Below are 144,179 nucleotides of genomic sequence, written 5' to 3'. Positions count from 1 at the left end.
CAGGTTCTTGTCCAGGGTGATGCCTAGAGACTTAACTGAGGCGGATAGAACGAGGGGGCAGTTTAGGGCAACCAGATTCTTGAGCCACTCTTGGATAGGACGATGGTTACTTTTTGGAGAGAATAGGATCAGTTCCGTTTTATCTGGGTTGAGCTTTAAGTGATTGACGTTGAACCAAGTTTGGATCTCCGTTAGAGTGGTATTGAGGTGTTGGATGTCATCGGGGGACTTTATTTTGAAATAGATTTGGGTGTCGTCCGCATAAAGGTGGTAACTCACTCCAGCTTTTTTCAAGATGATTGTGAGGGGCTCCATGAAGAGATTGAAGAGGGACGGCGAGAGGATTGAACCTTGTGGCACCTCAAGTGTGACTTTTGTCGGCTTCGATAGACAGGATTTGATTTTAATTTGTTGCGAGCGATGCTTGAGGAAAGAGGTGAACCATTTGAGTACAGTACCATTTATGCCGGAGCGCTTCGACAAGGTCTCTAGAAGAGCTGGATGATTAACTGTGTTGAATGCCGCAGATAGGTCAATAAGGATGAGTAGGCAGGCATCACCATCATCTAAGGCTTTGTGAATGTCGTCCGAGACGTTGAGTATGGCTGTTTCAGTGCTACAGCCTTTCCTGAATCCTGATTGAAAGGTGTCAAGGAGGTTGAACTCATCAATATGTTTATTGAGTTGGTGGAGAACACATGACTCCAATGTTTTTGCAAGGAATGGGAGGTTTGAGATAGGTCTGAGGATGTTCAGATCATTAGGGTCGGCCCCTGGTTTCTTGAGAATGGGTATGATTTGTCCTAGCTGAAGGGAGTCTGAACCCTCTCGCAGCCATCGCACGCCAGCACAACCTCAACATCATCTCTTACGCCGATGACACCCAGCTGATCCTCTCCCTCACCAGAGACCCCGACACCGCCAGAACCTGCCTTCACGAAGGGATGAAAGACGTCGCCGAGTGGATGAAGGACAGCCGCCTGAAACTGAACTCGGACAAGACGGAAGTCCTCATCCTGGGATATTCGCCCTCCGCCTGGGACGACTCCTGGTGGCCCCCAGCCCTGGGCACCGCACCCAAGCCAACCGACCACGCACGCAACCTGGACTTCATCCTGGACCCCTCCCTCTCGATGACCAGACAAGTCAACGCCGTCTCCTCATCGTGCTGCAACACCCTGCGTATGCTTCGCAAGATCTTCCGCTGGATCCCGACCGAGACCAGGAAGACTGTCACCCAGGCACTCGTCACCAGCCGACTGGACTACGGAAACGCCCTCTACGCCGGAACCACAGCCAAGCTACAGAAAAGACTCCAGAGCATCCAGAACGCCTCCGCCCGACTCATCCTGGATGTCCCCCGACGCAGCCACATCTCCAGCCACCTGAGGAACCTGCACTGGCTCCCCGTCGACAAGAGGATCACGTTCCGGCTCCTCACCCACGCACACAAGTCTCTCCACGACCTGGGCCCCAAGTACCTCAAAGACCGCCTGACCTTCTACACGCCCACCCGCCAGCTAGGGTCCACCAGCCTCGCCCTCACAGCCGTACCACGCATCCGAAGAGCCACCGCCGGAGGAAGATCCTTCTCTTACCTGGCTGCCAAGACTTGGAACTCCCTCCCCATCCACCTTCGGCTGACCCAGGACCATCTCGCCTTCAGGAAACAACTCAAGAACTGGCTGTTCGAGCAGTAGCATACCCCTCCCCCCAAGCGCCTTGAGACCCTCCCGGGTGAGTAGTGCGGTATATAAATGGCATGATTGATTGATTGATTGACACAGCCTGAGGTGAGAGAGGCATTGATGATTTTTGTGCAGGAAAGGGGAAATGGTGTGGTTGAGTTCTTTTATGATTGTGGATGGGAGGGGGTCCATGGTGTGGGAGGAAGGTTTTAGATTAGAAATTAACTTGAAGACCTCGTTTTCCACCATTTGCTCAAAGTCGGACCAGTGTGCATTGTTTTTTAGCTGGAGGCCAGTCTGATTGTCCTTGTACAGAACTCTTTCTGTGTTGTCGGGGGAAGTAGAAGGGCAGCAGGTAATGAGGGAAGGAGTGTTTGTGGTTTGAATGAAGGATTGATCAATTTTCGAGACTTTATTGGTGAAGAAGGTGGCAATTTCTTCACATCGCTCATTTGGGGCTTCGATATCTTGAGAGGGGTGCCGTTAGTTTGGCTATTGACAATGCTGAAGAGTTCTCTCGGTCTGTTTTTCGCCCGATCTAGTTGGCTGCGGAAAAAGGACGCCTTTTCCCTGAAAATGTTTTTTTTGTATGCCTGCCGAGCAGATCTAAGTTCTGTTAGGTGTAAAGCCGAGGGGTTAAGCCTCCAGACCCTTTCCGTTTGTCTGAGTTGGCGCCGTTCATCGTTTAACTCCACGTTGAACCAGGGTTTCGATTTGTTTTGTCTCTGTTGTTTGAGTTTGAGTGGAGCGACTTGGTCTAAAACCTCTGTCATTTTTTAGTTGAAGTGTGTAGTGAGGTCATCAGCTGTCCATGATGAGGGGTGGAGTTGGAGATGAGGATGAATCATGGATTCAAGCACAGATAAAGGGATTTTTTTGAGGTTTCTGGTCAAGAGTTTAGGTTTGACGTCACAAATAGGTTGGTGGCTGACAGGTGTGTCAATCCTGAACAGATAGAGGTGGTGGTCGGACCAGACAATGGGAGAAATCTCTCTCAGAGAGACCAGTTCATTTTTGGTAATGATTGCATCGAGTGTTGCACCTTTGATGTGAGTTGGCTTATTGCAGAGTTGTTTGAGGTTATGTATTTCCAGAAGGTTTGATAGGTTCAGGACAGTGGAGTCTTTTGGGTTGTTCTAGTGGATATTGAGGTCACTCAGGAACACGTCTTTGGTATATGTCAAGAAGAACCGTGTTATTAGGTCTGTTAGTTCTTCGGGAGAAAGAGTACGTTCTCCAGGCGGATGGTAGATGGTGTGGAATTTGATGGATGAGGTGCCCTTAATGGTGAGCTCGACACCCAGGTATTCAAACGATAGGTATTCTGCAGGTTTGAGATTGGTAATCTGTATTCCAGCTTTGTGGATGATGGCTAGTCCCCCCCCGTTTTGATCGGCCTGTCTTGTCTGAATATGTTGTACCCTGGGGGGGTGAGGATGTCAAGGATGGGGGTAGAGTGGACATTGAGCCAGGAGTCCTTGAGGAAAGCGATGTCAATATCTTCAGCGAGCAGAGCTTCAGCAATGTCAGTGGCGTGTTGTAATGCTGTTCTGCAGTTAAGGAGCATACAAGAGAGAGGGCGGGGAGCCTCGATGATGGGGGGAGTTAGGTGGAGAGAGGTGTATTGAGCAGGGGGTCTGGGCGAGTGGACAGTATTAGGGATTCTGTTTGTGCCAATAATAACAGGGATGTGGAAAGGGGAAGACTTCTGTTTGGAAGCGAGGTAAGAGTCATTGATCTCATCTGGTTTCGGTACCGAGAAGGGCTGGCTATCCCAGTTGGGACTAAGTGTCTGACTCGCTGCTGGATTGGAGGGTCGAGGGGTGCTTTGGGGGAGCATGAGATGTGTATTGAGTGGGGCCAAGGGAGGTGTATTGGGTGGGGTAGGGGCCATGAGAGGTGTATTGAGAGGGGCCGTGGGAGGTGTATTGAGAGGGGTAGGGGCAGGAATACCCAGGGGGATGGAGCACGGTGGCTTGTCTCTGTTGAGGAGGTTTTGCTGTAAGTGAAGGAAATCAGCAGTAAGGGAGTTAATTTTCCTCTCCATTCTGTTCAGTTGCTGTGTTATTGCACTGAAAAAGTTTGAGGTTTTAGGCAGGGGTCGAGACAGACTTGGGTCTATGGAGGTAGATTTAACAGGGGTCAGGGATAGGATGGAGTCCCTGGAATTAGGAGAGGGGAGAGATTTTATACAGGGAGCCGGATTAGTCATGTTCCCATTCGAGGAGTTCTGGGGAGGAGAAGTGGGACTAGTGTCCAGGAGAGGAGGGCGAGAAATTCTAGGCAGGGCGTCCGAGTTCTGGGCCATGTCAGAGAGATTAGCGGTGGTGGTAGGTTGTGTATGTGGGAGTGCAGCAGCAGAAGGGGAGTGTGCAGAGGAGGGAGGGGGGAGAGAGTCCGTAGTATTGGGAGTGGCGTTCGACCCGGGGGAATCCGGGTCGAGGGATCAGGGACTGTGTAGGGGGTCGGGGAAGAAAGTGAGGAAGGGTTCAGATTATCAGGGTTGGGGAGGGGAGTGTCTGAGGGGATTTCAGTCGCAGGAGGGCTAAGGTCAGAGACCAAACTGTCTGGATCCGCCATGTGGGAATTGTTAGTTGTGAGTTTGTCGCTCCTGGTGTGCTCAGTTGATGTGATCGTGGTGGGTATTTGGCGATGGAGAGTAATGATAGGGGTGATGTGATTGTAGTGAGTGATGGAGGATGTCCATGAGTTGAAGAGAGGGTCTTTGGGGCAGGGAGATTGGATCAGTTCCACGTTATTAGTGAGGGTGGTGAGGGGTGGGGGAGATAGGGTTTGATGGCTCAGTTGAGTTAACGAGGAGAGAAGAGTGCGAGAGTGGGGAAGTGGCGGTCAAAAGTGGTGCGGTGCTGGTCTGTGGCTTGTATGAGAATGGTTCCAGTTCTGTAGATGGAAATGGTGAGTTCCCCTTTGAAGGTCGGGGAAATGGAAGTGGAGATTTTTTCACCATAGGGAATGACTACTGACTTGGCGACTTGGAGGTGAAGAGAGAAGGTGTTTTTCCATTTAGCCGGGCGATTGGTGTAGAAAATGAAGTTAGTTTTCGTGCAGCCATTGGACGCTGAGTGGTAGTTATCTACAAAGAGTGTTTCCGGGTGTTGTTTTAGAGTACTGTGTTCGAAGTTCTTTTTAGCGTTACTGGTCATTTTGTTAGGGTAGTTAATGGACCAGGAGTTGGGTCCGTAACGCACGAGCGTAGAGTTTCGGGTGGGGTTAGGCGGGCGCATGATTGGAAGGTAGAAAAGTCGAGACGTAGTAGGTGAAACCTAATAAGCATAGAAGCACATCTAAAAGCATGAATCAAGGTGCATAAAACATACTACAAACATTACATTTCCTAGCACCTATAAAATGCAAAGGTAATAGTCCCCTGGGACAACTGGCCATCTCCAAGGGGCTCCAATGCCCTCTGTCCAAAGTCAGGGCGACAAACCTAAACGTGGCAGCTGCCCACTACTTGCTGGGCCACTGGGCATCTTCAATGATGGGCCTAAACATTTCAGCTGGCATTACGTGCTGCGCAGTTGTGCAGGCCAAGGTAGACGAATCCCCTGAATCCTACCAATCCTTAGTGTGGGAACCGACTAGCCAGCCTGCTACCACCACCAGACAGTGTTCTGACCTCATGGGATGAGTGCCTGAATGTTCAGAAGTCGAGAACAATGCCTTTCCTGGGTGGAGATGTTCACCCCTCCCCCTGGTCAAGAAGAGTCATATGTGGTGGGGAGCTTCAAAGGCCTTTCTGCCTTTGTAATGCAACCCTAGTCTCTCCTGTTAGAGGGAGCAGGCCGCCTTCCTGTACTTATCCCCTTTTTGGTGGGAGGGCAGATGGGAAAACTTAGAAGCAGTAGGAGGTGTGCCCCCTCTGCCATCTCTACCCCACAGGTGCTGGAGGTGAGGTGAAGTACGCTTTTCAGTGCCCATCATCTAGAATATGGTGGGACTTATCCAATCAGGGCTAGATCTATGTCCCACTCCCACAGGAGGCAGGCATAATAGAGGGTATGAACACCGAGGTAAGGGGCCATTTGATGGCTAACTCTCACTCCCTTGTAACACCTTTAAATCTAGTATTTAGGTGGCATCCCCAGACCCTGAACTTCAGTTCCTGATGACCTAAGAATAGCCGGATACCACAGACTCGCTCCAGCACAGAAGTCTGCAGAGAACTACTGACTTGGCCCTAGCTCTACCGGCCTGTCCGTAGCCCTCAATGATCCTGCACCAAAAGATGACCTATTCTACAGCCCAGCAACCTCCAAAACCTTGGGAGGACAGCCTGCCTTCAACACAGACTATGATCTCCTGAGAACAGTGGAATGGTTCAAAAAGCAACAATCTTCAAAGTAAAAACTGTGTGACCTGCCCCCAGTGCCACCTCTGCATCCGATGCCCCAGGCTCAAATTCACGTGATGCACTGGTCCCAGCAAGGTTCTCCAGAGCCGGAACCCAACATGAGCTGGCTTCTCCAGGTCTCCTCGACATCACCTGAACCCTCTAAATGGAGACCCCTCAACTGCAAACTGCTCAGGTAAGCCGTTTCCTACACCAAAAGAAACCATTGCACCCATCCGCCCCAGGCCTTGGTGAAGAGGAGCAAAGGTTTCCCTACATCGTTGAGCATCGTAACTTATTTCTCCAGATGTAGGTTTCCTCCGACCAGCATCCGGACCTGAACCTGCAGCCCTTGTACGATTGGGCATTTCTCTATTGCATGGCATTGAGCACCCAATGCTGTGTTGGCACCGTGTACCCGGCTGCCCCTGTGCCGCTGGTGTTGTAGTATTGGTGCTGCTTTGGCTCTGTCCAGTGCTTGCCTCAACCCCCAAGACTGTTCCCTCAATCTGCTGCTACTTACCTGTAAGCAGCCCCTGTTCAATTGCCCCAATACCCATTGGTTTGTATTGGGCGCCCATTCTCGAACCTTCACACTGCACCCGGCCACCCCTGTGCGGCTAGTGGTGTACTGTTGATGCTGAACTGAACCTTTCCCAATACTGACCTTAACTCCCAAAGACTGGTCTTGTAAGTCGATGTTGCCACCATATATGCTTAATGTTTTCTCCCTCCTATAGTTTAGCATTGCAAAGTCTGAAAATTGCACTGTGTCCACTCTTTACATTAAAAAGTATATCTATTGCAAAAACGTATTTACCTAAGACGAAGTTCTGTGATGCTGCAAAATAAATATAACCAAGTATTATTTTTACAAATTGGTCTTGGATGTATTCAATGAGTGTGTGTCTCATTTACTGCCACGGTGCGTACAACAAATGCTTAACACTATCCACTGATAACGCTAACTGCTCACCAACACTACCACAAAAGAGAATATTGGTATTATCCACTTTAGCCTCTGTGAAGCCTCTAGGGATCCACTGGACTCTCTGCACACTATATGCCTCAGTTTGGTATAGTATATAGAGAGCCAGCTTCCTACAAATATACATAATAAAAAGGGAACTTTCTGCGTAATAGGCTGCAGGGCAAGAGGACGGAGGTGGAGCATACAGAAGGGGACGCTGCTAGACAGATGTGTTGCTTTAAATAGGGTCCAACGTTTTTATTGTGAGAAGGGACTGGGCCATTGTTGATGCTTTCTGAGGATGAGGTGCTGCAGATAGGGCACCTCATTTAATAAGTAGATGATAGCACCCTTGATATCTAAAGGCTGCTCTGCATCCACCTCTGCTACGTTATCTCGTCCGCACACAGTGCTTGTGCTCAGTGTCATGCTAAGGACGCAGCTTCTGCCTCTAACAATCAAAAGCATCCTCCATTCAGCCGTTGTAGGTCACTTCTCTGTCCTGGTACCAGGGCTGTCAGCTGCTGGGTTTGTCTCCAGGACTGAGGGGCATATTATCAAGGACGGGCGATACATTATCGCCGCTTTATCGGCAGAAAACTGCCGATAAAGTGGCGATAATGGGCTTGATATTATGCTCTATGAATTCCTATCGAAGCCCATGTTAGATGTCTTCACATCTAACATGGGCTTCGATAGGAATAAAAGCGGCGATAATGTATCTCCCGTCCTTGATAATATGCCCCTAAGTGCTGTGCCTGGCTTTCTGCCCGCAGCCTTTGTCTGGAGACTTTTTGTGAGGCACAGTCATTCCAGGTCCTGAGCAAGCTAGAATAGTTCCTTTGTGGCTCAGTCACAAAAGTATTCATGAGTATGAAAAATAGTATTACAGGAGTATTCTTTTAAATACTCTTACATGTCTCCATGAATCAGCCCTGAAATGTCCAACTCCCTATTAGTATAAGTGTAAATAGGACACAGTCCTCCTATTTATATTAAATATTTATCAATGTAATCTGACTATTCCCATTTGAAATGTTTGGAGGCCAATTCTGAAGAGCATGCAATAGGACATAAAGGAGTACTCCCAGGCGCATACTCATTTGCACGCTTGTGTGCTGTTATGAATCAGTCCTATATATTACTAGCACTTGGATAAACCTCAACTTACAGCGCAATACTAAGGAGGTTCACCTTTTGTGCACCGAAACTAGATCTGTGATAGATTTTCAGGAATATCACAAACCATATTCATGATTTCGGTTCAGGTTAATTCTAGTAATTCATCCTAAGTTGCTGTCCTGGCCATCTGGCAGGGACCGGGCCTCATGGACCAACATTGGACACCCTAGTGCTACCTAGTTAGAAACATTACTTGACGCTCTATTCTGCTGGACACACAGGGGCATATTTACAAGTGACTAATGCCACCGGAGCGTCACTTTTTCACTTAATGTCACCTTGTAAACATGCCCCTTGCTACCGCAGTCCTCTGCCACAAAGGGGCAGGCAATAGGTGTTGCTGTAGGCATCCCACTGAAACACCAATTGCTTTTTGATGCTGCCCCAGATTTACAAGGCCGGGGCACCGCCCAAAACCAAGACCGGGTAAAACCTGGTCTTAGGATGGCAATTCGAGAAAAAAGTATTAATTTCTCCTCGTATTTTGCTCTTTCTTTGCTCTTTCTGTGTGTGATGCATTCTGCAGCACACATAGAAAGAGAAAATCACCATGAATTATTGTTTATGTGCAGGAAGGTGTCCCTAAAATTATTGTTTATGTGCAGGAAGGGACACCTTCCTGCACATAAACAATCGCCCCTGCAGCACAGGCACCCCTTGCAGCATAGCACAAGGGTGCCTGCACTGGGGCTAGGCAGCTTTTTAGCACCAGCACTAGAGGAAATGCAGTGGTGTGCCATATTTTTGTAAACCTGGCAGATTCATGTTGGTTTTTTTAAGTCGAAGCACGGCGTTGCCAAATTTGGCGTAAGATCACGCTTCAGCATTTTTTTGTAAACATGCCCCCCAGACTTCCCTATTCATGAAAAATGGCGTGGAGGTGCATTATTAATCTTTGTTCAATGTTGATGACTGGTTACCTCACAAGTAGCGTAGGGAAAGCCCAGCCACCAGTGAGATATGACAGCCATCAATAATGGATGGCCTTAAATAATCCATCATCAGCCGCACCATTTAGGCATGGAACTGAATGTACTGGTTTGTTTCAGCTTGGAAAAAGGTTAATCTGACTATTGTCTGGGTGTCTGCTCTAAATCATGAGATGAGGTTTATTTCCATTAATTGCCCTTCACAAGCTAGTTTCACCTTACTACTACCATGGATACAATAACATCTGTTCACATACAGGCTAAGTTTATCCATTTGTTTGTCTTATTTTTAACCTGGTTTCTTTCTCAGTAACTTCATTTTTGCTACTTCTCTTGCCTCAGGTTTGTAAAGACAAGTTCTGCACTTCATTCTCTGGCCACAACACCTGGGGTTGTGCAGAGAGATCCATAAATTAGGCCCACATTAGGAGTTTGCTGGATGTAGGTGCAGAGCCAGCTTCATTACATCTCCACTCTGCAGAGCCAGCTTCATTACATCTCCACTCTGCACTCTGCAGTCAGCTTCATTACATCTCCACTCTGCACTCTGCAGAGCCAGCTTCATTACATATCCACTCTGCACTCTGCAGAGCCAGCTTCATTACATCTCCACTCTGCAGAGCCAGCCTCATTACACCTCCTCTCTGCACTCTGCAGAGACAGCTTCATTACATCTCCACTCTGCACTCTGCAGAGCCAGCTTCATTACATCTCCACTCTGCACTCTGCAGAGTCAGCTTCATTACATCTCCACTCTACACTCTGCAGAGCCAGCTTCATTACATCTCCACTCTGCACTCTGCAGAGCCAGCTTCATTACATCTCCACTCTGCAGAGCCAGCCTCATTACACCTCCTCTCTGCACTCTGCAGAGCCAGCTTCATTACAATCCCACTCTGCACTCTACAGAGGCAGCTTCATTACATCTCCTCTCTGCAGAGCCAGCCTCATTACAGCTCGACTCTGCTTCTGTTCTCGAAAGCTTAGTGCTTCAAACAATTTGGACACAGACTTTGCTGCACAAATAAACATTTTCTCATTATTTTACTTCACTGCAAAGAAGGGAGGAGGAATATAGATTTTGAAACAAGATAATTTATAGTATCTCTGAATTCCTGGAGATGCAGTGGCTGAAACACCGTTTGCAAAATCAATAGCCAGATGGAGGCTTTTTCAACAAATCTGTTGACTCTTGAGAGAGAATATTATTTTTTTTATTACAGTGCGAACTCTGAGAAGCAAGGACGTTGGAAATTAGTCACGTAGTACAGATTTTGGGGTCCCCTGACCTACACCTATAGAGTTATCAGGATCAGCTCCGTCAGTCTGCACACAGCCATATGGTCAGGGACTACCGACCATCCCCCTCCCCGTCTTGTGCACCCCCACAATTATATAGAAATTGGACTGAGAGGAGTTTCTTTGGAAGGCGGGGGGGTCTCACGACCCCCCGGCCGTATTTATTAAAACATGAAAACAAATTAAAATTTGAAATAAACATATTTACACAAGCATTTATGCAGAAAAATCTACTGACATTAGATTACAATCAATGTAGACAGGTATCAAAGGGCTAACCGTAACAAATGTCTAATACAGCATGTTTCCTAACCGAATCTAGCATGTTTGATCATAATCACACTTATGAATTTTTCTGCATATCCTAATTTTTGGGCCTACGGCAAGGTCGCTAACCGATGTCAAATCCTTATCAGCCAGCTACGCCCTCACGTATGAGTGCGCATGCGCAGAGGGCCCATTTACCGAGAGGGTACTTCCCCCCTCCCGGTTACCCCCGTACACTCCATGAACTCCATTAACCAAAGGGGGGCCCTTGCACTCTGCGCCGTTTAATGACGTCATAGTGCACGTGCGGGGTGGCTAACCAGCCCAAAGAAAGCGTGACTCCCCCCTCCCCCGCACCCATCAAACCAAGCGGATGTACCAACCCTGGAGTTCTAGGAGGGACCACTTGTCCCTCCCCATCGGCGACCCCATTCAAGAATGGCGCCGCCCCCTAAGGACCTTAAATTGACTGCTCACCGATCATGACCTTACCGCCACAGGCCAGCATAGTTGTCTTGTGAGAAGAACTGTTCCCCCCTGACACACCCATGTGGTATGTTCTGCAGTTGAGGTGACCGAAATAATTTCTCTATCTTGTTGTTGGTCCTCTTTACCGAGTGATTCAACGCTTTGACAGAGACCCCCCCCCTCCATCTGAGTCTAGGAATCCTCTGAGACCAAACTATGGTGCAGCCTTGGCATGTTTTAGCTAACCAGTTGACTTCTGAGATTATCTCCTCCATCAGGACCCTCCTGCCCAATTTCACCAGGTCGTTGCCACCCAAATGTAAGATAGCATCCGTGGGTGGCGGGGTGTGTCTATCGAGAAACTCCGTAAAGAACCCCCTAAACTGACTGAGGCAGAGACCCCCCCTACCATGAAAGGACACCTTGAAACCTCCCTGTTCCGCCCTCTGTCTATAGTTACCTGCAAAGAAAACAGATTTAACATGTTTCACAAATGAGTGACCAACAACCCATACAACTTGTGCCTCCTTCCTATGTGCCTGGGTCCGCAGTGATAAAGATACTTGCTGTTGGTGATCCGACTACAGTTTCCGCCTTGCGTGACAGGCTCGAGAAACTGAAATACAAGCAAACAAACAAGACAGGCGTCAGCGTAAATTATCCTGCCACCTCACAACATGTGCAGCCGCACATAACGCTTGTAACAGTTGGAAGACCATCTCCCAATCCTTTACACACTGCTCACATGTAAACCTCTAGCAGTTGCTTCAGTAGCAGCCCCTATCCTGAATGAATGCGTCCCAAAATCTTTCGGATCTAAACCAGCCCTGTCCATTGTCATTGTCAATACTCTTTGGAATTGAAACCTGGTCAGTGGGGTACCGTCTGCAAGCATTAACAATGCTCCCCTCGTTGCGCCTGCTCTCTGTTTGATGAAGGCCTCTACGTGGAATACTGGGCAGCAAGGATTAGTCCGCGCCCGATGGAGTACCAGCCCATACCCCCAGGCTTCCTGAGCAGTTTTTGATTTACAGATGGTAATCAACAGCGTATCACCCAGTATCTTTGTGTGTTCCAGCCGGAGTCCACCTAGCTTGTCCTGCTTATTGCTAGCCACCAGTTCACCTACCCGGAATGCCCCATAAAAGGCCAATGTAAAGGCGTCTCTGAACAGGAGTACCTCCCCTGGTGAACTGCAGATGTCAGACAAGGCATTCAATAATGATGCGTGCCGTTCTAAACCTATCGGTTGTCTGGCGTCCATGGTGGGTGCTTGAAGGCGCCGCCACCCCTTTAATGCCTTCCGCACGATGAAACTATTTGTGGGATCTTTGGCCCCCCTGATCTATGCAAAGAAAGAAACAGCCGCCATGTGCCTGCTAGAAGTCGCTGCGGAGAGCCCTCCTTTATGTAATGCATCTAGGTACTAAGTGAAATTCTCTGTCTGATCCCAGTTCTCCGCCCATTCCTGTCCCAAAAAGGAGCAAAAAGACAAAAACGCCCCTTCGTAAGCGGTTCTGGTCCTGGGCGCTAGGCTAGCTGCCACGAGGTTCTGTAGCTGGGGGCACCAATTTGCCAGAGTGTTGCTGGGAAGTGTGTAGGCGTCGCCTCTGTGAATGGTAGACATTCCCTGAATACCTGCATCTTAAAGCGAGAGAGTGCGTCAGCTGCATTATTCAAAACCCCTGGGACATGTTTGACCCTAAACTGTACATTGAGTTTCATGCAAACCAGCACAATTTCCTTCAGTAGGCGAAGTATAAGTTTCCACTGTGCCGCTTGCTGGTTGATACATTCCACTACCGTCATGTTATCTGACCAGAAGATTACAGATTGATTACACAACTGATCAGGCCAGACTGTTAATGCAACCCAGATTGGAAATAGCTCCAAGAAACCGATGTTAGTTGTCAGGCCGCTCTCCTCCCACCAAACGGGCCACCGTTGGACCACCCACTTGTTTCCAAGTATGGCGCCAAACCCCACACTGCCACAGCATCAGTCCATAGACCAAACTCTGCAGACGTAGTGGGGGGACCGCACCAAATTACTCTGCTGTTGAAGCCCTCCAGAAATGCGATCCAAATACGCATGTCCTGGGGGACCTCAGCCGGCAACCTAGTGCGATGGTGTTTTTCCCGCAGGCCTGTCATGGTCTGCGAGATTGAGTGGGAGAATGGGCGTGCCATGGGTATCACTCTTAGTGTGAAATTCAACGGGCCCACAGTCTGCTGTAGCTGCTGTAGCGTCACTTTGTCTTTGGCCAGACATTGCTGGATAGCTGCTCTAAATTTCATGATTTTTTCTTTGGGTAACCTGAAACAACCCTCCACTGAGTCCAGTTCTATGCCTAAAAATTCCAATGTGGTTGCTGGACCAACAGTCTTCCCAGGCGCCAGTGGGACCCCAAAAGCCCGCATGAGCATGTAAAATTCCTGCAATGCCCATGCACACTCCTGTGAGCCCGCCGACCCGAGAAAGAGAAAGTCATCCAGGTAATGCATGGCATGGTGGTGTCCTGTCGTTTGCCTAAAACCCATTCCAGAAAAGAACTATATTTCTCAAAGTAGGCGCATGAAACAGAACAACCCATGGGCATACACTTATCCATATAGAATTTTCCTTGAAAAGAGAAGCCTAGCAGATGCTGATCTAGGGGATGAACCGGCAGTAGCCGAAAAGCAGATTCAATGTCTGACTTTGCCAGCAAAACTCCAGGTCCCAGAGTCATCAACATATCCACTGCCTGGTCAAAGGACACATACCTAATGCTACAAATGTCTTCATTGATGGCGTCATTTAAAGATGCGCCCCTAGGTGCTGACAGGTTATGAATGAGCCTGAACTCGGCCTCCTTCTTCTTTGGCACCACGCCGAGAGGCGAGCAAACAAAATTAGGCACAGGGATGTTATTAAAAGAACCCGCTATCCTGCCTAGGCGCAGCTCTTTAGCAATTTTTGTCGCTGACACTTCTGGGTTGTCCCTAACAGTTAGTTGGTTCCTACATTCTGTTGTTCCGGTATATCCCACTGCTGGGATCCTAAAGCCCTGCAAAAAACCTTCTTGCAACATCCTCGCAAAGGCATGGTCTGGGTACCTGTTCAGCCAAGGAGTCATAGCCAGAACGTCAATGGGTGAATGAGACACCAGCCACCCTCCCTCCCTAATCCTGTTTCTTTCTTCCCCTGTTTCCAGACATGTTACCTTTATTGTGGCAAGTTGTTTCTGGGTTGGAAGGTTGGTTACAAATGGAACATGCGTGCCTGAACTTGCAAGTGCCTTGTGCCCTGGTACATGAACGCTTGTTAAAATCCCAGCACACCCCTTTTTGCCCCCACTGCTCCCTGTCTTAGGGGCCGTGCCACCCCCCTGTGCTGGCCGAAAGGGCTGCTGGGGTTTGGAGGGGTAGCTTCTGTTCCAACTTGGCCCCGCACTCCCTGGTTGCCCTGCTGTACACTGGCCATACCATGAAATGGAATCCACCCGATCCCAGGACAGTGAGGAGTTAAACTCTTTAGCCTTCCTGAAACTCATGTCATACTCCTTCCACCCTTCCCCTCCACAGTTATCACTGAAAGTTGTGATCCTACTCTGGTAACATGCCATCTCTGCCTGCAAATTCGGGGAACGCACAGCTGTAATCGCCATAAACACAGAAAAGGCTCTAATCCAGTTGATCAATGTCTCCTCCACCCTGAATCTTGCCATTTCTCCCCACCATTTGCTAGGCGACATCCAGTCTTTCTGCTTCCTAGCATACTCCATTTCCGTGTTATCCACTAGCAAAGAAAACATGTTGACATATTTGCCCGCCCAGATCAAATCCTTCACTTCCGGTGTTACATGTTGAGCCAGATTTTCCCTCCTGGAGGATATTGTGCCTACTCCTAGTACTGGTAATGACACCTCCTTACCACTTTCCGCGGCCCGCGTTGGTTCAACAATCTTGCCTTTTCCAGAGTCGCTGCCTGGACATGTTGCTTGTGGAGTAATAGGCGCACTGGCCCCCCCACCCCCCACCACCAGGGGCAGTCATGATCCTTGCTACCATTTTTTGCACCTCCACTAAGGGATCCTCTCCCACCTTCTTTGCACCCACTGACGAAGGTAACATCCCCCTATCCCTAGCCAAGGGAGTACTGCCGCTATCTGCGCTGCCAGCTCTGGAGGTACCTGACCAACCACTGGAGGTGCTGAAACTGGGATGGGGGATGCTGTGCTGGGTACCAGGATAGGTGCCAGGTTACACACGGGTACCACCGGGACTACCGCTGGTACCACCAGAGGCACTATGCTTGGTGCTGGCGCCGGTGTGGCAGGAGCCGGTGTAACCGGTACACCTGCCGGGATTAAGGGAGTAGGCATAGGAACCACCGGTGGTGCCAGCCCCCCATTCGGGACCCCCCCAGGAGGACCCCCCTCCCCTGCTGCTTGGGGACCCGACCGCTACCTCTCTTGGCCCTGACCCGTTTGGGCAACGCATCCAAGTCCCCCCTGGGTTGTGGGAGCACTATTTTTCGCTTGAGTCTCCCAGAGGGGCCATCCTGATCATCAAACCTCTGTCTAAGCTCGGCCACGCTTTTACCTAGCCGGTCCACTATCCCCCATCTCCTGTCCGTTGCTGCCATACTACGCATCATGCCTTGCAGCATATGTTCCACGCGTGAACGCTTAGCGCCATGCCTACTAGCCATCCTCTTTTCTTTGCCTTGCAACAGGTAAAACCACCTACACTTATGCCATCCCTATGAGCACGATGTATTCCTGCACCCACCAGGACCTGCCTGGCTTTTATCTGTACCAAGTTGGAGGTACACAGACTGGCCGTAAGCATCACGCAACTGTGACCGCGACACACCAGCTAGCCTGGGTGTTGGGCGAACGCACTCTAGCCCAGTGGCCCAAGAGAAGCAGTGAAGTGCAGGCCTGCCTGTGTCCCCGGATAGCGTTGTCCACCACGCCACTCCCCGTTGGCTCAGCCCGCAGTGCCCCCCTCAATGAGGTCTGATGATGAAAAGAAAATTAGCATATAGCACTGCCACATCTACAAAGAAAATTGCCAATCTTATAGCTGTATCCAAGCCCCTTTACATGAGCATCAGTGAAACAACGCCAGCGTAAAAACAAAAAATTATCCAAAAGACAGTGCTTATTACAAGATTCCCATGAACAGTTCCGTCAAGCACCCTCGATTTTAATCAAAACTGTGCTCATTAAAACAGTTCCCCCAAAGCCAGCGTTAACAAACACCAACTTATACTAAAACTGTGTTTGTTAAAACATTCCCATGAACAGTTGTATAAAACTAACCCTCGCTGGCCTGTGTAGCTGTATGGTTTTTAAATGCTTACAACACCTTATCTTTCCATGTGGTCACCGTCTCCCATCCACATACTAACCAGGCCCGACCCTGCTTCGCCTTCAAGTTCAGGCGCTAATGCTGCCAGCTGCTCCCGTGACTAATTCTGGGAGAAATTGCCCCACGGTGCCCCGCTCGGCCCGGGCCCCCGTGCATTGCGCGCCCGCTGCCTTACCGATTCTGAGACGCGATCCCTTCGTCCGGTCCGCGCGGTGCCCAAACCTCACACCAGCGCGCCTGGAGACTCAGGCTGTGCAGTGCGAAGCAGTGCTGCCCGCCGGTTCTCGCTCTCCTGCTGCACCCGATGTGTGCTCGATGCCTGCCGCCACTAACACCACTCACACCTCGATGAAACGCGCTAGACGCTCCTGCCCGCTCCTCTGGCGTATAAAGAGGCTCCCGGGTCCCTCGACGAAATACGCTGCCTGAAACACAAAAAAGAAAATTATCGGGCGCCTCGCGGCTGAGGCAAGGGGCAAGCCTGGGGAGCGCGGGAACAAGAGGGTGCCTCCAGCGCTCCCCCGGTCTTTTAACCCCTCTGGGGCAGACCAGTTGCAACTGGTCCGCCCCCCTTGGCTCCCCCCCTTTGACCCATAAGCAATTAGATTGCCTCCGGGTCAACCAGGGATCCAGCACCAACCAGTGGCGGGGCGCGCCCACCGCGTCATCAAGACGCGGCGGGGGCACGTCCCACCACCGAAATAGGTCAGAGGAAGGAGGGGCCCGGCGCCCCGCCATGTGTGCGGGGGGCCGAGCGCCCCCCCCCTTTCCTATCAACAGCTGAGCAAGAGGTATATAAATACAGAGTCTCATCCACAATGGATGCTCCTCCAACATGGCGGAGGAGCATCGCGCCCCCCTTGGCAGCCTCAAAACAGGAAAAACAAAAGGATAATGAAACAGATTTATTATCGTTTTATTTTTCAGGTTCTGAGGGCTGGGCGACTCTTGGGGGCGGGGTCATCGCGAGGGCAGTGACAGAGGGCGTGACTGCACTGTGATCAGTTCACATGTTGGTTTGGCCGTTTGTCTAAGGCCGGCCAAACCAACATGCGCACTGAGCTGTCTCCAACCCAGCTGCGTTGCTGCATTGGAGACAGTAGAGCACAGGCTCCCAGTCTCTCAGGAAGCATAATTTCACAGCACTCAGGCCAATCCTGACGCTGCTTTCAAACATGAGAGCAGCGTCAGGATTGGCTGCAGAGGAGCCTGTGCAGCAGTGAGGACATGGAGAAGAGCGATGGGCGCCGGCAGGTAAGTTCTTTTTCCCTATTTTTTTAAAAATGTTTCCTTGTCGGTTTCCCCTCCGTCACTCCAACCTCCCCGTCGTCCATTGTCCCCCCCCCACCCCTCCACCCAGCCACTCCGCCCGCACAGCAGCCTCTACTGCTTATCCATAAAAGCTCCTCTCTTCGGATAGTCCTTCGGTGAAGGCACTCCCCCATCCCTACCTGCTGCTACATAAATACTTTACCGAAACCACTGTATGCAGTCTAGCAAGAATGGCAAAGTATATGCACTTAATAAGATTTGCACCTGAGGAGTCACCGCAGATTTATTTCAGTCCTCCCACAGGCTAAGACACAGCATATTAGGATTTGCACCGGGCACTTTAACCTGTAGGCTAACAATGAGCGGCCAGGAACTTACTCAATTCTATTGATAGGCTAACATGAGTAGGGTTAATTCGCTTGATGCACTTTAACCTCTATAAGGTGGAAGTAGAGCACTTTCCATTATGTCAGGTTAAGACGCAGCACAATATGACTTGCAAGGCGCACTTTCTCGTTAGGTTAAAAAAGCACTGTCAAGAACTAACCAAAGTCTATTGATAGGCTAACGCTTGCAAGTTTAACCTGCATGATGCACTTTAATCTCCCTAAGGTAGGAGTAGAGCATTCTTCCATTTTGTGTAGAAGAGAGCTCCAAGGGCCACCCACCAGCAGTATAAGTAGTTTCAGATTTCGAACCCTTAACCCAACAGGCTCATACTAGTTGAACAGCAATGGTTCCAACACTCAATCAGATGGGATAGCATACTGCACTTTCAAACTGCAATCTATACTCCACCGAACCTAGTGGTAGTGAAGCATGTTTTCAATGTGGAGAGGTGTGGTGCAGGTGGAGAGGTGTGGTGCAGTGGCCAGGGCAGCTGATTTTGGAGCACCGGGTTCACTGTTCAATCCCCGGCTCCGGCGGCAGTTTAGCTCAGCACCCTGTGACTCTGGGCAATAGCTCACCTAGGGCCAGATGTAGGTAATCCGAGATTACCGATTCTTAAATACCGAATCATACCGAGATGTAGGTATTTTTACCGAATCAATTACCGAATCGGTATGATTCGGTAATTACCGAATCGGTATTTACCGATTCGGTAATTACCGAATCGGTATTTACCGATTCGGTAATTGCCATTGATTCCTATGGGCCTTGAGGCCCATAGGAACCTATGGCAATTACCGAATCGGTAAATACCGATTCGGTAAAATTACAGAATTGACAAGGGGGACAGGGTGTCACTTTGACACCCTGTTGCACCCCTGATTCAGGCTTGTGTGCCATGTGGCACACATACATGCCCTGAGGCCCTGAGGGCATGTATGTGTGCCACATGGCACAGGTGTACATGCACAGATGTGCATGTACACAGGAATTCGTTATTTACCATGCAATAGTATTACATGGTAAATAACGAATTCTTAGGGGCCTGTGGCACTGTTTCCAGTGCCACCTACATATAGATTTACCGATTCGGTAAAGTTACCGAATCGGTATTTTACAGAATCGGTAAATTTACCGAATCGGTAAATTTACCGATTCTGTAAATTATAGGCCCCCTACATCTCAATCACCAAATACCGGTCGGTAACGGCCGAAATCGGCCGTTACCAACCGGTATTTGGTGACCTACATCTGGCCCCTAATTTCAACTACTGCCCCCAGAGCCTTGAGACCCGTAAGGGTGAGTAGTTCGCGCTTTACAAATATGCATTTATGTTTACATTAAGAGCAGGAGGAATGCATAGCCAGCGGTAATCAGCAACCAGCCCAATCAATTCTGGATTTTTACATTTTAATCAAATAATGGATTTTATAATGGGATATCCTTTATGTGGGGGCACACATTACAGCTCAATTCACCTGCAAGTGAAATTCATAATGAATTATTATAATGAGAGCATAGATGAGTAAGTGCATCCCTGTAGTTTAGGGACAGGAGAGGACTGTAGGAAGGGGGGAGTAAACATCAATGCACTTTCATAAACTTTACTTACTTACTTACAATCATTAGCAGGCTGTCTTTCTCATAGTAAATATTGACTGCAGACTGCCAGGCAATGAATTCTACTAGTCTGATATGTGTAAAAAGGGAGGAGCAAAACCCAAACGTAACATGGACCTAGAAAGCAGGGCTTTAGGGGCATATTTATGAAAGCTTTGCGTCATGCTTGTACCACACAACGTGGTAAAGGTGTGACACAAATCTTTAAGTCAGATTTATGAAGCCACGCAAAGCCACTTTGCGAGGCTTTGAATGGCTTCCAAAATTTGGAGTACGGCAACGTAGCACAAATCACTTACTCTGTGCAAGGGAGGTGTTCCATGGGCTTTGCAGAGGGTGTTCCCTTGTAACTCCCATGATTTTTTTTACGCAATCCCACATTTACAAGGCTTTGTAAACCTGGGAATGTGTCAAAAAGATACGCCTCCCCAGGGCAGACATAACGGGGCGAAGTATCTTTATTTCTCAATGTTTTTTACTCTATGTGGGCTGCATTCTGGAGCACATATCAAAAGAGGAAAAAGCCTCTCAGGATTGTTTTTTTGCAGAAAGTTGCCCCTTCATGCAACAACAATCCTGTCTACAGTGTGCCCTTCAGGAACATAAAAAAAGTGATACTCCGGGTGGTGATAATAATAATAATATTAATAATCCTCATTTGTAAAGCGCACCACCACCCGTAAGGGTCTCTAGGCACTGGGGGCCTTCGGGAAGATTACGCAAGCTATTGCCCAGAGTCACATGGTGCTGGGCTAATCTGCTGCCGGTGATCGAACCGTGATCCCCAGATTCCGGAGTCAGTCGCCCTAGCCGTGGCGCCACACCTCTTTCTCGACTAGATCATGATTTCACCTGGTGCAACTCAAGATACTGCACAGGGCCTATTGGTCAAGATGGGAAGTAGACTTGCTTCTGCTTGCCTGAGGGTGTGTGGGGGAGAGGACACATTCTACCACATACTCTGGGACTGTCCTGTAATACAAACTTATTGAACCTCAGTAGCGCCCTGTATAAACAGTGTAGGTGAAGGCGTGGTGTCTTCTGAATGTGAGAAAGGCCCATGGATCTGGGCAGCATCGAGGAACTATGGGTCACCCTGGGCCTCATGCTGGCCAAGAGGAACATAGTTAGATTTGGGGGAGCAGAGAATCAGCGCTACAGCTCAAAGATTGGAACTGTGATATGGACTGGTGTGTGGTGCCCGAAAGGGTAATCTATGAGGGTCGCAGTTGTCCCCATAAGTGAGAAAGAATTTGGGGTCACTGGAATGAATCCAAGGGTGGTTTATGCTCCGAGTCAGGGATGAGGTCCTCTGAAATTGCTCTGGGCGGGAATGTAGCTGCAACTGTATGTAGTGATTTAGACATGATACAGTTGAGTTTCAACATGTGTGAAGTGGGGGATCCTGTTTCTATTATGTATATCTATAAATAACCTGATCCTGCTAATTAGACAATTATTTCTCTGTCGTCATATACTCAATAAAAAGGTATGATGAAAAAAAAAAGTAGCACTACAGAGGTGCACTGGGCTTGTAAATTGGGCCTGGGTGGAGCTCGAGGAGTTTCTTTCTGTGTAATTCCGCGGATTGTATCAATTACTCTGCTAAATTCCACGGGCCTCATTTATGAAAAGTGACACATCACTGCGTGAAAACAGCGATGCATCACTTTTCACTGCGCCCTCCCTGCGACACCAATGATACGTCATATTTACTGTATGACGCATCATGCCGCAAGCATTTACAGATATGTCAGTATTACTGACGTATCTGTAGGCGCAGGAGTAAGATATTGACGCATTAGCATCCAAGAAATGGCGCAGTGAAACCCTATAGATTTCACTGCGTCACTTCTACGACATTTTCTTGCGTCAATACGCCCCCCTTGCATACATTTTACCTGGTGCAGGTATAATGTGGCGCAGGGGTTTACAAAGTGACGCATCTACCTAGATGCTTCACTTTGTAAATATGGCGCAACAAGGCACATTTTTAAGCCACTGCGCATCACAAAAAGTGGTGCACCGGTGGCGCAAAAGTGACGCAAGGGCTCATAAATAAGCCCCCAGTAATTTCCACCAGCGGTGGGAGTATTGCTCAGCCACACTAGAGGTCTTGCACAGAAGAAGCCAGCCGATGGCTCTTGTGTGATGGGGCCAGGCTAGCCTCAGACATTGTCCCCATCATCTACACACTACACAGTTGTGAAAATGGAGTAAAATGATGATGCATCACCTCGCCAAAATACTGAAACATAGAAATCAGGAGCCCGGGTCACTTGCTCAGTGTCCCGCGCAAGCGCAGGATTACAGTATAAAGATCACAAGCAGAAGATATCTGTTTTGCCATACGCCACCTGCGAAGATACTCCTGCATATAAATACACTCAATAATTTTTAATTCTCACCTCAGGCTTGCAACAGTTCAGCCATGATGGTGTCTGCTCTCTCTCCAAACTTTACGGATTTTCCGATATGAAGGGGCAAGAGTGCTGTTCTAAGAAGTCCGGCAGAGGTGGTCTGGGCCGGGTACTGTAGTAGCTGCTCCATGCGAGAGAGAAGGCCCTGCAGGAATCACATGATGAGAGGGCATGCCCGAGGCTCCTTGAAACCCTATGCCTGAGGATCCTTGAAATCATGTACAGTCAGATTGTGCAGCACCTTCAGCGATAACAGGGGACAGTCAATGACACTGCCTGCCTCCTCATCCCCCAGCTCGGCCTGCCCCAGGAAGGGATCACTGAAATAATATCGAGGGACAGAATATCGACCAACAAAAATATCGTTGACAAAATATCGAGAGACAAAATATCGAGTTTCTATCTACAAACAGGTAAGTACAAAAATATCGAGTTAAAAATATCGTTTACAAAAATATAGTTGTAAAAAATATCGACTTTAATAAAAACAATGTTTAATTACATTAATATAAAAAATTAATTACTAAAATATACTTAACAATACTTAAAATAACTTGTAATAATTAAATAATTAATGAAAGTAAAAAAATAATATTTTTTTAATCATATTTCTTAAAACATATATATATATAGTAACAAAATTTAATTAAATAATAGCCAATATTATTAACGTACAAATACAAAAGAGTAAAAATTACTATTCCCACTCCAGTGGGTGCAACAGTAGGGAAAGCGTTGGATAGCGTAGGGGTTAAAATTACTATTCCCACTCCAAGGAGTGCAACAGTGGATATATGACGTTACAACGCAACTTTTACAACGCACTACCATTACAACATAAGTATTGGTAAGTATATAATAATTTTTATAATTTAAATTATTTAAAATTAATTTAATATAATTTAATTTAATTTCATTTCATTAAATTAAATTAATGTATATGTAATTTTACTTTATTTTTACACTGTACCCCTGTACCCCAAAAACCCAAAACTGACCCTGAACCCTAAAAAACCCTTTACCCAAAACCCCAAAACTGACCCTGAACCCTAAAAATACCCCTTTACCCAAAAACTAAAAACTGACCCTGAACCCTAAAAATACCCCTTTACCCAAAAACCCCAAACTGACCCTGAACCCTAAAAATACCCCTTAACCCAAAAACTAAAAACTGACCATGAACCCTAAAAATACCCCTTTACCCAAAAACTAAAAACTGACCCTGAACCCTAAAAATACCCCTTTACCCAAAAACTAAAAACTGACCCTGAACCCTAAAAATACCCCTTTACCCAAAAACTAAAAACTGACCCTGAACCCTAAAAATACCCCTTTACCCAAAAACTAAAAACTGACCCTGAACCCAAAAAATACCCCTTTACCCAAAAACTAAAAACTGACCCTGAACCCTAAAAATACCCCTTTACCCAAAAACCAAAAACCAAAAACTGACCCTGAACCCTAAAAATACCCCTTTAATTTAACATAATTAGCAATTAATCAATTAAATTAAATTAATTACCAATTACATTTTAATTAATTAACAAATATTTTTTAATTAACAATTAATTAAATATTACTACCAATTATTAAATTTACATATTTAATTAATTATAATTAAATTACTTCCCACCCTATTCCCCTATAAACCCACAACCCGCTACAGGAAATACATTATTTTAATTTACATAATTAGCAATTAATCAATTAAATTAAATTCATTACCAATTAAATTTTAAATAATTAACAAATATTATTTAATTACCAATTAATTAATTATTACTACCAATTAATAAATTTACATATTTAATTAATTATAATTAAATTACTTCCCACCCTATTCCCCTATAAACCCACAACCCGCTACAGAATAAAATTACACAATAATTTAAAAAAAATCATTAATTAAAAATAATTATAACATAAAATGACACTTTTCACACATATTATAACATAAAAACACTATAAATAATTAAATATTATTTAAAAAACGATATTTTTTACTATCTAGATTATATACTTGGATATTTTCACTTTCTATATTATTTACAGTCGATATTACTTCACTTACCTTAAAAACGATATTTTGACTGTCGATATTCTGTCCTGTCGATATTTTGTCCAAACGATATTTAAAACTCGATATTCTGTCCAAACGATATTTTGGAGTCGATATTATGTCTGTGCACCCCCAGGAAGGCCTCTGCATGATAAGTCCACAAGTAGGCACACTCTTACACACCGCCTGCCCGGTCACGGAATACCTTCTTGTCACCGGTGAGACACTTGGAAGCGAGGGTCTTGGTTACCTGGTAGAAGGTGACCTGGGCCCATTTCTGGCACAACACCACCTCAGCTCTCATTGCCTGTAGAAGAGCAGACTCAAGCTCGGGCCAGTGTCGCGGGCAATCTAGACGCGGTACCTTAGCAATAAGATCAGTCCTCTGCGTGGTGATCTGTGGTGCTGGCTCATCCAGGATGCGGGCCAAAAAGCTGGCTTAAAGCACCACTTTCTTCTCCTCAGGCAGTGCGTTGGGGGCAGATCCACACCATGCTTGAGGTACAGTGCCACCAGTAGCATCCACTGAGAGGCAAGCCATGCTCGGCACACAGTGCCAACAGCATTGGGTATAAACTGGACTAGGTCTCCCAGCTCTTAAGCTTTTCCCCTGCTTCCTTCAGCACCGCCAAGTCTTGGCTGGCAGATCACATGAGGGCTTCCAGGATGGCAGAGGCACCCTGAAGATCCATTGACTGCCCGAAGAAAGGAGTCAACCCAGAGGCTGTTAGTGGTGCGACCACCATTTGTAAACTGGCCGTGAGGCACTTCAGGCTATAGGGCTTTGGCTTGTTGCAGCACATGTCGCACAGGATGTGACGATCGAATCTTAAATGAGTTTGTTCTTTGAACATCACTGTTGATACCAGAAACAGTAGACCATTGTGTACTACATCTTTAGTTTTGGAGGCTATGGGGTGAATGCACCAGTAAACTCCGTTCCGCCGGGGGTTGGTGGAGATTTTGCCGAGCTTGGCGCTCCAAGCGAGCATGGATTTTCAAAAACTCTGCATATTCTGCTGCTGGGGCGGAGTTTACCACCCGCCCCCATTGTAAATAAGCCCCTGCGTTTAGGAATAGTAGGTATATGCACATCTCTGAAGATTAAGTTACCCATATTATTGTGTGATTTAAATGGCAATTTGCAAAATATGATCTCCCTTGGACTTTGGCTTACATTTGGAAACCAAGACAAATTCAATTGAAAGAATAAAAGTAGTACTATTCTTTATTCCCACTGTTAGACTTGGCATTTTTGGCGCGGTTTCCCCTGACTTTTTTCCTCTACCTCCTGTATCTTTGATGCTGTGCCGGATTTCGTTTTTGCTGGTTTAGATGCTTTGGGCACTTTGCCACTGCTGATCAGTGTCAAAGTGCAAGTGCTCCATGAGTAAATTGTTATTGTAATTGGTTATCCATGATTGGCATATTTGTATTACCAAGAAGTCCCTAGTAAAGTGCACTGAGTGCGCCAGGGCTGGTGATTCAAATGATACTAGTGGGCCTGCAGCACTGATTGTGCCACCCACATGAATACCCCTAAAATTGTGTCTCAGGCCTGCCACCGCGTTACCTGGGTGGAGTTGCTAACTGTCATAATGCCCTGGCCAGTGTCCACATTGGCCAGGCCTAACCCTTCCCTTTCTGTACACATTGGACACCCCCATAGAACGTCCTAAGTACCCCCCTGGGCAGGGTGCAGTGTATATGAAAGGTAGAGCATGTACTGGTGTGTGTGACATGCTCTGGTAGTGAATTACAGCCATTTTCGTTTTTCACTATTGAGAGGCCTATCTTGCCCAAAGACTATAATGGGGAATGCTGAGTATAATGTTTACCTGCATATCTTCCCATAGGAGCAAGATAGAAAATTAAAGTCGGGTATCCCTGAACTCAGAATTTAATAACACATTTTAGGAAGGATGGTTTTTAAATCCTGTGTTTGAGAACAGCACTTTTAGAAAGTGGCTGTTCTCTTGTCTAACCTTTCTGTGTGCCTTGGCTTGTTTGTGAATTGACTGTCTGGTTTGTGAGTGACAGGGGCTGGGGAGCCCCCAGGAGGCTGGATGAGTCAGCCCTAGGCTGAATGACTGCATCTGCATTTTGAGTGGTGGGAGGGGATAGCACCTGAGCCCGAATAGGGCTGTACCTGCCTTCCACAAATGCTGGCTCCACCTCTTGCTGGACGGCTGACAACCCTGTCCCTCTCTCTGAAAGGAAAGGAAAAGACAGAAAAACAAAGTGCTCAGGAACTGACCTGAACTGGTTCTGGCCAAGCCAAGGCCTCTCTGCCTCCAGAGAACATAGGAAAGAATGGTATAAAAAGGGCTACCCAGACTACAGAAAATTAGATCATCCTGGAATCAAGAAGGAACCTCTGCCAAGGAGAAAGCTGGAAGACTGAAGAGGAAGGACTGTCCTGCTGTGTGCTTGTGTCCCTTTGCTTGAAGAGATCTCCAAGGGCCTGAGGAGAGCTGGCCTCCTGTTAAGACGTCCCAGGAACAAAAGGACTTCACCCCCAGCTTCCCCCTGAACTCTGCTGAGAGAGTTCTGCCCTTCCTGAGTGCTTGATCCAAGTGTGGGGCCTCTGGAAGTTGTGCCTGCTGTTTGGGGAGCTGGACAAGGAGAAACAAAGACAATCTGCAATTTTCATGCATCGCTCGCTGGAGTGCTTCCCCGACAGTGCAAGGAAATTCCTGCTGCCGCGAAGATCGAGATCGTCGCAGTGCCAGTTGCCGCTGCCAGAGCCGACACATCCTTCGCTTGCGGAATGCATCGCCCGGTGCGGGAATATTCCTGTCGCTTGTAAGCATCGTCGCAGTGCCTGTCGTCGCTGGATGAGATCGCCGCACCGCTTGCTTGCGGACCACATCACATCGCTGCGAACATAATCGCATAGCCATCGCATCGAGGGGCCGCGAGAGGAGAAGATCAATGCTGTGCTGCGCATCACCACCACACTTGAGATCGTCGCAGTCCCGAAGATCGTCGCATCGTGCCTGTGCGAGACGCTTCCTCCCGAACCTGCGCACCGGAATCCATACAAGGTATCACATCACCACCCCAGGGTCTCAGGAGTGACGCATCGCTTGTTTTTCAAAGCTGCAGCTACCAATTGGAACTTTGTCGCAGCTACAGGTACTTTGGGCTAAACGTGACACAACTGTGGATTATTTTGATGCAAACCCTAGAAGTCTTTAAAAATCACATTCTTGAACTGTGTATGTTGGATTTTTGTAATTTTGGTCTTGTGTAGTTTAGATAAAGATACTTTATTTTTCTAAACTGGTGTGGTGTGGAGTCCATTTGTGGTGTTTTCACTGTGTTACTCTGAGTGTTGGTACAAATACTTTACATATTGCCTTTGATAAGCCTGTCTGCTCGTGCCAAGCTACCAAGGGGGTGTGCAGGGGTTATCTAAAGAGTGTATCTACGTTACCCTGACTAGAAGCAAGGGTCCCTATGTGGGCATTGGTACCTACCTCTGCCAACTAGAGACCCCCAGATCTAACACCCACACTTGAGTGGTTCGGTCCAGTGTCCGTGAGACAAAAGCCCCCAATTTGCAACATGAGCAGGAAAAGTTTTGGTGATATAGGTAGCTGTGGTATTTGGACCCAGGCTCCATCAATACCAAGGGAAACCCATCAAACCCAGACATTTTTTAAAACTAGACAACGAAGGGCATCCATGGTGATGAGTCTTGCATGGATCCCACAAAGTTTCTTTACCCACAATGCCCTGAACACCTCACACTTCTCAAAATCAGGCATTTTCCTCACACTTCTGTGACAGAAACATCCAGCACCTGCAGTAATCCACATAATTCCTGTGATAATAGATTGTGGTAGTGGTGTTCCCTAGAAGGGAGTAACCGCACCTTCACATATAGAGTATACAGAAAATTGTCATGGAACTGAAGTCAAAAGAATATATAGGTATAATATAATTGGAGTGCTACTAAGACCACTGTCACTCACTACCTAAAGTGACTAATTCCAAGCCAAAGGATTGGCAACCATAAACATAGAAAGAGAGGGGTTGAATTGAGCACAATCCTACATATACCCCCACATGCATCAAGCATTTTTGTAGTCGCAAACGGTGCGATTCCTTAAAATCGGCCGTTTGCGAATGCAAAAGTGCTTTTTGGGATGCATGAAGCAATGTTAGAATTCGTAACATGTGTGCGAATTCTAAAATTGCGGGTGCTTTTAAGAAGTCGCAGATGTGCGATTTCTTAAAAGCAATGCATCATTTTTTTAAAAATTGAAAAATCGCTAATAGGGTGCCAAATTTACCGAGTGGTTGAACCACTCGGTAAATTTGGAAAAAGTGTGTTAAATGTGTAAAATGGTTTTTTTTCAACATTCATGTTACGGACACACATGTCCTTAGGACATGTGTGTGTGCAACATGATGCGAAAAATACATTTCAGGGGTGCAGGGGGGGGTCCTTTGGACCCCCCCCTGCACCCATGAAATTTTCTAAGTGCCACTCGCAATTTCCATTGACTCCTATGGGCCTTTTGGCCCATAGGAATCAATGGGAATTGCGAAAAGTAAGTTAAGAAATCGGTATTTCTTTGGGATTCGGTAAAAATTGCGATTTTTACCGAATCCCAACAGAATACCGAAAATATTGATGCATATCTTTTTGCATTTCTTAATTTACGATTCCTTATTTTTCGCAAATTAAGAAATGCAAAAAGACACAATGATGCATGTGGGGGATAGTCTATGGCAAGTGACTTTGCTAATCACAATAGTTGCATGTCATCAAGATAACCGAAAATACAAGTCATAACATTGATGAATCTTCTTTCTTCAACACAATATAGAAGAAAAAGTTGGTATAGGTTTTTGAGTCCTTTTATTCAGGAAACATCAAAGGAAATAGCCAAAACATCACAACAGGAACAGCCAACATGTGTTCCGTCAGTACAATGTCAGTACCATGACTTTCTCAAGGCCTAATGGATGAGTGAGTCACAGTAACAAAAGAGACTTATTGTAACAATTGAGAACGAATGTAAGATGTCTCAAATCTGGACTGAATAAAATGCAAGATGAGCTCAGCAAAATTGTAGGAAGAAAATGTGGTCAGAACCGTGGTAAAGTCTCTTAGGGGTTGCCAGTTGTTACTCATCCAAGGAAAAGAGTTAAATTGTCACTGTGATGTGGTGAATAACCACTATATATCATAAATATGATGCCAGTCAAAAAGTGAGGAAATAACAGTCACGGATACGTCCTGGGGCCAATCTCTGAGTAAAGAGGCCATGGAGTGCCTATAAACTGAAACGGCACGTGAAGGTCCGCATGATAACGCAACCAAAATTCCTACCATACATCATTCCCACACTTCTTCGAATAAAAACCTGTCCCAGCATGTGAGGATCGGTCTAGCACCCATGATGGAAGTGACCCTAAATGCAACATGAGGACATCTGTAATTCCTTTAAAAAAACGACTTGTTTTGGAGATGGGGACAACTACAGTATTTGGGCCCATGCTCAGGTCATACCCAGAGAATACTACAAAAACCAAAGGGTTCTGAAAACTAGACACAGATGTGAGTCCAATGTGGTGTGCCCAGTGTACATCCAACAAAGATTTCTAACCCACTGTTAGACCTGTCAGCCCTAGGGTGGTCTTTCCCTATTTTTTTCGCCCTTACCTTATTTTTCCCACCTTTTATTTTGTTGGCCTTAGGTCTCTGGGCACCTTCCCATTGCCAATCAATGCTAAGGTGCAGGTGCTCTCTACTTCAAACATGGCTGCCACTGGCCCCTGCTACAGCAGCTTGGTCTTTTTGTGTAGCACCCTAGTTGCCAGGAGCTGGCTGGGACCCCAAACACTGTTGCAATGCCAGCCTTCCATCGCCTGCCCATAGTTAGAGTGGGGAAGCTCCTGGAACCTTCCAGAATAGAGGCGGAGCCTATTTGTGCCGCCTTAGAGAGTGGTCACCTGACCTGGGCATATATAAGGAAGGGAGGGAAACTTTTTAGTCAGTTGGGGCATCACTGACCTGGGGTACCCACGCAGGAGATTTAGGCGGTAGGGCCTTGTCAGCGGCCTATGCCACTCTGAGTGACAGGGCTTAGGTGCTGCCTTCCAAGTAGAGTGAGGAACCCTGAACTAGCCCACCGATCTGGCCTGGCGGGAGGGGAACCCAGGGACCACCTGAAGTGACCTGCTGACAAGCCTTCAACTCAACCCCCCCCCCCTTTTTAAGAAACCAGGAACCTGGGCGCCAGAACCAACAAGCGCCGAGAAGAGACTCCCCTGCGCTAATCAGGACTACTGGGGGATCAACCAGGTACTGGACTGTGCTGCACCTGCACCCCCCTGCCTTCACCTGGGCCTTCGCTGTCCTGCCTAACTCCCCCTGACTGAACTGTCTGAATTGCTGTCCTGCCATATCTCCACTGCCTTCCCTACCTACCCAGTGCTCTCCTACTGTGCCCCGATGAGAAGCGCTGTGATTCCAGGGACTGGGGCTGCTCTAGAACGCTGTGGTTGAGACCTGCCTAATTGCTCCTCAAGAGCTCTCCTGAGTGCCACGAGAGAAGCGCTGGCCTTCCCCGAGCTACTGCGCCCGGACAAGCTCTACATCCCGCCCCAGGCGCTGGACTGCCACCTGCTTTCTGTGCCCTGAACTGCTCTCCCCCCCCTGCGCCTGAAGCGCTGTGGCGCCCGAGACTGTTGGTGCCCGTGTGAAGCACTGTTCCTACAAGCGCCGTACTCTCCCCTCAAGCGCTCACCTGCTGTGTCCGGCGAAGCACTGTGTGTGCCCCAGGCGGCCCCCGGAGCCTTGGGGAGGCCGCCGCGATCAACTGCCCTGCTGTGCCCTGACTGGAAGCCTCCTGTCTCCGCCTTGGCAAATTCCTGTCAGGCCGCCGCGTACCTCAGCGAGGCCGCGCTAGGCCCTGAGGCTGCAATCTCGCCTCACGTGACGGGGGGATGCCCGGCTGCGTCCTCGGCCACGCCCCCGCCATTAGTGCCCCGTGATTGGAGGAGAGGCTGCCTCGCCCTGCAGGCCACGCTGCCATTGGCGGCCGCGGGCGTGCCTCCCCTCCGCCTGCTGCGATTGGTCCTCGGGCCCGGGGAAGGCTGAGAGAGGCCCGGGCCCGTCCTGCTGCCGCCGCGATCGCTGCTGATCCCCGACTGGTTCCGAGGCCAGGGGAGGCCCGGGACCGGTCCTGCAAGCAGCGAGGAGACCGCGGGAGGGCCGAAACCTCCCCACCAGCCTAGGGCACCGCCGCAAGGGCCGCGGAGGGCCGAAGACTAAAGGTAACCCCCGGGAGAGTAGAGAGGCCTTGAGATAGCCCCAGTTGCTGGGCCCTGTTGACCCCCCCCCTGTAAGCGCTGGAACTGAACTGGGCCAAGGCCCCCTAAAGACACCGTGGGGGCCCTAATCAATAGAGGATGACCCCTGGCTAGGGGCCTGTTACTGTGTTGATCGTAAAGGGTGCCTGAGTTCTAACAAGTCTTACTCCTCATACAGGGAAGGAGTTACTCAGGCCCTGATGCCTTGGTTATTCGTTGCTGCATGAAGTACTTTTGCCTAATCAATAAACCAGGAGAAAGAGGGTCTAAGGGATGGTTTAACGACCCAGCAATACTACTATCCCTAAGTACAGTTACTTCAACAAAAAGTAGCAAGGGGTCAAAGGCAAAACAAACTAAGTTAAATCCCTACACAGTGGCTGAAAAGAGAAAGGAAATGAACTACTGGTGTGTGTAGTGCGGATCACACATAGGGTCTCATATCTCTTAAGAGAAGATTCCCATCAGTCACCACTCGGATCCGCCCTTCATCATCTGGGATACTTCACCCTCAGAGATACAATATGGGACCCACAGTGGACTGGAAGATGTGGAAAGCCTAATCCTACCTGTGGTGTCCAGTGTGAGGGGGACACTAGATGTATTATGGTGACCAAAAGCAGTGCTAAACAAGTGAAGTGCAAAGTGAAGTTGTGAAAAGGATTATAAAATTAGGTAGGGAAGTGAAAAAATTATTTATTAAGGTTCACTTCAATCCTAAAATTAAAAATGAGTGCGTAGTGGTCTAAACAAATAACCACTGTTGGAAATAAGAGGTCGACATGTTTCTGCAGACTGATAAGATCCACGTGGTATCTAGCTGCTTCCTCAGGACCATAACGCTACTGCTTTACAAAAAATAGTGGGAAAAGGAAAGAAATAAACAGATATCACCTGAGCTCTAGTGATATCGTCCTTCTCCTGACTGTGTAGTTCAATGCCAGGAATGAATCCATTCACGATGAGACACACATGAAGGGAAGTTACAAAGTACACACCAAATTAGATATAGAGCCCTGTGTTGAAACACATTCTTTCTAACACAAAATGATCTCTTGTATATAACAGCAGTGTCGTACCCTACATGTACATATCATACACCACTGTGCATAGCAACAAGCTCATGACTGCTCACTTACCAAATTGGCAGGAGAGAGAAGTCCCACCTCACCTGGCCACAGCGCAGGTAAAACAGGGCACCGCTCTAAAGTAGCGAAAGAAATAAATGAAAAGGAAAATTAGGGCACTCAGGGCGTCACGATACTCTAGCAAGAGTCGCAGGCCACAAATCCATTTGAGGAGAATACACTGACAGTCATTACACAAGTGCTGCCGTGACGCAAGTACTGCTGTGTCATAGTATGAGTATAACATATTGTTTAAGCGTCTTAACTCTAATGATGGTAAACAAACAGTTGCAGCATTGGTGTACTGAAAAGGCCTAAACAGCCTGAATTCCTCTATTACTGTTTCCATAAGAACGCTTATTAAAGAAACGCTTATTAAAGGAACTCAAAGTCTCCAAAAGCAGTCCGACCCACAGATGATCAAAGTCGGAATCGATAGGTCACATGTGGACGTTTTTACAAATTACCGTCTGCAATAGCCCTCAGTTCGATAAACTGGGCTTGCAGGGCGTGTCCTATTCAAAAATAGGTGGCAAAAGGGCAGCTCTGCGTGCATCGTGAGAGGAGAAAGTAACTCTCAAGGCTACTAACAATGGCGCACTCGAACGCCCTCAAATGATGATGAATGCTAAAGAAATCGTGTGTGCGCCTACCTGTCCGTCGGTACCCCGGGCGTCCCTCTGGGTTGTCGTGGGAGGTACCGACGCGGCGCGTAATCCGCCATTATATTTCCACCTCATCACCGGCAACAGCTGCGACCGGATGACGTCCGTGTATGCGCGACGTGCATGGCATCATGGGAATTGGAGTTTGTATCTAACTGTGCGCTCATATCTCACTATTTGCACTTATTAGACACGTTGTAGATTGTTGTAGAATGCCTTAAAGTGCACCATAAGAGTCAGTCATGTCTCTAAAGCGTATTAGGGTAACAACAGGCCCCCAAGGTGATAGCGTGCCCTGTGTGAAAGACAGTATTGATGCATTATTGTTGTCATCAGTGTCAGAAGGCAACTAACTCTTCTCTGCGCGAAAAAGGATGGAAACTGCATGTTTTATGCGACAGCACGCTCTTGTTTATAGTGCTACCACTGAGTTGTGCTATATCTAGAAAAATGTCTACCAGTGCACTATCTTACTGGTTCGTCATAGAAGTACTGCCCTTCAGAAATCTAAAGATAGATGAAATAAGACACAAATGACGCATCCAAATGAATGCACATGCAGTCATCTTGAGAATAATCATTCTGTACGCTAACAGGTGTCCTCATTTGAGTGCCATCCAAGGAATTTCCTCGTTAAGGCCCTCTTTGTCGGATCTGAGTTTGTACACCCATCTTTGTTCTTTTCTGAATAAAAAGCCACTAATGTCAGTAATGTGAGGTGGAATCAAGGGCTGTTCAATGACTGTCCATTTGAGCTCTGTTGGTAAATGGCCAACTTCTATATAGTGAGCAGTCAGTCTTGTTGCCTGTTTACAGCATCTGATAGAGCTCTTGTGCTCAGAGATTTCCTTTCTCTTTTCAGCCACTGTGTAGGGATTTAACTTAGTTTGTTTTGCCTTTGACCCCTTGGTACTTTTGCCTAATGCAAAGTCGAGGAAATGTTTTTATGCAATAGCCATGTTTTATATGTTTAAAGAAATGCATATTTTCACCAAATGCCTGGTTCTCTTTGCCTAATGAACTGTGTAGTCCTGATTCAGGAAATACTTATACTTACTGGAAGTGATTCCCCAAATGTTTATTCTGACCGGGGGGAATGTTAGTTCACCGGAAGAGGTGGTAGTCCTTGCCTAATAAATTGAACCAGTTTTACCGGATGAAATGTTGATGCATACCCACTGAAATGTTGGTTTACAGGATTGACATGTTCCCTTTGCTCCCCTAAGGAAATGCTCAAATAAGTTCTGGATACCGTGTATATTGATTGCCTTGATTTCAAGCCTATATAAAAACGTATTGATTTGAATCAAATGGAATTGGTGTGGTCTAAGTCCTTGCGTGCATTTATTGTCTCAGTGGATGCGTGTTGTATAGTCACTTAACACCTGAGCTTTCGGGTGCCTACCTGCTCGTGCCAGGCTACCCCCGGGGAACTGATGGTCCCAGTTCCTACACCCACAGTGCCTCCAAACCTTAAACCTTGCCTAAAATCACCCATTTTCCTCATATTTATGTGACAGAAACGTCCAGAATCCGTTGGGATCCACAAATATCCTACAACCCAATATCTCCATACCTCTCCTGATCAAAACATTACCCCACTTTTGTGGTTTGGCCTAATGACGGTTGACACAAAAAAGCCCCATATGTAATGTGGTAACATCAGCATTTCTAATAAAACAAAAACATGAGCCATTTTGGCGATGGGAGTAGCTGCAGTATTTGAACCTGTGCTTGGTCACCACCCAGAGAAACCTACCAAACCTACAATTTTGAAAAACAGAGACACAGGTAAATGCAGGGTGGCATTCCTTGCTTGAATCCCATGATGTTTTGTTACCCACAATGCCCTGCAAATCTGAAATCTTGCTTAAAATCAGGCATTTTTCTTATGTTTCTGTGACTGTAGCTTCCAGAATCTGTGAGGCTCAACAAAACTCTTACCATCCAACATTTCTACACTAATCCTGCTAAAATAATACCCCATTCATGTTGCTCGGCTTAGTGCCTGCAACACTATAGGCCCCAAACGCAACGTGGTCCCAGCATTTTTGGTAAAAAGAAATGCCGTGTTTTGATGATGGGAGTAGCTGCAGTATTTGAACTTGGATTTGGCTGTAATCCAAAGAAACCTACCAAACCCACACATTTTTGAAAAACAGACACAGGTGAGTCCAGGGTAGTGTGCCTTGTGTGTATCCAATCATATTTGTTTTTAACAACAATGCTCTGCAAACCCCAAATCATACATGTTCTTCTCATTTATGTGATAGAAACATTAGCAAACTCTGCTGTCCAAGGAAGAGGAAGGCAGTAAGACTGTATTATCACTTGTGGGGTAGGACCATGGCAAGTTCGCATGGGGGGCCAACACCACCCATATTTTTCCCCCAAAGTAAAATCCCTGATGTATATTGTGTTTTTTAATGGTCCGGTTACTGCCTAATTCCTCCACCCTTTCCTTTTTTCAAACTCATGTTTTCTGGTATCTACACGGCTTTCTGTCCTCAGGTGGCAGATTGAGTGTAAACTCTCCCAATTCATCCCTTAAGAGGCAGAAATAATGTTGGGCCTATTTTAGGTTGGGGGCACAACCCAACAATACCTAGTAGGGAAGTCCACATTCCTTCATTTCTTTTACCTTTTTTTCCCTGGTGCATATTTAACATTTTGTCCCCAGCTGATGTAGATTTGGGATGCACTCTACAGATCCACCCATCCACCCTCATGGGGGAACAGAAAGACTGTTCCATCTGATCCGAGATGGGTGCACAGACAGCATGGTCCGCCAGACCCCTTGCTGTTTTTTAACTCTTCTTCCTGGTGTCTAATCGACTTTCTGCCAACCCAGATGGGAGATTGGGAGATACTGGGGGGCATAGCTACAAGGAAGGGTCGCAGCGTGGAAATGCAAGCCCTTTGGCTACGCAATGCTGTGGCACTTCCGAAGCACAGGATTGCGACATATTTACAATAATATGTCACATTCCTGTGCACTCCTCTGCTCTGGCGCACAAACTGCGGCCATGCGCCGGTGCAGGCACCCTTGCACCAATGTGTAAGGATGCCTGCGTCTTGGGGAGATTGTTTTTGTGCATTAAGGGGCACCTTCTTGCACAAAAACAATCACTACACGCATTTTCCACTTTCAATGCGTGCTGTAGAATGCAGCACACATGGAAAGAGGAAAAAACGAGGAGAAATTAAAACATTTCTCCTTGTTGCGCCTAGCTACGCCTCCCCTCGGGAGGCGTAGCATTGACACACATTTCCAGATTTACGATTCCTCGTAAATCTGGAAATGTGTCTCGTTCCATGGGTGTTACGTGGGAACACCCACAGCAACACCCATGGAACGCCCCTTTCACGCAAAGTGCTGCATGTGAAGGGGCCATATTTTCAAGGAGAGGAAAAGTCACGCAGGGTGGCTTTTCCTTTCTTTGTAAATATGGAGCAGTGAAATGCGCTTTTGTGACGTACTGGTGGCGCCGGGGGCTTGTAAATCTGCCCCTGGGTACATAGCTGGAAAAGGCCTAGTGTCTTGTTTTTGTTTTAGTACACTTCTTATTGTGCAGTTTGATGGTGTCTTAGCTATGGGTGTGCAATGAACCACCAGAGATAATGGGCTAGTATGTAAAATAAGCGGTGATGCGATATGTGACTACTTTGTAAATAATGTAGCAAACAATTATTTGGATGAGGAATTATCAAGCCTAATCGTCCTTGGCTCAATAATTTATATCAACCATTGTGTTGTACTTATACTTTTAAATGTATTTACTGTGTGAGCATTTCTTTTTATGCAAAAAAATGTTTTTTTATCCTAAACAGGTGCTCCAACATGAAGGTGAATAGTGACAACAGTAAAACAAATGTGTGCGATGCTATATACAAAGCATATACAAAATACTAGGGACTGATATAAACACAAGCTTTCACAGCACACTTCAAATTAAGAGTACAGTGTCTCCATAAATGTAATTAATTACAGCTCACTAGAATGGTTGTCGACATTTCGACCTAGGGAAATAGGTCATAAAAGGGTCATCATCAGGACAAAAAAATTATAGCAACCAGTTTTAGATGATAAGATCATGTAGCTAAATCATTTAAAGTTCTTCCTGCAACAACTCCAGACACTATTTAATTGTATCAAACAAATGGAGGTGGTATCACCAGGGGTTGTCAAAACATACCCTCAAAAGATTTGTATCCCGTAAACCATACTGGTGGTAGACGCAATGCTTGACATAAATTATTTAGCCAAGAAAGTTCAGGCCTAATTCTTCCTCTGAGGGAACCATTGCTTGTTTTGTCAATGACTTGCCTTGGTTCCCAGTAATACGGGGTTGTCCCTTATCTGTATATAAATTCTTATATATATATATATATATATATATATATATATATATATGCAAAAAAGAAGGAGAGAACTCTGGGTAGGTCTCAGTTTAGGTGGAAAGCAGCTCCTGTTAGAGCACTCTCAACACCAGCAACACTCTAGATCTGCTCACCTCAAATGTCTGTTTTTCTATCAAGGTTTTTAAGCATAGGATTAGACTGTGCTATCCATGCCGAGATAGAAAATGACAAAGTCTTTCGCCATTTAAACAGCAAAGTCTTTAGGCATAGGACTAGTACAGTGCTGTCCTTGCCGAGCTGTCAAATAACAAAAGCCATTTATCACTCCAGGCACAATATTACAGCTTTGAATTGGTAAAATACCAACTCAAGCCAACCTGAAATGAATAAAAGCAACCCCTGACACAGTGTTTCGCTCTAATTAGAGATCTTCAGAGAGGTATAGCTTTGTCCAGACACAAGGGAGCACCCAGTATTAAGTCAAAACAAAACCCTTTCAGGCATAGAGTGACGCATAAATTATGCAAAAAAGAAGGAGAGAACTCTGGGTAGGTCTCAGTTTAGGTGGAAATCAGCTCCTGTTAGAGCACTCTCAACACCAGCGACACTCTAGATCTGCTCACCTCAAATGTCTGTTTTTCTATCAAAGTTTTTAAGCATAGTATTAGACAGTGCAGGTGAGCAGATCTAGAGTGTCGCTGGTGTTGAGAGTGCTCTAACAGGAGCTGCTTTCCACCTAAACTGAGACCTACCCAGAGTTCTCTCCTTCTTTTTTGCATAATTTATGCATCACTCTATGCCTGAAAGGGTTTTGTTTTGATATATATATATATATATATATATATATATATATATATATATATATATATATATATATATATATATATATATATATATATATATATATATATATATATATATATATATATATTCTTTGTAGACAATGCAGCTAATTTTGAAGATGGTGCTGGCTGGCAAAGGTAGTCAAAGGAGTTCCACCAGGGTGAGAGTGATGTGATCATATTTCTCCAGCCTATGGATGAGATGTGCTGTAGTGTGTAGAATGCCCCTCAGGTGAGTGGAGTGTGGAGTACAGTTTTGAGTCTGAAAGGCCACAGAGTAGGGCACTACCATCATCCAGATGCAACGTACGAGGGCTCAGACAACAGTTCTAAACCACAAATGAGTTGACTTTCTTTAGAATATAGAGTTAGTACCAGGCTATCAGTGATTGTTTTTTTGCAATCTGGTCCTTGAGGGAGAGGTTGGTGTCCAGGATGAATCTAAGTGATTTGCCATTCGATGAGAGTTGGGGTTAGAAACTGTTCTTGTCATTGATTCAGTTTTGTAATGTAGCTTGATGTCTGTTCTTAGGAAATAATAGAAATTCTGTCTCAGTTGGGCTGAGCTTCAGGTAAGTGTTGGACATCCAGGTCTGGATGATGTTCGGGCAGTGTTTCAGTCATTGATTGTAGGGCGCGAAGGAGACTTTCCAGTAGACCTGGGTATCATCCCTATATTGGTGAATCTTAATACTGCTATCTGTGAACAGAGTACCAAGTGCCTCCATGTGAAGGCTGAAGATGACACGACATAGTATGGACTGCACAGTGATAAGGATTTTTTGTGACCTGGAAGAGTCCATGTAAACAAAGTAGTGTCATTTGGAAAGGTAGGAGGAGAACCAGCAACAAATATTTTTGGTAATTCATGCAAAGGCGATATGTCTGTGGCAAACATGTGCAAACTCTCCTGTGTCTCGATGCACAGACAGATATACTATAATGGCCTGCTTAGGTTTTGCATCAAAACCTAACACCAAGTGAACCAGGCGTAAACGAAGGGGCACGCTGTTGTTTTATATGATACCAATGTTACACTTCACATCAAATCTGCTTACCCTTCTGCGGCTGTTATTGAATAAGATATGGCACCAGTTTATGTCCCACATGTACAAATCCCATGCACAAAACTGCTGACTCACCTTTGGTCCATGGCACAGCCTCTTTGGTGCAAACTCCAATGATGACATCACCAACAGGCACATTTTTGTACAAGTAGTGCTGCGGAGTTTCCGTTTTATGAGCAACGGAGCACTATTATTTTCACGATGCCGTCTGTTGCACAATCGTTAGTCATTTTGGGCCCATTTCGGACTGACTGAACTGCCTACAAAGCTTTGCATGAATTCTGGGCCATGTGCTTTCAGATTTTTTCCTTCATGTTTTCTGCGCATTAGAACCTACCAGAGAGCCTGTGGAATTAAGTTAATTCTGCAGTCTATAAGTACTATGCATAGTTTTTTTTTTATTTCAAATAATCTTTATTAGAAATTTTATACATACATTTTAGACGTCGCTCTTTACGGGGTAGCATCCCCAGCTGGGCGATCCTGCTTGTGGTACAATATACCATATACATGATTGGGAGCTCCCCTCAGTAATGTCCTACTATAAGAGTGAAGGTGAGTGGAAAGTGGAGTAAGAGAAGTGGGTGTGTGCGGGGTGGTATGTTCGTATTCATTCCTTTGTGTGTGGGTATGGCCTGCTTTTGGTGAGTTGTGCTATAGTTCCAGTGTTAACGGAGGTTCGTAGTGTCCCAGGAACTCATCTAGAGTATCCCACATGCCCCTGGTTGCTGCCTTCCAGGGTGAGTTGCGAAGTGCGATGCTGTCCGCTCCTCTTAGGTGAGTTACCCAATTGAGCCACACTTTGAATGATGCCCTCCCTGTATCCTTCCACTGAGAGTGTACGTCGACTTGTTTTATTTAGTGTATGGCCTACTTTACAGAAAATATGTGCAAAATACTTGGGCTAAGAAAAAATGTCAAATACTACCCAAAAGTAATAATACATCATTAATGTCTCATTTCTAAGGGGCAATTCAAATTACTGGGTTATTTATATTTCTATGTACTTGCCCTTTCAAAAACTAGATGCTACAGAATCAAATTTGAACCGGGTCTCTCAGGTGCCAAAGCAGTGACTAAGAATACGATCAATAGGAAGGGAGAGGGGCATATGTAGGGTTAAGTTGCGCCAAATTTGGCAGCACCGCACGCCGTCATTCCCTAAATACAGGAATGTGCCATATTTACAACAATATCGTGCACCCCTGTGTTTTCCCTAGCGCTGGTGCTAAACTTAGCTGCCTAGCGTTAATGCAGGCCCCCTCGCAAGGGTGCCTGTGTTGCAGTGAATTATGTTTTATGTGCAGGAAGGGGCCCCTTCCTACACATAAACAATCATTAATGGCATTTTGCCTTTTCTATGTGTGCTACAAAATGCAGCAAACAAAAAGAAAGCAAAAACGAGGAGAAATAAACCTATTTATCCTCATTGTGCTATTCTAATTCCTGCTATTGCATGGAGTTCATTTTTGGTGCTGCCTCAGAATTACAGATCCTTGTAAATCTTGGGCAACGTCAAAAAGCAATGGGTGTTGCGGTGGAATTCCCACAGTGTCCCTTTCACACAAAGTGATGTGTGTGAGGGGCCGTATTTACAAGGCGGGTTAAGCCACAAAAAGTGGCTTAACACCACTTTGTAAATATGGAGAAGGGCATAACGCCACCAGAACATTGCTAAAAGTGACGTTCTAATGGCACTATCCCCTTGTAAATATACCCCAGAGAATGTTAATTTGTCAGCATCGGGTGTGCACACAACGTACCAAAGCCCCACGTGGGTCTGCACAGCAAGACATATCTGGTACGCTCCTCCCCGAGGGCACATGCGTCGAGTTCTGCATGAGGCAAAGCTCTCCTATCCTTCCACCTTGTGTTTGAAACTTCCAGCATCTGTTCTTTGAATCTCCCGAAGCAGTAGCTTGGCCTTTCTGAAATCAGAATCAATGACTCTCACTGAGATCCCAGAGCCCTGAGGGGCAAATCTCTAGTCAAGGAGGGTCAAAAGCTAATCAAAGTCATTGCAAGGGAGAAAATGTGAAGGGTTGGCAAAGAAGCCAAACTCAACACCTGCAACTGTCAGCTGAAAGAAAATCTGTCCTCACATTACCTGTCGCATCTTTGCATATCTTAACTATACACGTTGAATGCCCCTAAAGCATACAGGTCGGAAGGATTTTAAACAGAATCCAGGTTGAGTGGTGAGGTGGGATACAACCTTTCCCAATTACAAGTTTTACAGGCTGTGAGAAAGCAATCTTTAACATCTATTTATTGGGCCCTAATCAGAAAAACATTTTCGATACATAAAGCAGTGTCACTTTGTGTACTCCGAAATGCAATTTATAAGGCTTGGGCTAGAGATCTCTGCTTTTCTCATCGTTTCTGTCTGAAGATTTGCACCACGATAGGCGAGATCATCACACATTGAGGCATGGATTTCAGCAACAAGCAAAGCCAACGAAGAAATCACAGGTGTGGCAAGTTTTGAGCTTCCCACTGGTGAAAATAGATAGGTGTGCAGTAGGTTAAGTGCACTATAGGCAATATTTACTAGAAAATGGCGTAGCAATAACACATCCCCGTGCTTGCCTCTGTGCTGGTGCACAATTGGCTACCGAGCGCCAGTGCAGGCACACTTGCACCATGGATGCCTGCACAGCATGGATGATTATTTTTGTGCAAGAAGGAACAACAGAAAAAATACACACAATAAGCCCATGTCTTCACACAACTGCATGTTTTGTGTAAACAGGGACTGGTTTAAATAAAAGGCAATGTGCTTGAGGGGGTTGGCCACCCATGAAAGGGGTGGGGTTGGATGCTGGGCATGGCTTGACAGCAAGCCACACCAGTGGCTGCTGCCATCGGCAGCCTGTGACTGCACGGGGAGGTTAGCTTGATTCCAGCTTACCTCACGGTCCGGTTTGTTTTAATTTTGGGGCTGGGCGTAGGGGACTTGAGGGAGCCCTGAACACTATCAATTACGTGATCACCAGCCGCTACATGGCCCCTCCTTTGCTTGGGAAACAACAGCACTCACATGAGCAACATCAATTCCTGCTGCCGCACTTACCTCATCTGATGCATGCTGGGAACTGTAGTCTCTCCGGAGTGAAACCACGCTGTTTACTGGACCGTGACTCGTGCTTCAGCTAGCTGTCAAATAATACGGACAGTTTGTTGCCATACAAAGATATCCCTCATTATTGGTTGAGTTGGTGATTTGAATTATTACCAAGTCTTTCTGGAGATACCGAAAGACGCTGTGGTTACGTGACTTGCTTTTAAACGTTCTTTACAACACAGCAGCACTGCCTCTATTGAGTTACTTAAGGGGCTTCCTCTGCAATTTCCATTTGTCCTGATGATGGTCTTATAAACGTCTGCCTCAAAGACCGAAACGTCAACCTCCACATCATCTCCCAAGGAATTTATGTCCTTAAGAGTGACATCTTTCAACCTTTGAGACTGAGTCGCTCTCACATTTATCTTGGAGCTGATGTTTTGTTGTGATTTGATTTGCTGAATTAATTTATACATCTTTTCATAACAGCTTTTGCTTATGTTTTGATTCCTTGTATCCCCTTGAATGAATTTTTGATAAACCAAATACAGTATATATTTTCATATAAATAGGATTCTCCGTGTGCTTTTTCCTTCTACTACTTTGACTCTTTATCTACATTCATTGGTGTAGTCCTGTGGACACTTTGCTGTTTGATCATATGACAAACACCTTGAATCAGACCAAAAATAACTACAAAACTGACAAACAGACATTCTGCCAATAAGCCTGCAAACCCCATCATGCAAAATGCTGCTGTCCAATATCTTTGTTGCAGGATATTGACCTCTAAAAGCATGCCTCAACGCGGCCGCCAGACTACTCACAGGCACCAGGAAATTCAACCACATCTCCCCACACATGAAAGCGCTGAACTGGCTCCCTCTAGAGGCCAGAATTCAGTTGAAACTGGCATGCATTACACACAAGGCTCTATGCACAAACTCTCCTGCTTATCTGGCACAGAAACTAGTGGTATCTGGAGGAAGCAGGAACTCCCGTTCTGCTAGAAACCTCTTGCTCCAACCTGCCTTCTTTCAGGAAAAAAAACCTACAATAGGGCGTTCACCGGAGCAGCACCAAGAATTTGGAACTCTTTCCCACCCACCATCAGAAGAATCCCTTCTCTAGCATGTTTCAAAAAGGAGGCCAAAATCTTCCTCATGGGTAAATTCCTCATCTAAAGCCTGCCCTCAACCACCACATTGTGCCAGATGAATCTAAGACTATCGCTTCTTCCCCAGATCACCAATTCTCCCCGCCGAGAATATGTGGGATCTTTGTTTTTACTGACTCTAAATGTGATTTTAACCATACACCTGTATCCCCGTTTTCCCTATGTTCTCAGCACCCCGGCCTCTCGCCATCCGTTTTGTTGATTTTGTATATTTCTGCACTTTGAACTTTTTCTTTGTTCACCACTGTGTACTGTGTAAAGCGCTCTGATACCCTCACGGGTCAAGTTCGCGCTCTATAAAACACTAAATAAACAAATAAAATCCCTTGTAGACAACCTTCACTCTACATTATTGTCCTCATTGCAGCAGGATCAGCTGATCTCCCACCAATGGGAGCACCACAGGAAGTTCAAAGGAGGGAGGAGGTGACAACGGGGTAACAGCAGCATCTGATGAAGGCGGACATGCCGAAATGCATTATGCTAAGCTGTAACCGGTGAATAAAGAGTCTCCCGCAATAGTCCCCGCTGTGGCCTTGTCAATTGCTTTTAAGGAGGTAGTCGTTTGGATATATATATATATTCACTGAAAAAACTATAGGTTTCAGACATGTTATAGTTAGGAATTAGCATTTAAAAACCATAGAAATTCACAGAAAAAAACATATTAATATAGCACATTGCTATATATACAATACTTATTTAAATATCAAACCAAACCACATTCACTGGATGATGTCATCAGTGATGTCATTTGAGATGTTATCAGTGATGTCACTGACCATGTCATGAATGATGTAATATGTGACATCATCAGCAGTGGATTGCGGGCGCGCAATTTATAGTTAGTACAACTAATTATAACAGAGGAATTTCATTGGTTTTGTACAAGTGAAATGTCCAACTAACTATAACACCCCTAAAATCTATGGTTTATTTAGTGAATTCCTAAGCTTTTTAAAAATTCTAATTCCTAACTATAACATGTCTGAAACCTATGGTTTTTCAGTGAATTTTAAAGGTTTTTTAAATGCTAATTCCTAACTATAACATGTCTGAAACCTATGGTTTAGTCAGTGAATTTCAAAGGTTTTGAAAATGACAATGTTTAAATGTATTAATTTTTATATGTATTTTTTTATACTGATTTACTACATGTTTTTAAACTATTTATTTTTAGATATTTTATTTTTTAAATTACATTATAGTTATATTATACATTACATTACAAAATATACTTTCTCAGAATGAATTACTTTAGTTTAAATACTTTCAAATAGGCAATAGAGTTTTAAGTACAGTAGTTACAGTTGTTGCAATGGGCAACACAATTTCAAACACAATGCAACATTGAGCTGAATGGGAATTTCCAGTTAAATGCAATTAGTTACTTTATGGATTACTTTTCTAACCACAGGACTGGATCCTAGATTCAGACCTGGGACATCTCCTGTAAACAGTTGAGTAAAAGCGTTTTAGTTACAGTAGTGATTTTTAAGGAATATTATTGTATTTAAAAAGTTTAAAAGATGCACCAGTGCTGGATCCAGCACTGGTGCATCTCCTGTACACAGTTGAAAGAATGTGTTTAAGTCATACAGGCGATTTTTTAGGAATATTTGTAGTTTGTGAAAATAGACACTTAGAAACTTTTCTGGTGAAAATCAGACAATGGATTCCTATGGAAGGAAATACAAGTTACTGGTAAGTATGGTTAGAATTACTTTTCAGGGTCAGTGCTGGGCTAAAAGATGCAGCACTGGGTTCTCTCCTGATAACAGGTGAGTAAATCGGAATTTGTTGTTCAGATGATTTTAGGTGAATATTTAAAAGTTCCAAAACTCGACACTTAAAAGAATTTCCATTGAAACCAGTCAATGTTAGCCTAAGGAAGGGAATTCAAGTTACTGGTAAGTATGGTTAGAATTACTTTTCAGGATCAGTACTGGGCTCAAATATGCAGCACTGAGGTCTCTCCTGATAACAGGTGAGTAAATCAGAATTCGTAGTACATCCAGTAAGAGCCATAGAGCTGCATAGCAGAAAGATGTAAAAAGGGGCACGGCCTGCACCACCTCCCTGCAACGCAGCGCAGTGGCACTTCCTGGAAGCACCTGGTGGGCTACTTGGCCCCCATGGTCCCTCAGGTCTGAATTGGAATTTTTTCCCCAACTTAAAACGCGCCACAAGGCCTGTTTGCACACATATCACCTCAGGCCATTACCCCTACCTTCACCACTGTGCAAACACGCTCGTGGCATGTTTTAAGTTGGGGGAATAAGTCCCTTTGAATCCTGAGGTCCCCTGGTGGCCAACTAGCCCACTAGATACCTCCAGTAAGCGCCACAGAGCTGCATTGGAGAGAGGTGTAAAAAGGGGCATGGCCTTAGAACACCTCTCTGCAACGCAGCCTCCTGGCGCATACTGGAGGTTCCTGGTGGGCTAGTTGGCCCCCAGAGACCCTCAGTATTCAAGGGGAATTCGTTCCCCCTCTGCAAATGCGCCCAGAATTCGTTCCCCCTCTGCAAACGCGCCAGGGGGCGTGTTTTCTGAGTGGTGCATGGAGGGGGCATGGCCTCCGGCCTGATCGGGTTTTTCTTTATTTTATTTTTTTTAAAGAAAGGGGGCTGTGTAGCCCCCCTTCTTTTTCTAATTTATTGGCCCTGGGGACCCCATCCCACAGGGCCTGCCCCCAAATTTTAATTTAAAAAAAAGAAATCGGGAAGGGGGCCGCGTGACCCCCCTCCTGAGGCCATGATTTGCCCCGGGGACCCCATTCCCCAGGGCATGGGCCTTTTTTTAATTGTTATTTTGGAGGGGGCTGCCTTGCCCCCTCCTGTGGCCAGTTCTGGCCCCGGGGACCCCATCAACCGGGGCTGTTTCTTTTTTTTTAATGGGTTTTTTTTTGGGAGGGGGGCCACTACTAGCCCCGGGGACCCCATTCCCCAGGGCTGGCCCTCTTTTTTGGGTGCCGTGGGGGGGTCCCCAATCCCCCCACGGTCCCACCCAGCTCCCCGCGTCCTGCTGGAGCCGGCATTGCTTTTCCACATGGGGAGCAGCTAACATGATGTTCCCCCTGTGGAAAAGCAATCTGCTTTCCTATTTGGAAGAGAGAGCAGGTTTCCTGCTCTCTGTTCCAAATAGGAAGCAGGTTTCCTGCTCTCTCTTCCAAACAGGAAAGCAGTTTGCAATGACAGGATGGGAGCTTAAAAAAAAAAGAATTTGGGGGCCTTTGGGGGTCCTTGTGGGACCCCCTGAGCAGGCCTAGGGGGTCAGGGTGTTTCTACCCTGCCCCCATTTCGCGTTTTGCAACTTTTTTTTGTTTTCTTGTGCCTTGGTTCTACCGAGGCACAAGATGGCTGCCAACACTTCCTGATTTGGAGTGTTGACAGCCAATTTAAATACAGCTCGTGCACGGCAGGGTGCGCTTTCGCTGCGCTTAGGGTACGTGGACCCTCCGAGGCCATAGATATATATATACTTTTAAATTTCATTTTCTCAGGAACTACTGAACGGATTTACACCATTTAAGCAAAAGGCATGAGTCTGAACTAAGGACTACCTCATTGTCAAATTTGGTGTAATTCCGTTCAGCAGTTCGGGCTATAGCTGCGGCTAAAGGTCCTATGGGAAATTGCATGGGGAAAACACGTTTTTGGACCCCTCTTTTTTCTCGAGTCCCGCTTGACGAATCACCGTGAAACTTTCAGGATAGGAGCAGACCGGAGCTGGCCAAAAGTTTTAAAACTTATGCGAAGATTTGTCAACCGGCGCCAAAGTTATTCTAAATAGAATGTTGCGTATTTCCTATAAACTATAACTACCTATTGGCGACCGCCAGTAGGTAATATACATATACACACTGGAAAAAAAATTGAAAATTCAGTGAAAAAAACAAATGTTACAGGGGTGCTATAGTTAGGCTGATATTTCACTGGTACAAAACCAAAGAAATTCAGCAGTTATAGTTAGCTGAGCTAACTATAACTCATGCCCCCGCAATGCACTGCTTATGCCCTCACATATTACATCAATCATGAAATGTTCAGTGACATCACTGATACATCTCAAATGATTTCACTCATGCCATCATCCAGTGACTGTGAGTATTTTTAAAATGTTTGTCAGTGATAAATATATATAACAAGGTGTATTGATGAATCAGTAGCTAAATGAGTGCCTGTATGGATGATTCAGTGGGTGCCTGACTGACTGTATAAGCGAGTGATTAGGTATCTCAGTGAATGTATGGGTGAGTGACTAGATTTTGAGAATGTCTGTATCAGTCTGTTGAATGGTGTCTAAGTGGCTGTATGGGTTGATGATTGTGTAAGTGAGGGGCTATATCAGTGACTGAGTATGTGTATGGGTGTGTCGGTGAGTGAATGAATGTGTCGGTGGCATATGGGTGAATAACTGATATGGGAAAGGCAGTATAGGTGAGTGTTGGGGTATATGACTGACTGTATGTGTGAGTGAGGGATTGTGATAGTGCTGTATGTGTGTGTGTACTTGCGTCTATGAATGTATAGGTGAGTGAGTATGTGTTAGTAGCTGTATGAATAAGTGGTAGAGTGTGTATAAGTGTAAAGGTGAGTAAATGGCTGGGAGTGACTCTCTGGGTGAGTGAGTAGGTATGTGAGAGGCTCTATGACTGTGTGAGTGACTGTATGAGTGGATTTATCAATGGCTGTATTAGTTAGCGAGTTATTGTATAAGTGGCTATATTGGTGACTGAGTGGATGTGTGTGTAGACCTATGAATCAGAGAGTGGGTGTGTAAGCACTGGTGTGGGTGTGTCAATGGTTTTGAGAATAGTAGTGTGGAAGTTGGAATGGGTATATGAAAAGTTATATAGGGGTGTGAATGGGTGCATCAGAGTTTCTGTGGATGATGCCATCAGTGATGTCATCAGTGATGTCATTTGAGATGTTATCAGTGATGTCATCAGTGATGTCACTGGCAATGTCATGAGTGATGTAATATGTGAGGTAATAAGCAGGGCATTATTGAGGCGTGAGTTATAATTAGCTCAGCTAACTAGAACGCCCCTGTAACCTTTGTTTTTTTCAGTGAATTTCTAAGGATTTTTAAATGCAAAATACTCACTGTAAAGTCCCGGTAACCTTTGGTTTTTTCAGAGAATTTCTATTTCCTAACTATAATGTCCATGTAACCTAAGATTTTTTTTAAAGATGTTTAAATTGCATTTATTGTCTAAAATGGCTCTATAAGGGGTATTTTTATGTTGTGGTACCCATGGTGACGTCGCAAAAATGGAAAACAAAAGCAGCCATTCAATGACTACCAACACATCCAAAAATAATATGTAAAATAAATCCATTCTGAACATTACCTTATGCATTTTACTATATAGATCTTTCAAAGCATGTTTAGATTCATATTTTTCTATTACGTTTCTTGAAAAAACATCTTTGGGACCTAATTTTTGTTTTTCGTGGTTATTTGGGATGTCGCAATTACATCATTATCTGCAATGATTGCACCGTTTCCATAGAGTGAAAACACATATATGCACACATATTACAGTATTTTACACCGTAGGGGTTTATTAATGTACACTTCAAACTCATGTTTTTCTATTGTATTTCTAGAACAACTATCTCTAAAACCTATTTTCTGTTTTCGCTGTGACTCCGAAGACAGCGTGATGTTGGTGATTGGGATTCCCCCGGAGATGTCGTGAAAGCGTAAGACAAAAGCAGACATCCAAATGGCCAACAACACATCCAAAAATAATGTGTAAAACATCCATTCTGAATATTGCACTATTTTCTGTTTTTGCCGATATTTGGGACATCGCTAACCACGACGATTGTGCCTTTTCCATAAATTCTAAAATACATAAAAACACACTTACTACAGTATTTTACACACTAGGGGTTTCTTGCAGAATTCTCGAAACATATCTTTTTCTAGAAAGTTTCTATAAAGCCCATCTCTATAACCTATTTTATATTTTCATGGTGACTCCATAGATCGTGATAACGTCGGTAATCGTGATCCCTCCCAGACATGTTGTGAAAACGGAAACAAAAGCAGGAATTAAATAGCCACCACAACATAAAAAAATGATAGCTATATAATTAATTCTAACCATCACTGTAGATAACTCTCTATCTAAATAACTCTATAAAAAATGTATCAGAATCTCAATATCTCTATAACACTGCGTATTAATGATTCACTGATATATTTTTTTATATTTCCACCAATATTTGCGACAATGTTGATGAAAACTTCCTATAGCAATAGAACCCACATCAACACCTTTTGAGAAAAAGTCATGAAGATTGGTTAAACGACGCTAAAGTTATAGCCAAGTTAAAAAATGCTTATCCTATGGAAACATAGTCCTAACTATAACTACCTACTGGCGCTTGCCAGTAGGTAATATATATATATATATATATATATACTGTTTTGTAAATGTTTATGAGAGTTAAACATATTTACACCAAGGTTCCACAAAAGTAAAATTAGTATACTTTGTGTACTGCTAAAGATGATGCTATTTCCAAACAATATTACGTGAGTGGCTGTGTGAATCCGTATGTGAGTGGGTGTCTGACTGACTGTTTCGATGTGTGACTGGGTGTGTGAATGGCTGTATGGGTAAATAAGTGAGTGTGAAAGTAGCTCTATTGCTGAGTGAGAGCACATGTGTGAATGGCTGCATGGATGAGTGAGTGGCTGTATGAATGAGTGAGTGGGTATATGAGTGGTTATACGGGTGAATAATTGGTTGTCTGAGTAGCTTTATGGGTGAGTGTGTGGCTTTGTGAATGGCTGTATGGGTACGTGAGTAGCTGTGAGCTAGCATAATGGCTAGCAATCATAAGTTACTGTGTGGCAAGTGGATATCATCAGATAAACTTCCCAAAAAGAGTATGAGGGGAGTAGGTAGACATTTTAAAAGAAATGTTAGAGATAACTGCGAACAGGCCTTTTCCCAGAAGGAAACTGTAGGGGGAAAGTGAAACAGCGTATGCATGAGGTCGCAAAATTGATGGTCACAGGACCAATATTTAGGAGGGAGGGGGATCCATGGAGAATCTAGATAGTACGGAATAGGTAAGGTATATTCTATGATAGAGGAAGAACAAAGATTGAGAAGTTGAAGCTGATATGGAGGTTTTGTAGATTTTATCCCAAATCTTATCCCAAAATGGGAGAGTCGAAGTACATCACAAATCCAATTCCCACTGCAACTCTAACTTTGTTTTGGATCTGACATATGATAGAGCGCGAAGAAGGCTGTAAATAGGTGAAGCATTAGGAACAGACGTAAGAATAGAACCAAGGGGGGAGCATGTGGTAGAGAATGAAGAATATCGAGAAGAATATTTATGAAAAGGAGATATTTAGGTAAAATGAAACGAGGGCACTTGAATAAGAGTTGAAATTGTGAAAAATAAGAGGATCATCATTAGAGAATAAATCTTTAACCCCTTCGATGCTCATGACGGAACGGTTCCGTCATGAGCGTCGGTTGAGCTGTGCTCATGACGGAACCGTTCCGTCATGAGCCCATAGGCTCAATAGAACGTTCAGCACAGCGCAGGAATCTGCGCCGCGCTGAAGCGGTTAACGCAAACAATACCTCTTTGCCTCCAGGATCTCCTAAAAATCGGTTTATAGTCAATAGTAATAAGATTATTATAATAGAGAGGATATTGAAAGAAGGCGTCACGAGTTACTGACTGTGACTGATAAATCGGTTTTAAAACAGTACACAGAAGCTTAAAAAGAGAACAGGAAATTACAGAAGGTTTAGACGAGAAAGATATAACTTCAGGGGGAAGAAAGGGAGCTATGAAAAAACATTCAATGTCGAACCATAAAGGGGTAAATGAGGAACGCGACAAAGAAAGCCATCTAGAGACTTGTCGCTTTATGAAATAACCAAAAGTCAGGATAATTGACTCCACCTTCTTGTTTAGCCTTCCTAAGAGAGGCCAGCGAGATTCTGGCTTTTTATTCAACCAAAGGAATTGAGAGAGTTTAGAGTCTAACTTTTTTTTAAAAAACACAGCAGGAGTATTAAATGGGATCATTGAAGGGGTATATAGAATTTTGGGCGAAATCATCATTTAAATAAAGTCCATACCGCCCCACCAGGAGAGAAAGAGGGGTTTCCAGGAGGAAAGAAGCTTATCAACTTTATCTAAACAATGATTGACATTTGCCGAAACTGAGTTATTAATGGAAGGGGCAAACCAGATGCCTAAATGCTTACATTTGGAGGCATTCCAATGAAACCCTGTGGAATCACTAAAAGTTAACTTAGTAAAAGGCATAATTTCAGTTTTGTCAGAATGAATCCCATAACCAGAGACCGAGGAAAATGTATCAATTCCCCGGAGAAGAGCTGGCATGGACTGCTCAGGTGTGGAAATAAAGAGAAGTATGTCGGCAGCATAAGCTGAACTTTTTAAATGATCAGCTCGATATTGGAAACCACTGATTTCGGTGTTATTTCTGATATGGGACAGGAAAGGTTCCACAGCAAGAAACTAATTGAGGGATAATAGACAGCCCTGATGAATACCACAACCTAACGGGAAGTAACTAGAGATCTTCCCATTGACTAAAACTGATGCCCTGGGTGATTGATTGAGTAAAGAAACAAACAAAATAAAATGAGGACCCAACCCATGCCAGGCTAGGGATTTGAGCAGAAAGAGCCAGTCAATTTGATGAAATGCTTTCTCAGCATTAATTGAGATAGCTGCTAGAGGATTAAAAAGAGAAGATGCTTTATTTAAAACATTAAGAAATAATCTGGGATTGTCAGAGGTAAATCTGCCATTAATAAACCCTGACTGCTCCTTACCAATCAATGAAGGAACATAAAGCAAGTAATTTGGTGAAGATTTTATAATCCAAGTGGACTAACGAAATAGGCCTGTAGTTTTTACAAAGGGTTAGGTTCTTACCATCCTTATGGATAAGACAGATGAAAGGAGCCCCCAGTGGAACCAGATACAGCAAAAAATAAAAAAAGTTGTAACAGCTAGGAAGGAGAAGATTGGAAAAGTGAAGAATAAATTTGACCGTGATGCCGTCTGGACCAGGGGATTTGCTCTTCTTAAGTGATTGTAGTGCGTGAAGTATCTCTGATAGAGAAATGTCAGCTTCTAAGGGTGAAAGATCACTATGATTGCCAAGGAAATTCTTGGAATCTTTTAAGCAAGCCTCTATCTGTGAGGGCAAGGGTGGAGATTCAGGCATAAGAATCTCAGAATCTTTAAAAACAGGAAGCTCTATATCGTTCTTTACTGAATCTAACATGTGACCCTGCTTACGAGTTTTCAAATAATTAGCCATAAGTTTACCCATTATATTACGACCTCTATAATAATGAGCACTACTACAAAGTAAAATTGAGGAGGCTTTATCCGTGGCAATTTTGCACGAACAAGCTCTTGCAAATTAGATGGAGAAGAAGAAGAATTATATTGATGTTCCAACCATTTAATGTCAAGTAAAAGGGAATGATGTTTTTAAGGAAGATTTCTTTCTCCGAGAAGCAAAATCAATAATATGACCTCAAGCAGAAACTTTAAAAGTGTCCCAAAGTAATTGAGGAAGAATAGTAGGGTCTGCAAGAACATCAAAAAATGTCTCTGAGAAAGCCAAAAAAGATTAAGAAAAATCAGGGTCGAGTAAAAGAGAATAATTGAATCTCCATCAATTGGATTTGGAATGCACTGGGAGCATATCAAGTTCTGAACAGAAATCGCAATTGGTTCAATAGAAGAACTGATAAGAGTTTGGGAGAGCAGTTTAGAGACAGAGATATGATCCAATCCGGAAAGGGAACCCTGAGGAGGGATCAACAAAGACATTTTTATGCATTTTGGGGGGGACAAACTTAACTGTGGATTGACGATAACTAAAGGGGTCCATTATTTGATTATAATCACTGCCCAAAATAAAAAAGTCATCAGCATGCTGAATACATTTTTTATAAATGTTAGGCCAAAAAGAATTATCAACTTGGGTAGGGCCGTCAAGATTACAAATAGTTAAGGGGATATCACTAACAATTAACTTAACAAAAAGCCATCTGCCTTCCAAATCAAAATATTGAGAGACAGTTACTAATTTTAAATGCTTGTGGCAAGAATAATGCATTTTTTTTTATCTGAGGAGGGGAAACAAAAACAGAACCCACCCAGCCTTGTTAAAATTTCAAAGCCTCAGACTCAGAAAGATGAGTTTTTGGGAGAAGAATGAGGTCAGGAGACTATTTAGCCAAATTAGATATAATTCTCTTTATAGGGTTGATTACTCCTTTAACTTTCCAAGAAATAAGTCTAAATGAGGTAACACATTTAAAAAAAAATACAAAGTTGGTCTTTAAAGACAGAAAATACATTAAACAGGAAGATATCAAAAAGGATAACAGAATGAAAAGAAAAAAAAACAAGATCAGAAAGAATACAAGTGAAGTAGATAAAAAAGATCAAAAAGAGAGACAGTACAAGTCAAAAAATTACGACTGCAAAAACATACCTGATAAAGATGAACACGAGTGGAGAGTCTCCTACAGCACGAGGCAAGACGGCACAGCAAAGGAGACGTGTCCATAGACAAACAGAACATGACAAGGTAAATGATTAGATAAAAACATCAAGGAGCCTGAAAAGAAAAAGAAGGTTAGTCAGTAACCGCAAAGAGCACAATAGTCATAAAATCAGCATAAAGAGAATATAAGACTATATAAGAAAAATAACATCAAAATCCAGGATATTATGCAGGAGGAGGTCCTCCGACACAAAGAAGGTTCATCTTGACGAAGAAGCAGAAGTCTCCATGACGCTGGAAGAGTGTAGATGAAGAAATTCTTGCAAATCTGCAGAAGCAGTAAAGGAGGTAGTTTTATTCTGAAATGTTACTTTGAAGTGGCAAGGGTGAAACAAACCAAAGCGAGCACCCAAAGAGCATAGTTGAGGACGAAGATCCAAGAACTCCTTCAATCTGGCAGCTGTAGCTCTTGAGACATACTGTAAGCTAAAAATTTGATGTCCCTGCCATAAACGTTGCCTTTTAGATTTTTATGGTTGAGGACTTTCAGCAAATCAGTAAATTCCAGCAGGAAAATGATGACACCTCTGGGTTTGGATGAAGGATGTAAGAAGGCGAGGTCCTAAATGATGATCTCTCTGAATATGCATGCGTGTGGAAGAAGGTAAGTCCACCAGCTGAGCTAAAAAAGACGCAGGCTATTCCTTCTATTTTTATCTTCTAAATCTTCAGAGTGGGCCTTCAGTGCCACTTCCTCCTCCAAAACTACAATCTTCAAAGAGTCATCAAGCACATCACTGAAACATTGTTCAAGTACAGTGAATCTGGTTTCCATTTAAGACCATTTGCTGTTCATGTTCTGAATGCGCATATTAGTTTCCTCAACAAAAGGAGGAAGCACGCACATTTCCTCAAGGACCAGGTTCAGAGAGATAAGAGAGGAGGATTTCTCAGGAGAGGTAGGGTGCTGTTTAACTCTCTTTTGGGTAGACAAGGAAGCCACCGGATCAATTGTAGCAGAAGAGGATGAGGATGACATGTTGGTTGAAGATGAAATGCACCTCAATGGGCAACTGGTAGACTTTAAAAATGATGAGTATTTCTGTGAAGAGGTACCTGCGTGAAGAGGAAACGCCTTGAGTTTCTTCCCAGACAATAGAAAGGAAAAATGGTTGGAAACAACAGACCCCTACTAATACTGCAAAAAATAGAGCGTCGCAGAAGAGTTAGGAGGAAAAAATAACTCAGCACGAAGAGCCTTAAACAAGCAATGCAGGGTACAACAGAGAGGCCAAAGACACGTATAGCATCAGGAGAAATCCATGAAAATAGTAGAGCAGGCCAACAATTCTCCTAGATACATATAGAGGAAAAAGTGAGCTCATCAGATGGATTCCAGATGGATTTAAAATGGCCGCCGTAATGAGATAAAATGAAAAAAACTAATAAAGGTCTCAAAAAGCACCAAAAAGGCCATTTCATCATGAAAATTGGCTCACCCTACCTTCCGGCGCTCAAAAGAGCCGCTTTCACTGTAAGCTGATGAAAAAAGCAGCTCCAGTGCATCCCATTTGTCCGTCAACTTGAAGAGCTCCCGGTCTAGGTGACCATCTTGTTCGGCGGCCGCGCGCGCTCATAACAGTTTACATTCAACAATACTCAACCCTTTTGGCAAATTGGTTGCCTGGTACCCCATAACCAAATGTTCATTCTGCTCCTCCTTCCCAGTACCTCATTAAAAAACAAAGAGTCATATTTACTAAGGGTTTGTGCTGTGGCAAATTAGCGAAAAGTTATGCAATGCCGAACTAAATCTTCAAAGGATATTTACCTTACAGCTAACAGGATATTTTGGACTGAAAGGGTGCCCTTTTCCCAGTGCAAATAGAGCTTTGTGCTGCGTTGTGCCACCTTGCATTAAGGGTACACTATATTGGTGCAGCTTGGGTGATCAACACCAGTACCATCATTTTAATTAATACTCAACAAAGCCCAATCTACTAATATAACCAGACCAAGGTTTACTCCATAAAGTAACACTTTATTAAAGCAGACGTTTTCAAGGAGAAATGTTTTAATTTCTCCAAACATTCCACACATTGCATGCATGCATGCATGCTGCATTGTACACTGAGAGGAGTTTAACTAGGAATAGGATGTCTACTGTATGCCTATGCTTCCAGTACAAATCCAATGGTAGACAGCATGCATACATCTTTGCTCTATGGTGCAAAGGTTGCGTGTGGCTCTAGGCACCCTGTTTGTGCACCAGCACAAGGGTTGAGAGCAGCAGCAGACGATTTTTAATAAATACATCTCACTCCTTTCTCCCTCTTTGGTTGCTACTCTGCATTGTGCTAAAAGCGATGGGGCTTATTTACAAGCCCCTTGCGCCACCGGTAAGTCACTTTTTACCATGTTGAATTTGGTGCACCGGCGGTTCAAGGGGCTTGTAAATAAGCCCCAATATATCTACCTGCAGGTGCAATCTCTGCGGCTCTGTTTTTTTTTTTAACCTGTACAGAGGCCTGGGACCTACAAACGAGACTGCAGCCCAATTAGCTCTGTACATATTCTCTGCTTGTGTGATTTCCCTGCAGCTCCCATTATTGCCTCCTTGAATATTGTCAGGTCACTAAGCTGTCAATTCCTTGACTGGATCCGATCTGTGAGCACTGAAAAGAGGAATAAAAAAAACCCGCGTGGGTCTATTCACAAACTGCATTTTATAGCAGGCTGAGTAGTACTACACTTGTACCGTTCACGTGCTATAAAATCCTATGTACACACCTATATGTGGAGCGCTCCACTTCCTCCTTTCCTATCTTTTCTGAGCAGAGATCCACACATCTATGAATACATTTTTGTTGTAAATAGGGGAGGGACCAGGTGAGGGCTGGAAAAGGGAAATAATTACTAAAAAATGAGAGGGTTTAGGAAGGGTTTTGGAGGTCCTAAAGGAGGGCTGAGGAAGGAGTGGTATAGGGAGGGCTGAACACCAGCCCACAAAAGAGTAAGCTCATTGCTGTTCACAAACTGAATTTCTAAAGTTACTACAGATAAAGCAGTAGTAGATGTAGTCAAGGTCAGCCTTGGGGTAAGTCAAGCATGACAGAGGGTCACTGTATGAAACTGGGTTGTTGGTTGACTAGAGTGTGAAACCTGGTAAAGGAGCAACCACAATCCTTCTCAGGGTGAGGCACAAGCCAACCCTAAATTAGCCTGTGCTTAGCCCTCTGGTAGCATGGCACAGAGCAGTCAAGCTTTATTTAGAGGTTATGTGTAAAGCATTTGTGCAACACTTCAAACTGTAAACAAGTGAACAAATAGTTCTTTTTAATTAATAAAACAAGACCAATACAATAAAAATCCAACCAGTAAAAGCGAAGATACACAATTTTAATGATTTCAGTGAAAATAGTGCCAACAAACACAAAGCGCCAACTCTGGATAGCTGGTCGCACCAGACGGGGTAAGGGTCAGAGGTTCAGGCCTACCAAAATGGAGTATGAGCAGCTACAGGGACCCAGTCAGGCCCGCTGTACAAACTTCCTTAAATCCTGGTTCGCGGAACATTGCGAGGATCTGTGTTGAAGATGCGTTGTGCAGCCGAAGCGATGCATTGGTTCCGAGATGTAGAACCACTGCGGTGTGAGGTCAGGCATCATCATTGAGGATCCCATTGACGAGGGCTTGCGATGCGAAGTCTGGCGTCGAGGATGTGCTGCGCCGTCAAGGCAATGTATCAGATCCATGGAGCTATGAAGCTGCAATGTAGAGTCCAGTGTCATCGTCGAGGATGCTGTCGACAATGGATGTGGGGGCCTTCACAAGGATGCCTCATGCAGTGGTGGTTCCGATGGGCTGGGATGTGATGCAAGTCTTTGCGATGGACTCAATCCATGTAGCAACGACCATGCATCATTTTTGCTTGGATTTGCGCTGCGCGGCAGAGGAGATGCACTGGTTCCACTGGATCACAGAGGCTTGCAGAGCACCTTAAGCCCACCACTACACAAGGCTCCAGGACTGGGGTGCCACCCCTTGGCAGGGTAGATTCAGGTGCAGGTGTGAGGTTGCTGGAAGCCTGTTGTGTCCCTAAGGCTTCAGATCACAAGGCCAGGAATCTAGCTCTCTGGGTTCTGGGTTCAAGAGATGCATGTCAAGATCATCTAACCCAGGCAAGAGGGCAGCACGCAGTATAGCAGGACAGCAGTCCTTCAGAGCCTTAGTTCAACAGAGTTGCAGTCCTTTCAGCAGCAGAGCAGCCATTCCCTGCAGAGTGTTCTCAGGTCCAGAAGTTGACTGAAGAGTTAGTGTCAGAAGTACAGTAATTGTACACATTTGTGCCTCTGCAGTGGGGAAGAGCTTCTAACAGTAATCCTTTGAAGTGCACAGGTGCCTTGCCTTTCTGGCTCAAAACTAACTACATGGGGTATGCAGTTCTTTGTGTGGAGAAAGGATAAAGCCTATTCAAGTATAAGTGTAAGTCACACCTAAGCTCCCCTTTCTGTGACGCTGCCTAGGAGGAATACATAAAGTCGAACTATCAACTACAAACAGTCATGTGACCCGGAGAAAGGCTTAAGGCACCAAATGGCTAAGGCAGGAAAATGCCAACTTTATAAAAGTGGCGAACAGAAGGAGTCAGGTCCTTTGGCGGGACTGAGGGGGGCTGGACCGTAATATAATGAGAAAAAATAGAGACTGCCCACACCTCATAGAATGAACAATGATTCAAAAGAAACTACAACTTGCAAAGAGCGTATCAAAAACATTAAATGTGCCTATGCTAATGAATGAATATTGTAAAAGCTCTTGCTCTTTCACTTCGCTTTGGTTGTCTCAAAACAGCAATTTATGTGCAACCATGAATCACTAAATCTGTTTATTTTTCTGTCCTGTGTATTCACGTATTTCATGAATTGTTGTTGTTTATAATTGTTCACATTTGTATAATCACTGTGTTGATTGTGTGGTTCATCTTTTTCTTGTTCTTAAAAACATTTTTTCCTAGAAATATAAAATTTACGAATAGTGGGTATAAATAAAAGTACCTTTACAGGTGTCATTAAGTTACACTTGTAGTTTCTTTTGAATCATTGTTCATTCTATGAGGTGTGGGCAGTCTCTATTTTTTCTCAACTTTATAAAAGTAGCATATTCAAAAATGTAATTTAAAATCCGACTTCACCATAAGTTAGGATTTTTCATCACAATCCCAAAGATAACTAACATGAACTGGTTATCTGTTCCCATGTGGAAATTCCATTTATCCTACGAGAGAGGAAGGCCTTGCAGTAGTGAAAAACTACTTTTGAAGTTTTTCACTACCAGGACATTAAAAGTACATGACCAACTTTTTAAATACACTTCACCCTGAGCTGTCCAGGGCCTACCCTAAGGGAGATTGATATGAATTAAAAATGAAGGTTCGGGCCTTGCAAAAGGTTTATTTTGCACACACACTGGCTGCAATGGCAGGCCTGAGACATGTTCAAATTGCTACTTAAGTGAGTGGCAGAAGCAGTGCTGTAGGCCCATTAGTACCATTTAACGTACAGCACAGGTAGTGCCACTTCACTAGGGACTTACAGGTAAATTAAATATACCAAATTGGGTATAAGTCAATCTTTCCATGTTTCAATCAGAGAGCGCAACCATTTTAGCACTAGTTAGCAGTGGTTAAGTGCACAGAGTCCTAAAACAAGCAAAAACAAAGTCATCAAATAGGAGAGTTGAAGGCAAAAATTTAGGGGGAAAGCCACGAAAAGAATACTAGGTCTAACAGTCACAGATCCCTATCTCCTCAGGACACACATACATAAATGACCCATTATTAAATCGCAATTCAGCTATCTTGACCGTACATAGAGGGGTCCCAGAAGGTGCATGTGCACTGCCCAGAGGTTGTGTAACTTCCCTGTAGCTGGGCATACATATAGATGTTGAACCTGACCTATGTCCATGTCCTGGTACCCGGGATGGGGGACAGAATACAGGTCAGGATACTCAAGTACTAGTTAACTCATTTTTATCTTGCGCTACTAGTTTAGTTGCTGCATTTTATGTGGTTGGATAGTCTCATGTCAACGATTAATAGTGGACTACTAAAGCACAGTCCATATATATCATCCTGAGACAACTCGATTTAATTGATATAATATCATTAACAAACATCCTCTGCTCTAGCTAAAAATAATCTGCATCTTCATTTGCTATAACATTCAAAAACTTTCATTAACAACACTTAAGTACAAACTATCACATTGGACACTCATGATTTTAAACCAACATACTAAAAACTTCACATTCCACATATAGATTAGTACATAAACCATCCATGTTATTAGTTTTGTGGTGCTATCAATTTTTTTTAAGGTTTCTTTACATACAAGGGTCTCCCTCACCATGCAGAGTCACCAACCCGCTGTTGGGAGAGAGAGCGCTGTAGTCGGGGTGAAGATTTCCATCTATTGCAACAAATAGGAAATTAAATACAGGGAGAGGAAGTCACCAACGTTGTGGTCATTCTGTGCCCCTTTCTCAACACCACAATACCATTCTCCTCAATCTCGCTGCTGCTTTCTTTTTAATAATCCCCAACATGCCTCAGGGACAAGATGAGAGGGTCCTCCATACACCAGTGGAGAATTGGAGAGAACTTTTAAGAGGGTCCCACAAACTTACCCTCAGACTAATAGGCGTCCTGAGACCCAGCTAAATGCAGCGTACTCTTACATTTGGAGGGTCATCGCCAGATGCTACAGTTCAGTGGGTGTCCACACCCAGAAGGGAAGTTTTGTCGCAAGCACTGAGAGGACCATTGTTGCTAGGCCAGGATTAAGGCAGAGGACATTCTGATATTGTCTTTTCAACCACAGTCTCTGCACTCCTACGTGGCACCACTGTACAGGAGGGTCCTGGGAACATCCTGGCCGACCCTCCATGCTTAGCTGGAAGAATTTGAGCAGCAGATAGATGGTAAATGTATTTTTGACCTATTCACTTGCGAGCACAAGCGTTTTGAGAGTGGTGTCTAACCATGTGTTCATTGTCAGCTTAGTTCTAACATTACTGTTGTATTTTGCTTGTGTTATTTGTAGCTTATGAATGGAATGAAAGTTTACAATTACAAACAAGCATATATTGTAGTTTTGGGTTGGTTGACTAATCACCAGATCTTGGCATAATGGAAATGCTTTTAAAGGGACTACAAAACAGTTAAATCACAACTTCAACATTTGGGATATGTTACATTCCCATTTTGTCAAAGTTAGCTTATGTGATACTGGCATTGTGTAACTTACTTTCCACCCACCACATTTGTTTTTACAAAACAAATGTAAATTCCCACATGTATTATCATTTATTTGTTACACATAATTCAACAACAAGGCATATTCCTATTAGATGCTTTGTTGCCTTGTACATACACACTCTAATCTCAGAAAGACAATGTGTGGAAGATGGTGAAATAATTTTTTCTACTTTAAGCACAAGTTTAAGCAAATAGAAGAACCATTGTTGCACAACCCCTTATCCTCCTTTGAATGGCTAATTGCACAGATGTTTTTAAATTAGTGGAGCACATTGATAAAAAAAATCACAGAGCGCAGTAAGCCATCTTGCAGCAATACGGAAAGGGTGTGAATGCTCCGTATTTAAGTATATAGGGCGCATTCCTGTCTTTTCCTTGCGCTGGCAAACAGTGTGCTGTCTAGCACCAACGTAGGCACCCTTGCACCATGGAGGCAGAGTTCTTTTGTAACATTTTACCACAAATTGTACTACAAAGGCTGTCTCTTCTTCAGTAAAAAAAATATTTTCCTCATGTGAAGTGTGGTCTACATCTTGCAAGCAGAATGTGGTGGCTTCAGGATCTGAAAGATGAAGAGGTAAAAGCAGATCATTTGGTGTGGGCATCATTTATGTTGCTGAAAGGCAATGGTTGTCAGGTGTGTATAATGTGCTCCTGCTGTAGGGAATTCTTCTATTCACTTCCATGCACGGCCCTCCCTCCCACATGCAGAGGTCTCTGCCAAGTGTGCGGAACTTACAATATAGTCATAAAGTTACTAGTAGTAACTTCAGGGTTATAAATTATCATTTTGCAGACCCCACCTCAAATCAGAGGGGTTGAAGACATAAGGCTACCTTTTGTAATAACTTTACTCCAATGTGTAAGAATAAATTAACTTGTAGACTTACTCACATGTAAATGTACCTTTGTGAATAGGTCCCACAGTGTTCAGGTCACATGCAGGGTCTCATCAGCAATGCCTCTGAAGTGCTGAGCCCCCTTACTGCCAGACTGTCAGTCATTTTCACACTCCTTGCTCCTGTTATCCAGACTCATTTTAATTAATCGTGCTTCTCCTACCCTTTGCGCTCACAGCATCTCTAAAGCATCTCTCGGTCATGAAATTACAGCGCTGCCAACTCTTTAGCGCACCACGTTAGAACTCTGTGTGGATCTCACATGCTCACCACCTCCACCCCTTCAGAGTGTAAGTGGTGAGAACTACGGATATATGGGGGAAGCGGAGAGGTGTGGCGCCACAGTGCGCCTGTCAGGGATCAGTGGAATATGTGTGAGCAGCTTGATTTTGCTGTTACAGACAGATTTTTTTAGTTCTGATTTCTATCATTTATGAAAAATCTTCAAATGCACAGTCTTACCATACAGACATGTTGCAAGTGAGATAATACAGCATGCTATTATTAATATTATTTATAAATCATATCTATTCAAATAGCCAGGTTAGAGCAGACTATAAAAGTGATTTAAAGGATGAGCTCAATATATGAAAGTATTAGGTAATAGATCCATATGTAATCCATATTTATAAAGTGCGAAAATACACCTCTTGAGGTTTCAAGGCCCTGGGAGATAAACTATGCTATTGCCCAGAGATACTGGGGGGTTGATTACGATGTAGGGCGGATTGCCACCGCCCTCATGGTGGTGGCGATCCGCCCTACATTTCCCTCCGCCTGCCACCCATTTCCTCCCACCATATTAGTATGGCAGGGGGGGACCACGGCGGACGGAAAGACCGTCCACCGGTTTAGGGCTAGATATGGTGGCATGGTCTGCTAGACACCGCCATCCATATTAGCATGGGTGCGGGAAGCGATGTCGCCATAGAAAGGCATGCAGATTTTGGGGCTGTCACCTTGTGCATGACAATGCACACACTGCATTGTGATGTATTCCTATAGGTTCTGTATCGATCCCCCTATTCCTGACCCTGTTCTAGTTAATAATTAACTAGCAGCCAACCCACGGTGCAAAAACCGTTATCTGATTAAGCCACACCACGGCACAGAAACGTGTTATCTGATTAGGTCATAACGCATGCCATCTAATTAGACAAGCACTATTCCTCCAGCCCCTGATAAGGCATACGGAGTTCTCAAAACAAATCAAACCTATGACAACCTGGGAAAATCCCAGCGGCCATTGTTTTGATTTCACCGAGAACTTCAGCAAAAGAATGTGCGAACAAGCCCGTTCGTATGACATCCTTATTGACGTATCCATGTCCATCCTTACGTCAATCTCGGCACCTTACAGGTATAAATATTACCGACATTGCTTTAAGCAAACACACGCGGTGGTGACGAGATCGGAGCAGCGAGACGCGCTGAGGAGCCCAGCAGAGAGCGAAGCCCACACGCGCTGCCCCGCCTTCCTGGAGCGCTGAGAACGAGACGCTGCTTTTCTCCTGCCGAGAAATCCAGCTCCGGCGCTTCCAAGCAGTCCTCGCAGGCAGCTGGAATATCAAGACCAGAGACGAGAGATACCAGCCCTCAATCATTCTAGATCTCAGGTACAGAACTGAACAACCCCTTGCAGAGAATTCTTGAGTCAGTCCCTTGGCAAAACAAACTTAACTTAAACTGCTACTTATCTACTCCCGCCCACGTATTAGGCTTAGGTCAGGTACACTGGGGTAGGCGTGGTTAGAAGCACCAGTTGAGTACGATTAGTCAAATGTATATATGTATGTATCTATTTTATCAGTTTTAAATATCATATGGCTTAGAAACCATATCAATGCTTCTGCAGTATTATTTTATACTCCTGCTTTTATTGTATGCACTTTACTTAACCATAAGTATCGCAATAATATCGATTCATTTCTCTTGTACGAGAAAAGAGACTGATCAATAAATACCATCTTTTATTGAACACGCCCGTCTCTTCCTTTTCTCTACAATCTGGTGAAACTAAGAATGCACGTACTGACTGAGTAAAATAAGTTGTCTTTTGTTTTCACACGACTCTAGAGATACACTCTTGATTAGGGGAGAGCAAAGTTGTCATGTTCTATGGTTGTCAGAAACTAAATCCCTTCTTGTCTATCCAGGGAGGTTAAACTCCTCCTTGCCTATTCGAGAAAGTTTCTAGTGAACTCTGAGCTAGCTGGCAAAACCAAAAACTTTAAGTCTAATATCGTCAGTAGAAGACCTAGTTAACCTCTGCCCTAGGTCTATACTATTGAAGATATTATTCCAATGCGCAGAGCCTATTGGGATAATAGGAACTACACTACATGGCGCCCAAACGTTTGGATAGGCGATAAAACTAACGCAAGACATTAGAGTAACTCAGTCGTGCTTTTTCACACAGAACCCCTTTTTTTCCCATAATACTCCAAAGACGTCTGGAGTGGGTGAAAGGTTATATCCGCCAAACCTCGCAGGAGGAGACTCCTATGTATGGTTCTTGGTTTAGTCAACGTTGAAGGATACACTGTTCCAAAATATTGTGCATCTAATCTTTGTTTCCATAGAAACCTGATCTGCAAACAAACAGAATAACCTTCCTGTCGGTAAAATGATAGACAGTGATGAAGAAAGGGAGACAGCTAGAATAGCAGCTGAACTCCTAGTAGCAGACAATACTCTGCTGGAAAATGACCCAAATGCAATACTCATCCCGGTCAACATAAGGAAATCTATAACCTTAAAACTTATAGAAAATGGACTGACATCGAGAGGTGGTACAGTCATATTCGTAATTGAGGCACACGAATATCGGCAGACAGAGGTATTCTATTCATGGATAAACTTTCCAGCAGCAAACGCTGTAACAAAAGAGTTCCACTATTATGAAATAGAGGAACCACCGGATACCTACACTCCTTTCGAGGAGGTGGAAGTACCACTCAAATTCCAAGAGCACCTGCTCTTGTTTAATGGCGCCCTAAAACATAATAATCACATCACCAGGCTCGGTCCACTAGGTAGACCAGGAGCAACGTGGCCGGTCCTAGCCGGATATACACCACATCCAGACATTGAAGAAATGCCTGCAGCAGAGCTTTTAATACAGCTAAAACAACTAATCAAAATACATAGACAATTAGTCCAATATGTAATGCGGACTTCAACAGTCCAACCAGCAAGTAAAATTCCACAGCTGAACCCTCATCAGGGTAACACAAATAAAATTACACCACAGAACATACAGTCCTGTCTGGGTAAAGTACCCGCAAAACGGGAACAAATACCCTTCTGGCTAGCACAAAATATCACTCAAATAGAGGCGGTGTTTCCAGACACCACCCCGGTAGAAAAACACAGGATTCTGACTATCTGTCTTCCAATGGGAATCGCACCACACGTGGAGGACTGTGACACTTGGGGTACAGTCTTTGCTTCCATATACACAAAAACACATGGTGTACCATCCATGTCAGTAATACCAGATGTGCTAAAACAGATTCAAGATGAATATGGTCCAGAACCCGCTTTAACTCTTGGTATGAAATTACTGAAAGACTTCAAGCAGGTCTCAGCTATATTATTAGCCAACATAAAGGGAGAAGCAGCAAACGTGGCGATCCGCCAAAGGTTAAAAGAGACAGACATAGCAGACCAACCAACTGAAATTGCCAGAATCATAGAGAAATCCTATGAAGAACTAGGAAGGGATAGTCTGGGTGGAATACCGGTAAAACCTCAACTAATTGAAAGTCCTGAAAAGGCATTTATTAAAAATAATTTAAACACTCAAAAAAAGAGCTGGGATGGAAACAAACAATCCAATCCTAAAGAAAAAAGATTCCAGTCCAGAGGAAGGTCTCCTCGGCGGAGAGAAAGATCTCCGAACCAAGGACGCAAGTCTCCCCAAAGTGAGCCCTCTGGGAAAAAATACAACCTTAGAAATAGGGATAATCTGAAGAAACCTGATAGATATCAATATAATGATACACGTCCCTCTCAATCTTTTCAGACTTCCTCGCAGAAATCAGAAAGAAGAGGACGATCAGAATACAGGGAAGAGCACGTCAAGTCCAAAGACAAGGAACCTGCTCATCAAAATAAAAAGTTACAATTTCCAAAAAAGAAGGTAGCCAGTATTAAAGTAATCAAAGATGCCGAGAATACTGAGAACACAGCTGGAAAACGGAGAATGGGCTCAGACAATGCTAGACAGCGCAGCAGAAGTGAGCATAGCTCGCAAAGTCCTTATGAATCATCTGGAGACAGTGGACACGAATGAATACATTCAGGTGGAAACTGCAGATACCAGAGTTAGCAAACCTCATAAAATATATGAAATTACATTACGTATAGAAGGGGATAAGACTAGAAAAATAAGGGGACTATTTTGGGATAATCTCTCCCAGGGCTATGACATCCTTCTAGCTGAGAAAGACTGGCCACCAGAGTTTGTCAGGGAGTGTCCTCATGGCGAAGAAATAATTATGCCTGCCATCTCAAATCATATTCCAATTCATAAAAAATATACACTTGCTAGAAAGTGGGCAGTAGCTCAAGCTCCAGCTTTATATAAAAATCATGTGGGATGGGATGAGGACTCTCCTCCTCACAAAATCCAGTTAAAATCACAACCTACTGCACAGAGTCAGTACCCAATTAAGCAAGAAGCTAAAAAACAGGTAAAAGAGATCCTAGATCAACTTGAATACCAGGGGGTGATTGAAACTTGCACCTCACAAATGAACAATCCTTTGTTTCCTGTCTCCAAACCAGACAACTCATATTGTCTAGTTTTGGATTACAGACACCTTAACTCATGTTGCAAAACCTTTGCAGTGCAAAACTCGCATAGTGCTGCACTAATGAATAACATAGTGCGCAAAAAATACAAAACAACATTAGACATCTCTAATGGATTCTTTTGTCAAAATATAGCACCAGAGAGCAGATATTTGACTGGGTTCTCGGTAAATGGCTCGCAAAAAAGTTTCTGCCGTTTACCCCAGGGGCACAAGAACAGCCCAGGATTATTCTCAAAAAGAGTAACAGAATTACTACAAACATACGATGACGAGGCATTATCATATGTCGACGACATTTACCTAACAGATGATGACTTGGATACTCATTTGAAGAGAGTGAACACCATAATACTTGGGTTCGCAGCAGAGGGTTACAAATTCAACTTTAAAAAATCAAGAATTGCCCATCTAACAGTCCTGTTTTTAGGATATGAACTATCAAGTGAAGGCAAAAGCCTGGCTGATAATTTCCTAGAGAAATGTGCTGTACTCCAAGCTCCTAGAACACTAAAGAACTTACAATCAATTCTAGGCTTCCTAAACTTCGGAAGAACATACATTGCAAATTACGCAGAAAGGGTTAAACCCCTTTATGATCTAATAAAACCAGATTTTAAAAGAATCAATTGGACTCAAACACACACAGAAATTTTGAGATCTTTACAAACAGACATGTTAATTAAAACAAAATTAGAAACACGTGACAACACACGCAATCTTGAGATTCGAGTCATCCCAGGGAGATGCGGATTCACATACCTGACCTCTAATGAGGGAGAAAAGGTACCAATTGCATACAAATCACACTTGTACACAGAAGCTGAAAAGAAGTTCAGTATTAAAGACAACATTGTTCATGCAGTTCAAACGGCTATAGCAAAAGAAAAAGACAACGCTGACGGTAGACGTATCACAGTCAGAACAGCGGAGTCAGCCTTTGAGGCATTAACAACCCCATGTAATTTACCAACAACAGCGTTGAATCCAGAATGGATACAATGGGTGAATTCAATTACAACGGACAGAGTAAAATACTACTTTGATCCAGAATTAAAGGAATTAAGATATCTAGAATATGAAATGACATACCCTCTGCCAATCGACATTCTGCCTTTACGACAGTACGCCTGTGTAATACATACAGACGGGCATGCTCAACACTCAGTTTGTGGAGAGCTGGCTTACAAGGCCACATGCGAAATCGTAAAAGAAGTGTGGCGCGGAGGTAAATTAAGACCTCTACTTACAAAAACACACTCTGTAGAAAATAATTCAGAACAACAAACTGAAATAATAACGTTAAAAATGGCGCTAGATAATGCCGATCGCGAATTCCCGACACTTATTGTGTGCGATTCGTATTACTGCGTCAAATCATACAATAACGATTTACAGAAATGGATTCAAAACGGTTACAAAGATGACACAGGTGCAACAATAAAGCAAAAAGTGCTTTGGGAACAAGTAGTTCATTTGCAAAAAGAACTACCAAAGACTCACGTGATACATACACTGAGTCATCAACGTGATGGCGTTCACGTTGCAGGGAATTCATTGGCTGAGAAAGCCACAACGGCAGCAACTGAATCGGCTTCCGTAGTCAAGGAAAAGCGTGCAGTAAAACACATTGACGGTGAAACTATGCTGGCGGTGAAAACGTCATCAAAAAGCGACTGCTCAGCACTACCGATCAACTATCCACTCAATTATACATACATAATCGATGCAAACTCAGTCCCTTTTGCTCGAATCCCTGGAGTGGGGGATAGAGTGATTCCAAACACGGACAGGAGAGGCTTGTTAATAGCAGACGCACATATGGGTGAAGGTCTCAGACACCTTAAACAAAAAGATTCTCTGGAATAATTACAATCAGTGTACTGGTGGCCAGGCATGAGCCTGCATCATCAGATTTTTGTAAAAAACTGCCCAGACTGCAATAGAGATCGCAGTGGCGAGCGAGGAGGACTATTACCATGGCACATCGCTCCAGAAAAACAACAACAATAATTATATACCTATCACGAAAAAAGCGTTATATTAACATAAAAAGACTAATTTCCACTTATGAAGTAAGACTCCAGCACTCGGCTGACGCCGGGACTGTTATAAAAAGATTTGCGAGTCTATAATGGCATATACGCTAGAGGCATGCTACGTCTGGCTGAATGTTTTTTCTTCTTGCCCTAAAGCGTATGAAAAAACATGGCCAAATGAGCATAGCATAGCGGGACTCTTCTCACTTCCTACCTGAGGGAACGGGATGGTGTAAAGAAAAAACCAAAGGCATAAAGCAATCTATAACAGCGAAGGTATTAGGTTCGGGAGCTGGGTGGGTCAAACATCTAATAAGTGTCCAACGTAGTCTAAATAACCTGCCAAGAAATTCTCTGAGGGGATTCAGTCCGTACGAATTATTGTTTGGAACTAGAATGATGATCTTAGATCTTGACAGTCAGACTTCAGTGGTTAAAGAAAAAAGCTTTGATATCAAAGATCGTTTGGCTATTTTACAGGACTTAAACGAAACAAGGAAAGACCTGAGCAACATAAAGTTGAAACAACAGCCAACGACCACTAAAGAAAAACCACCTGTCCCAGCAAGACTTGTCTGGATTCCAAAAGTCGGGGATCTAGTCAGAGAAAAGATCGCGGTAAAGAAGGAATTTGGGCCTTCTTACAGAAAAGCAGTTCCTGTCTTGTCTATCAACGGGACAAGATCAGTAGTACTACCGCCCCTTGCTGGTAAAAAGGAGAACAGGGTTGTATCAATCGACCTGATAAAACCACAGTCATGTGGCCGATAACAAACAGTAGGCCAAGTGGACTCCCGATAAGTAGCAGAACACCAAGGTTTGCTACAAACACAGAGGTTCAATCTAAGAGGCTACTCACATTTGAAATGCCAACAGAACAACAACAAGGACTATGCAACAATGCTATGGAACTTAAACCTCTAAAAACCCAAATAAAAACATTTAGCAGAGACACACCAATCTACAATGAAGTAACAAATGACTATGCTGCTGCAACAAAACACACTAATAAAGCAAACAGCAATCCTGAAACAATAGGAACAATAGACAGAACGGCATCCGGTTACTTCATCAACTTCAGTGATTCATCTGAAGACCTGAGTGAATCAAAGGAACAAACATCAACAAAAACCTTTAAAGATAAAACTAAGGAACTTTTTCAACATCTGAAAGAAACCTATCTGATTTCTCTATGGATAGAATTCTGGGTGGCCTTAGGTGCACTTATCCTCATACTTTGGCTCATCATGGTACTATGTTTGGGACACTTCATTGAGGGAAAATATGCTAAAATGGACACAGCAAGCCAGAAAATCAACCTGGTCCTCAAACCACACACGTCTTCACACGTCGAGAAAAGAGAACTTTCTTCAGTCAACTTCACAGCCAATCCTATACCCGGTGGGGTAGCATGGGACAATACTGATTATGAAATCTATGGTCCGGTTGAAATCCTGAAATATCCACATCAAATCAAGATCTCATTGAGTGACTTTGTAAAACCAAGCTCAGTTGCTGATGATTGGGACGTTGAAAGCATTAATAATATGATGTCTGACCTAGTGATGTCTGCTAAATTTGCAAAACATGATTATTTGCAGGGTTCATCTAATTATGATAAAATGTTCTGCTATAATCACTATAGTAATCATTATCTGCATAAATCTGCACAACCTAGAAATGTTTTGAATTATAATCAATGGGAACACTGTGCAACCCCTCCAAAAGGTAGCTCAAGAACTTTTTATGACAAATATTCATATTTTTCAGGGTTCAACACAAGCAATGCAGAAACATTTTATTTCAAATTATCAAATAAGACAGGTACAAAGACCATGCTTACAAACACTAAATTGATATATTCAGACTCATTTTTTGAGCAAATGAGTACATTTGGTTTTGAATACTGGGACAAAAATGTTGAAGTAAAAAGTGTTTGGGGTACAAAGGAATGGCAAGTACAAGGTGTAGAATCATTGTTTAGAGCCTGCATGATCCCAGAACAAATTATATTTTTGAATGACACTGTTCAACAAACTACCTGTCTTGGCCTAGCCAAAATCAAACACTTAAACAAACCGTCTATTCCAAAGCCATCAATGAACAGTAATAGCTCTATAGATGTTGAGATAGACGTAAACCATATATTAAGCCAAAACAGAACACATCCTGATTGGAAAAAGTGGTTGATCTGGCCCACAGATACAAATAACTGTCAAGACAGATTCCTGAACAAAATCCAAGGGTTCACATTGACCAGGCCAGACCCTAGATATTCCCAAAGACAACACCCAGGGATAATTACCACGTACAGTGTGGGCAAGCTCCGCCTTCAATGGCTACAAACATCCACAATGGCAGAAATTAAGCAACACCTGACTTTACTTACTGATGGTGCTGACTTGCGTGACTTCATTATGGGACCGCGCAAACAGCGTCAAAAACGCTTCATAGCAGCCTCTGTATATGCAGCTTATAACGAAGCCTGGAAAATAACTCAAATTGAAACATCAGAGAGAATACGGGAAATTGACCGTATTAATTTGGAAAAATCACTTTCTGTAGTGGACAATGGGTTAATGACTCTGTCCTCCAGAATATACTCTTTGGACAGCATTGTGTCTTCAGCAATCGACATAATATCGCAAGACTTACTGTTGTTACAACACGGTCAGTCTCAATTGCGTTCTATTGTACAACTTGGCTGGACGTTACAAAATCTGCGTTCAGGCTATGTGCCTTGGCGTTTAATCAACACAACGTCACTGTTCAATATCTTTAACCTTACTGATAAACAAATCAGTATGGCACAGAAGGGTGCTGATTATACAATCCTGAGCATTGAGAAACTCGAGAGATTACCATTGACAATGTCAGAACGACCTGTCAGTGAATGGATAATACATGGAATAATTAATATTCCAATATCTACTTTCAGGTTTCAATATTGCCAAAAATATATACAGGCTGGCATGTACGAAAAATTGGGTAAAGGGTACATTAAGTCAACATGGAACTTGCCCTATTCACATGCTTGTGTCAGTAATAAAGGCCGGAAAGTGTTTCTTAGTGGCGATAACTGTGCCATGTCACTAAGCGGTACACTTCTGTGTAATGGTATTAGTTTACACGGAGCCTGTGAAGGGTCCTCAAATAACCTTTCATGTCACCAGCTAGGCACACCTGCGACACAAATAGAACCATTCTTTAGGAGACTATCGAACGGGAGTTACATTATAATCGTAGACCGCAGATGTTGTAGCTTGGTGCCCAGAATAGCTTATCTCATAACTACGACTGCGAAGGTTATGTGCTGTGAACGAGTATTGTTCCCCAGCGCAATGCCAGACAGGGAGGCAAGGTTATGGCCGAATTTGAAAATTGCTTCCATTCGAGTTGATACTTTAAGCAGAATGAAAACAGTGCTCCTTCAGACGCCGACCAGGCTCACGTCATCAAAAGAAACGTATGATCTCCAAGTTGCAGAGATTCATTCATTGTTATCAACTAATTCCCCCATACATTTCGCAGAAATCCTGAACGAAATCTTAAATATTTCTGATACCAGTGGAGTCTCAAATGTATTTAAGACAGTGTTTTCGGGGGCTTTAACACCATTTAAAGCCATTCTGGGTATTTTCCCGGACTTTGTCCATTCCATCTTTGGTGGACTTCCTCTCCTTTTGGGACTAGTGGCAGGAATCCTATTTTTGATTCTGTTATTTTGCTATGGCAAACCATGTCACAGACAAAACACCTGCGACAAGGGAAGAAACAATCCTAGCCATTGGATACCGGGACCGGATATCTAAAATCCTAGGAATGTCCCGGCTTAGAGACCTAAACATGACTTGGTTTCTTTCATTTAGACCAATGTGGCAAAGCTGTGTTTTACTTGTATTAAGGTGCTTGCTATGCGGAGAAGAATGCGTGTTGGACACCTGTCTGACGCTACAATCGGATGCGCCAATGGATGCAGAAACTTTGTTGGGTCCGGTCACGGCTCATGCATTGTGCTGTCCCCTGCGGCTACCAATCCTGATGACGGCATTCGTGGAGACTTCACCACTACGATTGAGGGGTAGTGAGGTTCAAGATGAAAGCAGCATCGATCAGGTACAACCTTCTGTCAGCTATGCTGATCAAAACATCAATGATGGCAATCATGCTCATGAATGCATGGTAACATCTTTTTCCGAGTTAATGGAACTTTCGCAGGAAGCTGTTGACAGTTTTTTCGAGAGTCTAAATGATATGATGTTCTCACCAGAGCAGAAATAATAACCTTTGAGCAGGCTAGCACACGGCGTTCACAACACCCTGAATTTGGCCTTCAACTTTGATAATAAAGTATCATGAACAATTTTTTCCAGTTTACGGACAGCGGAACATAATTATTTCAGCGGCCCCAAAAATATTTTGCAGTTTTTCGGGACACTTATCTTCTGCTTAAAGTAGAAACTATTCTTAGGGAACTAAATTTCTATTTTAGAAACTTAGAGACATTAGCTGCCCTCTGGCATGTTCAAATATATTTTATTTTGTGATGAAATGGTCTCGCATTTTTTTTTCTTCTGTCTTAAGAGCCATTTCATGTGTAATTTTCATATTTTATTATTAATGATGTATGAATATGCGTGATTTATTTAGCATTATTATACTGCTTGAGTGCATATAATGCATATATATATCTTTTCGTATATTTCATGTTTTCAAAATGCATATGGATGTATTTTGGGGTGGTACGGTATACACATGCTCTACTAGTATATTTACTATGCCTAGATCTTGTAAATATGGACATAGTCTGCGTGGAGTGGGTGTGATGTATTCCTATAGGTTCTGTATCGATCCCCCTATTCCTGACCCTGTTCTGGTTAATAATTAACTAGCAGCCAACCCACGGTGCAAAAACCGTTATCTGATTAAGCCACACCACGGCACAGAAACGTGTTATCTGATTAGGTCATAACGCATGCCATCTAATTAGACAAGCACTATTCCTCCAGCCCCTGATAAGGCATACGGAGTTCTCAAAACAAATCAAACCTATGACAACCTGGGAAAATCCCTGCGGCCATTGTTTTGATTTCACCGAGAACTTCAGCAAAAGAATGTGCGAACAAGCCCGTTCGTATGACATCCTTATTGACGTATCCATGTCCATCCTTACGTCAATCTCGGCACCTTACAGGTATAAATATTACCGACATTACTTTAAGCAAACACACGCGGTGGTGACGAGATCGGAGCAGCGAGACGCGCTGAGGAGCCCAGCAGAGAGCGAAGCCCACACGCCCTGCCCCGCCTTCCTGACGCGCTGAGAACGAGACGCTGCTTTTCTCCTGCCGAGAAATCCAGCTCCGGCGCTTCCAAGCAGCCCTCGCACGCAGCTGGAATATCAAGACCAGAGACGAGAGATACCAGCCCTCAATCATTCTAGATCTCAGGTACAGAACTGAACAACCCCTTGCAGAGAATTCTTGAGTCAGTCCCTTGGCAAAACAAACGTAACTTAAACTGCTACTTATCTACTCCCGCCCACGTATTAGGCTTAGGTCAGGTACACTGGGGTAGGCGTGGTTAGAAGCACCAGTTGAGTACGATTAGTCAAATGTATATATGTATGTATCTATTTTATCAGTTTTAAATATCATATGGCTTAGAAACCATATCAATGCTTCTGCAGTATTATTTTATACTCCTGCTTTTATTGTATGCACTTTACTTAACCATAAGTATCGCAATAATATCGATTCATTTCTCTTGTACGAGAAAAGAGACTGATCAATAAATACCATCTTTTATTGAACACGCCCGTCTCTTCCTTTTCTCTACAATCTTGTGAAACTAAGAATGCACGTACTGACTGAGTAAAATAAGTTGTCTTTTGTTTTCACACGACTCTAGAGATACACTCTTGATTAGGGGAGAGCAAAGTTGTCATGTTCTATGGTTGTCAGAAACTAAATTCCTTCTTGTCTATCCAGGGAGGTTAAACTCCTCCTTGCCTATTCGAGAAAGTTTCTAGTGAACTCTGAGCTAGCTGGCAAAACCAAAAACTTTAAGTCTAATATCGTCAGTAGAAGACCTAGTTAACCTCTGCCCTAGGTCTATACTATTGAAGATATTATTCCAATGCGCAGAGCCTATTGGGATAATAGGAACTACACTACAGCATTCCCAGCATTGTGGTGGGCAGTGCTGTGAGCACTGCCCGCCACAATGCTGGAAATAAAGGATGCCACCACCACGGTGGCGCTGGCATCCTAACTGCAGGTGCTGAACCGCCACACCACTGGTGGGCGGTCCCAGCACCGCTAGGGTTGCAGGAGGACAAAAGTCCAACTGCCATCCTAATCGCCCCCATGGTGTGGAGCTGAGCTGCAGGTGGCGCCGGAGATCAAACCGTGAGCCCAGCGCTCTGGTGGCAGCCACTCTGGCTGATGCCTGACACCTGTGGAGGAGGAAGACCAGTTAAAAGTTCTGTGGGTAAAATGTGTGAAAAAAGATCTCAGATATATAAAGGGCAGCGTTAGTATGGCAAAATAATTGACAATTTTGAGGCAATGTATTGTGAATGGTTTACAGACGTGGATATAGTGCTGGTTTCTGTGAGATGGTGATTTGGGACCTGTGGAGAACTGAAAAGTCACTAGTGTTAATTGTGAGCAGACAGCAGTTCAGTTACAGATTAAGACAGCAGTGTGCTAATGGGGGCAAGACTAAACCCTAATATGTACATTTTGAGGGGGGAATGCAGTGGTTTTATTAATTTTTTTCTAACAACATTACCTATATTTTGGAACACGAGGGCTGTGTCAAATTTGGTCTGGATTAGAGACAGTTCTAGCTGTCAGGCAGAGCTTATGTGATGAGCATTTCTTCCTGGACGTCATTTACATAGGTGAGCGGGGTGTACGAGTCTGCAGAGAAAAGGTGGGATCTGCATGTAAAGGAGTCCATCTCAGCCAAGGCTCTCCACACGCCCAATTCAGGAACGGGCTTGAGGAGGGAGAGTGCCACCGCATCATACTCTGCCTGGAACAATCTGGCAGTTGCGTCTTTCTTTTTTTTTTGTTAAATATTTTTTATTGGAATCAAAAAGAGAATACCAAGATTACAATCATAAAATGGATAGCCAGATTATGTATCAGAAATACATATCTTAAAGGTAAAGGGATAAAACTGTAATATTAAGATAAAGAAACTGTAAAATGAAATCTAACGGTATAATGTAAGTACAAATTAGCAGAGTACATATCTAACATTAGTCAATTGTATATTTTAAGCAAGAATAAAAGGAGAGAAGGATGGGATAGGAAAGGAATAGAAGAAGATACAAAGAAAAGAGAGGTAATAGACATGTAGAAATTAGGGTAAAGATGAGTGCAAAGATAAAAAAAAGTGGTAAAGGGTAACCAGAATAAATCAGATTTAATTTTCTGGGATAACGATGAAGAAGAACCAGTGGATATGCTATGCTCATCTGAAATAGGATTTCACCCTGTTAACAAACATATTTTAGAGTTATCTTTCCAACAAGTAAGAATACCCTTAAAAGCAAGTGCAATAAAAAGATCAAATAACATCAATTTCAGAGAGCAGTCATGTAAATAATCAGAGATAGTTCCCCCCAAAAAATTGAATTGATAATGGAATATAACTATGAAGTATCTTTGAGCATTTAGACCAATTAGATTTCCAAAAGTTAAAAACATTAGGGCAATAGTATATTAAATAAAGTAATGTGCTATTATAGGAAAGACATGACCAGCATAAAGGTGAAGTGGAAAGATTTTCTGAGTAAGAGCAGGTGTATGCACGACTCTATTGTATAAGAAAAATAAGGATTGAGCAATTTTGCATCTTTGGAGGTAGTGACATTTTTGTGCAATAATTTATCTCATTTTTAAACAGAGTGGTACATAGAGCGGTCTTGTTCTCATGATATTTCAATTTAGGATTTAAGCCTGCCGGAATTAGGAGTGGATAAAAGTTTATATATGAAAGATGCTTTACGGTTGGAATCAAAAGCAATATTATATAGAGGTGTCGAGGGAATAAACGGAAAAGAGTCAGCAGGAAATCACTTGGTTAATAGAAAAGATTGAAGTACTTGTGATAATTGAGAATATTGGGATAAGCATGAAGTACGTAAATCATAACGTTCTTGTATTGTAGTGAAGGGGAGAACAGAATTTTGGGAGACTAATTAATGAACATATAGGATACACTTTTCGTTCTAATGTTTAAATAGAATGCTTGGAAATAAAATTGCAGTTATCCATAAGGAAAATGAACACCACCTTCTTTTTTAAGTTTAATTAATTTAGATAAAGCAATACAGGCATTTTTATTATTCCAGGGAAATTTGGTACAAAGGCAGTTAATTTGGGTAAAATAATAATTGGGAATTTTGAAAGGTAGCATAGAAAGTAGAAAAACAATAAGAGGTGCAATCATCATTTTAATTGTGTCTAATCTACCCCACCACAATAAATGAAGAGGGGACCAAGAGCAGAATGAATTTTGAATTTTAAGTTTTAGTGCATTAAAATTGTGAGTGAGAGTGTGGGAAATTGTAGGTGAGAACCAAACACCTAAGTATTTAATCTTGGACGAACACCACATGATATAAGAGAACATAAATTAATAACATAAGGAGTTTAGAGGTAAGATCTCAGTTTTAGAGACATTTAATTTGTAACCAGATATTTTAGAATATAAATCAATCTCCTGTACAAAGGGAGGTAAGGAGGTCAAGAGATTAGAAAGATAGACCAAAATATCATCTGCATAAGCAGAGAGTTTAGTTTCACGGGAATTGTATTGTAAGCCTGTTATGGAGGGGTTACAATGAATATGTTCAAGAAAAGTTTCTAGACAAATGAGAAATAATAGAGGAGAAAGGGGACAACCCTGTCTAGTACCTCCAGGTAAGTTGAAATAAGGGGACAGAAATCTATTGACAGAAACACAAGCATGTGGTTCTGAATATACTAGGTTGATGAATTAAATAAATCTAGGGTCAAAACCAAACCAATGAAGAGCTTTAAACATTAATTGCCAATTTATATGATCAAATTCTTTATCAGCATCAAGCGATAACTCTAACGCAGCAAGAGGGGCAGGATACCTTTTCCTCAATGTAAGAATATTGGAAGACATCCCCGCATTATCCGATGTAAGCCTGCCTTTAATAAAACCAGACTGGTAAGGTTTAATAACAAGGGGCATAACATCTTCTAGTCTCGAAGCAAGAATTTGTGCAAAGATTTTACAGCTGTAGTTAATTAACTAAATTGGACAGTAATTTGTACACAGAGTATGATCTTTATCAGGTTTAGGAATAATAACAATGAGAGCATCTAAAAAAGAGCCTTCAAGTTTAGATTTCAATAAAAAAATTCTTCAAGTAAACGAGGTGCAAAAATAGATGAAAAAGTGGAAATAAGTTGAATAGAAAAACCATCATCTCTTCAAAGATTTGCATCCAAAATCTCCTGAAGGATGACATTTTTTCAAGGATAGCTGGAGTATCTGGTATAGAGGGAGGAGAAGGGAGATCATTAAAAAAGTGATTGGGTATTATGTTCAGAAGGATGAGTATCTTCTGTGTTTAGTGATTTATAATAGGATAGAAAAGCGTTAACAATATCAGAGTGGGAGTGTAAGAGACCGTTTGTAAGGTCATTTTGAATTGGTCCAATATTTTAATTTTCCAATTTAACGCCTAGATAAATAGCCAACATGTTACCAGCTTTATTTTGACCCTCATGATATTTGGATTTCATTTTGAGTAGGATGTTACATACATCAATCAAAGCCAATTTGTTCCAAGTGAATTTGGCTTTAATAAGATCCTGTAGGTGAGAGGGGGATTTAGAAGTAAAGTAAGTGTGTTCAAGAGTCTTAATGTGTTTGAGATTGGAGAGGTATTGGAAATCCAACAGCTTTTTCCTTCTGGCAGAGTAAGCAATAGTAAAGGCTCTAAATGAAGCTTTAAAAGCGTCCCAATTGTTATGAACAGAAGTGTCAATAGATTGGTTAAACTGAAAAAACTCTTTTATAAAAGAAGTAGCTTTTAAAATAAACGTTTGATCAGATAATAAGTAGTTGTTAAATCTCCACTGAGCTTGTTTGGTAATATTAAAAGATACAGCAAAAGAATTCAAAACAGGGGCGTGATCAGAAATGAAAATGGAGCCAATTTTTTATGATTGGATAGAAGGGAGTAAAGATTTAGAGACCAAAATATAATCAATTCGAGACATAGTATGATGAACATTAGAAAAAAATGTAAACTCATATGTATCAGGGTTACAAGTTTTCCATTCGTCATAGAATGGACGAGAGGCAAAAGCAGATTGAAATGATTTATGTGATTTGTAAGGTTTAAATTTGGATTTAGATTTCCTATCAGAGAATGGGCCTAACCAATCATTGAAGTCGCCAGCAATAATAATATTAGGATTAGTAATGGAGGATAATTTTAATTTATCACTGTGCCAAAAGCCCAGATCAGATTTCACCGGGCCATAAATATTTTAAAAAGTGATGTGTTTTTTAAAGATAGTGGTGTTAAGCAACACCTAGGGGGTCGATTCCGATCTGGTAAAAAGCGCTCCGAATCGTCGTACGGAGTGTTTTTTTCCCGTATGAATCGTACCTGTAAACGTCCCGTACGTACGACAAAGTACGATTCGTACCAGGAGCCGTACTCCGTACGAGTCGTACAAGACACCGTACGACTCTAATCTCCGTATGATTCTCCCTCGGAACCCGCTGTACGCGACATCTGTACGGTTCGCGGCTGGTTTTTACGACCCAGCAAGTACGATACGTGTCGGGTACGCACCGTACGACCCTTTTTCTACGGGAGCTGAAAACAGCCATAAAAGCAGAGTTCGCGCCAAAACAGGTACGGTACGGCCCCCCCCGGGTACGGTGCGTACCCCCCATGATCGCAGGGGTACGCACCGTACCCCTGCGATCATGGGGTGTACGAGCCGTACCCCCATTGTACGATCGGTGTACGAGCCGTACCCCCATTGTACGATGGGTGTACGGCTCGTACACCAATCGTACATGGGGTACGGCTCGTACACCGATCGTAGAATGGGGATACGGCTCGTACACCGATCGTACATGGGGTACGGCTCGTACACCGATCGTACAATGGGGATACGGCTCGTACACCGATCGTACATGGGGTACGGCTCGTACACCGATAGTACATGGGGTACAGCTCGTACACCGATCGTACAATGGGGGTACGGCTCGTACACCGATTGTACAATGGGGGTACGGCTCGTACACCGATCGTACAATTGGGGTACGGCTCGTACACCCCATGATCACAGGGGTACGGTGTGTACCCCTGCGATCATGGGGGTACGGACCGTACGGTGTGTATGTGTTTGTGTGCTTTTCCGTACGACTCGCCCTTACCTGACGTGGACCATACGAATCGCGTCCTCATACCCCGGTCCGGATCATACTCGTTGGGTCGTACGGCATGTGTACGAGTCGTACGGTATGTGTACGAGTCGTACGGTTCACGGTTTCAGCCTTGCAATACGTACGGATCGCGACGATTCGGACGGATTCACGGAATACGGATCGTACTTCGCGACTCGGACGGACGGGTACGATTCGTACGGAGAGGGCTCCGGATACAAATCGTACGGACGTTTTTTTTTCCCGAATCGGAATCGACCCCTTGTCCATTTGTATCACAAACAGTTGATAAAACCTGGATTTTAAAGATTAGTGACATAAAATCTCAACACCACCCTTACGCTGACAGCAGGGGAAAAAATACCTTGACCCACCCATTGACACTTAAAATTAAGCGATTCAGCATCATTACAATGAGTTTCTTGCAAAAGAGCAATTTGACAATTAAGCTTTGATAAATGTGAGAGTACCTTTTGAATTTTAACAGGGTGACTCAGCCCATGAACGTTCCATGAGACAAGATTAAACATGTTGATGGGTAGAGACAAGGGTACAGGAAGGTTAATGGCAAACTGCAAAAACAATGATCGAAACAAAAAGACACCATACATCACTAATCGGATAACATGAAGATACTGCCAAAAAAATAGAGAGGAGAAACAAATAGACACTCATACAACTGTAGAGAAAGCAAGAGAAATGAGAAACAGGAAAATAGAATAGAGAAAAGAATGGAAGAAAAGAGAAAAAAAGAAGAGTTAAAAAGAGACACGAATGAAGAAACAGATCAAGGACATAATGCCAGATCTAAAGCAAAGGGAAAAAGAAATTAGAACCAGACATGTCAGCACCCAGTAGCAAGAACAACAATGGAGAGAGGAAAACATAAAATTGTAAAAAATAATTTGGCTATATAGTTCATATTAAAGAGTGAAATAAAAACAAAAAGAGAGATGCCATACAGCATTAGCAATTTAACAGTTTAAGGGCATTGTGTATTTGTATCCCTAGGCTGCTTTGTGATATATTGCATTTTTAATTTAATCGGATCTTGAAAACAATGAGAGACACCCTCATAAGTAATTTTTCAGAGACAAGGATGTTATATGCCGTAGAGACTGTTTACCGATCTCAGTTGAGGGCGAAGGGCTAAGAATTATTTATGTCTGGCATTGGTTGCGTTGGAGATATCCTGAGAGATGAAGAGGTTATGACCAGACCAAACAAGACAACGTTCTTCTCAGGCGATTCTCAAACCACTCATCAAATAAGTGAATTCCCAAAAGAGCATTAAAATGCCACATGGTGTGGTAGAATGAGACTGAAGATGGCCCAAATGATGTGCCTGCTGGATATTGAAAGGAGCAAAAGACTGAAGGTTGAGAAGATCAGGAAGAAATTTCTTCAAGAAGGAAAGGAGGTCAGGGCCCTCAATGTTCTCAGGTAGACCATAAAGGCAAAGATAATTCCTTCTATTGCAGTTTTCAAGATCTTCAGTATGAACTTTGAGTTTCTGAATTTCTGAATTTCTCTTTCTGGGTATTTTGGTAGCCATGTCCTGAAAGTGGCCCACACGCTGTTCCGTTTTCCAACATTTTGCCTTCCACAGTAATCCAACGGTCTTCAATTTGTTGTAGTTTTTCATTGGTAGCATTCATGAAAGGCTTAAGAGCACATACTTCATCTAAAATAGTATTTAAAACCGGATTATAAGATGACTGGATGGGAGATGGAGGATCTTTTTTGGCTCTCTTGGGTTTAGTGCCAGAAGAAAATGGTTTAGCAAGATTAAGGGAGTCACTAGCCATTATGATGAAGTGCACTGATAGCTGAGTGAGCTTTTTAGAGGTAGAAAGTCTGCCACATAATAAATAACTGGAGAGTAAAATTTGTTAAAGGTATATGGAGATGTAAATGATATGTTGAGGAGATAAGCAGTCAATTACGCGTGACTAGAATACATCTTCACATCAGGTTGAGGAGCGAGGATTTTTGTTAGATCCCACCAGATTGCAAACATGCAAGGAAGCAAGGGAACAGAAGACCTCCTGAAAATCCATCCCACAGCTTACAGTTCCACCTTCATATCACTGCGACTGCATAGGAAATTGAAAGCCGTCAGTCAAAATAGAAAACAAGAATCTCAAAGTTAGGATACCAATGGTGACAGTATATAACATCAAGGAAAGCAGAGAATCTTGCCGTCAGTCTCATAAAATTGCATGATCCACAATGCTTATAAGTAAATTCAGCAGCTATATTGCATAGTTTGCAATTAGGGCCACAGGCTTACGGTAGGTTTGAATCAGAACACTTCAGTCCAGGTGTAGAAACCACTGGGAGAAAAGAGCATATAGAGTATAGGCATATGATAAAAGGATTCAGGGTTTCCAAGAATAAGTTTGAGTTAGCCTGCAACAAAGGAGTAAACCAATAAGGAAAACGTACCAGCTCACCTAAAGCACTGAGAGAAGTCTTGAGAACAGAGAGTAGCAACGGAAGCAGTGCGCCGAGAAAATGGCGGCAGCTCGCGTATGAGATAAAACTTTTGCTTCAGTAGTAGGATGATATGAACGAGTCCTCAAAGGCTCCCACCAGCCTGCAAGCACGCAAGAGTGAGGAGGAACAAGAGAACAGCTTAGGGAGCATTGGGCATGGTCTCGGAAGGGCTGGAAAGAAAAGCGTTAGCTCCGTGAAGGGACGGAGCTCAACGATCCACTGCCATTTTGCTTCGGCGCGCAAGCCATGCCCTAGTTGTTGTGTCTTTCTTTATAATTTTGACCAATTTAATAAAAGAATGTTTGATTTATAAGTAAAGCTTGGTAATAAAGAATTTTCAATGGTAACGAACTTAGGAGGGAAGATGTTATCGTCATGCAATAAGCAAAAGGCTTGTCGGATACAGAAGGAGAAACTGTAAATCAAGTCTCCACTAGTAAAATAAATATAAAGGTAACCATATATCAGTAAGATATCTTATTGATATTGATATACTGGAGAAGTGTGGCTCAATGGTTAGAGCGGCAGACCCTGATGCAGAGGTCTAGCCCGGGACCAGGGTTCAATTCCCGCCTCGGCGGGTCTTGGGCTCAAAAATTCCATGGACCTGATAATTCTCGCCTCGGTGCCTATTCCAATCATGGAGTCCCACTCTGCAACTCTGGGCAATAGCTTGCTTAATCTCCACAACGGCCCCCACAACGCTAAGGATGCCTGGCCTCCACCCTGGGGGTGCCCAGGAGATGACACCTCACAGGGAAAGCCAGGATGGGTTCCACAGCGGTATTCGTACAAGCGCCTTGAGACCCTTGCGGGTGAGTAGTGCGCTATACAAGTATCAATTTACATTTTTCTTCTCTTTGAGTACTGATAGATTGAAACCTAAAGGCCTATACACACATGCATTTAGTAGTACATTTAGGGGTCCATTTGGATGGCAGTCAGATGTCCGCGGCTGTGAGATTTTTTGCCCGCCACTTTTCTGCCGGTAGCAGTCCGCACTAACCTGGCGGGCGGAGCTGGACCGCTAAAATGGTGCCGGTGCAGGGCCAGCATGATTATGTTGCTGGCAGTAGCCAGCCTTTCCACAGCGGTGGAAGCGCCATGGAAAGGCATGCGGAGAATGTCTGCGGGGGTCCCTTGTGGGCCCCGAATTTGTTTGGGGATGTGGGTGCACTGGGAACCCCCCTACATGTCCCTGTACCAGGTGGCAGCAGGGATATGCAGGGCACGCTTTTTTGGACATCGCTGCGGTGCTGCTGGTAGCAGCAACCGTTGCAATGTTAAATGCCGCTATTTCCACTTGGTTTTAGTACTAAATGTAGGTGGGAGGGACAGTAGCTGGAAAATACTACTAAATGGAAGAGGTTTGAGGAGGAGTAGGGAGGTGTTAAGTGAGGGCTAGGGAGGGGTCTAGGGTCAAGCATGCACCCACTTCCCCAAAAGTGTAAGCCCATTGCTATTCACAAGCTGCACTCCTAAAGTTACTACAGCCAAAAAGGATCCAAAAGAGTGGTAAATGTACTCCAGCTGAGATCTGAAGCAAGTCCAGGACCCCACATGGCCAACCAATGGGATTGCAAAACCCTTCCATAGAAAAATAATGGTGGTAGAAATTTAAAAAACCATCACTTAAGAAATAATGCTAAAATAAATTAATTTATTTTGACTTTGTAAAACTATGAATACATTTATTAAAAGATGAAAAATACATATAAAATAAAACCACTTATTAATATTACATTATTTTAATAACCGTTTTATTTAAAAATAAATGTAACTTTAATATTGTTTAAAAAATTATAACTAATTTGAAATAATTCTAAACATAACTATTAATATTATTTTATACCATACATAAATGTAAATGTACTTTTAATAAATCTTTAAAAAATATTTTATTTAGTATTTCACATTAAATATTTAATTAACAATTAAATTAATAGTGTATCCTTTTTTACATTTCAATTAAGTATATCATTAATTTACATCCATTTTTAATGCTTTAAAATATTTATCATTTAAATATTTTTATAACTTAAAAAAATTACTTTTAACTTTTACATTTCTCCTATAACTAACAACAGGAAGATCTCCTCCCCTGCTGGATCTCCGCCTCCATGTGAGAAATGACATACAGTAATTTTACACCCTTAAATTTGACTCCACCCCTGATTTCATGGGATGGAGATGTACAAGGATACACTTCCTAGTAAATTTGCACTCTTAATTAGTGAATTGCCACTCGTAGTTTTACTAATGTGTAACTTTACCCTTGTGGATTGCCGCCTTTGAGTTTAATATCCTTGATAAATCAAGTGCCTAGATATTTAATTTTATGAAGGTTTTATTGGATATCAGAATTGTCGCACATGTTTCATGCAAAGTCTGTTAAGTGTGAGAACTTCAGTTGTGTTTGAGTAATGTTTTATCCAGATACATTAGAATATAAATTACTTTAATCTGGAAAGAACGCTAAGGACGAATCAAGATTAGACATATAGGGAATAACATTAGAAGCACATGCAAAAATGTTAACTTCTTCCTCAAGGAAAAAGACATTGTTAATTGAGGGATTACAGCTGAGAAGTTCTAGAAATACTCTAAGCATAAAATAAACAATACAGGACATAGACATCCCTGTCGTGCAGTATTTTGTAATCTAAAATATGGAGATATGATGCTATTTACAAAAAACACATGATTTAGGATTAGAGTATAATGGTATAAAATGTTTGTCCAAAACCAAACTGGTTAGAGTTTTAAATTAAAAGATCCAAGCAACTCTAACAAATGTTTTTCAGCTGTTCTAATATAATATTCATACATATTCTAGCAATGTTTGATGCAAGTTTGCCTTTAACAAACCCCAGGGAAGGTATGAAACTTCAAGCACTTCAAAGGTAATTTTCTAGAAACTACTCCCACTTCAAAGACGGCACCAGGTATAAAGATCGGACCCCAGACCCACTCTTCAGTTCACTTTCTGGAACTGCTGAAGAACTCAGAGGACTGCTCTGCTGCCTGACACCTTCCATAAACCCTCAGAGACCTGCCCTGCTAACTGAGCGGTGTTCTACTGCTGAACCCAGAAGCGTCTGAGTGACTCAAAGGACTAGTTAGCCGGAATCCTGTCTTGATCAGAGCCTCAGGGACAGAAAATCTTGAACCCGCACCTGGACCCAGCTTGAGTGAGTCTTAACTCCCCCACCCCCCCCACCCCCCTCCCAAGTGGTACCCCTACAGTTCTGGGCTCTTGTTGGTGGTGTTAAAGGTGCCCTGTTAGTCAAAATCCGAAACTTCGGACTTGGAAAATATGGGCTAAAAACTGCTCGGAGAACCGAGAGGAGACTGGGACCAAACGGCTTATCTATTTGTCCAAGGTCCGTCGCCGGTTGGCCTGACATCGCAGCAGCTCCTGTTACATTCTTATCGCCAACAAAAAAATCCGGCTCAGCAGTCCTTCATCAAAGGGATATCCGGCCTCGTGGAGCCCTCATTGGCTACAGCCTCCAGCCTTGTTACGAGTTTAGAATTTTGACTTCCAAAAAAGACACTAAGTTCAAAGCTAGAAATCTTCACCATGACTCTATCCGGCGGCTCCCCGACAACAACACCTCATCCTCCGACTCTGTTTGCATTCCTGCCAGTTGAACTTTGCCTTCTCTGACAATTTTTCTTCAAATTTCTTCCAAGTCCATCTGGAACCAATCCACTATTTGTATCTGACTCGTGCTCCATCCATATTTTTCTATTTTGACCCGGTCTTGTGCAACTTGATGTCCTAAGCAACCACTTTGATCTTTTAGGTGCTAGTTTTTACCTCCATAACTCCGGTTCTTTAAGTAGATTTTTGTTGTTTTGGTGTCTAATAATGTATTAAAATTCACTGTATTTTTACTAAATCGGTGTGGGATACTTCTTGTGTTTTGCTTGCACTCAATTACTGTTTGCATAAATACTTTACACTTTGCCTCAAAGTTAAGCCTGACGGCTTTGTGCAAAACTACCAGATGGTTAAGCACAGGTTAATTTAATGACTATAATGTTTCATCTTGACAAGGATTGTGGCTGTTGCTCGAGAAGGGTTAGCACCCCATTCAACCAACAACTCATTTTTTCGCAATTCCATAGTGGTAGAGCGTGTTCAATGGAAAAAAAATATTTCTCTGTCATAGCCACCAAATACAAAAACAAGCAAATGAGGGGTTAAACTTGGTATGCTTACAGTAACTGAGATACGAAAACCATAATAAGAACCATCTTGCACCCACCGATAAACATAGGTCGCAAGTCATACAATCCAAAAATATTTGCCCTAGAAGCTTCATTATACACTCTATAAATGCTCAAAAATGAAACATCAAATCTGGGTAACCTCACACCCATTTCAGCAACAGTATTGTCGGTGCCCCAGGGCCTACAACAATTCTTATAATAACAGATTGTGGAATTTAACTGCCAAAGGTACTTTAATACTCTTTTGGAAACATTGGTGACCCAATAACCCCTTGGAGGCTTGGGTATATAGAGCGTAATGTAGGGTAAAAGTGCCCACAAGGGATTTTTTCAAAAAGGAAGATGTTAAAACGATTCAAAACTAATTATGAGAACCCAAACTAATGGCCTCTTACAAATTAATTGCAGAATTAATCAAAATAATTCCTAAAGAATCTATCCAAAGAAGGAAAAGGGCAAACAGTACAAATACAAAAAACAAATACAGAAAGTAAATACAGAAAGGGTGTATACTTTTGAAATACAAATGTATGTGAAATTGTAACATAATAGGGTACAAAATCATTTCACATATACAAAAGTAACAGAGATAGATACTATTTTTACAGAAATCTTATCTCAAGGACACTTTAGAAGAAACCTATTTTTTACAGTAAGCAAAAAGAAACCGTCATTGAATATATAAAGAGCAGCTCTTACATATAAATAGGGACATAAATGGGTTGAGAGTGTCGACATTTCGGTCTTATCTGGTGTTGTCATCTACAAGACCATCTTAATTTTTAGGAGATAGGGGTTTGCATTGCAAACCATGGGTGATAACATGCAAACATCTATGTACCACCAATGGGATGCACTCTTAAAGCAAAGTAACACAAAGTACTATTTGCATCACTTTTAGGGCACTTCCCAGAGCACAAAAAGGTTTGGACTGGAAAGTAAATACTTTATCAGCTCTTTGAACTGTTTGCCTCCCTTTTTGTGATTGCACCAAAGCTGAGTGTGATTCTTTTGCCCCAAAATCTGAAAGATGTCCTAGCTCATTTAAATATTTAAATCATTTATAGTTTAAATAATACTTTTTTATTATCTTTGATCAGGAAGATAGGCCTACACATCCAAGGAAGAGCACTATATTAATACAATTCATGGAATCTAAAACACCTAGATCCTACCAATTGAGAAATAAAGGAGCCAATCCAGAGCAGAATATAGTAAATACATTTATTTGGATACAATTCTGAGAACAGTCCTTAACACTGCTTAATTTGTGAAAGAAAGAGGGCTGGTGCCCGAAGCTCTTCTCAAAAGCCTGCAGCAGTTGCAATTAAACTTCGGCACCCACAATACCAATGCTGGTTATCTTTCTTTTTTTCCAAACCAAATTTATTACGTCTTACAGCTATACATATCCAGGTGGCACCCGAAATATTGACATATACATAGGTACATAGAGTGGAATTGCTGATAATGACAGTTATATCTTCAGGTTCAACAATAAAACAGATAACAACTAGCACCATGCCATTAAAAACATTCCCCAATAACGTCTGCCCGCTGCCCCCCCAGTCTTTTCAATTTAAGACATAATCTAAGAAAATCTCTTCCCCATCTGGTACTCCATTATCCCTGCAGCCTGCGAGATCAAGGTGACTGGTTCCCGAAAGAGACCACGGTAATCTGCCCATTTTTTCCATATCTGGGAATGTATCTGAGGACATCCTCTCACTTTAAAAATTGGGAGTTCCAAGCCAATGCAAAAATTCTGTCCCCTCCTCAAAACCTCCTCCCGGGGAGGAGATGGGCCTTCCACGCCCAGGCTTGTCCCGCTTCGCCACTGTAAGGCTTAGGAACAATAAGTAACATTTATACATATTGCCTTCTATACCTTCTGTGATGTGCAAGAGGGCTAGTTTTGGCGACCCTCCGAAAGGGAACTCAAGACCTTCTACCAGAACCTCTGAAGTGCAGTACACTGCCAGAGTGTATGAAACCAAGTACCGTCCTCAGAATTACATCTCAAGCATGTAGGGGAATCCACTAAGCCGGTGGCTCTCCACAAGCTGTGCCTAGTGAAGTAGGCCCGGTGAAGGTATTTAAATTGTAGGAGTCGAAGATGTGATGCTAATGCCCCACCACACGGGGATTCTAATGCTTCCGTCCAGTCATCCCCGTTTTATGGTCCCATGTCAGTCTGCCAGGTCTCTCGAAGTGTATCTAATGTGGTGTGGCTGTTGGTAACTATCATATTATATATTTTTGTGATCTTATAATTGCCTAAGTCTCCCATAAAGAACTTAGCTTCGATTGGGTTAAACTGTGGTAGGACGTCCAGGTGTAGAATATAAGGTGAGAGGGAATGCCGGAACTGGAGGTATTTATAGAACTGTGTAATAGGCATACCAAATTCCTGCTGAAGCTCCTGAAATGATTTTAAAATTGGGTCCCGCAGGACCACCCCCAGCTTGAAGATACCCATGTTCTCCCAATCACTGAATCCAGTCAGCATCGAGAGTTGAGGCAGATCACCATAATGCAATAGGGGCGCTTCGCCGGTTAATTGCCCCCACCATCCCATGCGGCATAGGACCTGCCTCCATAATGTGAATACAGTCCTTGTCGCCGGGGAAGGGCATGAAGTGTCGCCCCTGAGTAAAGAAGTGTGTGTAGTGTTGCATCGCTCATTAGCCAGCGTTCTACCGCGTATGTCGGGTCCCGTCTACCTTCATTCAGCACTAGAAGATGGGACGCTGCATGATATGTCTGAATATCTGGAGTGGCCATTCCCCACAGTTTGCCGATTGGAAACAGGTTCTCAGGGCAACCCGGGTAGAACCCCCACCCCAAAGGAATTGACCCAGAAGTGGGGACAGAGGCAGGTGGGACCAGGCTTTGTTTTGTGTTTTGGACTGCGTCATCAATGGGGCCAGATTTCTGTCGCATAAGTCAGATTGGGAGGAGGTCAGAAACACTCCCAGATATTTGAACCAATCTTTGACCACGTCACTTCCCGAGACCTAGCGCTCAATTTTGTCCCACCCCGAAGAGGCCAAAGGAACAATTTGCTGGCATTCATATAGAGGCCAGACATCTCTCAAACAATCTGCATGAAGTGAAGTATCCTAGGCCCTGACCAATAGGGATCTGAGAGGAAAAACAACACGTCGTCAGAACAGAGCGCTATGATGTCAGAGACGCCCTTGGCCCATTGAAAGCCATGAAATTGGGCATCTATCCTGACCCATGCTGCAAGGGGCTCCATAGCAAGTGCAAACAAATATGGGGGAGGGGGCAACCCTGACGGGTCCCTCATCCAAAAGAGAAAGTCTGCGAGGTGGCAGCCGCCACACTCACCGAGGCTGTAATGTCTGTATATAGGAGTCATATATATGTCAGAAGTCGAGGGCCAAAATTCAGTCTACTTAGAAGTGCAAAGAGGTAGGTCCAACTAAGCGAATCAAGCACGATATCAAAATACGCTCATAGCAGGGCCGCAAGACACTCCAAATGGTCTACCGCCGTGATGGCATTGTGGGCACGACAGATGTTGTGTCTCGTATCGAGGCCAGGCATAAAGCACGCCTGGTCTGGGTGGATAAGATTGATGCTAGTAATGTTTAATCTACTACCAGACACATCCACTATTAGACTCCCCCTGCCCCTTTTTTTTTACTCTTTCAGGTTCCGGCTTTTTCAGTTTGTGAAAATGTTTCCATTTTTCTCTTCCTCTGCCTTTCAGATATGTGGGCCTCATTTACGAGGCTTTTGCGCAGGGCAGAGCCATTAGGAATCTTGGTGGCTGAGTTGTCCTGTGTCAAAAGAAAAGGGCAGGAATGCATCATATTTATGAGATCGCACATTCCTGCAAAATGGGCTGCCAATGGGCCGCCAAGCATCAAAGCAGGTATCCTTGCATGATGCAAGGGTGCCTGCACTGTGGGGGTCATTGTTTTGTGCAGGAATGGAAACCTTCCTGCACAAAAACAATCATTAATGGTGTTTTGCTCCTTCTATGTGTGCTGCACAATTCAGCACACATAGAAAGAGCAAAAAATTAGGAGAAATAAAAGTATTTCTCCTCGTTGCTCCACCCTTTGGCCTCCGCTGGGGAGGTGCACATTTTTGGCATTGCCTCAGATTTACGATCCTTTAAAATCTGGGACAATGTCAAAAAGCCATGGGTGGGGTTGGGAATGCCTACAGCAACACCCATTGCATGCCCATTTAATGCAGAAAACTGCATCATAGGGAACGATATTTACAAAGCTGCGTTAAGCCAGGCAAAGTGGCTTAGCACTGCCTTGAAAATATGGAGCAGGACACAGCTCACCAGAGTGTCGCAAAATGTGATGCTCCGGCAGCGCTGGGTCATTGTAAACATGCCTCTGAGTGTTTTGTAGAGGTGAGTGTAATGTTTTGCTCTGCCAGTGGAATTCTTCAATCGCCATGTGGCGGAATTTTCCTCCTACTAGGCTCCAGAAAATGTGAGCTGGCAAGCGAGATTTGGTGCCCCGAGTGCCATTTTCTAACGTGGGTGGTCACGAGCAGTCACAGTATGGGGGTGTCATTCAAGTTTTGCTGTCGTTTTGGTAAACGTTCTACTTGAACGGCAGGAAGATCAACTTTAATTGGCAGCACGCGCTTGCACTGCGCATGGTGCTATTTGCTTTGATTTTCAGAGCTCCTCACACTACTGGCGCTAAATTGCAGTGTGAGCTGCATATTTTCTGCCCTACGGTGGAACTCCATTGAATCTCGCACAGTTTTCATGCAACTACACGGAAACTCCGCAAGCTCCACCCACTCCTATAGCTTTTCCCTCTCTTGCACTCTGTGAAAGTCTAATGCGGGGAAATAAGTGCCAGTGTCAAAAAATTAATGATAGGGACCCCCACTGGTAACCATCGGCTCAAATTAAACTCTGCTCCTTAAGTCTAACTAGGGCAAAGGACCAGAATGCCTACAAATACTTGAACCACACTATTCCCAAAACAGAAACCTGCACTCATCAACAACAAACCCTATCACCTGATGATTCTTCAAAAGGAAGCAACATGAAGGGAGATCAACGGGAGTACAGGGTCTCATGTTGTGGAATGTACTGAACCCGGCAGACCCAAGCCACCTGCGATTCCCGAAAGGCCTGAAAACTGAACTGTCTTTACAAAGACGGAGAAGCCACTGAAGAATTCTGACCCCATTGTCGATAGAACTATAACTCACCCACCATGTGGCGTGGCAGTCATCATTTTATTAAACTGAGTTCAATGGGCTCAAATATTGACTCCACACCAGTGACTTGCATTTTAGTTCAAGGTAGGAGGTAATAGAGTAAGGTAATTAATCGATGATTACCTTAATGAAATAGAAGTAGTCAATATTGAGTAATCTATATTTGTATATTTCAATATTTCTGTTCTTGATACTGGGACGTACAACTTTACCCCCTAAGTCAAAAAATGGGCTCTTGTACGGAAGTATGCAAACGGAAGACACACACCACTTTATAAAGCTCCTGGGGGCATATTCACAAGGAGCTATCGCCGAATTACGGGCACTTAATCGAAGACAAAGCTGTGATAAATGTACCTCCCCATTCACAAGCTGGTGTTAACAGCAGACATCGTCAGTATTCCTGTGATACCTGCCCCAACTAGCACCACAGCGGACACCACCAACTACTCCTAATGAGATGCAGGGTAGACGTTCCAGTGCAAAAACACACGAAAAAAACAACAACACCACTTTCACAATGAACTGAAAGATCCGCAAAGCAAACCAAAAACAGGCAATAAGCCGCGGTAGCTGCAGGTATTTTAACACCTGCCTCATGCAGGTGTAAAGACGGACGACTACTTGCAGTAGGCAACGGAGCCGGGCACACAGCCACACCCGAAGAACTAAGGACACCATGGAGCTACTCATCATGCAGCTCGGTGCCCCAACAGGGCCACAACACCCACCGCCACCACCCCCAGGACCCGGACCCGCCCCCCACACCCCCCGGACCACCACAGAGGCAGCGCAGAGTAAGACAGCTGACCTACAGAAAACCCACCACTCTCACAGACCTAACGCCCGAGGAAGTCATTGCCCACTACAGGCTCAAGAGGACAATCATCATCCGCATCATGACCCACATCGCCCACAGGCTGAGGGTCCCAACACAGCAGAGAACCAACATCCCTCCGCAGACAAAGCTGCTGGCTGTGCTGCACCTGTTGGCCTCTGGTACCTTCCAACCAACAACTGCCAGAGTCGGAGGGGTCTCACAGACAGCCCTATCAAAGCTCATCACACCTGTCTTGGATGCCATCCTCAGCTTCATACCCCAGTACCTTCACTTCCCCAACACTGTGCAGGAACAGGTGGAGACAAAGCAAGGCTTCTAGGCCATAGCCGGATTCCCGGCCGTGTTGGTGGCAATCGGCTGCACACATGTCCCACTTGTGCCCCTGTGGATACTGCACACCACTACTGCAACAGAAAGCACATGCATTTCATCAACGTACAGGCAATAGTGGACCACCGGGGACTAATCACCAATGTCGTAGTCAACTACCCAGGCAGTGTGCATGATTCCTTCATCTTCCGACAGTCCATCATCAACCAGCGCTTCCAGGATGGCACATATGGAACGGGACTGCTCGTTGGTAAGTACCTAATCAACACACTACACATCCCAAAGCCTCTAATGCACAAAGCACAAAGGTGGAGATGCACACGTGACCAAACCACATTCAACATGTCAAACTACACGACCACCTAACAGACACGACCACACCACTCCATGGTCATCCTGGGCTACCCCGGCACCCAATACAGACATTTCATGGCACCACAGCCACACACCAGTGGAACGTGTGGAGATGCAGAATGCATCCATGACACATTTGAGGCACTGCTCTGCCCACATGACCCTACCCCAGTCTCCCGCAGGTCATCGTTCCATGGCGGTGGGCCCGTGTCAGACGCTGTGCATCCAGAGCCACTTGCCCAGTGCGACTCCAGTCATCACCCCTTGTAATTCTGACATTGCATTTCAGAGTGCGTGATGATTGTTGGTGTAGTTGTCAGCATCAGCTACTACCTGAGGACTGGCCTGCAGACACCCCACACACAGCCAGCACAGGCGTCACTGGATTAGTGGGCCTGCCATCACATGATGTCGAACCAAGTATTGACTCTTTTCTCCCTGCACTATCACAGGTGATCAAGGATATGCACTCTGCCCTTGGATGATGACACCCCTCCGAGACCCGAACACACCCACCCAGAGGCAGTACAATGTGGCCCAAATACCCACCAGGGGCATCGTTGAACGCACATTTGACGTGTTGAAGTCATGTTTCAGGTGCCTGGACGGCACAGGTGGGAAGCTCCTGTACAGCCGGGACATTGTGTGCAAGATGATTGTTGCATGTTCTGTGTTGCACAACATCTGTGTTCGCACCAGGGCCCCATGGATCCCAGTTCTAGAGGTACCGGATGATAATGGTGTTGATGGGGCAGGTGGCCCACTTCCCACTGCAGCTGTGGCAGGAATGGCCCGTAGGAATAACATCGTTGACACTTACTTCTCATGAGTATGTCTCATTGTGACCGTCCATGGTAATCAGGCGACCGTAGGAGATGTCCAACTGCCATGCATTTGTGATTAAAACATATTTGCATTTACAGGTTGTACTTGTACATTGTCATGTTACATTTCCATGATGTGTCAGATGTGATTTGCCAGGTTATAAACAATTGCGTAACCAGTTTTGTCCTGTGTTCAATTGTGGAGGGGTTGCTGTTTGTACCGGGATGTTGTCAATGTCGCGGTGCACTTCTGCTGATGTGCGTCTGCTACACCCTGGGTGTGTCACTCCAGCGGCTCTGATTTGTGCTGGCACTGGTCTCTTTCATGCTGTGTGCCTGTCGGTTCTGTTCTTCCACGGTGCTTGAATGTTGTGGAGTACTATTGTCCTCTGCAGTTGGACAGGGTGCATCTGTGGTAGTCCGCTGTTGATGAAGTTTGGCCTGTGGCATTTCCCGTATGCTGTTCTTGTGCTTTTTGCACCATTGCGCATGAGTATTGCTGCCCTCCCGCAGGTTGTACCTGTTTTCTTAGCGCGATTTGGCCCATCGCAGGTTTATTTGCTTTGGGGTTTGTGTTTTTATCTCCGTCTAGGTGGTTGTATAGTGATCATTGGCCATGGTTTCGGCAAACTTTCGCATGCTACTGCCGTGTTGTGAATTCCACGTTGTCACGGAGTTGTTTTCCCGCGATAGGCTGCGATGTTGTAAGTTGTGTTACGCTACTCTTGCGATAGTTATCACACATTCTTGTGAATATACCCTCAGATGTTTTAATTGGAAAACTGGGTTAAACTCATGCCTCTAAAAAAGCATGACAAGATTCCACCAGGAACATTGTGGGCAGGAAAAATCATGATTAACAGGGGCATTGAGAAACAATGACTAGATTGGGTGATCTACAACAGTGTGCATCTAGAGGTAGTGGCGCCAGAAAGATTTGGCTGGAAAATACTGTTTCTCGTAAACACTGTCCCAGGGGAAATAAAGGTCAATGGGTAACACGTTGTGGAGCAATGCTGTCCAGGAGGAATGATTAAACAATCTGCAAGAGAAATATTGCTTGTTATCAGTGGCGGCCAGTGCAGGTAAGCGTGGTGAGGCAGGGGGTAAATGTGACAAACGACGGATAGGGAATGTAAAATAAATAAATAAAACCACTTACCTTGCGTCCTCACCATCGCCGACTCGGCGATGCGGCAAGCACAAGGGAAGTGGTTTTAGTTATTTATTTTACATTCCCTAGCCTGTCATTTGTCACTGTCAACCCCCCCCCCCACACCCTATCGCACTTACCAGCACGGGCCGCCACTGCTTGTTACGATTATAATCAAAGCCCTTTACATAGCTATTACAAGTTAATAAAATACAAAAAGGAATAATTTTACATTGACTAGGAGTAAACAATATTAAATACAATGCAGGGATAAACAGGAAGGTCAAGAGTATTTAACCAGAGCATTTGGAAACTCCCACAGGTTGAAGTGACATCAACACACGTGGGCTTTTGGTTTATGGCTTATGTTTTTTTGCTACAACAAGTAAGAACATTTCTAAACATTCATCGTGATCGAGGAGTAAATCATCTGTTGGCAATATTACGAAGACATTTTGGAGTACGTAAAATATTACATCTGTGTACTATTTTACTCTTACTTGCCTTTACCAATTGGTCCCAAAACATCTAAAATGGGAATAAAATTAGAAATTCAGGGACTATTCATATACAATTTGTACAACAAGAGAGGCCTTTAAACTCTTTGTACTTTTACTAACAGGGAGTTGGATGTTTTGGGCTCATTCTCGAAAACATGTAAGATTATGTAAAGAGTACACCTGTAGTATTGCTTCCCTTACTCCTAAATGCTTTTGTGAATCAGCACCTATCTGTCTGATCTACTACACAGAAGTGTGCACCAGTAGAGGATACAAGAGAAGCAGAGATCCTGATACATAGAAGTACTTTATGTGAAATATCTAGTGGGGATTTTTATGACTAGCCGTATAGTTGATAGCCTTCTCAGTGTGTTCATTCTCATCCCTAGAATGGCAAATTCATGGAACATCCTTCTGGTAATCTGCTAAAGTTCTTTTCCATTGATAGACATTCCTTCCACTTTACACCGAGAGATATGTATTTGGAGAAATGTTCAGCAACAAATATAACATTAGGAGCACATGCAGGAGGGGTAATGGAGTGTTTTACATGAGCACCAGTTACAGTACACAAAGTCACATTTCTATTTTAGACAGGAGGGGATTAACTGATTTGCCTAAAATCACAGAATGTTGAGCCGACGTAGAGACTCAAACCTGGTTCCTCAGTTCCAAAGATGGCAGCTCTGGCCTTAGCCTTCTCAAAGCTAATCCAAAGTAACCCTTCCAAGGACTCAGTTATGGGGGCGATGATAGGGGTACGAGTACAGAGACAGGGGATCTCCATCAGTCGGCCGCGCTTACAGACAAAAAAATGATTTATTTCGCAACAGGGTCTACAAAGACCCTTAAGGCCATCAAATTCCACAGGGCAGTCCCTGTTTATATTCCACGTTTTACTTCATTTGGGATTCCCTTATATTATTTGATTTTTCCAGCTGTTGTGTTTCTCAATTTTTTTCAAGCAACATATGACTCTTGCATAGTGCATAGTGCATACTGTGAAATGAGTCGCCTCAAAGTGTCTAGGGGCCAGTTGTAGGTAAAAAAAAAATTCCGACTCTTAAATACCCACTCATACCGAATCGGTAATTAAGAATCGGAATATGGGATGTAGATAAAAAATCGGTAAAAGATACCGATTCGGTATCAATCGGAATTTCAAATCGGAATTTTCCGAATCAGTAAATACCGAATCGGTAAGTACCCATTCATTTCTATGGTCCTTCTGGCCCATAGGAATGAATGGAATATACCGAATCGGAATTTACCGATTCAGTAAATACCGAATTGGTAAATTCCGAATCTGTAGAAATGTAAAAAGTACATGTGACCCTGTAAACCAATCAGGAACACCCACCACACCCCACAACAAAGGCACAGAGTAACCAACCAATCAGAATCAGGCACCCCTCCCCAGTACCTGAGAGTTGCCACACCCATGCAGGTGCAGAGCAACTGAACAGTTAGCAGAGCAAGAGGAAACAAAGAGGAGCTGACTTTGCAGAGCTTGCCTGTCCATCAGAATGGAGTCTCAGGAAGGGCAGAAGGATGCAGGAGACCGCAGAAGGAAAATCAAATTTAGTCCTGCTGAACTCCAGGTGCTTGTGGAAGAAGTGGTAAAGCACTACAACAAAATATTTGGGAAACAGTCTCTGCATGTTGCAGAGTCTGTAAAAAGAAGCATATGGCTTGACATCCAGAAAAAGGTGAATGCCATTGGGATGACGCACAGGGAGATTGACGACCTAAAGAAAAGATGGTACGACCTGCGCATCGTAACCAAGAAGAAAATTGCTGCCCAAAGAAAGGAAGCAGGTGTCACAGGTGGGGGAAAAAACCAAGCTCCCAAACTTACAGAGCTGGAGGAGCTAGTAGAATCCACCCTGGAGCCAGAAAGCATTCATGGAATTGGGGACATGGATAGCTCTGACAGATCATCAAAGAAACAAGGTAAGATGCATGGACAGTAATCCCCACCCATTACCCTGTCCCTCATCTCCACTGTGTGTAAGCATAACACTCCAGAACAGCTTTTACTGATGGCCAGCAATGCATCATGGTAGACGTAGTCATAGGTACATACATGCAATGCATACACCATAGAATCCAGCAAGGCATGCCACACACAACTTCGAACAGCTGATGTAGACTAGGCAAATGTGTGACATAAATCCATTTAATGAAGACACACAGGTGAACTACCCCACTGATCCTATGTCCATATCTGTTCACAGGAGAATCCTCACGCAGTACAGCACCAGCAAGGGAGGAGAGGGCACCAGTACCTAAAAGAAGGGAAAATGACAGACAAAGTGCAGGTCACAGCGCTGTTGGAAAAGAGAAATCCACATCCCAGGAAGCCACAACACCTGAGCGAGCCACAACACCTCAGCCGCATTCGCCTCTATTGTTTGGAACACCTGAGTTGGAACCAGCAGCACATTCCCCAACACCGACCACACAGTCATCCATGCAGGGAAGGGCAAGGAGTGCTGATGTGCCCCCTCTAAGGATACTGCAAACATCAGATGAGAAGGATGAGGAGGGTGAAATGCAGATAAATCCAACTGTGGCTGACAAGGCCAAGCAGCTGAGTACTCCAGGCACTGTGCGGGCCAGTGTCCTTGGCAGAAGGGCATGAGAGAGTGGTGCAGGGCAGGAAGGAGAGGGGGTCTTCTGTGGCCTGGAGGCCGCCATGGGTAAGGTGCAGAGCATGCAGGTGAAGGCAATGTTGGCAGTGCACAGGCAGGTGCGCAGCATGAATTACAAACTGTCACACATTGACCAAGGAATAGGCAACATTGCTGGGAGCATGGAGGCAATTGCTAAGGGGATGTCAGACATCTCACAGTACATGGGTGTTCTGTCTGACAAGTTGGACAGAGACCACTTAGAGCGTCGTAGAGAGCGCCAGTGTATGCGGCAGCGGTCTAAGGTCCTGGACCGCTTTGCCACAGCAATGTCACTGCTGTGCAGACGTTCAATTGCACTGCAGGATGCATTAGTGCACTGCTGCACAGATTTATCAAGGGGCATGGGGAGAGTCACCTCTGCGATGGAGCAGATGCTCACTAACCAAACAGGCACTGCTGGTGACACAGGTGTGGAAGACACAGAATGGTCCACCAGCAGGAGTGGCTCCAGCACACCTGTACCTGAGAAGCGTAGGAGCATTAGGCACAACATTTCTGACCCAGCCACCACCCAAAGTGTGGATACCCAGCCTCGTGCATCCCGCACTGTAGTGCGTGCCCGAAAACGTTAAGGATTGCCCACACCCCACAGGACTGGTCACAGTGAGGGTAACTGTGCGCACGCAGTCATGGACACAGACATTGTTGGACAATGGCATTTGAACACTTGCACGATGTAGTGAATATTAAACTACATACTTCACATACTACACCTGTCTGTGTCTCATTCATTACCTAGTAATATCGACGTGTGATCTCTGCCCGTCTCAATCTACCATCTGTTGCTGCTGCGCCTGTTGCTTGGGACTCTGCCTGTTCTTGATCATCATCAATGTCCTCGTGATGTATTACCTCCACCTCTGTGCCATCTTTGGTGGCAAGATTGTGCAACATGGCACAGGTAGCTATTATCTTACAACACAGGATGGGGGTGTACTGCCGGGCACCTCCACTCTTGTGGAGGCAACGGAATCTGCTCTTGAGGAGTCCAAATGTTCGCTCCACAACGTTGCGAGTAGACCTGTGCGCCACATTATAACGCCTCTCACTCCTGGTAGTTGGATTGAGGTAGGGTGTGAGCACAAAGGACCGCAGGGCATATGCACTATCACCTAGATGGTAAAGAGAGGTTCATTAGTTACATACGCATGACACATACATCTGCCATGACTATGAGAGTGTATCACAGTTGTTTACCTAGCAGATATCCGTCCCCAAACTCTCCAGCAACAAGCCGTGTGTATATCCCACTGTTCTGGAAAATGTAGGAGTCGTGGGTGCTACCGGGATATTTGGCCACAATGTCGGTGATGATGTTGGCAGCATTGCATATCACCTGCACATTGATGGAATGCGTTGACTTACGGTTTCTGTAGATGTGTTCAGTGGCTGCAGGTGGACAGAGTGGGATATGGGTGCCATCTATGTATCCTATCACATGAGGGAAGTGTGCCAGTTGATAGAAATCAGTTTTTGTTTTTGCAAGTTCTGCAGGTGTGTCAGGGAACCGGATGTAATGTTCCATTCTCTGGGTCATGGCCTCCAGGAACTTGCGGAAAAAACATGACAGGCAGCCCTGGGACACATCACCAACTGCAGCAATCACACTCTGGTAGCTCCCAGAGGCAAGCAGGTGTAGGCTACACAGCACCTGCACATGGGGTGGGATGGCATGGGCCCTGGGGGTTGGATGTTCCAGGTATGGGTGGAGGTCCCTAATCAAGTCCAGGATGGTTCTGGGGTGTAGCCTGTACCTCTGAAGTATCTCTGGCTCAGTCAGTTGGAATAGGGTGAACTTCTGCCTGTATACCTTGTGGTAAATAAATAATTAATTACCGGATCTATTTTTGACTATAATCAATAAACAGGTAGCTCAATAAATAAGAGTCAAGATTCGAGGTAGCTGGAGTTGACAGGCTTTAATCAAGCATAAAGGACAGGAACAGGACAGCCTGTACGGGAATAGGATGGCAGCTGCCGGGGGCAGGAATAGGCTAACTTTTAATAACAGTGCACAATATTTATAGTTAAACAGAATACATTACATTCAATACAGTAGGCGTAGCAGTAGGCGGGGTTTGTAGCAGTCGCGAAAGATAAGGGTAAGATGATGTAACAAGAAGGCGTGTACAGGGCGTATACATAGACATGTGATGCAAACGTAACAGAATATGTCATAAACGGGGCGGAAACATGGAGGGGGCTACCTGAGCAGCTGGGACCTCTAACCTAGTGGTGCGCGTAAACTGGCAATGACGTGTTACCAGGGAGAACTGGGGGCTATGACTTCTGCACTAGAAGAGGAGACGAAAGTCTGGAGGGTCAGAGCGACATGTACCCAGGCATATCTAGTATCTGGTGTTTATAGTACATGTTGATAGAATCCAAAAGTTATCAGGGCAAAGGCTAATAGACATTAAGACTGGTGCATGCATTATTCTACATGTAGTGCGTGTGTGAGGAATATTCTATGAATATTAATACAGTATTTCTCTTACATGGAGACATAAAGGCTAGACCATGACGGGAACTATTGATGCGATTCAGTAGCTTAGGAATGCAGAGAAGGAGGGTTGGACTGATAACTAGAAACATAACATATTCTTGGCAGACTGGGAGGCAGAGCCAGGCCGAGCCGGGCACTGCGTGGCAAGAAGTAAGCTAAGGGTCAGGGATGCAGGTGGGGGCTGTATCGCTCCTCGGAGAGGGTTCAGGAAACAGGAGCTGAATCTAAGTCCGGGCCCTTTTGAGGCCTAGAAACGGGGATAATTCAATGAATTAACGTGCACACTGTGAAATGTGGCAACGTAGGTTTACATAGGCCTAATATTCGTTGCTTTCACGAAGACTGGAAACTGGCATACTAGAGATGGACACAACTGTAATTGCGTCTTTAATCGATCAGAAGGGAATACATGCATATCGATCATGCACATATAACATAACATGGGGAACACGTAGGCACATACAACATGGCAAAATTTACTTTTCCACATTCCCTCCTTGTGCCCTACGTTTCCATCAGGAAACATCAATATTCATGATACCATCTATCATTTCATATAGCATCATTTGCTCGTCTCGAATTGTCTTAGAACGGGACTTAGGACTAGGGATACAAGAGGTAGCACAAATGCCGCAAATCTCAGGGCCACATTGTATACAGAGGCAGCAACTGAATATGATCATTACTGCAACACCTAGGAATTACAATACTTTCCATCCCCAGGCAGATATAATACTCCAGAGCCAACCGGACCATGTCCAGGGGCCTGGATTCTGGTGTAACTGATGAGCAATTTTATGAAGTCTGGTTATAGCTGAATAAACAGACGGCGCGTTATTAGGAATGAAAATGCAGCAACTAGATCCGATGACTCTACATGCTCCTCCTCTATCGGCCAGTATGACGTCAAGAACGAGACGATTTTGGAGCACAACAAATCTCATAGCAGATTGCTCTTCGGTTAAGTTACCTAGAGCAGAAGTAGTCTCATTCACTACTGCTTCAAGGGTTCTGGTTAATCTACGTATTAACTTACTATTCTGGATAGGGCCTATAAAGAAGAAGAAACCTTTATTAAAGTCTTGATACTGTTCTAGAGTAGTTTCAGTTTGATCGACTATTGGGGACTCGATCTCCCTTCTATGTCTGACGTGTACTAGATGTGTGTTTCTGTGATAATCAGATGGGGCTAGAAAAACTGGTGGCAGTAGGAAGGCAATGTAACATGTTCCATCCCAATCGAGGGGCAGACGAACATATGCGGTCTGACCACACACAAAATAAGAATGACGTGAGGCTTTGAAAATAGATTTCCCACTGTCACTATACTCGACAGTAGTAGTACAATCACTATGTCCTACATGTGCGGAACCATTATTTCTGACACATAATTCGCCTTTGACTGGTAGTACTGAAATAGCAGGTAAATCTGGAGTAGTATCAGACTGAACATTCAGGACCATAAAATTCGAAGAATAATTACCCAAATCATATACTTCATTTTCTAGATCTAACCCTGTCCTATGGGAGAGACCTTGCTTGTCTGGGAAACATGTTCTGTTCAGAAGAGACATATCATTGGAGGATGACGTTAACGTGGACCATGCTCCACACGAACCATTATGTGAAAACGGATAAGGAAAGAGTGGCAGAACTCCCTTCGGTGTCTGGAAAGGGGGGAGTCGACCACACACCCAACAATTAGTGGCATTGCTGGTCTGGTGTGAATAGTGTAACATTCGGATGAATGTATTATTACGCATAGCAAGACGATAGGATAACTCGTGAGGAGGCAGATCACTAAATGTGTGCTCTACTGTAGCATTAGAAAACGTATTTACATGTGAACTTGGAAAACATAAATGTAATGCATAACTTGTGCAGGTAACCATCAAACTTAGAAACAATAAGAAACTTAGAAAAACGATACATCGTATAGAGTTTTGACTAACTCTCTCACTATGGGGGTCTATCTCATACATGTCAGATACCTGTCTAACCGTTTCACCCGAGAGGGACTTAGACAATTAAACTGGCTGACTTATTTTACTAGACCGGAGTTTTAACTTATACTCCTGCTGCGGAGTTTTCTCTAACAGAGGAACTTTTAATTCAGATTTAAGTTCTGGTTTCAGGCAGTCTTTAGAAATGGAACAGTCCTTTTCGAATGTCTTTTTACGAAGTCCATGGAATTTCTTGATGTGGGACAGATGGACCCACCCCTTGCGGCCCTCCAACTTCACGGCCGTGCGGGTGGTCAGGAGAACAAGTCGCGGCTCCTTCCAACGAGGCTCCAGCGGACCTGAACGATCAAAGTTCCTTACAAGGACGAGGTCGCCTGGAATGACCTCATGCGGTTTCACTTCGGTATTGTCTGGAAATGCAGCGGCAACCTGGGAACGACAAGAGTGTAGGGCAGACATCAAGGAAGCTAGGTAATCTGTCAGCATATTACTGGAAACATCTGTAATACTGCGGGGTCTCCTCATGTAGAAAAGAGCAACTGGCAGGGCAACTAGCCAGTCTACACCTTTCTCTTTGCATATCTTGGCAATACGGATTTTCAGGGTCTGATTATGTCTCTCTACGAGACCGGCTGCTTCAGGATGGCGCACACAATGGAACTTCCACTGGTACCCTAACAGAAAGGAAACATGTTTCATTAACTCGGATGAGAATGGCTGGCCGTTATCAGAATACACGACCCTAGGGAGTCCATAACGGGGAAAAAATTCACGAACCAACTGCTTGGCAGTGATCGTTGCTGTGTAATCTGGAACTGGATATGCTTCTGTCCACCTGGACAAAGCGCATACAACTACAAGGACATACTTGAAACCTCGACATCGCTCCATCTGAATATAATCCATCTGGAGGACTTCAAAAGGGTGGTCAGGGGGTTGGAATCCACCTTGTTCCACCGGGACACTTTTACCTGGATTGAACTGGCAACATATCATACAGGTACGGACTTTCTGTTTGGCTGCAGCTCGTAAGTGCTTGTTGAACCAAAGGTTCTGAATACTGTCTAACATAGCTTTTTCTCCTAGATGTGCTGGACTATGTGCGGTATTAATAATGACTTGAACCATAGAGTCGGGGAGAAACCATGTGGCTTTTCCCTTCGTCACCCATCCCTGATCTGTCTGGACCCCTCCTTGTTCGGACCATTTCTTGATTTCCTCGGGAGTAGCATGTAACTGTATGTCTATGACATCTTGTGTAGGGTCCTTAACTGTCATACAAGTAGTCTGTTCTGGAGTGGATGTCTGTGTCTTGTTAACTGGAATGTCTGGTGTCTACTGCCTACCCCACTTGGACAGTAAGTGGCCTAAGTAGATCACTTGCTGGACACAGAACTGGAGCTTCGAAGGGGACACCTTGTGCCCCTGCTCGGCCAGAAAATACAGGACCGTAAGTGACGCTCGCTCGCAGTCACGTTCAGAACGGGCTGTGATCAGTAGATCATCGACATACTGGAGCAGGGCAGTGTCAGTTGGCATGTGGATATTGTCTAGTTGTCTTTTAAGTGCTTGACTGTAAATACTAGGACTTTCTGTGAAACCTTGAGGAGCTCGTGTGAATTTATAGCTCCTTCCATTTAAACAAAAACCAAAAAGGTACTGGCTGTCTGGAAGAATGGGGACACTGAAAAATGCATTCTTGAGGTCTATAACAGTGAAAAATGTAGCTTCAGAATCAATAGCTGTTAATAGGGATGAAATATCTGGGACTACTGGATACTGGGGTATGATACATTTATTAAGCTCTCGAAGGTCAATCACTAATCGATATACTGGAGGTGCATTTGGATCAGTACGTTTCATGACTGGGATGATAGGAGAATTACATACATTGGAGTCAGTTTCTACAACCACTCCTTGAACAATAAGCTCGTCAATAATTTTGGATAAGGCTGCTACAGCCTCAGGTGGCAATCTGTACTGTCTGATCCGTGGCAAAACTATACCTTGTTTGAGAGTCACACGATGGGGTGTGATTTGCATAAAACCTACATCAGTTGGACCGTGCGCCCATAAATGCTGCGGTACATTTAGTAACCTTGGATCAAAATCACGTAATACATAGTGACCTTTAAAGTCTCTTAAAAACAATCGTATTCCTTCTGGGGAGCAGCAAATTACTGCACCTAATTCTTTCAGTGTTTTAATACCTAACAAATTTTCTGGACATGACTTCGTAAGTAACAAATCAGTAGTTCGGGACAATGGACCAACTTCTAGAGTAACTGGCTTTGAAATCTCGTTAACAATAGGCTTTCCTGAAAATCCAAGGGAAACATTTCTAGAGCCTGAGAGCGGAGCCCCTGGAACCTCGTCATGACTGATAGTAGTCCTACTTGCCCCTGTATCAATCAAAAACTTTCTGTCTTTCCCCAATACTTGACTGTGTACATAGGGACCCTCTTGATCTACAGGTATCTCGATGAGAGGCAAGCCTACCTCCCTCTCTAGGCTGTTTCATGAATACTGTTGATACTCTGGATACTCTGTCTGAGCATACTGGTACATTTGCTGTGTAACATGCTGTGTTGCAGCGATAGGCTGCGGTGCTGGAACTGTCTGTTGTGCATTCTGGGGTGACTGAGAAGTCTGTGAAACTTGTTCTTGTCTAGGCGGACGTGGTCTTTCTTTAGTTTTTCCAGTAGCTATGTTGTGTTTCAGAACTGCACACTCGTTTATAAAATGACCTGGCTGTTTACAATAATTGCAAGTCCCTTTAACGGGAGCTGCAGAATGACTGGCTTGATTCGGACCCCTCTTCTGACTGTCTTGTGGAACTGATTGTGCAACTAATACTTTCATTTTCGTATCTTTCATACGTCTCCTTTCGTGTTCTTGCTCTTCCCTGATTCTATTCTGGTGATACTGGAGCATTTGAAGCATTTGTGACGGAGTATTAGCTTGCCAACTACTTTCGACTTTCAAAACTCTATTTTTAACTTGTGGACTTGAATTCTCGACTAGTTTAGTAACAAAAAGATGAGGGTATGACTCGCTACTTGTCTTCAAACCACTGTTAATAATAAAACATTTTTCAAATCTAGAATAAAAATCACTAGTGTCTTCATCCTGTTTCTGTTTACATGCTGAGATTGCATCCCAATCTTCCTTTTTCGTGGCTAGTAACCTTGGCAAAACTTGAATCAATAACTCAGGCAATTCTTTACATTTGTCCCCAAGACCGGTACCTGGTACTCGTATTTTATCTTCAGCTTCTAGAGCTGTCCAATCAATCTTTTTCTCTCCCACCTCCCATTCTTTTTCCTTGAGTTTTTCATATACCCCTGCGGGCAACAGGACCTTTAGCATTTTAATGATATCAGGATATGTGTATTCTCCCATACGGAGCATGTCTTTTAATTCTCGATGGAACCCTGCTGGATCTTTGTCGTGACAGGGAATTAATTTCTTCATCTCTAAGAGTTCCATCTTGGTGATAGGGGTGTAAACAAATACTCGTTGCATTTCACCACCCGCTGTCCTAACTGGGTGTACTTCTCGAAACGGATGCTGTCTATCTATGTAAAATGGTTTACTTTCTGGAGGTGAGACGTGAACAAAATGCGGATTCAGAAACGTTCTATATTTGTGGCGCTGTTCTAGAATGATACTAATTAAATCGGTACCTAAACCTCTCCATCTATATTGGAGTAACTCGTTCAGAACATCATGTAACGGACCTGGATCAGAATGCTGACCCTCATACAGTGTGATGAGGTGCTGGATCATATACATACCCACCAGTCGCTGCTCGGCTGGGGGCAGTTTCAGAAACATTTGTGCCACTATTTCGTCTGGAAAAGTGGTAGAATCAGTAGCCCATCGGACTGCTGATCGGGCTAGTTCTTGTTCATGCATGGTACTAAGTTCACTATAACCGATTCGTGACTTCAGAATGTGATCGGTAGCTTGAAATACTTGCTCAAGAGAACCTTGTTCTGGTGCTGGAAGATGAAAAACTTTCTTGTGTTCTAGACGTGAATGTCGGTCTGGAAATCTAAATTTACCTACATACGCTATTCTGGTGGGATTCTCGTTGTCTACCTCTTCAGTATCAGTGTTGTCTTCTTTCTCGCTTACTTGTGCTGCTTTGCGTTTCTCGTGTAACCTTATTATTTCCTTACGAATTTTCTTGTACATACTGTCTATACTACTGAGTGTCTTGTGTCTTCCCTCGGCTATATGATCACTCCACTTTGTCAGGATTCTCATTTCGATCGGATCTTTAGTCGGACAATCTTGTTCCCTTATTAAACAATTGATTAGAAACTTTAATAGCATGAGCTGAGTCTCGGCTTTCCTTAGAGACATGATTTCGCCAATACTTTCTGGGTCTTCTCCTGTACGGATGAAACGATATATTCTGTCTAGATCTTCTTTCATATTCGGTAGGGTGTCCAAATACTCGGTCACCCGTCTTACACGCAATGAATATATAACCATATTATCATCGCCTGGGACTGGATCATAACGGCATTCGGTAAGAGCTCGTCTGATCTCTGCAACGGACTGATATTTGGGCGTACGCTGTAACGCACGTTCATGTAACTCGACTAACGTTACACGTTTGTGTGGTGGCGGGGTACCAGGAGGACCTCCCCCCGCGGCCCCTAAACTGGAATCGTCGACCAATACTCTTCGTGCTGGCAGAGTGACCGATGTAGCGGGTACTTGTACTACGGGCTGGACCGGGGGTACCGTAACAGGTGCTGTAACAGGTGCCCCGGTGGCTGGAGGAACAGGAATTACATTATTTACAGGAGCTGGCGGAACAGGATTTGCATATTCTGGGACTGTGTCGTCCAAATAGGACGAGAGAAAAATATCAGCTGCGGTCGGTTTGTGACGTAGCTTAATCGGAACTAATGGCGGCGGAAATTTACATGGTGCTTCCGGGGTTGCTTTTGGCAAGCCCTCGGCAAGAAGAGGATACATACCCTTAATGAGGGCATTTCTCTGTCTGTCTGACTGTTCGGCTTTAACTCGTTCACCTATTTCGATTAATTCCCTTTCTTGGGCTCTTTCTAAGGATTCTCTACTTAATTCTGTCTTTCTGATTTCTTTTTCAGTTCTTTTATGAGATTCTTTACGCCATAACTCGATGGCATCTTTCTGGGACTGTCTGGCTTTCTTTTTCCATAATACTTCTTCTACTCGCATGATGCACTCGGCATCCCACGTACCTGATACGGGCCATCTATATTTTTCCTCTAATTCTTTGGTGTACTCTACCCATAAGTCTAGATATAATATGGCACTTATGCCATGCTTATGATACATAAAATGACCTGGACTGTCCCTAGGCGGGACAGGAACTGCTTCCTCGAGCAGACCTTTTCTGGTTTTTAACTGACGTAACTTCGTGAACAGAGGCATAACTTAGACTGGAATCTGGACACAATACAATACACGATAAACACAATAATAACTTAAGAAAACAAATCACTCATACCACGACATTGAAAACACATGAAATAACATTTAAAACAACAGTTCGGACAGAATATTACCTGGAATACTGAAAACAGAATACATGAATTTCTCGAGAACAGAACTTACTAGAACAGAAACTTACTAGAATGACTAGATGCACTGCTAAAACAGTACGAAACTTACCGGTCCCATAAAGAGACACGTCAGGACCCGCATCCACCTAGGTGGACACTTCGTGTTGGATCTGTGTACCCAAACCCACGGACCAGAGACAAATTAATTGACCCTGTCTAGATACTACCCCAGCAACGGTACTCACCGGGCAGCAAGAACGGAAAGCCTCGGACTGGACTGGACTGCTACGACGACGGACGGACGAACTTCGGACTTCAGTTACATTACAGGTGGGCCTCCGGATACCTCGGACCTTGGACTCTCGGCTTGGGCTCTGGTCGGGACTCGCCGCGTTCCTCCACCGCCTCGTCTGGATGCTGGACCGCAACCTCCGTCTCCTCCGTGGGCCTGAGGGATACTTGAAGCAGAAATATCTGCACGTGGCCGGTATGGTTCCGTCACGGCTGCAGAGGATCAGGGGGCCTGCGTGGCTTCTCCGGCGCGTGGGGAAAGGGCAAGTCCCTATTCGGGCGCCATTATGTGGTAAATAAATAATTAATTACCGGATCTATTTTTGACTATAATCAATAAACAGGTAGCTCAATAAATAAGAGTCAAGATTCGAGGTAGCTGAAGTTGACAGGCTTTAATCAAGCATAAAGGACAGGAACAGGACAGCCTGTACGGGAATAGGATGGCAGCTGCCGGGGGCAGGAATAGGCTAACTTTTAATAACAGTGCACAATATTTATAGTTAAACAGAATACATTACATTCAATACAGTAGGCGTAGCAGTAGGCAGGGTTTTTAGCAGTCGCGAAAGATAAGGGTAAGATGATGTAACAAGAAGGCGTGTACAGGGCGTATACATAGACATGTGATGCAAACGTAACAGAATATGTCATAAACGGGGCGGAAACATGGAGGGGGCTACCTGAGCAGCTGGGACCTCTAACCTAGTGGTGCGCGTAAACTGGCAATGACGTGTTACCAGGGAGAACTGGGGGCTATGACTTCTGCACTAGAAGAGGAGACGAAAGTCTGGAGGGTCAGAGCGACATGTACCCAGGCATATCTAGTATCTGGTGTTTATGGTACATGTTGATAGAATCCAAAAGTTATCAGGGCAAAGGCTAATAGACATTAAGACTGGTGCATGCATTATTCTACATGTAGTGCGTGTGTGAGGAATATTCTATGAATATTAATACAGTATTTCTCTTACATGGAGACATAAAGGCTAGACCATGACGGGAACTATTGATGCGATTCAGTAGCTTAGGAATGCAGAGAAGGAGGGTTGGACTGATAACTAGAAACATAACATATTCTTGGCAGACTGGGAGGCAGAGCCAGGCCGAGCCGGGCACTGCGTGGCAAGAAGTAAGCTAAGGGTCAGGGATGCAGGTGGGGGCTGTATCGCTCCTCGGAGAGGGTTCAGGAAACAGGAGCTGAATCTAAGTCCGGGCCCTTTTGAGGCCTAGAAACGGGGATAATTCAATGAATTAACGTGCACACTGTGAAATGTGGCAACGTAGGTTTACATAGGCCTAATATTCGTTGCTTTCACGAAGACTGGAAACTGGCATACTAGAGATGGACACAACTGTAATTGCGTCTTTAATCGATCAGAAGGGAATACATGCATATCGATCATGCACATATAACATAACATGGGGAACACGTAGGCACATACAACATGGCAAAATTTACTTTTCCACAACCTGCTCCTCCCTTCTCCAAACCCTCTCTCCTGCTGCCTGTAGCCGTAGTCGCCTCACAATCACGTAGAATGCCGCCATTCTTGCAAAACTGTGGCATTTTGGGGCCTTTTTTATAGGCTGCGCCTGGTTACCACCTGCTTTCAATCCATGGTAAATACCGACTCTTAAATACCGAATTTTGAGAAATTCTGTACTTTTTGGACTTTCCTACATCTCGATGGGCTATTTTTACCATTTCTTATTTACCGATTCGGTAAATAAGAACTCGGTAGTTGTGGAATCGGAAAATACCGATTTGGAATGATACCGACTCTTATTTACCGATTCGGGAAATTTTTGGCACCTACATCTCAAATTTCAAATACCGGTCGGTAACGGCTGAAATTATCGAATTTCGTCCGTTACCGACCAGTATTCGGCTACCTACATCTGGCCCCAGGTGAGCTGAGGTCGTGGGTGGGTGTTCATGAAGTGGGAACCATTGAGTTGCTCTGGTGCCTGTCATTTGGTCATAAATGTAGACAGACTATGCACATTCAATCCTCGGCCTCTCGGCTGAGCGCAGGTATCGATGGTCACACATGCCAATTTTAATTTTGGGAAAATGTGTGAAGGAGATCCACCAGCGTCAGAGAGAGAGAGAAAGTGGAGACAGAGAGGAGAGAGAGTAGCGAGAGACTGACTGAGAGACTAAGATACTGACCGACTAAGACTGATAGAGAGAGACTGACTGACTGACAGAGAGAGACTGACTGAAAGAGACAGTGACTGGCTGACAGAGAGAGAGAGAGAGAGACTGACTGACAGAGAGAGAGACTGACTGACAGAGAGAGAGACTGGCTGATAGAAAGAGACTGGCCGAAAGAGACAGACAGGGTGACTGACTGGCTGAGAGAGAGACTGACTGGCTGAGAGAGACTGACTGGCTGAGAGAGAGACTGACTGGCAGAGAGAGAGAGAGAGAGAGAGAGAGAGAGAGAGACTGAGAGAGACTGGCAGAGAGAGAGAGAGCAGAGAATGACTGAGAGAGACTGACTGACTGACAGAGAGACGGATTGACCGAGAGACTGACTGACTTAGAGACTGACTAAGAGAGAGAGGGAGAGAGACTGGCTGACAGAAAGAGACTGACTGAGAGAGAGATTGACTGACTGAGATTGAGTGAGAGAGAGACTGACAGAAAGAGAGAGACTGACAGAGAGAGAGAGACTGACTGACTGAGAGAAGGACTGACAGAGAGAGACTGACAGAGAGAGACTGACAGAGAGAGAGAGACTGAGAGAGAGAGACTGACTGAGAGAGAGAGACTGGCAGAGGGATAGACTGACAGAGAGAGAGCGAGAGAGACTGACAGAGAGAGAGAGACTGACTGACAGAGAGACGGACTGACAGAGGGACTGACTGACTTAGAGACTGACTAAGAGAGAGAGAGAGACTGACTGACAGAAAGAGACTGACTGAGAGAGATTGACTGACTGAGAGAGAGAGACTACTGACTGAGAGAGAGACTGACTGAGAGAGAGAGACTGACTGACCGAGAGACTGACTGAGTGAGAGAGAGACTGACAGAAAGAGAGAGACTGACAGAGAGAGAGAGACTGACTGACTGAGAGAGGGACTGACAGAGAGAGACTGACAGAGAGAGAGAGACTGACAGAGAGAGACTGACTGAGAGAGAGACGGTCAGAGGGAGAGACTGACAGAGTGAGAGCGAGAGAGACTGACAGAGAGAGAGAGAGACTGACTGACAGAGAGACAGACTGACAGAGGGACTGACTGACTTAGAGACTGACTAAGAGAGAGAGAGAGAGAGAGACTGACTGACAGAAAGAGACTGACTGAGAGAGAGATTGACTGACTGAGAGAGAGAGACTACTGACTGAGAGAGAGACTGACTGGGGGAGAGAGACTGACTGACCAAGAGACTGACTGAGTGAGAGAGAGACTGACAGAAAGAGAGAGACTGACAGAGAGAGAGAGACTGACTGACTGAGAGAGGGACTGACAGAGAGAGACTGACAGAGAGAGACTGACAGAGAGAGAGAGACTGACAGAGAGAGACTGACTGAGAGAGAGAGACTGTCAGAGGGAGAGACTGACAGAGTGAGAGCGAGAGAGACTGACAGAGAGAGAGCGAGAGAGACTGACAGAGAGAGAGAGACTGACTGTCAGAGAGAGAGAGTGGAGAGAGAGAGTGGCGAGAGAGACAGTGGAGAGAGAGAGTGGAGACAGAAAGAAAGTGGAGACAGAGTGGAGAGAGAGTAGCGAGAGACTAACTGAGAGACTAAGATACTGACTGACTAAGACTGATAGGGAGAGACTGACTGACTGACAGAGAGAGCCTGACTGAGAGAGACAGTGACTGACTGACAGAGAGAGAGAGAGAGACTGACTGACAGAGAGAGAGACTGGCTGATAGAAAGAGACTGACAGAAAGAGACTGACAGAGTGACTGACTGGCTGAGAGAGAGACTGACTGGCTGAGAGAGACTGACTGGCTAAGAGAGAGACTGACTGACAGAGAGACTGACTGACAGAGAGACTGAATGATTGGCTGAGGTAGAGAGAGACTGACTAAGAGAGAGACTGACAAAGAGAGAGAGAGAGACTGGCAGAGAGAGAGAGAGAGACAGAGACTGGCTGAGAGAGACTGACTGACTGACAGAGAGACGGACTGACAGAGAGACTGGCTGACTTAGAGACTGACTAAGAGAGAAAGACTGACTGACAGAAAGAGACTGACAGAGAGATAGAGACTGTCTGACTGAGAGAGACTAACTGACAGAGAGACTGACTGACAGAGAGGGACTGACTGACCGAGAGACTGACTGAGTGAGAGAGAGACTGACAGAAAGAGAGAGACTGACAGAGAGAGAGAGACTGACTGACTGAGAGAGGTACTGACAGAGAGAGAGACTGACAGAGAGAGACTGACAGAGAGAGATTGACAGAGAGAGGGAGACTGACAGAGAGAGACTGACTGACTGAGGGAGATAGACTGGCAGAGGGAGAGACTGACAGAGAGAGACTGAGAGAGACTGACAGAGAGAGAGGGACTGACAGATACTGACTGACAGAGAGAGAGAGAGAGAGACTGACAGAGAGAGAGACTGACAGAGAGAGAGAGAGAGACTGACAGAGAGAGACTGACTGACCGACTAAGAGACTGACTGATGGAGAGAGAGACGGTAATGGAATTGGGGTCAAAGTGTGTATGAAGCTATGCAATGCCTCTTAAGATTGCTATTGTCTGCTAATAAAAATGTATTATCAAAAAGTGCTCTTTGTAGTTACATCTGCTTTTGAAATTTCGCATTGTCTAATGTTTTGACACAGGTTTGATTTGTTATACCCTAAACCCAACCCCCCACTGACCCCACCCCTACCACTGCGACCCTCAGCCACAAACCACACTGTAATTTTGGCCCCCAACAGAAAGTTTGTGAGTACCCATGATATAGTGGAACGAGGCCGAAGGTGACTTACAATATCATTATCTACGGCAGCGGGTACTTTATTCCATGTAATACATGGTAACCCCATCACCTTTGCCACAAACCACTTAAATTCTTGGAGTGTAGCTATTGGTGTAACAATAGCCCCCGCAGCACCCGTGGTGCGGAGGGCCCCCGGGCTCCAGGGTGCCCCCTCCTGGACTGTGCAGGGGCGGTGAGTTCCCTGTCCTTAATGCTACTGACTTGGTCCAGGGCGTGGTGGGCCCCCTCTGTGAAATTTTCAGGGGAGCCCCCTTAGGTTTTGTTACACCACTGGGCTTATCAGTTCGGGCTGGACTTTTCCCATGGGGAACAGGGACAAGACTGATTTGCATATGGCTGGGTCCAAACTGGGGTTGCGTAGTGAGCAAAAGAACTAAGCATTTAACCCAGATCTCTTGACTGGGGGTGAATGTTTGATTTATTCAGCATTCCGTCCATCATGTGTTGCGGCAGCATTTGTCAGTATAAATAAGACATCACCTTCAGTTACACCCAGATGAAAGCTAGTGCTCAGCGCGAGCAACCCTGGAGGATCAGCTAAAGGCACCTGAGCGCCAAGTGGAAGGACGGCACCATTAACATCAAGAGCACAGAGCGGGAATGTGACGTCTCTCGCGAGCAGGCTGCTGCAAGCAGACATATGGACGAGGAAAGGCAGCATAAGTGCACGAAGACACTCTATATTTGTTTACAGATAATGTTTCATCATTTATGAAGTGCTTCGCTGTGCGTTCTCTCGTGGGCGTGCAGGTGCGCGTGCAGGCATGCGCGTGGGCGATGAGGATGCAGTGCTTCAGAGCACATTCATGTCCTTACAAGTGATCACCTGGGGTTTTCTCAGATCTGGCTTAATTCATCTGCCTAACCCTTGACAGAGCTGCTCATGCTTCAAGTGTGCATCATAACAAGGAATGGCACAGACGTCAGGTGGAGGCGGGCATAGCTGAAATAAATCTGGAAGCCCTCTTCCAGGTTCACATCAAAATATTTTTCTATATAAGCTTGTTTTGTCCATCGCATAATACTCCACATAAAATTCAAACAATTTTCCAATATCATAATATGCCTGTTAATTAAATTGCATGTTTTTCAATGATTCATAAAAGCATCATATGCATGCCCCAGCAGCCCAATCTGGTGAAGATTCAGTTTTTTTTGTTTTGGTAAAACTTTTAAAGCCTGCTCACTTTTGGTTGCAAGAAACTGTGCAAACATGCTTCATCTTATATTCTCTCTGCAAGAGCACATAACTGCAAAAGTTCTCTTATTCACTGCACTACCTCATGCTGGGTAAAAAAAAAAAAAAAAAAGTGAACAAAACCAGCCGCATGACACCGGACTGGCAAAGCTTACATTTGGTAAATTTCCATAATGAAGACAATCGCTTTCCTCGATAAATTTGAAAAAATGTAACAAAAATATCTGAAGTCCCTAAAAAATATTAAGTAAATTGGTAAAGGTAAAAAGGGTCAGGAGATGCCGAGGGTACCAGAACTAGAGGTACTAGAGCATAAACAAGGTAGAGGTACTAGGGTCTAAGTATAGGTGAAGATACCAGGGTACAGACAAGGTAGAAGCACCAGAGTATGAACAGGGTATGGGTTCTAATGTATAGGCAAGGAAGGAGGCACCAGGGTATAGACAAGGCAGGAGTACTGGGACACTGGCAGGGGAAGAGGTACCAGGGTAGACACAAGGTAGAGATACCAAAATATGAACAATGTAGTGGTACTAGGGTATAGGCATGGAAGGAAATACCAGGGTATGGGTTCTAAGGTATAGGCAAGGAAGGAGGCACCAGGGTATAGACAAGGCAGGAGTACTGGGACACTGGCAGTGGAAGAGGTACCAGGGTAGACACAAGGTAGAGATACCAAAATATTAACAGTGGTACTATGGTACTATGTAGTGGTTCTAGGGTATAGGCATGGAAGGAAATACCAGGGTATAGACAAGGCAGTGGTACTGGGGTACTGGCAATAGGGTATAAACATGGAAGGAGATACCAGGGTATAGACAAGACAGAGGTACTAGGGTATTGGCTGTGGTGGAGGTACTAGGATGTGAACCAGGTAGCGGTACCAGGGTATAAGCGGAGGTAGGTTGAGCTACCAGGGTATAGGCAGGGGAGGAGGTACTAGAGTAGAGGTACCAAAGAACATACTGTGTAGAGCTACAAGGGTATAGACAAGAAAGAGGTAACGGGGCATTGGCAGGGTTGGTGATGCCAGGGTACAGACATAGTAGAAGTGCCAGAGGAAGGACAAAGTAGAGATACCAGGGTATAGACAAGGGAGAGGCCCTAGGGAATTGGCAGGGGTGGAGGTACCAGGGTATAGGCAAGGGAGAGATACTAGGGTATCAATAAATCAATGAAGTCGTATTTATGGAGCACAGCTTGTCACCCTAGGGGGTATCCAGGCGCTTGCTGCAGGTATCAGTCGAAGAGCCAGGTCTTGAGTCCCTTTCTAAAGTGGCTCAGCGAGGGTGCGGTGCGGAGGTGGAGGGGGAGCGCGTTCCAGGCTTTATTGATGAAATGAGAGAAGGCGCATCCTCAGGAGCGCAGCGGCGTATCCGAGGTGTCTGTGTGTGGGCGAGGTGTGCGGAGCAGAGGTTTCTTTGATACTATTGATGCTCTTTTCTTTTCCACAAGACTTGGGATGACATAGCAACAAGGACATACTCCTAATTAATATTTGAGTGAATTAAATTGTTTTATTTAAGTCATCGATATTTTGATGTTACCTGTGTTCTTTATTTAATGAAATCCATACTCGCTGAGGAAGCTCAACAGGGAAGTCCAGCTGTTGCATTTGCTCTTCCTTATATAGAGGTTGCTAATGTCTTTCAGGAGAAATGAGCAGAGCAGTTACTTCTACATTGGGGGGCTTATTTATGAACCCCTTGCGCCGTTGGTGCATCACGTTGCATGATGCACTGACGGCGCAACCTGCTGCGTGAAATTTCCAAGCACACGTAAAGCCACCCTGCTTGGCTTTACGTGTGCTCGCAAATTTTGCCACATTTCAAGCAACACGTTGCATGTTAGGGGCCTGGCATAGGTGTTGCTGTGGGTGTTCCCACGCAACACCCATGTCCACTGATTGATTTCCAGATTTACGAGCAATCGTAAACCTGGGAATGAGTCACAATGTTATGCCACTCCCAGTAGGTGCGTAGCGAGGCGCAACAATGAGAAATGTTTTCATTCCTTCTTGTTTTTTTCTCTTTCAATGAATGCTGCATTGGAAGAGGAAATCACATGACGTTTTTGGGCAGGAAGGGGTAACAACTGTGAGTGCTCCTCTACAGTTTTTGAAATGCTCCTTTGGGCTCTCCCCTGGATAATAGTAGTTAGTCCTGGACTGTAATTGTATTTTGTCCTTTCCTTGTGGTACACTATTAAGTATCATCTTTAAGTCTGAACTACTAACACCTACCGGGGCACTGCTCTCTCTCTCTTACTTCCAGGTGGTAAGTTAATGACATTCATCTATGCTAATTATGTCATGTCATGTCAAAGGTTCTTATATAGCGCCTTATCACCGCAAGGTCTCAAAGCGCTTGCTTTGGGAACCCCTCCTGGCTTTTTCCCTGTGAGATAACCCGTACTGGGCATCCCCAAGGTGAAAGCCAGGCATCCCGCCGCGGGGGGCCGTAGTGGAGATATTGCCCAGAGTTGCAGAGTGTGAACCCATGATTCGAGTAGGCACCGGAGCGAGAATTATCGAGTCTGTGGACATTTGGGCTCAAGACCCTACCACGTCGGGAATTGAACCCTGGTCCCGGGTCTGACCTCTGCTTCAGGGTCTGCCTCCTCTAACCAGTGAGCCACACTTCTCCACAATTATACCACTCTCATGTTACATGCTGCTATGATGGATATTAAATTTTTCCTTGCAATGCCCAGACTGAGAAGGCTCTAGTGCTTCTCCATTTCCTACACCATTTCCTCCATTTCCTCTATTTCCTCTATGTCTGATCCTCTGCAATGGTTATTCCTTCGCTGTGTAGTGTGATTAGGCTACTGGCAGGCAACGGGCGTGTTAGCTAGCCTATTTCGCATAGACAATTGTGAAACAGAGATGTTTGAAGCCTTTGGTAGATTTCCAGTTAACATGAAATGCTGGACTCCTTAGTGGACTGCAACCAAGTTACGGGGAGAAGTGTTCTGCTACTGAGTGAAAGGTTCTCATGTGGAACCTAACTCCTGAGGCCTGCGGTATTGGGTTTTTGTGAGGACCCTGTAAAAGAGGAAGCTAATGGCTTACAAGAAGGACCCTGTAACAAAGTAGGAAAATTACTTTTGGGAAGGCTCAAAGTTGAGGAGCCTTGGGTGGACTTGGTTCACTTGTAGCGACTGAACAAATATTGATTCATTGATGCATTGCAGGCAAACCTGGCAGCGTCATTTTGAGTAAATTCATATTTGAACTGCAAAGTAGCTTGACATCGACAAACCATCAAACCTGCATTGAGCAGCAGCTGCTGGGATGCACTGAGCTTTTCGAAAATACCCAACTGTGTCAAAGTCACCCATGAGACCTACCCAATATCCTGGATGTGGATAACTTATGCAAAAGTTTTTTATTCAAGTGTGATGGTAGAACCATCACTGGGACAAACCTTCATAAGAGTTGTAGAATCCTTCAGTGGGACAAAATCTCAGCTTGTTTCTGACAACATGCACTTGCGGATGGGTCATAATAAGTGCCTTAGTCCTAGACAACATTCAGGTGGACACCGGGAAGTCTTTTTTACAGTTTGATTGTATTCAAACAGTTTCTTCCCTGGTTTCATGTGTTGTTTATTTTTTCTCATAACCTCGATTCCCCTATCCATGTTCCTATTTTTGCATTATTCTTGGCGTGTACATCATGATTTTTTTTATTGCATTGCAGTTTGATTGGTTGTCACAAACCTCCTACACGTATTTTCTCAGAGTTTTGATTTTACGGCTCAGGCCACGATATTGAAGCTGAGACTACCCCTACTGAAAATGTCTTTAAGGGCCGTGCACCTGCTCATATGGTCTGGTACTCCACGAGTCCCCTATTTATTTTTTGTATCGGAGGCCCTTGTACGGATGGGGTCACCCTCCCTCCTTCAAGGAAATTAATAAGACCACACCAAATGTACTTTTTGGATTAGGAGGTGCAACCCCCCGGCCGTATTTATTACAAAATTAAAAAACATGGGGGGGCGTGGCTGACAGCCGGCTAAGATGGCTGCTTAGCCAAGAAGCTCCGGGGAAGACACAGGCCTTCCAACAATCTGTCCATGAATCTGGGATTTAACAGACCCCCAAGAGCCAGAGCCTGAACCCGCGGCCGGGCGGCAACAGCCGGTGCAACTCCGGTTAGAATCTGTAGCCGGGAAGTTGGACTTTCGTCACTGACGTAGGAGCGGCCTACTGTCCTGCGGAGACCGGGAGCTAAAGTGACCAGCAACGCCGACACAGGGCGCAAGAACCCCGGCCGGCGCCCGGGGGCCCCACACGCCGGAAGGTAACAACCGCGAGGAGCGGCCGCGGTGAGTGCCACAAGACAGCGACGAGGTGGAATAGCCAGTGTACACTACCACAAAGTACGAGGAGAAAACTCAGGCCACAATTTCGGATGAGGGCCGGAATTCCGAGCGGCCTCCACGCCATCCAGGTTGTAAGGGATTAAGGCCGTGAGAGGACACAAGAAGCACCGGCCCGCGACGTGCGGGACCCGGGGAGGCTGACCCGGCTCATCAAGGCAGGGGGTAGGTGGCAGCGGCCCCCGCAACAGCAAGAGTCATAATTCACCGGGACGGGCTGCTAGCGGCGTACAACATTGCGGAAGCATCCATTAAGCCATTTATGCACAGCTGAAAGGCGGGCTGCAGCCACTGCTACACGTGGTGCCTCAATCACAGACCACTCTGGGGATGACTATAACGGGCACCATTCACCACCCCCGAGGCACATAGGCGATCTGGACGACAGGCACTGATTAGGTGGCAGTTATAACCAGACTTCAGAATGAACAGCAGCACAGTGCGCCAAAACACACAGAGTGCACTCAAACACCTGGCCCACTGTAAAGATCGGACCAATTGCGACTACCCCTCCTGCCCATAAGGGAAGACTCTGTCTGATACTTCAGGGTAACGTAGTGGCACTGAGAAACGCGGAGGGTGACCGTCTAATATAAAAGACACAGCACACGCGAAGCCACGCTTGCTGACATCGCCGAAACTGCAGAAATAGTGGGAAACAACGGTAAGCAAAGAACTCGCCATATCCAAAGCGGACCACGCAAACTGTCGCGCGCAAACCTCCTCTACACCACACGAACGGAGGAGCACCGCGCCACCACGCAAGACACAGCCCCCCACTCCACATCAGAAGAAATCATGGCGGGCAGGGGACCTAGGAACGCCGCCGCCCAAGCTAAGCTGGACAAATTTGCATTCGAAAAAACCCTGTGGCGCAACCAGAAGGGCGCACGTCCACAAGCAAAAACCAGGAAGGGGAAGGGGCGAAAAAGATCACCTTAGAACACATTATGACGGCCTTAACGAAGGTCCAAGCCACGGTCGGATCAATCTCCACAGATGTATCCCTCCTGCGGGTGGACCTCCACAAAATGGCGGACAGGGTGAAGGAAGTTGAAATAGTGGCAAAATCACTAGTGACGGACACGTCAGAATTACAAACTGAAGTATCCCTACTTAAGAAAGAAAATAAATTACTGACAGATAAGCTAGACGACCAGGAAGGACGCGCACGACGCAATAATGTGCGCATAATTGAAATTCCGGAGACAGAAGGCAAGCAAGCAATGGGCCTGTACGTGGAAGAACTGGTGAAGACGAGACTGCAACCCAAGGGGCTCTCAAACTTTTTCACAGTGGAGCGAGCACACAGAGTTCCTGGCGGCAGGCAGAAGCCAGGGGCCCCCCTGAGACCGGTACTCGCACGACTATTTAACTACCGGGATAGAGACGTTATCCTGCAGGCCGCAAGAACTTCTCCACCAGTACGGGTACAAAACTCAACAATAACCTTCTTTCCAGACTACACAGCAGCAGTGTCCAAGCGCAGGAGGAGCTTCCTGGAGGTCAAAAAAGTACTGAGAGCGAGGGAATTGTCCTACTCTATGCTTTTCCCGGCAAAACTCAGAGTAGTGGCTGATGGCCGGACATGGTTCTTTGAGATACTAGAGGCAGTGCAAGACTGGATAGATGGATGGCGTCAAGTGGGAAGCAGCAATCGAGGAAACAGACAGCACCGCCGGCAAGAGGGACAAGAAGTACCAGACACGCAAGAAACCAGAAACCCGGACCCAGAGCAATCACCAGGACAAGAGGAAGAAGAGTAGGCTGCAAAGAATCAACGCTAAGTCAAGAGACTACGGCACAAAGTACCATCGCATTAGAAACGCGGCTGGGGTGGATCTGGGAGCGGACTAGGGCCGGCCTTGGGGGGCATGAAGGTCTGGAGACTCCACTGGCCCTTGTGCCCCGGACACGCAAGTACTATAATGTTGGGAGGAGAAGAGCACTCTGCTAAGTTGGGGTGGCGGGAAGTTGCAAGACCGCGAAGCAGGGAGGCAGGGAGGGAGGCGAGGCCTAGGGGGGGAAGGTAACAGTTTATGTAATTTGTTTGCAACTGTTAGAGGCAATAACAACAGAGAAGAACGTAGATCATCAGATAGGTATATAGCTCCAACACACACTACACGCTATAGGTACTGCACTGTCGTACACACGATGGATAGTCACGGCACACATACACATACTGACACGACCCTTTGTGTCCTCATCAGTAGAATACCATACTTATGGCTCACAACCCACTGCCTGGCGATGCTGACGTGACAACGCAGGAAACCGCAGTCAACCCCTTTAAAATTATGACTTGGAATGTAAGAGGGCTGGGCGACAAGATAAAGAGGGGATTAGTCCTACAGGCTCTTAAGCGACATAGCCCAGCACTAGCACTCCTACAAGAAATGCACCTCACAGGGTCGGCGTGTAAGGCAATGGACAGATGGGGTTACAAAATGGCTGCACACTCTGAATTCACCACGGGATCTAGAGGCACAGGCATTCTAATTAAAAAGACGTCATCATTCATAATTCTACAGACTAGAGTAGACGATCATGGAAGGTTTGCAGCGGTACAGGGTCAATGGGAAGGCAGGCTCCTGAATATTGTATCGGTTTACATACCCTCGGCACTCCACACAGTGGCGCTACCGGCGCTCGGCGACTTCCTACTGGGGCTACCAGAAGGGGATCTCATCATAGGAGGGGACTTTAATACCGTAATTGACGCGACACTAGACAGGTTCCCAGCTCGAACACAGACACCTGGGCCTTCACGTTTCCAAGGGTTCCTAGAAGCAATGGGCCTCGTAGATGTATGGAGGCACACGCACCCGGAGACGCAACAATACACATACTATTCTACGGTCCACAACAGTCTATCCCGCATAGACTATTTCCTTATGCTGAACTTGAGACTTCAAAATATTGAAGAAGTAGATATAAAACCTAGAGGTATATCGGACCACTCCCCGTTGATACTTACACTCTCCTGTCGAGAAAAAACCCGTAGACGTCTATATCCCATATACCCAGGGTACCTTGCAGTCCCGACTATCAAAAAATCACTCTGCAAAACAACCAAACTCTATTTCGAAGAAAACACGACCTCAGTAGACTCAGCAATCATACTATGGAAGGCTTATAAAGCGGTATTTAGGGGGCAGGCAATTGCGTCTATCACTGGGTATAAACGGGAGCGACACAATGAACTGACAGAGCTAGAGGTGGCACTTCTGGCGGCAGAAACAGCACACTCGATAGACCCAACCCAAGACACAGCCCACACACTAAATTTATGCCAGCAGCAATATCGAGATTACCTAAAAGTACGGACAGTTGAGAATTTCACGGCGACGAGAGACAAAGTATATGACGTAGGGGATAAGGCTGGCAAAATGCTGGCCTGGTTAGATAGGAATGGGGAGGGCGCAAGAGGAATACAGCAGCTACGGACGTAGGAAGGGGTGCTAGCATCACACCCTGAAGACATAGTGAACATCCTAGGAGATCACTTTAGGGAGGTATATACCCCCAAGGGATGCCTAGTAGAGACGGACATAAGAGAATCTCTCAGACACATTGAGATGACCACCCTTACACTGGAAGCAGCCTTGGAGTTGGAAGCGGACCTAACGCTGGAAGAACTCCAAACGGCGATACATTCAGTAAAATCAGGGAAAGCTCTGGGCCCGAACGGCATACCCGTAGAATGGTATAAATTAATGGCAGAAACGGTGGGCCCGCCTCTCTTGGCAATGTACGAAGAGAGTTTGAAAAAGGCCGAATTACCATTAGACCACCGGATTGCGATGATAGTGGCGATCCCAAAGCCTGGTAAACCACCAACAGAATGTACGTCGTAACGTCCGATTTCATTGCTGAATGCAGAGGGCAAAATCCTAGCAAAACTACTAGCAAACAGATTGATAGCCCATCTGCCACAGCTGATACACCCGGATCAGTCGGGTTTATGCCCCACAGAAACACAGCCCTCAATCTTAAACGAGGACAGGGAGCAATAGCAAGGGCCTCAGATCTGGTAGAACCGGCTGTGATATTGTCCTTGGACGCGAAAATGGCGTTCGACATGGTAGAGTGGCAATATTTATTTGAAGTCTTAACACATGTGGGTTTTGGCCCTAAATTCTGCGCGTGGGTAAAACTCCTGTGTACTAAACCGGTGGATAGAGTGACGGCCAATAGTCACATATCAGAGGAGATAGCCCTGGCACGGGGAACACGTCAAGGATGCCCCCTATCGCCGCTGCTATTCGCGCTAGTGCTGGAACCCCTGGCGACACTAATTAGAAAAACCTCATTGTTAAAAGGGATCAACTGGAAGGAGGGATGGGAAGACCTTGTCTCACTGTATGCAGATGACATGTTGGTCTATCTCTCAGAACCAGATAGCGGCATACCAGAATTACTTAATATATGTAACACTCATGGTAGACTCTCAGGATATACAATAAATTGGTCTAAATCGGTTATGTACATTCTCAGAGGACCGAAGCCAATTCCTTCGGCAGAGTGTCCATTGCTGACTACAGAAGACTCGTTTAAATACTTAGGAATACACATTACTAAATCCACGACAGATTTCTTTTCCAAGAATTTAGCCCCCCCGCTGGAGAGATTAAAACGCGACGTGACACACTGGGCGTCACTACCCCTCACACTTCCCGGCAGAGCAGCACTATACAAAATGAAGGCCCTCCCTCGGTTCCTATACGCCCTTGAAAATACACCCGATCTGATCCCACCCCGATATTTTAAGCAAGTGGCGGCACAGGTTTCGGTCCTTCTCTGGGGCAACCGTCCGGCCCGCATAGCCCAGGCGAAACTGTGCAACAGTTGGTATGACGGAGGGATCGCACTCCCAAATCTCCAACTGTACTACTGGGCCGCGCAACTCAAAGTCATAAACCACTGGATACATGTACCCCATGACGACCCAGCCTACAGCGCGGACAGGGCACAATTGGGAACAAATAACATGCTAGCAGCGCTCTACAATAGATGTATGGTCACGAAACTAGTGGGACCTACTAAACACACAGCGCTGATTTGGTATGCAGTACACGCCAGGCTGGGATGGAGAGGGGTGATAACGAAACTGACCCCGCTCTGGGACACCAAGGCACTAGGACAACTTTGGCGGTATAAGGGCTTTACAACGTGGGACAACATAGGCATCACCACAGTGGGAGATCTGTGGGAAAAGGGAACGGTGATCCCATTTATGCAGTTGCAACAACAGTACAACCTAGGCTAGAATGAAAAATGTAGATACATGCAAATAAGACACGCTTTACTGACGGTGCTCCCATCAGATACTGAAGTCCCTGAAGCCTCCCCATTAGAGGACCGACTACTGATGGAACATATGCCCCAAAGTGCCACTTCTTTCACGTATCGGAAACTTCTTCATAATCTGCCAGACCCCACAGGTATATTGAAAGAGAAATGGACAGCAGAGGTAAGAGACATGGACGACCGGAATGGAGAGAGGCCCTAGCACCACCTAAGGAAGTAGGCATCTCGGCAAGGCTGAGGTTGGTGCAACTTGAAATCCTGCATAGAATATATTATACTAGGACAACCCTACATAAAATACAGAGGGCACCACACCCATTTTGTTTAAGAGGCTGCGGGGAAGAGGGAACCTTTTTTCATACAGTGTGGGACTGTCCAATAATAGTGAACTATTGGAGACAGGTGCTACGCACTATTTCACAGGCAACAGAAACATCGCTCCTACCAGAACCAAGAAGATGTTTGCTAAACATATGGGAGTCTAATGACCTCACACTATATGGGCTGATATGGGTTACACTGGGTCTATTAATCGCCAAGAGAGACATTGCTCAAAAATGGGGAGCGGCAGAGGCACCGACATTGTCTGCATGGTGCAGAAACATGGACCTAACAATGATCATTGAACGTACAGTATATGCCACCAGAAAATGTCAGCGGAAATGGAATAAGATATGGGCAGCATGGAATACTTTCAGAGGGGACATTTGTGATCCGCTGACAGAATCGGATGGAGATAGTTCAGATGAGGAGACAGAAGGGGAATAACGAGGGGATTTAAATAGGAAGAGGTACTGACACTGCAAGAGGGTACACATAGCGTTAACGGAACGGGTCATTATAGGAGAAATGTAATCTAGTAACTAATGGAATGTAATTGATTTCTGTCTGTATTGCCAACTTTACTGATATTGTAATAAAAACATTATTTATTCACAATTACGCAGAAAGTCCGGATACATTGTTAGAAAGAGGATGTAAAGTGGCTAACCTTCAACTCTAATACACACGACACTCCTATCGTAAATCTCATATATTCTCTTTCTGCGTGTCCCCTCTAGAGCCTACAGCAAGGTCAATGACTGGCAGCCTCTAGATCCCAGTAGACTACCAATTACTCCGCCGGAGTAAGCTTGCACAGGGGGTACAGCTTATCGGATGGATATTCAACCCCTAAGCCCCCCTACGCCCTGTGCCTTGAATCCATAAACGGGGGCCACAAATTTCTGCATACTTGCACCCTGATGCGCATGCACGTGCGAGGGTGGCCACAGACCCACTGGGAAGAGTGTCTCCCCGGCCCCCGCACCCTGACAGCCTACCTACCGGCTGCCACTGCCACTGGAGTTACATGGTTCTGACCGCTAAGGACCGAAGACTATGCTTACCAATCATGACCTTACCGCCTGAACAGAGACACACACAACTAAATACGACAATATTGCTTGAGACCAAATTTCATGTACTGAGATTTCAATAAATGTTACACATTTCAACTACCTAACTCTGTATTAAAATCCTGTACTGACACAATTATAAATATCAACACTTTTATTACAATTTCACAAAATCAACATATTTACATTCAATCTTCTCTCCTGAGATACCTGCAATAAAAGTTAAAAGAACAAGGCAAATACATTACTGAGAAACATATTTAAAATGCCTGCTTTAGGGGATGTTGGGTGGGGAAAACAAATTACGGACCCCTGGTCGCCCAGGTGCTGTGCCTGCGGGGAGCAAAAGAACAAAAGGCTGTTCTGCTTCCCGCCCCCCCTTATAAGGGGAGGCACTGGCCAGGCCGGTCTAAACCGGTCATACCCCCAAAAATTGGGTGCCCTCGTGAACCCGAAGTGCTTCCGGTTCACACCCTCCCCCTGTACACTGCCTATGGGTACCCTCACGGGAGGTGGGAGTGCTCCCACCTCCTCCTTGCCCCCAGGGACCCGTGCGACCGCCATAATGGCGGCGCACGCTATTTTAGAACTAACCCTTCCCATATGGTCTGGAATTCCCTACAAATTCCGTTCAAGCATGCCCTAATACCAAATCTATATCAGCCACTCTGAGAAAGACTTCAGCTTATTAAAAAAGTTTCTATTTATGGGAAAGAGTTTCAAAATTATGGATTTTTGGTGCTATAAAAATTTAATTAACCTGCAAATACCCTGGGCACGTATTCATATAGGTTTAAACTATACCTTAGGACGGAAGCGCAAGTGATGCATCATGTTTAATTGTTCATACTATAGTTATGTTTTGTAATAGAATTTATAGAGTGCATGGCTGCCCCAGCAATGGGGTGTTTCAGCGCTAGACTCAAAAGAGTACTTCTGTACACATTGTTCATAAAACGAAATCCACTGCCCCAGTTCTTCATTCACTGCATTCTTAACACCTTTGCACCAAAACACATCTTTAATTAAAAAAGGGCATGGATTATCTGGCATTTGGCTGCCACGGTGGGTATTTGGAGACAGATAAAAGCACATAAAATAATGTACCATGATATGCCTTGATATAGCATTGATAAAAAACACCAAGTACATTTTTTTCCTTCTGCTCATTGCTTTATAATAGTAAATATTGCTCCTACTCATGGATTAATTTTGCTGTTCGGGAACTTTGGCATGACTTGTTCATTAAAAGCTGTTTTGTGGTACAGCCACAAAGATTAGTCGCTGCAGTTTTAAAAAGGGCACGAACAAAAATGCTAATTCATCTGATTAAAAACATGCTAATAATATTATTGATGAAGAATGCACCCATCCATGAAATAGAACTTTAAATCAAACTTTGCTGTAACTTTAGCACGTGTTGTACTCGGGAGTTCTTAGATCATCGATGGTGCTTTGATTTTATCTCACAAAGAAATATGGATGAGGATTTAGGTCAAGTACTTATTGACCACTAACTGTCTCAAGTGCTTGCAGATGGTCTTTTATCCTACGGTTAAAAGAAGCAAATTTTAGGACGAATTCTCCGTTTTCAAAGGATATGTTTCTGCTTACCATGCAACATTTGGTGCACTGACCTTCACATAAATCACGGTAATTTCTCGCCAAAGCTATTCTGATTGTCTGCCACTGGCCATTCAGAGTTGTCCTAACACAAGGTTCTATTCTGATTGCGGAAAACCTGGCTAATCAGATTGCTGAAAGAGCACTCTGTTTCAGAAGTTCTGATTGGCCACACAACGAGTCCTCAAAGATAACATGTAGTGTTCAGACAATACTAATTGGCTACTGACAGCCACCCAGATTAGCTGTGGATATCCTATGCCTATTTGGACAATATTTTACTTTCCAAGGAGGCATAAGCAGCCTGTGTCTCCATGGCATGAAATCCACCCTTTCTCTAGTCTGCACTTTGACTTTTTGATGATTTTTTTCAAATGTATTCCACTTCACAGGTGGGCTAAATAGGGAGGATTTTACTCATTTCATATTTTAGTGACATTTTGCTTTATTTATTTATTTATGGTATTTATAAAGTGCTCTGCAACCCTACGGGCATCCTGGCGCTGTGAGAATATAGCTGAAACAATGTGTATTATGGGTAGGATGGGTGGTCAGTTTGCTTCTAGGCAGTTACACTTTAGGGAAGAGCAATGTCTTTACCTTTTTTCGAAAAGCCATCAGTTTGTCTGTTTTCCTAATAGCAATAGGGAGGCTATTCCAGAGGTGGGCTGCCGCTATACTAAAGGCTCTGCCACCATGAGTGGCTTTCCTGATCCTGGGTATGCTGATGAGATTAGTGGAAGAGGATCGGAGGGACCGAGTGGGTTCATACCATTTAAATTTGTTTTGTAATGGTAATGGGCCCATCCCATGCACTGCCTTGAAGACAGTGCATAGGGATTTGAAGAGGATCCTCTGGTGTACGGGCAACCAGTGTAGTTCAGCCAGTGCACGAGTGGTGGAGGATCTTCGTCCACGGGAAAGAGCCATTTTTGCTGCTGCCGCCTGGATGCTCTGAAGTCTGGAAATCAAGTAAGCAGGAGATTCCAGTAACAGAGCGTTGCAATGGTCCAGGCGGCTGAGAATAGTGCTCCTGACTATGGTGGCTCTAGTCTGTGCTGGTAGGAGAGGCAGCAGCTTTCGAAGGCCTCGAATTAAGGCGAAGCAGCTGCTCACTTGCTTATTGACATTGGTCTCTAGACTCAGGCTGTCATTAATCTAACCCCTAGGTTTCGCACTGATTTTACTGTGGTTAGTAGCTCCCCAGACTCCAGAGGCCAAAAGTCAGTAGGCAGACTTCTAGCGATTCTACCTACTTTGCAGTGCATTATCTCGGTTTTGCCACTGTTGAATTGTAGTGAGTTACTATTTAACCAAGATGCCATTTCCAGCATGCAGGTGTGGAAGGTCTCGAGTGAGTCTGCATGAGCACCATCAAGAGAGTTCATCAGCTGCGTGTCATCCGCATAGTTGATCACGCTAATGCCGTGAGCCTTGATGATGCCCATCAGGGGTTGCATATAAACGTTGAAAAGGATCGTACTGATCGCAGACCCCTGTGGAACCCCGTGTGGAACTATAGCAAACTTAGGCTGGTATGGAGGGAGTGCTACTGACTGCCATCTGTCCGTCAGATAAGAGCGGAACCAATCGAGCGCAGCTCCCTCGACTCCAAAGCCTTTCAGCCTTGTCAGCAGGATGTCGTGACTCACCGTATCGAATGCGGCGGACAGGTCCAGCAAAATTAAGATTGCTGATTCTCCCCTGTCCGCCCTCATTCGCAGGTTGTCCAGGACCATCAGCAAAGCTGACTCGGTCCCATGGGCTGGTCTGAAACCAAATTGCTCCTCTTCAAGGATGTTGTTAGTTTCCAGGAAGAGGGACAGTGATCTGCTGACCAGCCGTTCCATGATCTTAATTGGATAAGGCAGGAGCGATATAGGTCGGTAGTTCTTATGGCAATTGGGGTCCAGGTTAGATTTTTTCAGCAGGGGGGTGACAACTGCCAGTTTCCATTCTTTTGGTACAATACCTGTATCGAGGGATTGATTGCACAGCTGACGAAGTACTGGAAAAAATTCATCTCCAAACTCCTTTACTATTTTGTGAGGTAGAGGGTCCAGTGGGGATCCCGATGTTATATTGAGGGCTGTTTGCGCAAACTCTTGTTCTGTCGGAGTCTCGAATTTATCCAGGATAGCCTTTGGTATGGGGTGTCCTTCCTCTCCTTCGCTCTTCTTCCCATTCTCTATGCTGCTGTTACGCTGCACTAGGGAAGTGGGGGCGTCCTTCATGCCATCAATTATCTTGGTGATTTTTTCCTGGAAAAAGGAGGCCAGACCGTCGCATAGTTCCTGTGAGGGCTTGATTTTGCTATTAGCACATTCAGGATGGGACAGATCTTTTACTATCCTAAAGATGTCACGTGACTTGTTGGAGCTTTTTAAGATTAGATCTGCAAAATAGTTTGCTTTGGCTGTGGTAATCTCTGTCTTGTACTGAATAATTGTCTGCCTCCAGAGTAATCTATCCTGCTCTAAGTAGTTTTTCCTCCAGCGCCTTTCCGCCTTTTTACAGACGTTTTTCAGCTCTTTCAGTGCTTCCGTGTACCAGGGCACGGAAGGGTTGCCTCTTTTTCTGATTGCTTTCAACGGTGCAATGTGGTCGAGTTTCCTGGTTACCTCGTCGCATAGTAGGCGATAGTTCGTGGTGATATCGTTCTCTGGGTTAAGCAGGTTCCCCACTTGAAAGAGGTCAGTCTCCTCTTCCTCTTTTCTTTTTAATAGTCCCTTCCAGTCACGACTAATGAAAGTCCTGGTCTGTGTGTTTGCCAGTCCTATATTAACCAGAGTGTGGATATTGAATGTTAGGAGATGGTGGTCTGACCATCCAACTGGTTGTATTGTTCCCATGGTTATAAGATCTTCTGCAGCGAATATTAAATCCAGAATATTTCCTTTCCTATGTGTATGGGTGGTTATCCATTGTTTTAGTCCTAAGTTGGTACAGGATTGTGTAATGTTATGGAAGGCTGTATCTAATTGGCCGTTGGTCCACAGGTTAAAGTCTCCCAATACCAATAGTCTGCTATGTGAGAATGACAGATTGTTAATGATCGCGATCAATTCCTGCTGTTGCATAGCGTTGATGTGCCCCGGTGGCCTATAGCAGATTAGGCCAGTAAGGCAATGGCCTGAATCATGCCTGATCGATATCCCGAGTACTTCAGCACATGAGACCGTATCAATGTCCAAAGTTGCAATGTTCAGATCTTCCCTGAAAATGATTCCCGTTCCTCCCCCTCGTCCCCCGGTCCTAGGTTTGTGGACAATCTTATACCCTACTGGGCATGCTGGCCCCAGTTCTGACTCTAGTCCGGCCACCGGCCATGTTTCGGTTAGAAACAGAATATCCAGGTTACTGGATTCGATCAGTAGCTGTATCTCAGTGGCATGTTTTGGGAGGGATCTAACATTTAGTAACCCACTTTTTAACTCTCCCTTGGGTGCATATCCTTGTTCTATATACGATGTCTTATCTGGCGGGATATGCCTGTTGCCTGAGGCCTGATCAGGTTTAAATAGTAGTTCGAGTGGGATGGGGTTGATGTGTGGCAGGCAAATTAGGCAGTTAGGGCAGGGAGACTTGTCCTTGGATGTTGTGTTAGGGGCTAGTCGTGGGCAGGTTGCTTTGCCGGCCAGTGGATCCAGCATTATCAGGGTATCCCTACTGTACCTATGAGTCTCGCTATCCGGAGTAAGTCGGGCAAGGGGGGTGACCCTAGGCCCGGTCTCGGCGCGGACGAGCGCAGACGAGCTTGCATTAAGCGCGCCTTCGGCGCGCAAATGTCGCGCCCGCTGCGCTCCCGGTAAATGCACATCCTTTATGGAAGTGGGGAGGTGTAAAGGGGGGGCGTGGCCAGTACAAGTGGGCGTGTCTTGTGAATTCCGCCAAATGGCGTCAGGACTGAGAAAAACACCTGCCCGCGGCAGCGATCAATCCGCTGTGCGGGGATGTGTATGCCTGAAAGATTTTAGGTGCCCAGGGTATCGGTAAGTTTAGTTTTTAAAAACACAGTATTACAAAGTAAAAACACCAGATTGTCACTACTCCCGGCTGCGCCTCAGGAGGTTCCAGCTATAATGCCGCGCTTGCAGTCAGCGCGCGTTTGCACCGAACTTTACTTGTTATATTTGTTCTTGTTGGTTGGCGTTTGTTTGTAAGAAGCTTTGCGGGAAAGTATGCACTTTTAATGCTTATCATTGTATTGAGCAATAATAACACCTGATGTTTACCCCACTTACCAATAGCAAGAAAAAACAGGTGCTGCTTTAAAAAAACAAATTAATTATTATTATTAAGCATGTCTCATGATTTTATACTTGGGACTATTCAAAGATGTTTTAGGACAATTCACAATGATGTGATTATACATAATAACAGCCAGCAAGGCTTTAACCATTGCAGGTATATGACTACAGGTCTATTACAGGTGAGTAAATATCTTAGCCAACAACATCACTAACAGCAGTGCAAATAACTGCTTTCCTGTTTCATCCTGAAAGCTCAATAGAGAGAATTGTAGCTTGTTTTTCAAAGAGTTCATTATTGGCATGAGCAGTGAAGTTATATTCCATGGTCTTCAGAGACTCTTCATGAATTAAACCGAGTCCCTAATGGACTTCATTTGTTATTAACTGCATCTTTTGGATCAATACTGAAAGATTAGTATTTGAGTCACACAAGGCTCTCTCTAATAAAATCCACTAGCCTCAGTTATTTCATTGAGATGTAATTATATTAGGTGAAGTTTGAATGCTGTGCCTAATGCTGAGTTAACATTATTCATTTCAGTGCACGACTTATACCTATTTAAAATAAAAAAAGAAGTATGCAAAAAGAATTGCAAGATCCCGGTTCTAAAGAAGAGACTTGTCAAGAAAAATGAACGAAAAAGAAAGAAGTGAGGTCACCAGAAGGCTAGCATGAGAGAATGTGAGGGAAAAGGGGAAGAGCAAACGGACAGAAAGAGTATAGGAAATAAAAGGGAAAGGAGACAGAAAGGGAGGAAGAGAAATAACGAAGAAATGCAAGAGAGGAAAGAACCCTCTAAAGAGAGATCAAGTGTTGGCAAAGCCAATAGATCTGGCAGTTTTTTACTTTTAAAATACTTGTTTAGATTTGTCATGGGTTTTGTAAAATGTGGTTGAGTCGGCTGCCAGGCCCACGCCGAAATATAAAAATAGCATTGGCTAAAAGCAAAACAAGTTTTTGGTCTTAAAAAGCACAGGTTGCCTTAGTAATCCTTGGCACTCAAGTGAACTGGTTTCTGTGTCGATGTGCTCTTTGTGAAAGAACAGAATCCCGTCTCTCACAGAGAAATCCCATCTACATTTTGTTGCACACAATCACCCACCAAGGAGAAGAATGGTTTCTGTATTATGTTATGCAGACTTGTAGAGCACACTGTCACCCAGGAGAGTATACTAGCGCTGAGCAAATGTGAGTCTAGCTAAACCTAGGATCTAGTGGGACTACCGGAAAAGCCAGGTCTTCAGTTTCTTGTGAAATTCAAGAAGTGAGTAGGCTGTTATGGGTAGCGGCAGATTGTTCCATGCTTTAGGAGCAATATAGGAGAAGGCTCGACCGCCAGGTCTAGTTTTCAGTTTGTGTGGAATGCGTATAAGTAGGAATCCAGATGAGCAGACGTGTCTGGAAGGTTTGTGAAAGCAGATGCGATTGTTGAGGTATGCTATGCCAGTGTTATGTCTTGAAAGTGTGGGTGAGAAGTTTGAATTGTGCGAGTTTATTTATGTATGGGGCACAAGTGGAGCTCCTTCATGTGTGATGTGATGTAATTGTAGCATGGAAGGTTGAGAGTGATTAAGGACGACTGGTTCTGAGTGGTCTGCAACCTTCTAGTGAATTATTTTGTTGATTCTGGCATAGAGGGTGTTTCTGTAGTCTGGTTTGCTTGTGACAAGATGAATGGTGTCAGGCTGACTGACTGGGGCCTTCTGGTCAGGAGTGTGTGCCCTTGGATTCAATATCATATGGATGTTGGATGAGGATGTGGTGGAAGACTGTGTCAAACACTGCGGAGAAGTTCACAAGGATGAGGGCCACTGTGTCTCCTCCATCAGAGTCATGCCTATGTAGTCCAAGGAGGCGATGAGGGCAGTTTCTGTGCTGTTCTGTGATTGGGTCTGAAACCAGAATGAGTGGTGTTGAAGAGTTGGTGGCAATTGAGGTAGTTAGTGAGGTGTCTGTTGATGAGTTTGTCTAAGACCTTTGCCAGGAAAGGTAGCAGGTATTTATAAACACAGTGGTCCCAGACAAGGACAATAGGAGAAGTGGAAATAAATATAGACTAGGATTCAGTACTATATTAATGCTGTCCAGCCGAACGGGGTTAGTTTAATATTACATATATTTTTAAAAAATAAAGTGGGGACACAATCCAGCGTCCAGCAAGGTGCCTATAAAACAAAACAAAGGCTCGGGCAGAACAAATGCTTGTGTGACATACATTAGCTAGAACAAGCATTAATGTACGGAGACACCGTTACACAAAAACAATAGCAAATTAAATTGTGTTTACGATGTACAGAGAGTCAACGATGTTTCGATCCCATGAGAGCAATTGTGGGATCATCATCAGGACATGACATTTAGGCCTGGGTGGTAAATTCCATTCCACTCGCGCAGTTTGGGTAATTTTGCGTTCCGGAGAGAACGCGGAATTGTCAAAAATTCAGCGGCTTTGCGGATTTTTTTGCTTGTTCGCGTTTCAAAATGCTTGCTTGCAAGATATTTCTCCCCGAGCACACAAACAGCGTACGCGAATAGGAAAAAAGCATCGCAAACGGGCGGAACAAGCACTTCCACGTGTTCGCTGAACTTTTGCATGCTTGTGGAGATTGTTTACCGTTTCGCGGAGCTTTGTGTGGCGCGACTACGCAAATTCCGCCCACCCCTAATTACATTCCATGCCTGATTCAACATTGCTGTGGAATGTGAAAATTCGACACAGCGTGGCCTAGCTGAGGCCAAAAGTCTCTTGGAAGTATGGAAACAACGCTGGGGAAACGGTACTTTGAGCCATAGTGGTTACACGGTGATATGAAATGAGAACTGTGGAAGCGTGTCCTCATGAGGAGAATCAGAACGAGAATCACGGGATGCAGTGGTAAAATAAACCCTGAGGATAGGCACGAGAACAAGCTATCCTTGGAACAGACCGTGGCGTGTCCAGTTGAGGACAATTAATTACAATGGGCCAACAATTCTTAAGCGGTGCGATCAGCCGTCAATAAGTGAGGGCATATCAGTGTAGACGCCTCAAAACGGGGAACCTGGATACAGAATGGTAGCAGGGAGATCGGTCTGGAGTTGGCGAGCGTTGAATGGTCCGCGGAGTGTTCTTCAGCAATGTAGGTGTTGGGAAGTGGGTTACTAGTAGTGGTAAATATGTATCTAACACCAGCAAAAAGGCTACTAACAAGGTCTAGGGTCAGTATGGGTCTCAATAAATTATTTCCATGCTCAACCCTGGGTAGCTTGGCTGCGAGCAGGCAGGCTTAACTTAGGAGACAGATGTGTAAATCATTCAGTAAATAATTAAGACACAACACACAATAGAAATCGAAGACCAACTAATAATTATAGCACATATTTTTGTCTTTACAATGGCACCAAAACAGCACAAATTTAATGTATAGAACCAGAGATATGAATTTTAAAAGATTTAACACTATATAGCACCTAGAAACATATAGCGCCACTCAGGGACATCTGGGAGCGCTTGACCGGGACAAAATGTCAAAGTTTCAGGCTGATCGCGATGGAGCCCTGCTCTGAAATGTTACCTTTGGATTTAAACACTTTTCTGGAGCTTTTTTTGCTGGGGTCCCTTGATGCTCTTCACCAGTTCGGATTTGGCGAAGGTTTGCCAGCTTGAATTTCAGGGAGCTCCTGGTCAAACTGGAAGTCGGACCTGTAGAGCTTTTCAGAGGGACAAACAAGCAGGTCAGGAAGGCTAGGGGTTCAAGGTGGCCGGCTTGGCTCTTGCAGTTGAGTCAGTCACCACATGGAGCATTTTTCCAAAGTTGATCCAAACATCCCCAAAGTTCTGGAACTTCTTCGTGAAGTTCCACTTCAGGGTCTAAAGTGTCCAAAACAGAATCAAAGAGTCTGAAATCGCCAAGATGGTCCTTTAAAGGTTGGGACCACAATTCGCACAATGCACCTGGACAAACCCCCTACAAATCCACTGGACAGACTCCAGACGGGATTTGTGGTGGTGATGGTCCAAGTGAGCTCTGTTAACCTGCAGCTTGCAGGGAGTCCACCCTTTATTACTCTTGAAGCAAGGTACATCCAAAGGGCTAGGGTTCCATATAATGCAACAGGCACAGTCAGAGCGAGTGCAGGGCCTGATGGTGCAAATCAAGTTTCCAGCTTGGCAAGCCTTCTTCTTCTCTTAGTTTCAAGCAGCAGATCTGAGAAGCTCTGCACCGCTCACATATTTATTCAGTGTTCTCTGGGGTCAAGCAGGAGATTACTCCTATCCAATGAGGTGCAGGGCAACACCCCAGAACATGATCAATTCCTCAAAAGTGGGGCATAATCTTCTACCAGAAAGCACTATTCCTCCAAAATTCTGTATGGCTGAAATCCCAGCAGATAAGCAAGAACTAGTTAAACCAACCTCCAGCATGGCTCATTTCCATAGCTCCCCACCCCCTACCATCTGCAAATTCCTGACTTAAGCCTTCCATCCGGCTGGGTAGGAGCAACTGGGGGTAGATCGGCCTTGCATTCCCTGCCTGGCCTATCCCCCTTTGAAGCTCCATGCTTTACTGCCCCTGCCCCCTATTCTGGCATTCATGTGTAGCAGAACTCTCTCTACCTGATTGCCTTGCTCTGGGTGAGCCACTTATCACTTCATCAAAGCAGCCAGGTTAATCCTGTTAACTCTTACCAATCAGGGGAGACCACAGGAAGGCAGAATTTTGGCTTACAGTCCAGAAAGTCTTATAACTTATTTTCTGTATATTTTAGGATAAACTCTACAATGGCATATTTTTGGATTCATCAATACCATTCTCCTAAGTCCTTGAATGGTATTTCATTTAATTCCTAGTGATAGTTATGTGTTCCTAAACTATTGCAATGTTATCCCATGGGGCTAGGCATCTACAATGGAGAAACTGCAGTCTGCAATTCTCTATCTCCAGGGCATCTAAACATCCATCCTTATAATGACATGACCTCCCACCCCTGGGTCACGACACACTGGGGAGACCCTGGGGGTGCCTAATATGCCAACATATTGTATTTTATCACATTTTAAGTGCCCCTATGCCCAAAGTTAAGTTTGGACACAATTTACATTTAAAATCAGTGCTGCAACACGGGCTGCTTTTAAAATGACTGCAGGCTCTCAGCAGTGCACACATGCAAGTGCAACAAATGTGTGCTGGTCTCTAAACTACCATGCCCCAATATATACTAGGTATTTAAAGGTCATTTCATTTATAAACTGTATTCAATCTTTTATATAGAGATCATAAAAGTACATAAAATCACTTACAAAACAGCTAAAATATAACAAGTCACAATACTTTCATAAAACCGAGCTCCCCTTAATCAAAATTCTGGTAAAATACGTGGAATTAATAAGCTGTAAACATATAGGCGTTTCTCATAATTCAATAATAAAGCGCATATTTCCTTTTCCTCATACATGCCCAAAGGAAGGATGCTACTGCAAAACACGTAAATGCATTCGGGAGTGATTTTAAAAAATACAAAGCCACCCGGCATTGACTAAAATTATGTCTCTTTAAAATTGGAACATTAAAACGCTTTCTTTCTAGGGCATACAAAGTGCAGAAAAATATCAAGTGCAAATCATTTTGTATCGACTTGGAGTCACAAGGGCATTTTGATAAATCAGAAAGCCTAAAACTTCTGTCTAGATACCCCAGCATTAGTGGAATTAGATTTAGACTGAATCTCGTTAGAATAAACTTATGGTGTGAGAGTGGGACCACTGCCAGATATGAAAACTCACCCTCTACAATGGAGGGAGTTAGATGATGCAGCCGCACCATCTGCGCACCAAAGTTCTTCTCCCTACGGACGTATTGGGCCCTCGTCTTGTAAATCTCGGCCAGCCTACTCTTGGAAAAGTCCCGGCATGTCATTGGAAGTCTAAATAGGTTCTACAAGCCTAAGGCGCTAAATTCCTGCTCTACATAACTTATCCAGCCACACAGGGATTTAAAGGTAGTTTTAATCCCCTTGCCCTATTATTATGTACTAGGGACTTATAGGGTAGGACATGCCAATTATGTGTACCCTAATATATAGTGTATCCAATTCAATAATCTTTATTTCGTTGCAATAGCATCATAAAAGATAAACAAAATACATGATATTTATACACAATACATAATATACGTGGCCACATTATCATCAACAAGTGTACAAGAATGTACAATTCAAAAAGTGCTAGTGCATGACCGAATACTATCCCTGAGCCTTCACAGCTAAGTCACGGGAGTGGGCTTAAAACATACATCAATAAATATAGTTAAAAAGAGATTTAAAATATTTACACAATTAAAAAAGCATTAAACTAGTTTATAACAGCCAGACACTTAAAATGGCAGTGACAGTTTTTGTCTAATGAATTTTACTGCCAGGAGGAATCTACTGATACCAAACACTATAACTTGACTAGTGTCCGTAATTAATATTCTTCCTGCTTCCTTGTGTGAAATTATTCCAATGTTACGGCACAATGGCACTATCCATTTTCTTCTAGTTTCTACATAGCTTGGACAGAAAAACAAAATATGAAAAATGTCTTCTCTTACATTATTTGTGCATAAGGTACATTTATCATTACTAATGTTCCCCCATTTTGACTCGGTTTCCCGAGTTCTTAGTATACCGTACCTATACTTTAAGTACAAGGTTTTTGCTAATGGTGGCTGAATCTCATCAAGAAACATTTCAAACTGGGCTACATTTTTCATCAATAACATTTTTTCGGTTAAGGGGCCATGTGCTCCAACGTATACAGCATCATGACTCACAAAAGCCCAAAAAGAGAGTTTAACTATTTTCTTTGAGGACACAGTCAATGATTCCGGCTGGCTCCAAAAATGGGATAAACCCAATTTTATTAACCAGCTTTTAACGTGTATAAACCAAAGAATCTTGTTACTCGTGTCTAGTTTCAAAACTTCAACCAATCCATTTTTATATTCAGTTAGCTCTGGGGTAATCCACAACCTGACCCATAACAATAATGGTCTTAATATTGCATGAAGGTCGGTGCGTCGTATATTCATATCAAGGAGTAGGGGTAATAGTGGAGTGTTACTAGGAACCTTTAATAATCCCCTTAAAAACTTATTCTCCAAGGTTTCAAATGTCTTTCTACATACGGGTCCCCAAAGTTCTGCCCCATACAGAACCGCTGACTGAACCTTGCATTTAAAAAGTTCTAACGCTGGGGTAACTGATTTGTTTACACAGTTGTTATGCCTTTTCAGTATTGGTAAACAATTTTGTTTAAACACAATTTTTGATTTTTCTAATTGGGGTTTCCAATTTAAGGATGAATCCAATAACACCCCCAAATAAGTGAAACTTAGTTCATAATCAAGTTTTTCTCCATTCAATGTTAAGTTTTTCCTGAAACTTTTATGAGGGTTAAGTGCCATATATTTAGTATTTTTTACATTAATTTCTAACCCTTTATGATACAATACTGCTGGAACCTATCTAGTAGGATCTGTAGGCCCCGAGGGGTTTGAGAAATGAGAATCGTGTCATCCGCGAAGAGAAGGGACGGAACTCGTTCCCCCCCAAACGCGGAGAGTCATTGTCACAATTCTCCATATAAGCTGCAATATCGTTAACATAAAGGGAGAAAAGTGTAGGTGCCAGCACGCACCCTTGGCGTACTCCCCTCTTAATAGGGATTTCATCTGTAAGTTCACCATTGGGGCCCCATCTTACCCTGGCGTAATTGTTCTGGTGTAACCTAGTCCCTAATTTCAATAATTCATCTGGGAACCCCTGGTTTTTCAGTGTATTCCACAATAAATCACGGGGGATAAGGTCAAATGCTGCTCGTAAATCTACAAAGGTAACATATAGATTACCTCTGCGGATGATGACATATTTCCAGTACAAGCAGCATAGCCTTAGTACCTGGTCGATGGTCCCAGTCCTTTCCCTGAACCCTGCCTGGTACTTGGATAAAATCAGGTTTTCCTCCAACCACGTGTTTACGCGGTTTAGGATATGTCTGGCATAAATTTTCTGCGTTATATCTAAAAGGCTAATGGGGCGATAGTTCGCTGGATCCCCTCTATCCCCCTTTTTAGAAATGGTGATGATTTCAGCCCCATCCCATGTATCAGGGATTTGGTCACCCGCTGCGATGACATTAAACAAATGATTTAAATAAGGTGCCCAGATCTCCATATTGTATTTATAAAGATCACCAGGGATCTTATCCAGACCCGGGGCCTTCCCTTGCTTCACAGAAGCAATTGCTGTTTCAGTCTCTTGTATATCAAAGATTACCAATGAGTTTTCAACATCCTCTATCTGGGTTACTATTTCATTTGGGTTTACCATAAGCTTTTCCTCTGTAATTTGGGCTGCGTATAATGATGTAAAATGATCAACCCATATAGCTTCATTTAGGAAAACCTCCCTTGAGCCTTTGTCTGGCTTATTCCCTTTGGCTACTAACTCCCAGAACTGCCTGTTATCTTTAGCTTTTGCAGCTGATAACATACTAGACCACAGATCCTCGCCCCAGGATGATTTTGCGGTGGCTATTGTTTTATTGTAAATTTTCCTTTTTGCTTTAAGATCTACAGAGCTTTTAGTTTTTACCGCATTGATCAGGTCGGTCTTGGCTACTCGGCATTCCTTGTTGAACCAAGGTTTGCCTACTGGTTTTATATTCGCCGACCCGTTCCCTTTCCTAGGTTTTTTAGTAATAAGATCAATCAATTTTTTACAAAAGGATTTGTGTAGTCCAATAAATTCACCAGGTTTACATTCATCCATATTATAGGACTCAAATGAGTTCACAAATGTGGAATAAATGTTAGCCAACAGATCTTTCCTTTCAAGAATATACGCCCATTTAACGGCCCTTCGATTATTACTCAATACAACATTGTCACAGATTAATGGTACTTCTAGGCTATGCGTACCCTCAGTGACACCAGATTCTTTCAGGATACTAGACAGAAAACTCATTTCCAACGGGAAGTAATCGCTCTCAAAACGTTCTCTAACCTTTAAGTCATTTGTATATGGCCACAGATTAAAAGAAACAGAAACATAATCTATCTTGCTACTACAATTCCCCCTACTAAAGGTAAATGCTCTCGGGGAGTCTGATGGCATGCGCCCATTACAAGCTCTTAGACCATGGCCTGTGAACAGCCCCGAAATCTGGAGGGCTAATATGGTCCCATGAACAGTTCCATTATTCAGGGCTGGTATCCCGTTGGCAACGTCCTCATCCTCATACAGTTTAACCATCCCCACAATTGGCTCAAAATTGCAATTTAGGTCACCACATAGAATGATACTTTCAGTATGGTCTAAGGTGTCCATAAACATTTCCAATTTCTCTATACATGGAGATTCCCTATTAGCGGGACATGGTCTATTGTACACATTTATGAGATTGATTACCCTCTTGTCACTTGTAGTTAATTTCAATCCAAGTATGTCTAAGGAATCGGTATTTAACATTTTTACCCCCACATCAATAGTTATACTGATCCATATTACCAACCCTCCCGAGGCTTGCCCTCTTACTGAAGGGACGGCCGCTACTTGGTAGGTTCTATATCCTATTCTATGGACCTGATCCGTATATAGTGTATCATGTTAGTGGACACACTAGCAGCTTGTGAATGCATCCAGCTTCTCAATAAACCTACCCATCTGGCGGGCCACATTCTAGACGGAGTCTTCACTAATGACGACAGACTGTCTGTTGACACTCCGGTGCCTCTGGTCTGGTCGGATCACTCGGCGATTCCTCTCTTGATGGCCCTCCCTCTGGAAGTAACATCCGACTCATTCCCCACTACCAGAGGTCCGAAAAGGAGCTTTAAGAACATCAATAATGATATTCTTGAGCCATACATAAAGAAGTTTATCTACTCTTCCCTAGGAGATGTGGAGGAAGCAGCGGTACGGCTCTCTGACTCTATCACCATGGCGGTTGATGAGTTGGCTCCCCCGTCCCTTAGATATTCGGCTCGCCGTAAGCCCACTGCTCCGTGGTATACGGATTCATTAAGACTCCTTCGACAAGGCTGTAGAAGACAGGAAAGAAAATGGAGGAAAGCGTGGGATCCTATGGAAAGGGAAGTACATAAGGGTCTGCTTGCCGACTATAAATCTAGTGTTATCAGGGAAAAGCAGCAGTACTTCTCGAATCTCACTACCTCCCTTACTTCCTCTAGAGAGCTTTTTAAGATCGTCGACTCCCTCTGCTCCCTACAGGTTCCTGATCCAGTTGTGGGCTCGCAGGAGCTCTGTAACAACATATCAGAGTTCTTCCACAAGAAAATTGAGGACATATATCTCGCGCTGGAAACCCAGAGAAAGTCCCTAGCCGACTCCTCTCTCCAAAACCTTGATCAATTTAGAAGCCTGGACTAGAGACCATCCTGATAGTTTAACGGACTTTCCGCTACTTACGCAAGAAGGACTTGAGCTTTTGCTCGATAGGACTAAATCCTCATCCCCTCTTGATCCTTGCCCTTTGAGGATACTGAAGGAATGCAGAGCGATATTGCTTCCGCCGCTCCTGGAAGTCATGAATGGTGCTATAACCCAAGGAACCTTCCCCTTAATATGGAAGAGGGCGATAGTGAAGCCCCTACTTAAGAAGCCCACGCTGGATCCGGAACAGTTGAAAACTTTTAGACCTATTTCACTGTTACCCGCTCCTGAGAAGATTCTTGAGTCACACCTCAACTGCCATCTTACTACCTTCCTGGACTCATCTGGGTATCTTGACAGCTCCCAGCATGGGTTCCGAAAGGCACATAGTACTGAGACAGCTCTGACTATGGTGGCAAATAACATACGTATGAGGGTGGACGCCGGCCAAACTACAGTGTTGGTGCTACTGGACCTCACGGCGGCGTTTGACACCCTGTCTCCCTCTACTCTTACATCTCGGTTGAGGGAGGCAGGAATCTCCGGCATGGCTCTGAACCTTCTGCGCTCCTTTTTACAGCGCAGGGAGCAAAGAGTCAAGCTTGGTGAATTCCTC

This window comes from Lissotriton helveticus, chromosome 10 (genome assembly GCF_964261635.1).
Source record: "Lissotriton helveticus chromosome 10, aLisHel1.1, whole genome shotgun sequence".
NCBI classification, from domain to species: Eukaryota; Metazoa; Chordata; class Amphibia; order Caudata; family Salamandridae; genus Lissotriton; species Lissotriton helveticus.
The sequence above is the reverse complement of the archived record's forward strand: the minus strand, read 5'-3'. Positions refer to the sequence as shown.